Source organism: Brachycentrus maculatus, unplaced genomic scaffold, assembly GCF_059751285.1.
Source record: "Brachycentrus maculatus isolate JH-2025_06_01 unplaced genomic scaffold, ASM5975128v1 h1tg000510l, whole genome shotgun sequence".
In the NCBI taxonomy this organism is placed as follows: Eukaryota; Metazoa; Arthropoda; class Insecta; order Trichoptera; family Brachycentridae; genus Brachycentrus; species Brachycentrus maculatus.
This window is the reverse complement of record NW_028281256.1, coordinates 59,782-185,000: the sequence shown is the minus strand read 5'-3', so window position 1 is coordinate 185,000 and position 125,219 is coordinate 59,782. Positions and strand designations below refer to the sequence as shown.

The 125,219-nt window shown below is 32.1% G+C and overlaps 1 protein-coding gene across 1 annotated transcript; it reads right to left on the bottom strand.

The window, feature by feature from the left end:
* Positions 1 to 13,495: 13,495 nt before the first annotated feature.
* On the bottom strand, positions 13,496 to 85,374 carry LOC148301869 (netrin receptor UNC5B-like). The gene is made up of 13 exons (XM_088272574.1): positions 85,064 to 85,374; positions 59,692 to 60,105; positions 56,674 to 57,083; positions 55,579 to 55,792; positions 42,107 to 42,309; positions 40,804 to 40,882; positions 40,548 to 40,721; positions 39,369 to 39,539; positions 19,541 to 19,684; positions 18,108 to 18,288; positions 16,508 to 16,611; positions 15,670 to 15,936; positions 13,496 to 14,819 (listed from the first exon to the last, which is right to left on the bottom strand). The coding sequence occupies exons 2-13, from the start codon at positions 59,774 to 59,776 to the stop codon at positions 13,609 to 13,611; spliced, it is 3,243 nt and encodes a 1,080-aa protein (XP_088128700.1). The 5' UTR covers positions 59,777 to 60,105; positions 85,064 to 85,374; the 3' UTR covers positions 13,496 to 13,608.
* Between the last annotated feature and the right edge of the window lie 39,845 nt (positions 85,375 to 125,219).

Below are 125,219 nucleotides of genomic sequence, written 5' to 3'. Positions count from 1 at the left end.
TCTTAATTTTATCGATAATGCTTATCTCAGCTTTGCATTCATTCCTTATTTCACTATTCGAACATCTATCATACATCGTTTTGTCGCACATTCTTCTGAGAGATCGCATTTCGACTGCATTCAGTCTACTTTCATCCTTCTTTTGCCAACTCCATGTTTCACTTCCATACATTAGAGTTGGGACCAGGACTCCGCTGTGCACTGCCAGTTTAGCTTCCGCTGAAAGAAAGGATAGTTAAACAAGTTTATGAAGTAAATGTAATCGAAAATTTGGCTTGATCAAGTATTACAAAAGCTTGAAAGTTGTATGGGTAGGATATGGAAAAATCGGGGAATAATGTTTGCAAATATTGAGTAGTGTGACCTTATATTCTCTCTGCCTACCCTGTTGAGAAGCGGCGAGATGGTTAGTCATTTACAATTAGTTACATTTGATATTCTACCTATATATAATGAGAACGCTCTCACATACCATAAAGAAATAAGAAATTAATCAGAGTACGACTTTATTAAAACCGTAGTATTGATTAAAGCACCCATCATAGGGAGGAAAAAATTACATAGTATCGTAGTGTATGCACAAGGAAATCCATAGGGGAAACTAATACTGTATCATTATATATAATAACTGATTATATGTCGATACAGTACGAGATTCAATACAGAATACTGAAAAGTAACTTTTTTCATTAGTCCAATATCAAAATTGCACAGCGAGTTTTTCATTCGAACAGTGATAACTCGTAGCAAATATGAATTCAGTTGGATTCAGTGGGAAATTATTTTTTTTGGTTTCAAAAGTTCTTGTATATTCCTGGATTTTTCAAAAATTGAGCATCAAAATGCAACATAAACCATTGTAATATTAAAAAAAATTGTTATAAAAATCCGAGAATCTCGAGGCTAACCTGACATTTGGCTGTCTTTAGTGATCACTTGTGAACAACCAGCATTCTATCCATTATTAAATTATTGAATACTTATATGTATCCAATAAATTAAATGGATACATATATTCAATGCAATTTAATTACTTTCTTACATAAGTTCACTTACCTTTGCAAAATGATCACTTAAGTCTGCCAAACGAAAGGTCATAAGCCCTAGGATACTCAGACTTCCATCTTCCTTCATATAAAAACTTCAACTCGAATAGAAATACCTACAATATTAATATTAATATCATCCGTAGGTAGAATAATCCCTCAAATGAAATATTTAAGATTCACCATTCTACCCATTATTGAAAATCCATATTGCATTACATTTTAAGAAATGTACTATATATGTAAATATATGCCTATCTACCTTTTCCCATAGATATTGTTTTGAAATGTTTCCAAAGAAAGTGTGTATGAAATTAATAACAAAAACGAAATCCTGAAAAATAAACGAATTTCAGCGACATCGACCTGAAATTAAATGAGACAATCGTGTCTAGATCTTCCTGAAATATCTTAATGCGTATCACTCGTCGAAAAATTCCTGAAAAAGTGTAGTGACTCCTTGACACGAACTCATTCCAACAGTGGGACACTCCAGTGTCGTGTCATTATGTATGTCGGGACAGCATCTTGATATGTTACCTTTTGTCCTTTCTGCGAGGGAATGTGTTGTACCTTGAATTCATTAAAATTAGCTCAGTTTTTATTTTAAAGTACATTTATTTTTTTAACACCGGATAATCCCATAACATATTTTATATATCGCTCACTCCTTTCAAGAACGTCATAAATCAAAATTAATTTTTTAATTTTTTCTTAATTTTTCAGAAGAACGTTTTTAAAGTTTAAAAATATAATACAATGTATTAAAAATAAATATCAAGCCACTTATTGAACTTTTTAGTTTGCAACACATCTTTTTAAGTAAAACCTGAAGGTTTTTTCTCCATTTGAAAAATATCAAGTGTATTTAAAAAAATAATTAAACAATACCTTTTCTTCAAAATTTAAAAACAACACTTTCCGCCCTGTAGCGGGTAAATATTAAGTAAAAATATGACTCTTTTGCTGGGATATAGTACATTTTCTGGGTTTTCCGAAAACATGCACAACTGAAAATTGACGATTTTTTATTTATGACGTTCTTGAAAGGAGTGAGCGATATGACAAGCATTCTTGACTGTGTGGTATGGTAATAATGAACAAAGTGAGCGATGAATGATAAGGAGAGTGTTAATATTATAACAGTCCAATGAGTTCTTTGTTCATTATTATGATTCATGCTTCGCATAATGTGCGAGTTCACGGCAGTGTCTATGGATAATTTGAGTTAGCTTTATTTAGCAGAGACCTTTTTAAATGTTTTGCAAGATATTTATCGAGTTATTTTACATACTGGGAGGCATTACAAAATATGATTTTAATTTTTTAGGACGCTTATATTAGACCAGCTACTTTATTCAAAACATTTTGGGTGTATATAAATCCTTGTTCACAAATCAGGGTTTCTCCACTTAAGAGTTATTTTTACATTTTGACTTCTCAATATAAGTGAAGAAAAATATGGATCTCTAAGTATTCTTGTATAGTTATTTCTTATTTGATTGGTGACTTTTATAAGTTTTATTTCCTTGAGTCGTTGAGTCAAATTAAAGTTATATGTTTAAACTTATAACGTTAAATTAAGAATGGTGTGGTGTGATAGATTGGGTATGTGAATCGAATGAGAGAAAAAAAACAGTAAAAAAACATAAGGTGAATGTGGTTGGTATTAGAATCAGAGGAATAACGAGGAAAACTTGGTATGATTGAGTATTTCAAGTACTTGAATATAGTCAGGTCAGGAGTCTAAATAATAATAAAAAAAATTGAGTAGTTTGGTTGTCAATCATCATATTTTTAAAATCATCTTTTCATATAGTGTATGGAGTGCGTGGAAGTTTTTGGTATCGTAAAGGAAGGGGAATTAACTTTAACTAAACTATGAGTATTTCAATGTTTTAGAATTTAGTACATAAACCCTGATGATGACAAGGTTCTTGTCGAAACCGGTTGGATAAAGTGTACCAATTAAAAGTGGTTAAAATAAAGTTGTTTATTTTACTAAGAATGGAGAATGTTTAAACTTATGTAAAACGATCACTCAACTATCCTTTGAAAGTCATAAGTCTTGCTAATACCCAGAATAATATTATTCTTCATCTTTCTTCTTCATCGTTGCCTTTCCTACCTAACGAGATCTTCACTCATTTATATTTCACTTATCCCGGTGTTCCTTATTCTATCTATTCAGTAGCTAATAAGAGAAATAGGTCGAGGGTGATGTTTTGATACTTTTATCGAGGTACAACAGTTTCCCCTTCGTAATGTCCTCGTCCCTTGTAAATACCCTCATTACCGGACACAATTTGCATCAGACGTCTGGGATTCCTTCGCAATTACTTAGATGCACGAACAATGCATGTGACCGCTGACCGGAGACGCTATTTTACCACAATTAAATCAGACATGACTGCTGTTGATTTGCATTAGTAGAGCGCTTGCTGTTTGCTGCACAAATTGCAAAGGGAAGAGAATAATAGCTCCGATCTTCACGCTCGACTTGTAACATTTGTGTGAATTAAATCTTGGCACAGATCTCAATACGGAAATTTTCAAACATCATTAGAAATGATCTTTTGAAGTAGTTCTCATATCGCTCACTCCTTTCAAGAACGTCATAAATCAAAAAACTTGATTTTTCAGGAGAGCGTTATTAAAGTTTAAAAATATAATACAATGTATTAAAAATAAATAAAATGCCACTTATTGAAGTTTTTACTGTGCAACAGATCTTTTTAGGTAAAACCTGAAGGTTTTTTCTCCATTTGAAAAATATTTAGTATTTTTAAAAAAATAAGTAAACAATACCTTTTCTTCAAAATGCAAAAACAACACTTTCTGCCTTATAGCGGGTAAATATTAAGTTTAAAATAAGCCACTTTTGCTGGGATATAGTACATTTTCGGGGCATTCCGAAAACATGCAAAACTGAAAATTGACGATCTTTGATTTATGACGTTCTTGAAAGGAGTGAGCGATATAAGTTAATTGAATCAGAAAACTGGATGATATGGGTCTTTCGTTTTCGAGTCTCTAACAAACTTATATACCTTATAATTTATAATTAAAATGTATTTTGTTTTAAAATAACTATTGAGATTTTAAAACAAATTTAGATTTTAATTATAAAACGGAAAATCACAAAGTTAGTGCTTCAAATATAAATTATACCTTACAATTTGTTTATTATTATAATCCACATTACCTCATTAATCAATTCAGCAGCATTTGTATAATCTATCCGTTTTTAACTGAAGTTTCGTTTAGTAAATACCACTTTTCTCTTAAAATCAATCCTGACTCACGTTTCGATAAACGTATATTTACTAAGTAAAACTTAAATTAAAAATTAGCATTACCAATTGAAGCACTAATCAATGACCAGTGTAAATATTGAATAAACATAATATTTTTAACATCTTACGTCAACTGATAAAACATTAATAAATAATGTGCTTTTGCGAAATTCATCACCATTATTGTCTATGCTCCCATTAAACTAAGTCCCACCCCTAAATACCCCTTCCCTCTAGTTATTATCCCACCCACCTATACCAATACCTGAACAATTTTTAGCCAGATGAAAATATCTGTAGTTTCTGAAACTAGTGGTGTGAAATAAAATAAAACTAATTATTCTTGACATCTGAACAAAGATGAAGAATTTATTATTAGATTAAAACCAATATTTTTAGCTTTTCCACTTTTTTTATTTGACCAGCGACCGGGTTTCGTCGTTACCGACATCATCAGACTGGTCTGATGATGTCGGTAACGACGAAACCCGGTCGCTGGTCAAATAAAAAAGTGGAAAAGCTAAAAATATTGGTTTTAATCTAATAATAAATTGAAAATGCATTTCCATCACGAAGTGTCAGTGGATAATATAAATCTATTAAAAAGATGAAGAATATCGAAGTCTCGACATTAACAATTCTTACGACCGTCATAGGCTGGTTAAAAGTATCAATTTACACACTTGTACCATTTACTAATTCTACCCATGATTGATAACCACACTATTCAAATTCTTGAAACTTCTGTAAATAAAAAAATAATTTATCTAGAAATAATACACAATTAGTGGTCAAATACAAGTATTATTTTTTTATTATTGATCTTTTCAAAGCAAATTTTGAATTGCATTACTTTTGTCGTGCTTTTTCTCTCTGCCCGTCTGACTAAATCTCTTTTTTTCTTTGTTTTATTTATGAAGGTTCACTTCTATCACGTGTACGGTATTGTACGCACAATTTTTTCACGTTAATCTAACTAAAAATCACCGTGGGGAAAAGTTTGTGCGCTCGTTCTCACAGTTCACGCGTTGACCGTTCCCATAATGCTGAAACTGCTTGCATACTTTATGAACGCCTCGCGAGAAACTAAACTAGTTTTCTTGGGTAATGCTATGGAGTTTGCACGGGGGAAGTTTGTAGGGTAGAAGGCAGGCATAAGTGCCAATTTCAGGGGTAGGCTTTGTCCATGTTTTGGCGCTTCGTGACTGAGTGGCGTTAAATAAAACACTGCCTAGCATTATTTTTATATTTGCACCTTGCTTGGACTTTTTCAAATTACATGTTATTATATATATAAATATATAAATATATATTTATATATATAAATAAAATAAAAATATTATATATATATATATATATATATATATATATATATATATATATATATATATATATATATATATATTTATTTATATATAAATATATATATATATATATATATATATATATATATATATATATATATATATATATATATATATATATATATATATATATATATATATATATATATATATATATATATATATATATATATATATATATATATATATATATATGTGTGTGTGTGTGTGCGTGTGCAGTGTAAAAACATGTTTCGTATATTATTATTACCGCAGTTACAACCGTATTGTATATAAATAAAATAATTGATGAAAGGAAGAAAGACACTTAAACTAGCCAAAAGCAGGTCATAATTCCTATTAAACCCAGAATTACATATTGCCATCTTATGCATGAGTTATTATTGAAAAAAATTAAGTTCTTCATCCATGCGTTATTAGTACGTGATTCGTTTATGAAGAACAGAAAGAGACGAGATGTCTTAACAAAAAAAATAGCTTTTGAAAATACGATTACTACTATATGTGATATGTATGAAAGATCAAGTTGAGACACATATAGAAAAAAGATCAAAGTCTGAACATCTCAGGGATTACGACCTGGCATTTGTCTGGCTCTAGCAATCACATTATACATTATAACGTGTTACGTTCACCATTCTGCCAATTTTCAAAATTCGATGTTGTAATATTTTTTGGAACTTACATATAAACGCAATGTACTTGAGCACATTTTTAAATAGATTTAGAAAAATAGCCGATTGTGGAACCATCTGTTAAAAAATTGTGAAGTATTTATATGGCTTGCTCCATTTGAACACAGGTGAAATAGCTTCAAACGAAAGCCCTCGTTGTTTGAGATTCCCACTCAACCCACGACCATCGAGTTACCTTTATTACATGCCTACAAAAGGGTTGGCCACTTTACACCCCGTGAAAAGTTATGTTTTGTTTAAAACAACAGAACGCTAAATTGATTCAACGAAACTTTTTTCAGTAAGTATTTCCTACCCTATAAATCGTCAAAATTCCATGGATGAAATTGAGCATTTTTCAACCCTTAATCCAAGCCTTCGGATATATGATAATTAAGTTATATTCGATACACTGCCTTATGCACCACTTAGATTCTAGATCTAATAAAACTCAATGAAGAAGAAGAAGAAAAATTCTGCGTCCTCCAAATTTGTATATTTCTTTGTTTTAACAAATGCTAGATGTACTTCATTTTGAGGTTTGTTACAATGGATTCCTAGCTCTACCCCAAATATATGGAAGGGAAACAGCAAGATCTTAACGTATAGCGTCATGAGATTAATGATATCGTATTTCTTGTATTAATTTTTAAATCAAACACAGGTTTTTGGAGTCTTACTAAGTTGAATTTTATTTTTTTTTAATGCTATAACTAGGCGAAACAATTGTCAAAATATTAATTTTCATGTGTTTTTAAACAATAAAATACAACTTATTTGACTCAAAAAAACTGTGTTTTACTTGAAAATTAATACATTAATTAAATTGGAGTTCTACTAATTAAACACCAAATTAATAAATAAATATACTGAGAAGTTATTACTGTCACCTTCCACCGCCTTGGTACATAACATTTTTAAATGAGTTTTCTCCCAGCTTTCAGGATACATAACACATGATAGTCAAATAATAAAAACGAACATGTTCATTGGGAAACATCGATTTATTATTTCGTATATTGACATTATTCACATAGAACATTTATTCATATATCACAGATAGACACTTAAAAATACATATATCTTAATAAATCACATTTTTAAACTACTCTTAAAAAAACTTTTTTGAAACATAAAAAAAACATCATCTGTAGGTATAATTAACAATCGAAACTGGACATGTTGACAAAGATTATATAATTTAAAATATATTTCACAAACATTTAGTTTATCATTAATGAGAACGAAAAACCTTTAAACAAGGGTTATTTTTTAAATGAGGTAACTGTGAACAGGATATATCGCTCACTCCTTTCAAGAACGTCATAAATCAAAAATCGTTAATTTTCAGTTGTGCATGTTTTCGGAATGCCCAGAAAATGTACTATATCCCAGCAAAAGAGGCATATTTTGAACTTAATATTTACCTGCTACAGGGCAGAAAGTGTTGTTTTTGCATTTAGAAGAAAAGGTATTGTTTAATGATATTTTTAAATATAATAAATATTTTTCAAATGGAGAAAAAACCTTCAGGTTTTACCTAAAGATTTGAATTTTTTTGTATTTGTTTTGAATTAAGATTTTATCTACAAATCCTAAAATAAATAGAGAAGAATATCGAAGTCTGTATATATTTAGTGATTACGAAATGTCATAGGCTAGTCGTATAACCCTTCCATATTCTTTTTCATCTCTGTTAAGATGACAATATTAAATGTTTCATGTAATTAATTGTATAAATCCAACTATTAAAATTATCCACAGATTGATTTTAAATTTTAACAAATTTTACATTTAAACACCCTTGTATTTTTATATATTCTTGTGACTGTATGCTTTTACATACGGCAGTTTTTTTACTACAATGGCAGCGCCATCTATTAAAAGTAATAGCAACACAAGTAACACTTGTCAATTCTCTAAGCAGACACATTGTTTCTTGACAGCCACTGTTATTTACCATGTTCAATGTTTTCAATACCATTGTTCGATTCCATAAAATTAAATTTGTTTTGTAAAACGTCCAATTTGATTTGTTAAAAATTCCATTTGATTTGTAAAACGTCCAATTCGAAGTGATAAACCTGTATTTGATTTAATAAAAATCAAATACAGAATACGTGTATCAAATATGTGTGTTAATCATTTCTTGATAATTAACACACATATTTGATTTTTTAAATTGTCCCTTAAACTATCGATTGACTTGCAATTTATAACATAGAATATTTACTCAAACAATTTTTTTGGCACAAAGCGAAACGATAATCATGCTTAAAACAATATTTCTGTATTTAAATTAAGTATTAAATAATAATATAATATTTTTTCAACGATCCAACAGGCACAATGGGTTATTTAAATATTGTATTTAATTGATTACAATTGAACCTTAATATAAAGTAAATATTTTTAGTGTCTCAGATGAAGAATCAACTCGTATCGTTATGTTACGAAAGAAGATGGAAGTTTGATTATCCCAGGGCTTACAGATCTGGAATTCGGCTAGCTAAAGTAATCATTTTAAACACTACTTGTGTAACGTTCATCATTCTGTCCATTATTGAACATCCGTATTGCATTAAATGATGTACAGTGGAATCCGGAAATCCGAAGTAATTGGGACTGTGGCATGTTCGTATTTAGAAAAGTTCGGAATTAAAATCATACTGAGTTATTATAAAAATGTAACTTTGTTTTAAAATCACTATAAAATCACTTAAAATTTATAAGGATTTTAAAACAAAGTTACATTTTAATCATAAAATGGAAAATCACAAAGTTAGTGCCTCAAATGTAAATTATATCATACTGATTTATTTATATTATTTTTTGACATTTCATCAAAGATGAAGAAGAATATGGAAGTCTGGGCATTTACGGGGCTTACGACCGTCATAGGCTGGTTTGAGTGATCACTTTACACACGTGTAACATTCACCAATTCTACCCATTATTGACAACCACACTACTCAAATTCTTCGAAGTTCTATATATATGAACCAATTTAGAAACTTTGTTCTTGAATCACTAGAACTTCACTAGAGACATCTATTGGTGAGATGTAAAGAAGCTTTTTTACTAAGCAGAAACTCTTATATTAGTATGTGAGATCCGAATCCCGGATTATAATCACACACATGAGAAACGCCAGAAAATACCATTTTCATTTTTATTATTAAGCTTATAATTTGACCAGATAATTTATTTACAACATTTTGAGTGTGTCCAAATACTTGTTCACAAAATCTGGATTATCTCCAATTACAGGAGTTATTTTCATATAATTTTTTGACATTTCATCAAAGATGAAGAAGAATATTAATTAATCATTAATCATTCTGATTTATTTAATCATTAGCTTTGAATCATTGAATTGTATTAAATAGTGCCTTTAACGAGATAGCGAGTATTTTGTGTAGAATTTTTACAAAAGACATGAAATTCTGTAATTTTAAGGTTTTTCTCGGAATAATAGAATTCAGTTAGCGTCCAACCCTAAGAGCCAGACGTCAGTTCATAAGGAATTTGTTATTAGCTGAGAATTTTGAAATAGAGGACATACATAATACTTTACACTATGTACAGTAGTTACGTTGTACACGTCTTTTAAATTAAATATTTTTTTACATTTCAAACAAATATTAGAGTACTTGACTAACAATATAGGCACAATTGTCAATATTTTATTAACTTTTCAATATTTTTGAAACAAAATTAGGCTATATGTTTAAATTGTAATATTTTTTTTTGTATTAATAAATGTGTTCTTCAATCTTAAAATGTTTTCCTATAAATATTTTTCCTCAAAATCTTGTTCGTATTTTCCGAGGTTTAACTGTACTCGCATATTAGTTCTCAAAAGTGGATAAAGTGATCACTTAAGCCATTTAAATGTAAGACAAAATACCATGAAAATCGTAATCGGGCTTCCATCGTCTTTCATATGAAAACGATTGATTCATTATCTCATGTTGAAACACCTATAATATTGACATATCATCCGTAGGTTGAACAATCCAGTATCTTGCAGAATAAATAATATCAAAAATGTTGAAAATTGTAATAACATGAAAATTTTTGCTCTTAAATTAAAAAAAATAAAATTGAAACCAATTATTATGTGAGTACGTAAAATAATTTAAACACATGTATAGATGTACTTTTGAACGATATTTCAGACACTTTTTATAGGTACTTAAAAAAAAATAGGCTATTTTCACTTAGAAGAAATTGAGGATTTAATATTCTTTACATTTAAAATATTATATTCAGATTCCTCTCCTTTTTCTTCTAACACTTATCAGGATCCAGTGGTGCAGAGGGCACTGCATCACATATAATTAGTGTTATATCGATTTTTAAATATACATATGAAAGAAAAGTGATCAGTATTTCACTTTAGGTAATACAAAAAAATGCCACTTAAAATGAGTGACAATACCTTATTTGTGTCATTTTTAATGTCAAGCCTTCGTTGAATCGAAAATATATCGTAAAAGCTATTTCACAGTTATGTAGATCAAAAGAAGACAAAGCGAGAATTTTCGAATTTATAAGTAAAATTAAATTGAACAAATAATAAATTTATTTTAAAGTAACATCAATAATTTTATTTTTATATAAGTAGTAGTTATATATGTATCTATAGTAAAATGTACTATAATATTAATAGTTCACGTACAATTTTAGGTGAAATAAGGCGGTATTTTTATTTTTATTATTATTTAACATTAATTATTTTTAAGCCTAACTTATCATAGTATGAAAGTATTTTATCATAGGTAGGTAGGTATGTTTATCAAAATCTACAAAAAATATTATTTGTATCTGTACATAAATTTAACATCAATTTTTAAACATGATTTACCATGTGTGTAATATTAATTAAACATAATGTATAGTATAATGTTGGCCGAACTGGAAAGGCTACTTTTATATACGAGTATATTTATATCATATGTAAAAATACAAGAGCGTAAGTAAACGTAATTTAAAGTTTTATTTTACAAAAATGTCAGTAATGATTTAAAAAAAGCATTCCTATAATGGATGTCCGAATAATTTTTCTTTTTCAGCATTTCATTATTTGATTAGACAACATTTATTAAGCAAGATTTGTCACCACCCCCTTAAGACCCCGCCCAATCCCTTAGGCCAGTTGACGACAGTCAACAGTCTCCGGATTCTCCTGAGGAGTTTTATGTGGTTTCCTCTCAGCAATGAGCAAATGCTGTGATGTACCTGATAGGCCCACAGTATATTATCTCTTCTGATCACAACATACATAGATTAAAATTAAAACAAGTTTTTAGCTACATTATTTTGAGAAACAAAAAGACTTTATTTTTTGATCCACTCACATTTTTATTAACAACCAACTAGTTTCGGCAACAACCTGTTGCCCTCTTCAGGGTTTAATTTATGTTCAAGGTCATAAATTAAACCCTGAAGAGGGCAACAGGTTGTTGCTGAAACTAGTTGGCTTTTAATAAAAATGTGAGTGGATCAAAAAAACAAAGTCATTTTATTTCTCATAATAATATATCAATATGATCCACAAAGTTATTACTTTCAATATTCAAAACATAAGGTTTTAGCTATCTAGAAAAATTGAAAATCCTCTCAATGAACTTTTAACCTTGTAGGTATATAATAAGCAAGGTTGATCAAAAATTAAAAAGCTCATATAAAAAAGTCAAAATTTATAATCCTGACCTAGATGTAATGGATTCTCCTCAAAATACATCTCCTTAGAAGACCCGGGAATTCATGGATGCTACAGAAAGATAATGTGATTCGAAGACAGCGCCTAGGTGATGTTGTCAATGATAGAACCTACAACCTAAGTACGAGGAGAACTGATCTAACAGTCTACAAAGACGATAAGTCGGAATCGAGGAAGAAGAAGATATACTTGACCTATTTTGATAAACATCCCTTATGCATGGTCTTTAGTGCGTGTTGTTCTGCAATCTTTAGTCTTTGGGTCGACCAAAAACGCGTGTGATTAATATTTTTGTACAGTTGTAAGTGTGTGAATAGTGCTATGGTATGGTGACGTGTAGTATTATTTATATGCTGATGTAGTGATTGTCCTGACGAAGAGACGGGTACGTCTCGAAAGCAAAAGACTTAAATCTCGATGAAACACTAACATTACTAACATTTTTGTAAAAAAAATTCATAAAAGTAAAAATAACTAACCACAAATAAATGCCATATATTTGAAAAATATTAAAAATGCTAACGTAATTTTGGTTAATACATAACAAAACATATTTTTATATACACGAGTATATATGAAGTAATAATCGAAATAGCTACTATTATTCTAATTTGAAAACAAAATAAACTACATCATTTTAAGCATAACTTAGCTACAAAATTTATCAAAAATCAATCGGAAAAAATAAAAATGGTCCCTACACGATTTCAATCTATCAATTTGATTTTCGAATTCAGTCCTTCCTAATAAACTACAGTATTTACATTTAGTTGCATAATTTTTCAATACGATTTTACCGAAAGCTTAATATATTTGTATGCATCGCATATATTAGATTCAACCTCTTTCAAAATTTTTTAATATTTGGAAATAAATAAATTACTTTAATTGAACTTTCCATGGTTTTATCAATATTCATAATATTTTAGCGTATCAAATTTTTGTTCAGAAATTCCGGAGTTTCTCCATTCATGAATTATTTATATGCATTTTTTTATTAATATCTCAAACAAATATGATGAAGAATATGAAAGTCTGCGCATTTACAGGGCTTATGACCTGTCATTGACTGCTTTAAGCGATCACCTTCCATGAATGCATAAATTAGATCTTACAAATTTCAGTCATAGATATCGCCGAAAAAGTATCATACGAAAAATCTTTTCAGTAGAAATAATTTTCGAAACCTGAGCGGTGTAGTTGTGAATTACGCGTAGAATGGAGAATGTTAATATATGAAACCAGCCAGTGAGAGGTCGTAAGCCCAGTAAATTCCCAGACTTTGAAATTCTTCTAGATCCGCGTTTGAGATTTCAATACAAAATCATGTCGTCGATAAATTTGTCTTGTTCAAAACAGAACGAGAAAATAAAAGTAAAAATGGGGTTTTAATTCAAGAATTGAGACTAAATTTTAGTTCAACATACAGTTAGTTGATTTAAATGCAGACACAAAAATCAGGATGAAGAGATCCTTTATAAGTATATAATATTTATAAAATTAAAGCCAACTAGGTCCTAAATGATTTTCCATCACTCTGACAGCATCGTTCCGCCCCATAGATCGAAGTATGGTGGCCAGATCGGCCACTGCACTAGTGTTTCTATGACGACACTCCCATAAATTCAATATTGCCTCTGTCGGAGAAGTTTTAGTTGCGAAGAAATTGATATACCTATCCACGTTTAATTTTTGGGCTAGCATTCTCCAGTCATTCCCTCGAGACATTGGAGGATCCAAACACCCACACAATTGTTGTTTAACGTTCTTAGGTAGTCTAAACTGCACTAAAGGAGTATCAACTATACACGTGTTAACCCCTTGATTATTTACAGTCATACTCTTCTGTCTAACCGAAGGATCACTATAGTCTTCTATACTTCCTATAGATCTACCATGCAATGATTTCTTATCTAAAGAATTTTCGGTTGTGATCAAATTCATATCGTTATTGAGATATGTTCTTCGACTCTGTCTTATCGGTGAACTACATGATGATAAGTCATCAGAGTATGATATTGTGAAGGTTTGCTTGTATGACGGATTGAGTTTTTGGTACGCTGATATTTTTATTTCAAAAACGTTGATAGAGTCAGTTTGTTCTAGGGTGAAACCGCAATGCAACGTATTCGAAGACGTGTGCCATATATGCGAAAATGGTATTTCTTGGTATGAGGACGATTTGGTTTTCCATCCTAAGCCGACTTCTTCTAAAGTCAAACAAAGATTTGTTCCTCCGTCTTGGAAGAGTAATGTTTTAGGTTTGTCCATAAGTACTCCTCCCAAGCGAGCTTCGTGATCTGAGCAGTAAAACAGTGCGGCTGGAGTGTCTTCGAATACGTACACGCGAATAGCGAAGTCTTTTATTGGTCTAGCGTTCATGAGGGGTCCGAAGACAGCTAGTTTCAACTTCTTGACTGATTTTCCGTTCAGACTCTCGCCGACCAAAACAAAGGTGGACAGGGCTTCAGTCACTAAGAACACGTTATCAGAGTCAAGTTGCGTAAAAATTGGTGTATTTATAGTTTCTTCTCCGAGACTTACGACCTTTCTCCATGCCGGCTGAACGTTTTCGGCGTCTAGGGTGAGGAGAGACAGATTCCAAAATCCGTGCCTGAGACTAGCACAGTGAGGAATTTGGATGATGACGGCTTTATCAAGCTGAGCCGACGAGGGCCCGACTCGAATGACTGGACTTACTTGCGTTGTACCTAAGGAAAAAAAATATTTAAGTAAATATCGTCTATCATCACCAATTATCTGTCTTTCATCATACACACAATTACAAATTATTATACAATACTTTTTTTTAATTTTACAATACTTATTTATAAAACTTTACCATACGAAGAATGTTTAAGACATGCAATCAAATACGACATGACCTTATGATGTGATCTATTTCAGATCTACCCACCTCTATTATCAATTTATGAATAGTTATATGATACTTAGTTTTGTTACTTAATGACTCAATGAATAATGGAAGCAGGTTGTACAAATTTGTTAAATTTTTTTGGCCAATAGAGATACCATATGTATTATGTTTTGTTTGATGTGTTTCTGTATTTAGGGTGTTGTAGTTCTATGTACGCTACCGTAAAGTGTGTTTATTGTGATTTGTGTGCTTTGCTGGGAGGTGCTTTCTTGTGATATGTGAGAGCAATTCTTAACCCTTTCCGGTCCCCCAAAATTAAAAAAAAAACTTGGTACAGTTATATTCCAATTGGAAAAAAACTGTGTCCTCTGCTCCACATACTGTTGTAATTGATACGAGTGACAAAAATGTTAGCTTGGAATCTAAATGAATAATACTAATGATGAAAATAATGTCGAATATCATCCGACATGGGACCTAAGAGCAAAAAATCGATGTCGAATGAGACTCGATATTAGGACCAGTAAGGGTTAAATGTACTTGTATTTGTAAGGATTGTTTTAGCGTATGTGTAGTTGTTTGACTATCATGAGTTGTAATTTGATTAATATTTCCTCTGCGGCTGTACGTTTCAGAACATCAACTACTATGTATTTTTATCATTATTTTCTGTTAATGCTTACCTTCAGAAAGTTTCGGCCTATATCTGTCATCTTTGACGAGCGTGATATTTATATTTTCTTTTGCATTTCTTACGATGGCCCCTTCTGGTATTGAGATGGCCACCCCCGCTCCCTCCAGATCCAGCCTCCCACCCAGAGTCCCCACAACCCGACTCACGCTGCAAGCGGTGGTCACCACATCACGGAACATTCCTTGTATGGCTGGGGAACCCCCGGACACCGTATTCAGAGTCACTTTTTCGTTGGCCACGTCATAAGTAGTATCAGCTAAAAGGCAATACAAAAACCTATTGTAATTGATTGGTTTTGATCATTGAGAAAATAACGAATTGCATATAAATTACTATCCAACTACCTAATTAACTAACAATCATGCTGCTTCTCTACAGGAGTAGGCAGAGAAAGAACGCCATACCAATTTGTCTTTTAAAACACTCTCCTCTTTCACATCCATATGTATTTCCTCATACATCTTTCTAGACCTGGCCGCTTTCGAGTATTCGATCTATTTCATAATGCCAAGTTTTCCTCGGTCTTCCTCTGCTCTTAATCTCAATTTCATTCACCTCATTTTTTTAACGTTTTCAACTCACTCATTCGTTTCAGTGTCCAAACCATCTCAACACACCTTTCACAATTGTATCGATAATGCTTTTCTCAGCCATGCATTTCTTCCTTATTTCACCATTCGAACATCTATCATACAACGTTTTGCACACACACACTACACACATTTGTCTGAAAGATCGCATTTTATTATTTTTATTATTAAATTTTATAATTTAACTTTGAGCAAGCCGCAAAAACGCAATGATTGATATGAACATAATTTACTCACAGCAACTTGCAGAAGACTGTTCCGAATCGCTATAAGGTTTCTTGTCATAATTTTCACTTTCGTTGGAGGATTGCACATTTTGGGTATCAATTGGCAATGAGTAACTGAAAGAAAAATAAAAATTAGTAAAGTGTTACTTTTATAAATATGTTTTCTTATATCGTTTCGACCGTTTAAGTACTGAGAATCGAAGTATATCGACTGATATGCCAAAAACTAGACCCGTCGAAATACCGACAGTTACCCCAGTGTAACAATAATACTCAAAAAATATAAATTTAGCAAAATTTTAAGTAAAATAGAAATATGCGTGTAATTTTTTAGTAAAAACCTATTATTTTTGCCCTTAGAATGTGGGATTCGTCCAATACCGATGTCGAAAGCGATTGTCGAAAATAGCACGAAAATGTTTGTTTTTCGCAAAGAAGTGATAATGACGGTGAAATTAGATTATTAACTAATCGAAAGATGCATAGGATGAAATTTCCTAAGACGAGCCAATTTCACACGAATTGACACATCCTTGTGATTCAAAATTTTATATTTTTTTATTGTTATCAAATTGTATTTGTTTTTAAATATATATCTCTCTCTGGTCTCAATCCTACGGATTGGTCTGCAGCAACAGTTGGCATATCCTTCGCCATTCTAGTCTATTTTCCGAAACCCTCTTCAGCTCCTCGTACGTTGAGCAGCATACCATATATCGCTCACTCCTTTCAACAACGTCATTATATCAAAAAACTTGATTTTTCAAGAGATCGTTTTTTAAGTTTAAGAATATAATAAAATGTGTTAAAAATAAATATCAAACCACTTATTGAACTTTTAACTGTGTCACAGATTTTTTTAAGGTAAAACCTGAATGTTTTATCTCCATTTGAAAAAAATATTTAGTATATTTGAAAAATAATTAAACAGTACCTTCAAAATGCAAAAATAACACTTTTTGAACTATAGCGGGTAAATATTAAGTTAAATATATGCCGCTTTTACTGGGATAAAGTACGTTATCTGGGCATTCCGAAAACACGCACAACTGAAAATTTACGATTTTTGATATATGATGTTGTTGAAATGAGTGACCGATATATTATAAGTATGTTTATTATAAAAAAACTTATGTTTTCCTCTAAAACCAAAAAGAAACACTAAAATCGGTCGGTATTTGAGAAAAATATTCTTGATTTTGTATACACGTAATAAAATGGAAATATTATTTTTTGACATCTCATCAAAGATGAAGAAGAATATGGACGTTTGGGCATTTACGGGGCTGTCGACCGTCATAGACTGGTTTAAGTGATCACTTTACACAGTGTAACATTCGCCAATTCTACCCATTATTGACAACCACATTACTCAAATGGAAGTTCTCCATATATATATTCAATTCAGAAACATTGTTATTGAATCACTAGAACCTCACTAGAGACATCTATTGGTGAGATGAAAAGAAGCTTTTTATTGAGCATAAACTCTTATATTGTATAGAAAACTGGAAATATCCAAAAATATTATCAGAAATTATAGCTTACATTTAAGAAAAAATCTCAGTACTTAAACGGTTGAAGTGTTATAGGATTTTCAAAGAACTCACCAGTTATTGAAGTGTGGTACGTCATAGTGGTGTTCATTGACATTATTTGGTATAGTAGCTGTAGACTTATTGGGTGTCAAGAAAGGAGGATATTCGTAACATGGGGGACCATCAGAATTGAGCATCAAGTCTGGCTGGTGGGTCTTTTTACCAGAATCTTGTAGAAACTGCGGTCGAACATCTGCAAAAATTGTGAATGTTTAATTTTTTTTAATTCAATGTAGTTACCAGAATAAATAATTCATATAATTCATTCGCTAGACATTTCTACTTTTAACAATCTCAATAGCACTGGGCAGACCACCAAAGAGATCGGCTGTCCAAACTTATACACAGTAAGGGACATTTTTTTGTAGTACGTTTTTTTGCATTTATTTTTGGACTACGTGGAATCTACTTAGTTCAAAAAAGCAAAAAAAACCTACTCCAAAAAATGTCACTTACTGTGTTTTGAGTTTGGACAGCCGAGATTGGTCGATAGCTGGGAATCGACATCGCAGGAGGCTAATCCCTCTTAAAAAACAGGCCACAAGGCATACAACAAGATGATGAAGAAGAAGAAGAAACAATCTCAAAATTATAGTTACGTTGTTCTCTCCAATAAAGAGACTTAGCTCTTGTGCTTGGAGAGGGACTTACACTCATTTTTTACTGTTTATGCTTATGAGTTTGAAAATTAGTTTTTTTAATGCATTTTTTGTTATATATATATATATATATATATATATATATATATATATATATATATATATATATATATATATATATATATATATATATATATATATATATATATATATATATATATATATATATATATATATATATATATATATATATATATATATATATATATATATATATATATATATATATATATATATATATTTTTTTTTTTGTTTGTGTTTTTTTTCGAGTAACATACACATGTTTATAAGGTAGGCATTTAATTTATTCATTTTTAATTCATGTTTAACTCAGAAAATTTCACTATTTTTTTAAAGTAACAGTATAATTAATGTGTTAATTAGTAAATACCACAATTTCTTTACAGTTACAGTAAAATCAATATTTTACTTCGTAAATACCACTATTTCTTTAAAGTTACAGTATAATTAATGTTTTACTTGGTAAATACCAGTATTTACTAAGCAAAATATTAATCAAAAATGAATAGATATTACAACAATGACTGCCGAATTGATTAAAGAAATTTAATTAATTTTTTTATATCTGTAAGAAGGTTATTGAAATATTTGGTTTCCCAATATAAGTCATTTTGGTACCTCGAAGATGAACTATTCTTTAGATTAAAGTATTTTTCACCCTTTGATATTTGAAGAATAGTTATTTTTTAATTTTATATTTAAAATGTAAAGGATGAAATTTTGTGTGTATTAGTTGAAATTTATTTATTTTTAAATTATTTTTACCTGATCTTCTGTGACTGTAGAACGAACGGTCTGTGCCTTTTAACGAAAGGTATCGCCACGTCAGCAGACCGAGTGGAAAAATTATAAGTACAATCAGCATTGATATTCCAATGTATAGCAGAGTGTTGTTAGAAGAAGATACACCTGTTGACAAAAGAAAAACTATATTATTTTCAAAAGAATAAAAAAAAACTCCAATAAACAATGAATTTTTTTTTTTTACATCTTTTCAAAGATGAAGAAGAATATGGAAGTCTGAGCATTTACGGAGGTGACCACTGTCATAGGCTGGTTTGAGTGATCACTTTACACACGCGTAACATTCACCAATTCTAGCCATTATTGACAACCGCACTACTATTATTCTCGGAAATTCTATATATATAATATGAATCAATTTCAAAACATTATTTTTGAATCACTAGAACTTCACTAGAGACATCTATTGGTGATACGGTCGTCAGCGCCGTAAATGCCCAGACTTCCATATTCTTCTTCATATTTGATGAGATGTCAAAAAAAAAAATAACTCCTACAATTGGAGATAATCTTGATTTATGAACAAGTATTTGGACACACTCAAAATGTTGTAAATGAAATACTATTCTCAATATTATTATTATTTAAAGCATTAATTTTATGGTTAGTAAATTTTACGTATTTATTTTTTTACAAAAATGTTAGTAATATTAGTATATAACCACTCACCGAGATTTTTATGTCTACCGATTTTGAGACGTACCCGTCTCTTCGTCAGGACAATCGACAGACTATTAAGTGTGTAAATAATGCTATGGTAGTGAATGGTAGCATTGTTTGCATGCTTTGGTAGTGATTGTCCTGACGAAGAGACGGGTACGTCTCGAAACCGAAAGACATAAAAATCTCGGTGAGTGGTTATATACTAATATTACTTACATTTTTGTAAAAAAAATAATAAGTAAAAAAATACTCATTATTCTATTTTACCATACTGTAATTGGTCTAGAGAATTATATTTTTTAAATAAAAAATATTGTTAATTTTGTGGTTTGATAATACAACACTCTCTTTATCATTCATCGTTCACTTTGTGAAATACCACTTTTTAAGTGGTATTACAAAAAGTGAACGACGAATGATGAGGAGAGTGTCAAAGATGATTATGCTGTTTAAGGTTTAAAAATATAAGAATAGGTGAAAAAAAATGTGCTTTTAATTTTTTACTCATTTATCCAATGAAAAGTTTTTTTTGTTAAAAAAAACTTTAAAAAAATGTAAAAATGTTTTATCATAAAGTAAATGCTTTTAATATTAAAAATATTAATTTTATTTTTTATAAATATTTGATGGCCTAGATATACATATGTTAAAAAAATCAAATTAAATTGGAAATAAAATAATCGCCCGGGGCTTCGAACAACCTTTGCGCCCATCTCCTTGACTGCTGAACACATGGACTTGACATATTACTACATGCAACACAAAGTAACATGCTTCACTGGTGAACATGTGCTGCGACTGTTGCTGTAAATTTATCGTACGTATTATTCAAAATAATTCTCAAGACCTCTGCATATTTGTCATATGTACATACACGTATTTCGATGCATTACGCTAATTTTTTTTTGTTTGCACTGATAAAAAAATTTAATTAGAAACTGTTTTTTCAATATTTTGGGTCCCAAGGATACAACTCTAGAATTTAAACTTAGCTTCACATACGGTGTTTGAAAATAATACTGAATGCATCGAAACACGTGTCACAATAGCTTTACAGAAATTGTGGCATTTACAATCCAAACGTCATTAAAAATTAAAATAAATCTTTTGCAACGGAGGCAATCGAACTCGCAGTCAAGCGTCTACCCAACTACGCCAAGGCTCCTGTCAAAATAGCTGTGCATTAAATTGCAATTCACTGTTGCATCATGAAGCTAATAGTATAAAATGATAAAGGAGTCGCGTGTCTAATACTGAAGGCATCTGTGGCAAATAAAGTGAGTGCATACACAATGTGCATCTAGCTGACAGAGAAGGGATGCGGGGAGCAGAGAAGAGATATAGGGTGACTGAAATTGTCGGCAGTGCATGTCACTTTAATAATTCAGTTTATAAAATGGTCAACTTCAAATTTTTACCATAAAACCTCCTTCTTCTAACATAGGGCACTGCATCATATAAAAACAGTGTTTTCTCGGTCGTTAACATATGAAGGAAAGGTGGTCAGCCCTCCGCTTCAGGTACTAGTCCAAGGTAATATTGAAAAAATATTACAGTGAAAAATCACTTATATTTATTTGAACCCCCCTGGGAATCGAACCAGAACGGTAGCCGAGCGTGCTGACCATTACACTACGGAGGCAGACAATTGAAATTGAAAATACTCATCGGGAATATTACATATATTTATTCATTTATTGATTTGGCAGTAACTTTGTGGAATGACATGATTATTTATTAAAATTAAATACTTGAATATACTACTTTAATAAGTTTTATTTATATATACGACTAGTTTCGAAAACGACAGATATTTTCAACTTTTGGTATAAATAAAAACTGTTTTAACCTGTACCAGAAGATGAAAACACCTGTCGTTTTTTAAACTAGTTGTAAATATAAATAAAACTCATTAAAGTGGTTTATTCAAGTGTTTAATTAAAATAAAACATATTTATTTGACATCAAACCCGGGACCTCCAGAACGGTAATCGAGCGTTTACGTTACCATTACACTACGTAGGTGGAAAAAATACCCATGAATATTGGAATTGATAATCTGCAGTCTCCAATATATGATATGGATATTATTTCGACGTTTTCGCTACAAACATCATAGATATATCCCAATATAAGCGGAAAAAAGCAGTAATAGTAGCAGTTTATTATTTTAATTGCTCTGAAATTAAGGTGCATCTTATAGTCCGTCAAATACGATAGTGCCACTGAGCGACGCGTGTGGTAGATAGCCACTCCAAGCGAGGGGTGTCCGCGAAGGCATAACTTCGGCCACATCTGACCGGGCTGTTTAGTATGCCCCGCCGAGAGTGCACGAGACACCGACACATTGCCCGGAATCTGGGGGAGGCATTCTGAATAATTAATGAAGAGCATGAAAGATAAATGGTAGGGGACCGGCTGCGGAAGGGGGTGAGCCATGATACAACAGTTTTATGCAAACAGCGAGACCTGTCGGTGGCCAATACATGGTGTGCTTAAAGCACAACACAGTATTATCATTAATTGATTCAGCAGTCACTTTTTAGCAAAATCTATTCATTTTTAATTTAACCCTTTCCACTCTGATCATTTTTTCTCATAACTGATCAGCTACTCTGATCTAAAAAAATACGACGTTTTTCAACCATTAAAATAAATATTTTGGTTCCCTAATTTTGGGACACTCTGTCTGGCAATTCGTATGACCATGTTAATTATGATTAACTGTATTTATCTGAAATATTTTTTGGCAGAATATACTTGGGTGATAGAGAAATCAGTGATTAAACTTATACCTGCGCCGGGCTAGACATTGAACTGTCTACTAGAATCATACGGGCTAGAATGTCTGGCCTACAGAGTGGTAAGAGTTAAGTTTTACTTAATAAATATCACCATTTCTTAAAATCTAATATGACACGTGTTTCGATGCATTCCGCATCATTTTCAAACACCGTATGTGAAGCTTATTCCAAATTTTAGAGTTGGGTCCTTGGGACGTTGAAGGTTGAAGAGGGGGTAGGAGCTGTCACGTGTCACAGTAGATTTTAAGAAATAGTGGTATTTAGTAAGTAAAACTTTAATCAAAAATACTATTATTATCCTTAGTGCAAAAAGTGGTACGGACACAAATCATATTTTTAATTTTGACATCTCAACATAGATGAAGAATATGCAATTTCATAATTACATAATTTTAAAGAATATTAAAAAATTAAACAACTTTGTTTTTAAGCACTTTTTTACAGTTACATTTTTCTCATTTTTTCTCCAACCGGTTTTGAGCTTCTTATTATCAGAAAAAATGTACCAGTAAAAAAGAGGATAAAATGTGCCACATGTGAAAAGTTTATAAAATGTGCCACATTGAAATGAAAGAACATTTAAAAATACGCTTTTCCAAACCATTATTCTCTATGTTCCCTTCAGACCATGTCCCACCTCTACCAATACCTGAATGATTTTTTGCCTGCTAGTTTTTGTGATCACCTGACGATGAAACCATCTCTAGTTTTCAAAACTAATCGCGTGAAATAAATCTCGATTGGTGGTCTAAAATACAAGTGTAATTTTTTAATAATATGTAATTTCATTTATTGATTTGGCCGTCACTATGTGGTAATATCTTTACATTTTTAATTTAAGTTTTACTTGGTAAATATCAATATTATTTAAAATCTATCATCATACGTTTTTTTATGCATTCCGCGTCATTTACAAACACCGCAAACACGGTTTTAAAACACTTTTTTTATTTATTTTTTATTGATAATGCTTACCTCAGCCTTGCATTCTTTCCTTATATCACCATTCAAACATATATTATAGCTCGCATTTGGACCGCATTTAGTCTACTTTCAACTTTCTTATATTAACTTCTTATGTCATATCCATAAATGAGGGTTGGATACAGAATTCCAGTTTGCAATGCCAGATATAATGAAAAATAACTCATTAAAAAAATCTAATAATACTTATTTATCTCACGTATAGTAATAATTATTTGTGTGGATCATTTTAACTTTTTACAGTATATTTTATCTCAAAGTAGATGATTATTAAATTCAAACAATACACGTATTTTAAACACGCTATGCTGGAGATTATTATACTGGTAGAATCGGTTCAATTAATTCATTTCCGAGTTGAATCAAGCCATTTATTGTAACGAGAGAGCCAATATATTTCGTGTTGCATTTAACTACAATACTTATCTGATCTGCTTCTCTGTGATGTTAAATCTAGGATGGCTAACGGGGAGGGCAATTTATTATGATTCATTATGTACCTAAACAAAGATTAATATGCTAATATGCACAATTGTGGTATCAAATCGACTTTTGGTCAGTAGTCGAGATAAAACAGCAGAATTTGGGGAAAAATATAACCAAATCAACACCAGTATGACCAAAATTCACAAGTCGAGATGAACTGATAAGATTGTTGACCAGTGAGAAAGGAAAATCCCTATGAAAAGGCAAAAAAAAGCTCCATGCAGTAGGTACTAAACTTTGATCTTATGCATGTGGAAAAAAAGGTATGTATTATTGAGTTTTAAATTTACAATAGCTCCAGAATAGCTCTAAGCAGTACTAAACTTTGAGCTTATGCATATGGAAACAAAAAAAGGTATTATAGAGTTACAAATTTAAAATAGCTCTAGAATAGCTCCATGTAAAATATGCATCATTACGTGCGGATAAATTTCAGGAGATAAAAAAATCGAATTCGTCTCTGCTGCTATAAAAAAAGATTACAGAATTGCTACGATATTGTACCATATTGTAAATTCGATTAATGTACTTGAAAGATTATAAGTCGTAACCAGTTGTGAGGGTAGATGACCGTTATCACCCATCGCTGGTATCATCCCTAACACTCGTATAGATGATTGTATATAGTACCGTGACGTAATAAATCGTCATTATCCCCGGTCTAAATACACATACCAATTAATTACGCGCTCTGAATCTGATGATAGATTCTCCCGCCGGGAGGGGGAGCAATAAGCTCACATAACAACAAGGGATTAATCAACAGTCCATATGATCGAAATTAAGGCAAAGCAACCTAAAAATGTCATGGAAAAGAGGATATCATCGATCGCGTGCGAAGACTTAAGTGGCAATGATGGACCCCGAAAAATTTTAGATGAAGACCTTTGGAGATCAAAAAAGACGTCGGATGACCCCAAAAGAGATGGTTCAACAACAAAGTCACTGTGGGGGATAAAAACTGGCTGCTGCTGTTTTATCTCGACTAATGACTAAAAGCAACCGACCGAAAGAAATGGAATGATATTGAAGATAACAATCTCCTTATCATTCATCTTTCACTTTTATTTTATTTATTGTTTCGGAATTCACTTTTTGGTAATACATGATGAAATTGTAAAGGAAAAACACTTGTTTTTTACCACTTGAGCTATGTGTATTTAACTATAACGACTAGTTTCGGAAGCTATCCTTCCGTCTTCAGTTCTAAATATAAACTAAAGCATAAATTATCCGTTCTATAAATAAGGAGGGGGTAAGTTAGGGGGAGGGGGGGGTTAGTTAAGGGGTGAAGTTGGAGAATAAAGGAAAAATGGAAAGCAAAGATGAAGAATTTTGAAATAATAAATTATTTATTAAAGTATTTTTAGAATTTAGTATTTTTTTTGGATTTCTAAAAGCATATGTTTTTCTTATATATCATGTCTTACCACAAAGGGAATGCCGAAACAATAAATAAATTTATGCTTCATATGACATGTATATATATTCCATGTGACACGATCGTTTTATAATCTGGAACTAAAATTAATTAAGTACAATGCTGTAAATTATTCAGAATTGTGTTTACTCCTACGGTTTCATGCCCATTACGTTTGTATGGTAATGAATTGACTCATCATGATCTCATTTTACCAGTCCGAGTCACCAATTTGCGGAAAAATACACAAATTCATTCGTGCTACATCGTAGGTCTCCCCACAAATTGGTGAGTCACATCAATTTATGAAAAGATTGGAGCTCCGTTTTTATTCGAATTAGATTTTCCAGACAAATATATGGGAATGAGATGACATGATGGATTCCTTGAATAAATAATAATAAAAAACTTAGTAAATTTTCCAAATACTTGTTCACAATTCTGGATTATCTCCAATTAGGAGTATTTTTACATTATTTTTTGAGATTTTAATATAGATGAAGAAGAAAATGGATGTCTGGACATTACACACGAGTAACATTCACCAATTCCGCCCATGATTGATAACCACAATACTCAAATTCTTGGAACTTATATATATATATATATATATATATATATATATATATATATATTATATATATATATATATATATATATATATATATATATATATATATATATATATATATATATATATATATATATATATATATATATATATATATATATATATAATTTATATATTTAAATATTTATATATATATATCTATATATATATATATATATATATATATATATATATATATATATATATATATATATATATATATATATATATATATATATATATATATATATATATATATATATATATATATATATATATATATATATATATATTCTTCTTCATCTATGTTCAGATGAGAATTTTTTTTTGTTTAAATTATAAATATTACTCGAAATAGAATGCAAAGCTGAGATAAGCATTATCGAAAAATATAGAAGTTTTGAGATGGTTTGGGCATGTGGATCGAATGAGCGAAGAAAGAACGGTCAAACAAAACAATGAAGCAAATGTTTTTGGTTATAGAAACAGAGAAAGGCCGTGGAAGACTTGGCATGATCAAGTATTTCAAATACATGAAAGGGGTCAGATTAAAAGTGTCGGAATAATCGGCGGGTTTGTATGTGGAGATGCACGAGTGTGAAAGAGGCGAAGATTGTTTGCAAAGACAGATCGGTGTGGCGTTCTTTTCTCTCTGCCTACCCCTGCGGAGAATCGGCGTGGGAGTTATTTACTAAGTGAAACTTAACCTTTAAACATTGCAGTGGAGGAATAACCCCAAAATAAAATTTCTATTTTCGTCTTGTGTGTTTTAATTTTGTCAAATAGTTACATTTCCGACAAAATGTGGAGACAATTTGTGTCGTAATTTATCGTTTACAATGTCTCAAATCCTGTGAAGTGCCCTCAGTTGGAAATAAATGTATCAACACGTTTAATTGTGCAAAGCTCGTGCGCACTGTAGCTTAGTGCAGCGGTCGGCAACCTTTTGAGAGACGGATAAAATTTAAATTTAGAAAGCTTTATTGGATAAGTAGGCAACAATCCCTTGAAAATAAATACAAATATGGATGTATGTGTAAAAATAAATTTATTTATATTAAAAACATGTATTTCTTTAATTGCATATAATGGCCTCCTTGGTGTTGAATTTTCTTAAAAAGTTTTTCAATATTTAGCAAATATTTTGTAAACTTGAGTCGAACAAATGAATTGAGATTTGCTAGCGTATATAATTAGTTTAAATATTTATATGTATTTTACTATTGAAACTATTTCAAATAACGGATAATTTGAAACAAAAACCATTCCAGCAATGAAATAATTTTAGCACAGTGTATTTTTACCCTGAAACCATGGTTTTGACAAAGAAAAATGCAGAGAAGCTCAAATGCACACAGCGATCCATGAAAAGATCCATGTTTAGTTTAAGCCTGATGGATAAAGTAAGAATTGAAGATCTAAAATAGAACCAGAATAGAAGTTATCATAGATCGTGTTGCAAAACTCAAATGGCAATGGGCAAGACATATTGCGAGACAGGACCCCACAAGATGGACCCCAAGAATTTTACGATGGAGACCTTGGGAGAAGAAAAGAGGTGTCGGAAGACTCCAAAAGAGATGGTCCGACAATATAGTCGCTGTGGGGGGAAAAAACTGGCTGCAAGCAGCAACCAACCGGAGATAATAGAAAGAAGGGAAAAAGGCCTATACCAAGCAGTGGAGGAAGAAGAAGAATCCGGAGATCCATGTATTTTAGAGGCTTGCCTGCAGCGTGACCATCGCTCAGGGAGAAGTCCTGCCCAGCTGTTGATCACGCTTCAGCCGAAGAAGACCGAGTAGGAAGGGGCAAAAATACGGCAGCTCCACTTTCCTCCCTTCAGACTCAGCGAATTGACAACGTCACATACATGAGACACGCCAGAAAATATCCTTTTCATTTCATTATTTTAGCTTATAATTTATTATTATGTTACAAAGTGTAGTGGGTAATTCAATTACCCACGGGTAGCAGGTTGCCGACCACTAACTTAGTACCTACCTCAGTGCTCAGGATAACGTTAATGAGAACCATTTTAAGGCGTTGGTAGAGTAATGTAACTATTCCAAAAATATATACCACCGGCGTATATCATCGACAATGTAAGGATGTAATTAATACCGAAACCACGGAGAACATTGAATTGAGAAAGCTCTCGAATTGGATTGACATTATATGTGCGCAATTACATTCCCCTCATAAAATTGTCTTAGCATTTTTCCTCACTCATTCGTTTCATGTGTCCAAACACATCTTTCTAAATTTTATTGATAATGCTTATTTCCACTTTGCATTATTTTTCATCTATTCTGAGATGTCAAAATGTAAAAATCAATCCTAAATGGAGAAACGCACATTTTCAAAAATATTGTGGGCATCATATTTCTTAAAATATCAATTAGGTAAATTTATAACTTCAAAGTGCTGAAAATTCATAATTTGTCAAAGAAAATTGAAGACACTGAAAATTTCTGAATTAGAAAACTTTTTTTTTTGACCTGCTGGGAACAATAATATGTTTAAAATAAGTTTTACTTGGTCAATGCCAATAATTCATAAAATGTATTGCGACACGTATTTCAATGCATTCCGCATCATTTTTAAGTATTGTATAAGAAGTTTAATCTAAATTATAAAGTGTGACACAGCAGATTTTACTATCACAATAGATTTTAATTAAAAGCAGTATTTACCAAGTAAAATTGAAATTAAAAATGATTAGATATTACCACGAAGTAACTGCCGAATCAATTAATGAAATAAAAAAATTTGAATGTCAACTTTTTTTAAAGTTTTTAATTTTTTTTTTAATTACGGTTCAAAGACGTTACTTATATGAACCAAAACTTGATGAAACGAGGAATGAAATTTGTGGAGAAAAATAAGTGATAAACAAACAGTTTGGAAAGATAAATAAACATGATAGGGAATGGATACTTTCCAAAGCAGACGATTTATCACAAGGTAATTATTTATTAAACACCGTATCCAATTCATCGTGGTCTATCGACGCACATATTTAAATATTTATTATCCCGTTTAAATCTTCGCTAAGCCTTATACTAGAACATGGTTTCCCAAAGTGGTCTGTATCGACCTATAAGGGTCGTTTTCGACTTTATATTAGATGAAAAAAAAAACAAAATGATAGCACACCAGAGGTAAATGGAGGAATATGTGAGTGAATCCAATTTAGACAGATAATTTTCAATACCTGAAAAAAATTAAATAACCTTCACGCCGCTCACACGCAGGGATAGGCAGAGACAACAGAATACTACACTACTCTACCAGCAGCAACGCATCGTGTGGTGAATTACAGGTGTTCAGATTTGTACCAAAAACTTTGAACGGATTTGTTTGGCTCATCAAAATTAACAGCACTGTATTAGCCGTCACAAACACATAGAAATTCAATATTGATCTAAAAAATATTTTTGAATTATGAACCTTATTAAAAGCACACTGAGAATCATCTTATTGACGAGAACCTAAAAACGTGCTTTAAGTAACTACATACATACAAACCTGACTGTATCAAACTTTCACGGGAGATGCAAGGACATTAATTGCAATAAGTGGCTTTCTTATGGATTACCTTAGTATCAAAACATTTTCTAGCAATGAATAAAATCTATACTAAGTCTGAAATTAAGTATTATTGGGTTGCATTTACGCTGAATTTGATAAAAGCTTAAAATTATAAATAAGGAATACTAAAATTGCGAACAAATATAGCTCTCAGGAAAAAAATGTCGTTGTAATCGGCAAATATTTGGCTTTTTAGCTAATAAGTTTCCGATCACCGGTCTATGGAAAACAAAAATGACACAAGTGGTCCTCGGGACGAAAAAGTTTGAGAAACAGTATCTTAAAAGGTGGCACATCTGCGAAAGGAAGGGGGTTCAAGGCGACACTCAATATTTTAAATCGCTATATAAATCAAGTCATCGCCGACATTCGAGTCGCTCTCTTCTGACAACTTTACTGGCACTAATTATACCGCGTGACCTATCCGCATACGTTAAGGCCTACGCGGGATCGGATTTACACAGAGAAAACATCGCAAATGCGCACTTAAACAATATTTACCGTCGCTCCAATTAAAATGGAACGTTCATATCTAATAAAGGGTGTTTTTAGAGGTACAAAAATTTCAAATTTCCCGCAATAAATTGATGGTGGCACCCGCCGTGAGGTATGTTGCGCCATTTCGCGCAGTTGCACAGCGCTGTCACATCAGTGCCATTCAATTGAGGTACGAAAAAGTCAGTAATCATGGTTCTGTAGCGCTCTTTATTGACCGTTACATTCTGGCCGGTATCCTCTTTAAAAAACGCGGGCCAATGATTCCACCTGCCCATAAAGCACACCAAACAGTGACTTTTAATGGATGAAAAGGAGTCTTGACAAAGGCTACTGGGGTTTCTTCACTCAAAATTCGGCAATTCTGCTAATTTACATAGCCATTTAACCAAAAATGCGCCACATCGGTGAACAAAATTTTGTGTTGTAAAAGAAGATCAAGCTTAATATTGTTTTCGGCCAACGGTCACTCAGTCTATTCATGAAGAAATCCCAAAACGTCCTGACTACAAATCAACAATCTGTAGAAACAATGTTGCCAGATTAAAAACCAAACTTCTAAAAAAACACCCTACACACATGTATGCGCCGACAAACAAAGATGGATGGAAGGTTGCATACTATAGACGGGGTTGCTCTTATCCATTTGCATACTGCCATATGGAAGCCCGATGCTGGATTCATGAATAATCATTCGATACACACCCTACACCCTTTTGCGACGCATAATTGCTAAGAAAATTTCATATTCATGTGTGAGTGAAACGTGGAACTTGCGTATATATATAATAGTAGGTTTTTTTAGCGTCCCAGGATTTCTTCATCGTTGTTGAGTATCAATAAAAATTTGGATAAAATATTGACACCATGAAAAAGATACTTGATGATCCAAGTTACGAAAGCTTAAAAAAAATAAAAAATAATGTTGATATGTGAAATCGATATCTGGCTCATTGAGAAATATTCAAAATTATTGTCATCGGAAAACGTTCATTTCAAGTCGATTGTTAATCATTCACGGCATTGAATTTAATATAAAAAGAAAGTTTTATCAGATATCGAGTTTCTCGTAAAATAAATTAGTAGTTACTGTTGTTGGTGATTAAGGCGTACACAAAAGTTTCAGTATAAAATATAAATTATACGTCTCGAAATCGGAAGTCAGATTCACGATAGGGCAAAAAGTAGACAATTTTCAAACAATTTATAACTAATTTTAATGCATAAAAATTAAAATTTCATGAATGTTTTTTTTGCGGATACTTATTGGCATATTTTATAAAACTAGAACTTTGTTTTTAACCACTTTTATTTTTATATCTTTTTCCAATCGGTTTAAACAAGAACCTTGTCATCTTTAGTGATGGATATGAACTTGACATTTGTTGAGTTATGGCGAATAAAAAAACGTGAAGCGCTCTTGACACTATGTTTTGTAAAAATGGCAACATACAAGTACATATTATTATTAGGTACATTTCGTTACATGAGAGAGAAGAAAGATAGAGTACTATCCATTCCAACGCTACGAGAGTGGAGAAAAAGAGAGCGACGTATACGCATCGATACAAATATCACCTTCTTGATGGATATGAAGTACCTACATATCTATCTCTGACAAAGTTTGAGTATTATTTCATAAAGTTTTTATTTTTAATGAAAAATTTATTAAGCTTTCCTGCTACCATGGAGCGTCGGCGTCGGCGTCGCGTCACTCCCAGTCACTCTTAGAACTATTATAGAAGAAGAACAAAACAATTCTGCATTCAATTGCACCCTTGCAGTCTTGACACTAGGTTTTTTCATCCACCGCTTCCATACAGGATGCAGCCTTGTTTCAGGATTCAGGAACAGACTTAGCAAGGATGAAGAGACATCAAAAGGACATACAATATTGTGTATTGTTTTCAGTCATAAAGAAAAACGTGAAGGGGACGATTACTATGGAAAGATACTGAAATGATTCGTCTGCGCGTAAGGGAGCAATCCTTTGGAATGTCATCTTTACAGAGGGCAGAAAGTAAGATAAGTAGGATTTTTTTTATATTTTCTCATTTGTTATATTTTCTCATTTTTTATATTTTCTCATTTGTTATTTTATTTATTGTTTCGGCATCAACTTTGTGGTAAGACATGTTACAATGATTAAAGAAAACACTTGTTTTTTACCACTTGAGTTTTATTATTGACTACATGTTTCAGAAGTTAAACTTCCATCATTCACCTGAATGATGGAAGTTTAACTTCTGAAACATGTAGTCAATAATAAAACTCAAGTGGTAAAAAACAAGTGTTTTCTTTAATCATTCTCATTTGTTTATTTTAAATATGCTTCTTATGCCTATTTATTATACCTGTTTATTGTTTTTATATTTCGCCATGTATAAGTATTAGTTTTAATTATTTAAAAAAATATATTTTTTGTTACTTTATTATTTGTGTTCCAGTCTTGATAACCTTAATCCCATGTCCCGATATGAGAAATAGAAATTACTCATCGGGAATATTTTATGTATATATGACTTATGTATGTAATTTGTTTTGAAATAAATAAATAAATGATACAAATGTAATAACTAATACAAAGTACAACATTTTGAGTGAGTCCGAATTCTTGTTCACAAATCTGGATTTTCTGTTATTAAAAGTTATATTTAATATTATTTTTCGACATCTCAACATAGATGAAGAAGAATATGGAAGTCTAGACATATACGAGGCTTACGACCGTCATAGACTGGTCATACTCAAACTCAATAAGAAGCTTCATTCACCTCACCAATAGATGTCTCTAGTGAAATAATGGTGATTCAAGCACTATATTTCGATGTTGAACCATATATATAGAAGTTCCAAGAATTTGAGTGGTGTAGTTGTCAATCACGGGTAGAATTGGTGAATTGCTCGTGTGTAAAGTGATCACTTAAAACCAGCCCATGACGGTCGTAAACCCAGTAAATGCCCGCACTTCCAAATTCTTCTTCGTCTCTATCGAGATGTCAAAAAATGATATGAAAAATAACTGCTTTAATTGGAGATAGTCCAGATTTGTAAACAAGTATTTGGACACAATTTAAATGTTGAAAATGTTTGATAGTGATCCTGAATATATCAAAACACGTGTCACGATAGATTTTAATAGAAATATTCGGATTTTCTAAGTAAAATTGAAACAAAAATGCATTATTACAATGTGACTGCAGAATCAAATAATGATATAGAAATTATTTTCTTCATATTCGTTCACAAAATATAAAAAAGAGTACTGATATTTTTGTACTTTGTATTCATATTACACTAATTTATTATATTACCTACTTGAATTTACCAGCACAAATCGTTCACAAATAGAAGAATAAAATAATTTTATCCCTATAATTTTTCAGCCCAAACCACACGAATTGTGAATAAAAAATATGCCTCGTACAGTGAACAACGGAACCTATAATTTGTATTTCTACGAGAATGACTCACGCAATCAATACAATACTGAAGACCTCGACATAACAGGAAAAAACAAAAGGATATATTTGGTATATGAACTACAGCCTTCCAAGGATTGTATGGGGAAAGGATATCGTGCAAGCCTTTATATTTTTTGTTCTTTGTAAAATTAATAATACAGTACATATATTTTCCTTAAAATCAATGAAAGTGTCATTACATAATATTATATCAATTTTCAGTAAGAATTTTTAATAGAAAATTGTTTTATTATCTAGTAAAAAATGTATGCATTTTTTATTGAATTATTTTTTTATTGGAAAAACCCGCATAGCCTTTATAAGGCAAATGCGACGAAAGAGCTGAAAGACACCCAAAAAGGCTATCCAGGACTGTTTCCAAAAGTGGAAAGTTGGATAAAATTGTGCATTGGGAAGGTGAATACTTTGAAGAGGACCCAGACATTTGACTTTTAATGAAGTACTTTTTATGACGTCAGTTAACTTATTGTTGGAACAACCCACGTACATGACTTTCAAAAACTGAGTAGTGTGGTTTTCAATCATTGATAAAATAGTGAATGTTACACGTGTATAAATTGATCACTCGAACCAGCCAAGACATTTCTTAAGCTCTATAAATATCCAGACTTCTATATTTTTTAACACCTTTGTTGAGATGTCAATAATTAAAAAATAACTCCCAAATCGAAAAACTCGGATTTGTGAACAAGGATCCGACACACCAAAAATGTTGATAAGTAAATTCTAAAAAAAACTAACTAACCATCACGCCGCTTCCCCGGAGGGGTTGGCAGAGAGAATCGAACGCCACACCACTCTGTCTTTGCAAACATTCTTTGCCTCTTCTACATTCATGCATCTCCTCACACATACCCGACGATTATTACGACCCGGCCGCTTTTAAGTATTTGACATACCTGATTGTGCCAAATTTTCCTCGGTCGTCCTCTGCTTCTTTTTCCAACTACATTCGCCTCATAAATTTGTTTAACCGTTCTTTCTTCACTCATATGCTCCACATGTCCAAACCATCTCAACACACCTTTCTTAATTTTATCGATAATGCTTATCTCAGCCTTACATTCTTTCCTTATTTCATCATTCGAACATCTATCAAACATCTTATTGCCACACATTCGTCTGAGGGATCGCATTTCAACTAAATTTCATTTCATTTTTTAAGTAAATTCTTATTCAGAAATATTTTTTCTAACGCAATATTTTGATGTTACACGATCACCAAGTTCACTAATGATACTTAGCGACCAGGAGATAAGAGGAGGTTGAAGATGAGATGCACATAATAGAATAAACACGATACACGTTCCGCACGAAGTAAGGGGTGGTTCGCCATGGCTTTGCGCTTTGTTTTAATAACGGACGCTGCAGCGTGATTGATCGATCATGGGGGAGAATAGAACCCACACCGCCATGGAATGCCCATGAATTGTAAGCAAGGGCCGTGACACATGACAGGCTTTTTGCCAAACATCCCCCAATAAACGAAGGCATGGAATATATTCGCTTATAAGATGACGTGAAATACGAGACATACATATTTACAGAGAAGGAAAGATTATAGAATTCTGACGCATATTTTTTACATACAATACACCATTCGCAACGTACCACCCCGAGTACGTGCGATGATGAAAAACGAAATAAAGGTCTCAAATAATCCCTCATATCAGGTAAATATTTTGATTTCAGAGACGCTAACCTTTTCAAGCAAAATCAGATAGCTTCACCGTATTTTATCTTATATTGCAGACCATAGTAATAAAAAATATTATTCAATACATACATGGAACGAAACTACTTTTTTTAAGGTAAGAAAGCAACATTTTACCCACATTAATTGATTCGACAGTTATCTTGTTATAATACATACTATCCATTTTTTAATTTAAGTAAAACATAGTACATACCACTATTTCTTAAAATTTATTGCGGCACGTGTTTCGATGCATAACGTATACGGTATTTGAAAATGATGTATAATGTATTGAAAAACGTATAACAATAGATTTAAAGATTTATAAATTTTTACTTAGTAAAATTTAAAATTATAACCTTTTAATACAAACGATTTGCTTAGTAGTGCAATCACTTTCAAAAAAGGTTATTTTTTTACAAACACTATCTGTTCTCTAATTTCAAACTTTAGCCAGTATCACTAGTCTGTTTTTGGTTGGTTGGAAGATATTGTGTACTAGCAATAAGTCCACCAATGTACATTTATTATATGGAAGAATTTGTAAATAAATAATATTTCCTGAAGAACGTCTCTGTAAGGGTTAACGAAACGTCAATGGACGTGATATTAACCTGAAATATATTCCTTTTATTTTGTTAACATTAGCCCTGAAAATTTACGTTCATAAATTATATCAGTCATTCAATCAAATTATTTTTTCTCGGAAAATTCAATTTCCCAAATTCGTTGGGTTCCCAAACTTTGGAGGTGAAAAACAACAATTTGATTTACTTGGCGGATTGGATTCACTTTGCTTCACAAAGTTTTCTTTTTTCTTTTTAACATTTAGGTGACAGAGACAGATCGAGACTTAACTTCTCAATTTGGACGAAAGGGTCGGTTTTTAAAAGCGATTTATCAGATATCTAATATTATATTTGCAAAAAGTGTTATAATAAGACTTAAGAATAAAAAAAAATTGCATTTGTTTGTAAAATCATTTCCTGGTTAACCCCAATTCGATCACATTGAAGTGCCCTTGAGGTAGTATTTTTCAAAAATGGTGGCATATAAATGATTTGAAATTATTATTATTATCGTGTTGAATTCTTGCCGTATTTTTTTTAATATTCACTTTTTGAAAATATATCAATATTTTGACACCAAGATTTACCAAAATTCAAAACTCGATAAAATATTTTATCATATATTGTATGGTATATTATTATTTAAATCCAATATTTATGCTTTCCGTAAATTTCATCTAAGTAGTTGGCTTTTACCTTTTTATTAATAATTTATTAATTTTAAAATTTTATTTTATTGAAAGTTAATTTATATTTTAATAAAAAATAAAGGAAAAACTAGTGTTTGTAGCCAAATCGGAAATATACAGTAATGACATTTTAAGATATTCTACGATATTACGATATGTTGTATGAAATATCTTATCTTATAATTAACACAAATGTGTTAATTATATGTGATTTCTCGGCAGCATCTATAATATGCAGTATAGAAAGAACGTGTCAATTATAAGGTATATGTACGAGTTTCTTTTAAATCGTGTGGTTGTTAAACATATCGCTCACTCCTTTCAAGAACGTCATAAATAAAAAAAATCGTAAATTTTCAGTTGTGCATGTTTTTGAAATACCCAGAAAATGTACTATTTCCCAGCAAAAGCGGCATATTTTTTAACTTAATATTTACCCGCTACAGGACAGAAAGTGTTGTTTTTGCATTTTGAAGGAAAGGTATTGTTCAATTATTTTTTAAAATATACTTAATATTTTTCAAATGGAGAAAAAACCTTCAGGTTTTACCTTAAAAGATCTGTTGCACAGTAAAAAGTTCAAAAAGTGGCTTGATATTTATTTTTAAAACATTGTATTACATTTTTAAACTTTAAAAACGTTCTCCTGAAAAATCATTTTTTTATTTGTGACGTTCTTGAAAGGAGTGAGCGATATGTAGGTAGAATAGTGAATGTTATACGTGTATAAAGTGATAACTCAAACAACCGCTTATTAAAATATTCAGACTTCTATATTCTTCTTCATTTATTTTGAGATGTCAACATATTGATAAATGAACCATATTTTCAAGACATCAAGGGATGGAGACAATGATTTTTGATTATCATTGCTGGATATAGTTTATAATAATATGTTAACTCCATTTTGCCAACAGCAATTATAAAATTGATTTAAAAACCCTCCTAATATTCTTCACAAAAGAATATGTAAAAAGATGAAAAATCTTCAAAGAAAAACGTGTTGAATTTCATGATAATTCCTTTGACAAACTGTTCCCAAGAGATCTGTCAGCTTTGGAAGGTAAAGAAATGAATTTCAATAAAACGAGAGTTAGATACAAGTTTAAGACAGCAGATCAATTGGAAACTCATTTAAAATCTATAATTAATTTATCGGTGTATTTGATAAAACAATAAATTATTAAAATATTATGATTGATCAATCATTTCATCCCTAGGTATTAAAAGAAATGTGAGTACTGGAAACAGAGTGAATGGTGCACTGAAATTATTGGTTATAGCAAATACAAACCTATCAACGAATGCTTAACTAGCAGTGGATAATGGAGTCCTTAACTTATGTATGGAAATGAAGCGTAGAGTTAACAAAAAAGGATGAAAGTATAAAAAATTAAGTCGAAATGCGATCTCCTAGACGAATGAGCTTCAAAACGATGTTAGATAGATGTTTGAATGGTTAAATAAGAAAAAAGATACAGGGCTGAGATAGCATTATCGATGAAATTAAGAAAGAAAAATTAAAATTGTGTCGGGTTGTGGTCCCGTGGTTAGTGTCGCGGACTCTAGAGTCAGAGTTTCTCGGTTCGAACCTACTCTACCACAATTTTATACCTATTTCTAATAATGAGCCGCTTAGGTTCACAGAAATAGTATGAAATTGAAATATTTGTGTAAATAATAAAAAAACACTAATATTTCTCTTTAAAAAAAAAAAAAAAAAGGCGTGTTGAAATGGGTTGGGCGTGTGAATCGAATGAGTGAAAAAAACTAGTAACAAAAAAAGGCTGGAAATCTGATAATCTCACTATAATATATAATATACGCTCTCAAATATAATAAACATATCAATGTTTCAATCATTATAAAATAAAAACTTTATTAATTATTGATCTGATATTAACTTTGTGGAACGACTTTTTGACTGTCAAAAATTGAACACTTCTTTTAGACCACTAATTGAGTTTCATTTCACACGACTAGTTTAAAAAACTACAGATGTTTTCATCGATGTTTCAGTTTTTGTGATCAGCTGTCGATCAAAACACCTGTAGTTTTTTAAACTAGTCGTGTGAAATGAAACTCAATTATAATACAAGTGTTTTTTTCAATAGTCTTAACTTGAAATGTGACGTTTAGCAGAGACGCCTATAATATTCCTTTGTGGATGATAAGTTTTCCATCGCCTTTCATATACAAACGATACATGTTTTATCTAAATATGTATATGCCGAATAGGACACCTACGAGTATATCATATATGCTGAAACAATAATTAATAAAAGAAAGGTTCCTACCGGCTTCGTTCTCGCCCGGGTCGTCCTTGCACAAGCCCCCGGAGCAGGGCAGGGCTTGCAAGTCCCGTCCCAGGCAGCCGCCCTCGCCCTGGCACTGGCGCGCCCTCGTCTGCTGGCAGTCCCGCCCACAGCGCGACCAGTCAGACCACGGGCCCCAGCGACTGCCGACACCTGCGGGGATAATTAGTCAGATCTCAAGCAACAATTCCCGGACAATTCGTCAGGTCTCAAACAACAATTCCCGAACAATTCGTTAGGTCTCAAGCAACAATTCCCGGACAATTCGTTAGGTCTCAAGCAACAATTCCCGAACAATTCGTTAAGTCTCTAGCAACAATGCCCCTTTAGAAAGCTACCCAATATTCGAGTATCAACCCTACCCGATATTCGTGACGTGTGATTTCTGGTCTGATGGTTGCGTAATCAATCGAAATCATATAGCTATAGGTACGTATGTTTTGTCCAGAAATGTTGTACTGTTTAATCATTCTCCTTATCATTCTTCGTCCATTTTGTGTAAGATCACTTATTTTTTTAAATGTATTACACAAAGTGATAGTTTGAGGGTTGTATAACTGTGTAGGTCCTCACCAAAAAGTTAAATTTCCAACATTGCAAATAAAAATCATTTAAATGCAAATCTCTTCTGTTTACTGTATTTTATCGAAATCTGAATTACAGTTGCGACAGAACGTGACCAATCCTGTGTTAAACCAATATGAAATCATTAAATCGCACCAAAACGTAATAATTTTACATGCTGGAATTCCTGATTACTTAAAATCATTTATAATGGAAATGTAACGTTTTGGTGAGGAACTGTACAACTAATCAAAGTGGATACTGTTTTTTTTAGTAAATATTGTACTTTTCAATATGCTCCTCATCACTAACGTTGTGCAATACCACTTTTAAAAAAATATGTATGTACTTTATCTCAAAGTGATAGACAAATTAAGATAGTTTAGTTACTGATTTGTAAATTTAATATAGAAGTATTAAACACTTTCCACAATAATTTGTGTAGCGTCATTTAAAAAATGAAGTGTTATACAACCATACCACAAAGTAAGCAACAGTTTTTAAAAAAGCATCAAATTTGGTTTTAAAATACAAAATATAAAACTTAAAATAAACATTGCTAAGAAGTCCACCCAAGAAGCCCTGCAGAGAACTTACCACTCAGGCAAGGCAGGCAAGTTTCTGAGCGTTGGACTGCCGGTCCACTACAAGGTTGCCCTCCGTTAAGAGGCTTTGGATTTGTACAAGACCTAGTTCTCCTTTGGCCTTCTGCCTCCTCACCAGGACATCGACACTCGGACCAATGAGACCAAGCGCTCCAACCCCCATTGACTAAGAAAAGAAGAAGAAAAAAAGTTAAATATGGTGTTAAAATGGCATTAAAACATTTTTTATCAATTTATCGAGTACTTACTGAAAACTGTGAGTAGCGCAGGCTCGGATACCCTCCTTGCTGCAATATTCTCGGCTACACACGTGTAATTTGCCATATCCTGAAATGATCGGTCAATGAAAATGCAATCTTTCAATTTAACCGTCTCCTACATTTAGCCCTCATATTAGTTATTTAAAATGGTTGGAGTTATTTTCATATTATTTTTTGACATCTCATCAAAGATGAAGAAGAATATGGAAGTCTGGGCATTTACGGGGCTGACGATCGTCATAGGCTGGTTTAAGTGATCACTTTACACACTTGTAACATTCACCAATTCTACCTATTTTTGATAACCACACTACTCAAATTCTTGGAAGTTCTATATAAATGAACCAATTTAGAAACCTTGTTCTTGAATCACTAAAACTTCACTAGAGACATCTATTGGTGACATGTAAAAAAGCTTTTTACTAAGCAGAAACTCTTATATTAGTATGTGAGGTCCGAATCCTGGATTATATTCATACACATGAGAAACGCCAGAAAATACCATTTTCATTTTTATTATTTAAGCTTATAATTTGACAAGATAATTTATTTACAACATTTTGAGTGTGTCCAAATACTTGTTCACAAAATCTGGATTATCTCCAATTACAGGGGTTATTTCCATATTATTGTCAGCCCCGTAAATGCCCAGACTCCATATTCTTCCTCATCTTTGATGAGATGTCAAAAAAAAATATGAAAATAACTCCTGTAATTGGAGATAATCCAGATTTTGTGAACAAGTATTTGGACACACTCAAAATGTTGTAAAATGGTTGGTATAAAAGTCCCGCTAAATTACCTATAGTTTATTTTTTTTAATCCGAACTTATGCCAATAATTATGTAACATTATGTTAATTATTAATGTTTAATCAATACAGACATTTCTAAGCGTTATTGAAAGTTGTTCCACTGCATTCCCGAATCTGATACAGAAGCACCTGGGACAGACCTTCTCGTCCAAAGCAATTGTTTAAAGCGTCAAATGAAAATACAGAAAATGTCAAACCATGGACGTACTCGCATAACAAACATTTTAGATATAGTCACAAACTATTAATATCAGTATTATCAACTAAAAGACCAATCAATGACAGTGTAAATATTGAATAAACAGAATATTCTATGCAAACTTTGTATTGTTGTCTTTCATTTGAGTGGTTTTCCCCCTCTTTCTCTCTCTCAATAAATCTTTCTTTTCATTAAATTAATACCACTTTTATCACATGTACGGCGCAATTTTTGTTGTATAATTTTCACACACATGTTTTTCAAAATGATTTTTGTACCTGTAGCGCAGCCTGAGGCACCAAAAGATGTCCTTCAGCAGATAGTATCAATGACGAAGTTGAACTTGTCAATTTGACTCCATTCTTCAACCAATGTACTTGGGCAGGCGGAGTTCCGGCTGGAGGCAAACACCGAAGAGAGGTTTGCCCAAACAGAACCACGCTCGTAGATTCAGGTGGAGAAACGAACTGCTTGCGAAGATCTAAAAAAAATATCACCAATTAATAATGAGATAAGAATGATAAGATTAATAAAGATGAAGAAAGGAGACTGTAACAGAGTGAATGGTGTACTAAAATCAGAGAAAATAAATATTCATATTATATCAAGTGTTTAATTTAATTAAAATAAGAGAAAATAAAAACTATCAGCGAAAGCTGAACTAATATTTTGACATCTCAACGTAGATAAAGAAGAATATAGAATTCAAGGTTTTTACAGGGCTTATGAACTATCAAATGCTGGTTTTGTAGTCAATTTACACCCGTATGATATTCATCATTCTACCCGTGATTGACAACCACACTACTTAAATTTTTGGAACCAAATAATATTAATGACGAACCAATAAAATTATTGACGCTTCATCGTTGAGTTCACAACAGTCATTTATAGTCGCATTGATGAATAATTAATTTACAAAATACCCTTTTATTTAGATGTATACAACATCCAAACCCAGGATTATTTAACATACACTATACTGGGAGACGCCTGAAAACATGATTTTAAAAAAATCATGCAGCTTATAATTTGACCATTAATTTTATAACTTTACTGGCAGTACTTAAGGTCCTGGTTCAAACCCTAATGTTTGAAAGTGAAGCACGGAGACGACAAAAGAAGGTTCAAAGACGATTGAATGCAGTCGAAATGCGATATCTCAAACTTATCATTAATACATAATACATTTTTTATGCTGTCGACACCAAAAAATTTATGCATTATGATTGTCCACAAAATATTTTTTCATTAATACAGTAAACAATTCTACAATTTAAAATAATGTTTTTTTTATTATTTTATTATTTATTTATTTTTGCCGCCTATACAATGCCTGCATTGCTCCTGTTCTCTTATACGGCTGTGAAACATGGCACCTTACAAGGGCCCAGAGCAGCCGTGTACTAAGCTTTGAGAATAGGTGTTTGCGGAGAATTTTAGGCGTGCGGTGGTTTGACTTTGTGAGGAATGAAGAGATAAGGCGTAGGACGCAGCAAATCTCGGTCACAACTGTCGTTAAGAAAAGGCGATTCAGTTGGCTTGGCCATGTACTCCGCATGCCTCCTGAGAGCCTTAATCAAGCTTGCCTCTTTTACAAGGCATCAGGTTCGCGCCGCCCAGGACGACCACCGCTGACAATTCGTCGGCAGTTCTCGTCAGAACTTTGGGACGCGGATCTGACTTGGGAGGATGCAAGGGAGCTGGCAGCCGACAGAAAAGCCTAAAGACAGTTTGTGCACTCCATATGCTCCACCTAGGAAGCGGATATGGTTTATTATTATTTTTTTTATTATTATTTATCAAAACAATTATACAATACTGTCTCTCTCTGGAGTGATTTTCTAGTTTGCTGCAAGGGTTGTGAAATCATAAAATAAATAAATTAATAGGGCATTCATTCGGTATCCCATGTATAATACAAACAGAATACTCCCTAAATACCTTCTAAGGACAAAAGAACTACTTAACCATGATCTACTTCATTTCCAACTTGCAGTTAAACTGCTTGTCGGAAACCATTTGGTAGAACCAAGCAGAAATCAAACAAACAGCATTTCCAAACTTGGTCCTCTATTTCTATTCAATTGAAGGAAAGTTGTGAAAAGTGGTGCATTTAAAACACTTATATAACTTTTCCAAGTATGGTTGATATGGTTTAAAGAAATAATAGGTCATATAAAGAGTATGTGCGGTTTTTTTGCCAATAGATGATGCTGATGCCCATTTCCCATATCGCGCACTCCTTTCAAGAACGTTATAAATCAAAAAACTTGATTTTTCAGGAGAACGTTTTTAAAGTTTAAAAAGAAATCACAATGTATTAAAAATAAACATCAAGCCACTTATTGAAATTTTTACTGTGCAACACATCTTTTTAGGTAAAACCTGAAGGTTTTTTCTCCATTTGAAAAATATTTAGTATATTTGAAAAAATAATTAAACAGTAGCTTTTCATCAAAATGCAAAAACAACATTTTCTGCCCTGTAGCGGGTAAATATTAAGTTAAAAATATGCCGCTTTTGCTGGTATATAGAACATTTTCTGGGCATTCCGAAAACAGGCACAACTCAAAATTCACGATTTTTGATATATGACGTTTTTGAAAGGAGTCAACGATATATCAGGCAACATCCGATTGTTTTAAATGAACATGTGCTTAAAAGGAGACATTTTAGTCTACGTTCAAAAAATAATATTTCCAGTTCATTGCTTTTGTAAAAAGTTATATTGATTTGAAAATGAATGAAATATCTTAAAAAATACGTTATTTGATGGTTTTTTTTATTTTAATAATGGTAAAAACTTTGCAAAAATTAAAATAAGACTGCCATTGTTGAAAAAAACCGAGTCACAAAGTATGATGAGATGCCTGAATGTATGAAGAATGAAGAGAGAAATGATGTACAAAAGTGTAAATAATAGTTTATATTAGTGTTATATAAGCTAATTAAAGAAATAAATAAAATAAAATATTTTTTTATAAACCCTTATCCACACCCAATGGTGCATAGGGAACTGCGTCATATAAACGCAGTGTTACCTTGATCGTTTACACATGAAGGAAAGGTGATCAGCCCTCCGCTTCAGGTACCAGTCCAGGGTAGTATTGAATAAATGTTACATTGAAAAAATCACTTTTATCTATTAGGGGGTTGAATTAGTTCTCGCCGTTTATAAAAATCTAATATTTCTCTGTGATTTAAATTGATTCCTTTCGTTTTTTTTGTTTTCCTGTCCCCCGCTGCCTCGAACACCCCCGTGGCACTTTCAACCGCCTCAAACCGCCTCAAAATTAAGACTATGGGCCTTGTTCATCGGCAGGGAAACTGGGTCCCGTATGCTCTGAAGGAGAGAGATATGGAAAGGCGACTTTGCATGTGTGATTCACTCTTGCAACGGCATCACAGAAAAGGTTTTTTGCATCGCGTCATCACCAGCGATGAGAAGTGGATCTTCTTCGTCATCTGCCAGCCAGGTCGGCCACTCCCTGCTGAAGCCAGCATTGCAAAACGCAACATTCACGGCTCAAAAACGATGCTTTGCATTTGGTGGGATCAGCAGGGAGTAATTTTTTTCAAGCTTCTCAAAGCAGGCCAAACAGTCACAGCAGAGGTTTACAAGCAGCAAATGATCAAACTGAAAACAGCAATTGAAGAAAAACGTCCAGAATACGCAGCCAGGCACGAGTTGATTCTCATTCTGCACGACAACGCGCGCCCGCATGTTGCCAAAGTGGTAAAAGAACAGATAAACTCCTTCGGCTGGAAGGTTCTGTCACACCCGCCCTACTCCCCTGACGTCGCACCATCCGATTATCATCTGTTTCGGTCCATGCAGCATGGATTATCGGGAGAAATTTACAAAAGTTATCGAGAAGTCGAGTTATGGGTTGAAAATTGGATTGCCTCAAAAGACAAGGTTTTCTTTTATAGGGGAATACGACTTCTTCCTGAAAGATGGGCCAAAGTAGTCGAGAAAGAATGGCAATACTTTGAATAAATTCTTACTTTTAAAAAAATATATATTTTCAATTCAAAATACCACAAAAAACGGCGAGAATTAATTCAACCCCCTATTATTATATACTTTTATCTATCTATATTTAAAATCACCATTACACTACGGAGGTGGACTAATAAAATTAATACATACCAACTTAATATACTTTTTGTACATATATATCAAGGAGAATTTACTTAAGCAACTAATATTTTTTTTTTTTAAGTAGTAGTAGTAATAGCAGTAGTAGAAGTAATATCAAGATTCTCGACACCATTTACTTGGTTATATTAATGATTTGGTTACCTTAGTAAAATCATGATAAAGAAAATCCTAAATTCAGTGGCCGATATGTCGATGTCAGTGTGGTTTACCCGAACCCATGTTGACCTTTCATTTAGGAGATCTAAGAAAGTGCGGCTTGGTCGGGATTTGTAGTGAGCTTCAGAGAGTATATATACTTAGGAAAGTTCAGAAAATCAGGGACTTCAAAAGCTTCTATTTTAAAGATCAAATTCGAATAAAAATATAAAAAAATACTTCTTCCTTTCAAAATTACTTATTTGTTAATTTTTCTAAATTAACTAAATAGCCATCACGCCGCTTTCGGCAAGGGTATACAGAGATAATAGAACTCCATAGCACTATATCTTTGTATGAAATCTTTGCCAATATAGTGCATCTCCTCATTCATGCCCGCCAATTATCCCAACCCCAGACCTGACCGCTTTTAAGTATTTAAATACTGGATCATACCACGTTTTCTTCATTCTTCCTCTCGGCTCCTATTTTCACTACTACATTCGCCTCAAGAATTTGTTTAAGCGTACTTTCCTCAGTCATTCGTTCCACGAGTCCAAACCATCTCATCACACATTTCATAATTCAATCGATAGTGCCTATCTCAGTCCTGTATTCTTTCCTGATGTCACCATTCGAAGATCTATCATACAAGGTTTTGCTGCATATTTGCGATTGTGCCGTTCCAACCTCTCTGCCTACCCCTTCAGTGCATTGGTGTGATGTTAGTTGCTATAGAAGTGGATTTTTTTTAAATTAAACGCTTTTAAAATACCAATTGGATTTATTTCATTACACACGATTAGTTTCAAAAACTACAGATGTTTTCACCTAGGGGTGAATATTAAAACAAGTTTTAATTTTTTAATACTCAACGTATCATTCCACAAAATTAATGCCGAATCAACTAATAAGAAAGTGGTGGTAGTTGAACATGATTCTCCTCAAATTGCAATATATTTACGATATTTTCCTGGAAAACTTCGAAATCGTATCCGAAACATATATTGGAGACTACAGAATATTGATTTCAATATTTATGGGTATTTTAAAAATATTTTTTCTAATGACCGCGGGCCGCACTTTCAGAACTCAGGCTGTAAACTAAAGGACCCCCTTCGGCCTCGAGCTTTACCTCACAGCAGACTACCAAACTTTGTGTTTGCCAGATCTGCGGTTTCGGTTTGTGTATCGGAAGGGGATGTTTGCCAAATCTATTTAGAAATTGCATGTCCGGAAGGAATTAGGACCAATCTTTGTAAGATAAATACCAATAAGTCAGTGTAGTAGCCATATTATATCTAGCGTACACATACGTATCTACTCTATAAAAGGCAGGTTATAAGGATTATGCTTCCTATTGTGAACTTTTGTCTATGTTTTAAGTATAAAAATGATAATATTGTATTTTAAATAGTTGATAAAAATAAAACTTCAAGGGCTGTGGTTTTAAACGTATATAAATGAATGCAGAATCATGAAAAATGTAAACAAATAACGTATAAATGAAGTATTTTTTTAATGTCAGATACTTAACTATTGAAGTACGATACAAAGATAGATGTTGTTAACTCGTACATACTGTTTAACGAGTTTTATCCTTCTATCATATACAACGTCGTTTAAGTCATCCATTCGAATCATGTTATCTTTCTGTAGCTTCCATGAATTTTTCGCTCTTTCTCTAGATGTTTTTGAAGGAAGATCCATGGCAATCGCCTGGTTTACAAAATGTTCTTTTGTTGCCTGGGTTACAAAATGTTCTTTTGTCGCCTGGGTTACAAAATGTACGTCTTATGTGCCCATACCGTCTCAATTGCCTTTCCTATACCTTACTATTGATGTAATATTGATATCCAGGCTTCCACGAATGCGTAAACTCTTTATTTTGTCTTTAAGGGACACTCTAGGTGACCATCTAGGCATTCGCATTTCAGCAGTAGCTAGAGAAGAAGAAGGTATTATACACCGTCCAACATTCGTACAACCTGAAGATGAAGAGAGCTGACCATCTAACAGTCTATAAAGATGATAAGTTAGAATAAAGCCTAGAAGAAGATCATAATAAAATACAAATTGAATAATACAAAAATTTTAGAGATTCCAAATTAGAACAAAAGAATGCGGGTTTGGAAAAAAAGAGAAGAATCTCACAACAAAACGCAAAAAGACAAGGTGGCGTTATCTAAAACAGAAGGACCTACAACCTGAGGACGACGAAAGCTAGCCTCAAAAGTCTACAAAGACTAAGGTCTAGAAAGTTGGGATAGAGCCAGGAAGAAGATCATAATAATAATACAATATTTATTCAAAGAGACGCCTGATTAGAATAAAAGGATGTGGATATGGAGAAAACAATAAAAATGGTATAACAAACGAGGAGGAGTGCTGATCCCAACAGTCAGTAGTTAAAACATAGTTATAAATACAAAAATTATAAGGTTTTTTTGTAGGGACGCCTGATGTGGGTATGGAAAAGGGGGAGCTTCTTAGAAAAAAAATATAAATTAACATTTCAATCGTATGAAGCCGCATCTTGCCCCTGCGTTTCTCGAGCTAATGACACAACTCAGCCTCTCAGCTCGGTCCCTAACGGGACGGGATGATAATTGCGGAGACTTAGGACTAATGACCGCATTCACCGAGTCCCGGCAGACTGCCATTAGGGCTTGCTGCACGATTTCAATTTCGCTCTTCACGAGCTCATCACACGGGGTATCGCCTCCCCCCCTCTCCTGCCCCTCCAGACTCTCCAGCCTCTCCCCTGCAACTCTCCCACGATCCCGCGGGAGAGGACGCGCGTCAAATAGCTTACAAGAGTCGATACGTCACTGAGAGATTCGTGATCTTTAATTGTTGCACCAGACTTTGAGTTTTATTGATGGCAATTGAACAGATATTTTATCAATTGTTTCGGCATTAACTTTGTGGTAAGACATGTTACAATGATTAAAGAAAACACTTGTTTTTATACCACTTGAGTTTTATTAAAGAATACCAGTTTCAGAAGCTAAACTTTCATCATTCAGGTCTGAATAATAACTAAGTTATTATTCCGACATGAATGATGGAAGTTTAGCTTCTGAAACTAGTAGTCTGTAATAAAACTCAAGTGGTATGAAAACAAGTGTTTTCTTTAATCATGGCAATTGAACAGCGTTTAAACGAACATACCCTATTTATTTGTACCAATTTTTAACTTTTTTTTCACAAAGTTTTGTATTTGTTTTATTACTTATACTAATCATTTCGTTTTTCATTATTGTTATTTTTATTTTAGATCATTTATGATTATTTTCTATTTAATCTATCTTAATTTCTAATCTCTATGTTATTTTTTTTGTAAAAGGCAGTAATGCCGTTAATAATATAAAATAATTAACAACATTTTAAGTGTGTCCAAATACTCGTTCACAAATCTGAACAAAAAATAATACCATATTAATTTATTTTTTTTGGAAAGCTTTGTTAATTAAAAATTGCTGTTAGAAAGGAATGTAAGACTGACCTAGGGATAATTGAAAGGCTTTAGTTCTATAAGGTGGCATGGACATGTGGAGCGTATGGATAACGAGTATTAAGATAGTATAGAGACTAAGACAGTATATTTGGCAGATGGTATCTGGAGAAAAGAACGAGGACGGCTAAAAGAGACTAAATCAGATATAAGCATTGTTAATTTCAAGATATGGTAATTCAACACTCTCCTTTTCATTCATCTCTCAATTGGTGTAATACCACTTAAAAACACTACGTCATGACTACATACTTATGTACATAGAACAAATTTATGAGCAGAATGTAATCAGAAAAAGGAGCAGAGGAAGACCAAGAAAAAATGTCACTATCAGGTATGTCAAATATACATATACTTGAAAGCGGCCAGGTCAGGAGTCTTAATAATCAGCGGGTATAAATGAGGAGGTATGTGAATGTGGGAGAGGCGAAGAATGTTTGCAAAGATAGAGTGGTATTGCGTTCTTTTCTCTCTGCTTATCCCTGCGGAAATGAGACGTCAGTTTGAAACGTAAATCTAAGATTAAGTACTGTTAAGTAAGTAAATCGTCTCTAATAATTCAAAATAAAAGTTATAAAATGACATAAAAAAACGTATTTTATATATCGTGGGTATACTGGCAAAAAACGTAAACTCTAAAATCCCTGTTTGAATAATCCCTGTTATTGAAAGCTTTTAGACTGAATAAAATACCCGCTTTTAAACTTAAAGCTGAATTTACTTTTAAAACCACATAAATATGACATTTCAAACTACTTAGTGTATTTTGCCAGTTTATAGAATGTTGAAAACTTTATAATATGCACCATTAGGTCAAAATTGCATATTTTCGAGTTAACGTTTTTGCCAGTTCACCCACGATATGTAGGTACTCTCATTCCTTATTTCTCACACAATTTAATATCACATTTTTTACGTGCCTTCAAACAAAAACCATTTCATTACTTGCTCGAAGTATGCAACTAAACGCTACCACGTTTGCATATAACTTGTTCATCCAATACTGAGAGTAATTCAAATAAATTTATGCAATTTGAGTTATGGCCTAACTTCGTAGACGATTTAAAGTTATACGAAACCAACTCGCAATACAGTTGAACTGGATACAGTAAAACCTCGATATAACGGACTTATTGGTTAGCTTATCTGGTGGGGAGAGTGTCTGTTAGAGCCGAAAATGTTTTAAATAGGTTTAAAACAAGTCAAAAAACTAATTTTGAAAATATTTTTTTTATTATTTTATTGAAATATTTTTTTTACAAAATACACATTTAAATATATCAAATAGTTGGTAAATATAAAAAAATATTGAAAATATAACACTTCTACCTCTCTAATAAAGTAGATATTTGTGTTTAGAGAGGGAGTTCGTTTTACATTTTTTTTTATAAACAAATAAAATTATAACAAAGTTAATTAAATGAATTTAAAAAAATCCCCGGTATGGAATTAAGGTAAAAAACAAATAAGAATAAGTTTTTTTAAATTTAGTTTTGAAGTTTTGATATTTTTTTATAGATTTTAAGTTTTCGAAAGCTTAATGAAGTGTTTTTTACCCACGTACGTATACGAACACTACTTAGACATAAAAAAAAACAATACAAAATTCAGTTTTTTATCTTCGGACACTCGTCGTGAAGTGACGTTACTGTTTGATATCGACGCGTTTGCTTTCGGTCATCCTCTTTAAAAAGAAATCAAGTTTTGTTCGCACTTTTTTTTTATAATCAACTCTCTAAAATTACGAATATTTGAACTTCATTATTTGACAAACGGTCTTTACATGTTATTAGATCGTTGAGATGTGATCTTACCACTGATAACTTCGTTTTTAGCAATATTATTTCTTCTTCTTTGCTATCTTCACATTCTTCCTCATTTTTTAGGTTCATAACTTCATCTACAATTTCACTTTCAGTCATGATATTATACCCAGGGTCTTATTCATTCACTTCTAGCCATTGCAAAACAATTTCTTCAGCTACTTCTTCTCAGGCATAATATAATCAGGATATTTTTGAAAAAAAAAGCATTTGACCGGATTTTTGTCCGTTACATAAAAAATCGTTAAAAAGATGTCCGTTATAAAAAGGTTTAACTGTATTCAGATCTCATAGCCGAAAGCTATATACTGTACTACAGTTTTTGGCTGGATTCCGCTCCGCATATGTTCAGCAAATCGACAAATGAACAACTTTTAATTTAATTTGTAGTAATTGCTAAGGGAAGTTTGCGCTAACGTAGCTCTTCAAATAACATCCAACGCAAAATGAGTTCATCAAATTACTTCCAAAGTACTTATATGTAAGACGCCGATGTCTTCGTTCTTAGCGAGTATCTTTGCCTAGAATTTTCACTCATGAGTTACATGAAATTCTAGAAACTTTGAGGCGGGACATTTGATAGACCACAAGTGATTTTTTTTGAAACCCAGCTATCATTGATTTTTTTCTTAAAATGTAGTTTTTGTATTGAAAAAATAAGTTTTTCTTCGACATAAATAAACGGGTTTGAAAAGAAAACAGCAATTGACTTTTGAAAAAATGAAGCTTGTAGTGGCGTTCCATCCTTTTTGCCTACCCCTGTAGAGGAATGGCTTGATGGAAATAGTAATTCTTTATGGTTTAGGTCCAATATATGATAAATCGCAACTTAATTTTCTTTGAACCCAGCTTAATGTAACATAATTAAAGTTGTAGCCTAAAACAGCGTTTTTGTATTGAAAAAATGAGTTTTTCTTCGGAATAAATAAATGGCGTTAAGATATGACTTATTGAAAGGTGAGGAGTCAAAAAAAAGTTAATGTTCAGAAACTTAGTTACAAATTTATATTAAAATTTAACTTTTATTTTATAGTTAACAAGTTAATAATAAATAATAATAAAAAACTTTTTAAATATTTGACTCTAAACTTGTGCTGCTTTGGAAAACAAGATACGACATTTTAAGTTTTATCAAGCCTTTCCCAAAACTGTCGTAAAGTCGCCATGTTGGTTTTTCTGTCCTCTGTTTTATCGTCGGAATTTTGCATTAAAATAATAAAGGAATACTTAATATTTCTTTACACATACATTGAACATTGTAACTTTAAAGTTTGTCTTTTCAGTTTTGCGTTAAATGATGCACAAGCCATTTAACCTGAAATCTCTTGGTTCCATCTCGCGGCGCTTCCCGACACTAAACTTGTCACTAAACCTCGCCAGATAACACTAAAACTTCACTGGAAAACCATTACCCCTTTATTTCAATAGTAAAACTAGCGCACGATACACTATTCACGTTAATCGCTTCAGCTAACACGAGGAATAATGTTATATCGACGTTCATGAATATGATGCGCGGTGAATACCGATGCTGTTTTCCGTCATGGGGGAAATGAGACATATCGCTCACTCCTTTCACTTGTCAATTTTCAATTGTGTATGTTTTTGGAATGCCCAGAAAATGTATTATATCCCAGCAAAAGCGGCATATTTTTAACTTAATATTTACCCGCTACAGGGCAGAAAGTGTTATTTTTGCATTGTGAAGAAAAGGTATTGTTGAATTATGTATTTTATAATACCCTAAATATTTTTCAAATGGAGTAAAATCATTCAGATTTTACCTAAAAAGATCTGTTGCACAATAAATATCAGTGGCTTGATATTGATTTTAAATACATTTTATTATATTTTTAAACTGTAAAAACGATCTCCTGAAAAATCACGTTTTTTGATATATGACGTTGTTGAAAGGAGTGAGCGATATACACGTACAAACCAATTTCATATATGGTGGAACTATCATTTCTAACTAACTAATTAACAAACTAACTATCACCATCACGTCACTTCTCCTCATGGGTAGGCAGAGAGAATAGAACGCTACACCAATCTGGATTTGAAAACAATTTGACGCGCGCTGAATACCGATGCTATTTTCTGTCATAGGGATAATGAGACATATACTCGTATAAACTCATTACATCTATGTTATAACTATCATACTCCCACTAACTACAACGCCCCTTAAACCCTTTTAATCTAAAAAGTTTCACTTCTAACGTACAAAAGTCTCACGTGTATTTCTTTTTAGACCGACATCGTGTTTATCAACTAAATTAATGAATTTTTGGATAAACTTTTGCGTTGTTAATTTAAACGAAAGTTGGCAAAAAAATATGAAGGGTGAAGTTTCTAATTTGTTAAAAGGCTCCTTTATTCCTCTATTACATGCTTCGCAAGTATCGCATTGGGGCGAACGTTTTTCCATTAGTCTAATAACAGTTCAAAATTTCACAGCAAGTTTTTCATCCGAACAGTGATATCTCGTTGAAAAATTGGAAACGTAGCTTTTTGGTTGGTTTCATTGGAAAACTCAATATTAAGCTTTCAAAAGTTCTTTTATATTCCTGGATATCATTGAGCGAACTTAATATTTTGAAGTCTAGGCATATGCAGTGCTTACGACTTTTTATAGACTGGTTAATTGATCATTCACCATTCCACCCATGATTGACGACCATGCAATTCAATTTTTGGAACTCTTAGTTATATAATATATCTCATGACATTCTTTAATTGAGTTATCAATCGCAATCTATGATTGGATTTAGAAAACTTTTATTAGGCAGAGACCCTTTTATTTGTATGCAATATCCGAACCAGGGTTATTTCACTTGACCAGCCAGATTGACAGTTCGTATGCTCTGTTAATGCCTAGACTTTCATGTTCTTCATCTTTGTTGAGAATTGTAAATGTAAAAAATAACTCCTAATCGTAAAACCCCTGATTTGTTAACAAGCATTTGAACATACCCAAAATGTTGTAAAATAACTGGTCAATAATCGGTGCCCAGTGTGTAAAATAATCCTGTTAGGATCTTAGATACACCTAAGGGTAACTGCTAAATAAAAACTTTTTCGAACCAATAATAGATGCTGCCGTGAACGTAAACTTGAAGCGACACAAGATTTATGATAAATGTACGAGTTCCAAAAACTTGAGTAGTGTGGTTGTCAATCATTTGCAACAGTCACCATTCTGGTGACTGTTGCAAATGATCAAATGTGTAAAGTGACCACTTAACTAGGTCAAAAACTTCTGCGTCTACATTGATATATCAATATAGACGCAGAAGGAAAAAAAGGAAACATATTTTTATAAAACAAGGTTATAAGCTTTGTAATCCAGACTTCCTGACTGACGGTCCTAATATACAATTAAAAGTACTAAGGTAATAGTTTTGACATGTGCAATAATAATTTACGAGAAATAACAATAACACTGGCCAACAATGATTTTGTAACTGAAATTTTGATGATTGATTTGGACTAAGTTAATCGTTCTTACTCAAAGTCTATATGGTGACAAGCTTGTATCACGTCAAGTTTTGATGTTAGTCATATTATTGTTTATATGGACCCCATACGTTAAAACCGTAATATAGGATGGTATCTAGACTTTAGTCTAAGGTCTAAGGGATTCAAAAAAAGGATTGATAATTATGGAGTAACAGTGAAAATATATTAACTTATCAATATTGAATACGATAGCATTATATGTTCGTATATATTATATTTGTACATAAATAATAAGATAAACGTTAGTCAATATCAGAATAAAAAATATCCATAACTAAAAAATCTGACGTGCTACATTTTTATTGCTTTCGTTTTTAAATTCAGCTATGCAAAGTGCATAAAGATCAGGTATTTTCATGCCAGTTACAAAATAAAATTTGTAAATTGTTGGCCAGTGTAAATTGGGCCATGTAGGTATGATTACTTATATTCATTTCAGGGAAGAAATAATTCATTGGCATGGTTTTATGAGACTATCAATGTTTTTAGAGCTTAAGACAAAAGTTTATAATATTATTCCATATTCTTCTTCATCTATGTTGTTGAGATGCCATAACTTTGGGAATACAAAAAGCTTGTACTTACATGCGACTTCCACGAAAGCTGGCTGGCTCCTGATCTGACCACGTCCGGTCCACGCTATACAGTGACACTGAAAGCGCTCCTTGTCGAAGTATTCTTCGACTTGGTTCCGGGTGATGTTGCATTCTGCCTCCACATTTCTCACTCCGGACTGCGGGTCCACGAATTCACTTTGAGATGATCCAGAAAATCTCTTACCGTTGCACTTAAAGTAGACCTATGGAGAAAAATAATTCAATTGGTTATTGTTGGATAGAAGGAACATACAACAACGCATTAAACTCTTTCAAAATAATTCAGAGAACAAAAATTAAAGTCAGATTTTTTAACTTATTCAACAAAACCATTATTTTCAACATTCCAAGTCCCTTATGTAGAAACCATTAAAATACAGCAATTCAACTATTAAAGGGTGATAAATATTTAAATGTTAAGCAAAGTTCTTTGAGATTCTCAATTGATTTTGCAATAGCAAAATGCAGTATCAAAAAATTCCAACAAAACTTTAAATATTTGGGAACCAAATATTTCATTAACCTTCCTACAGATATAAAAAAAAGAAAATATTCAAATTACAAAAATAAGTTAAATGCCTTTTAAACTGGTAATTGAAAAAAAAAATACAAGTATAAATATAAATATATATATATATATATATATATATATATATATATATATATATATATATATATATATATATATATATACATATATATATATATATATATATATATATATATATATATATATATATATATATATATATATATATATATATACATATATATGTAGAAATTTAGTGCAAATTGTAATACTCGTGTTTTCGGAACTGTATTGAATGAAAAAATATATAAAATAAAGTTGTGTTTATTGAAATTTATAGATAAAAACATAATAAATATGGTCAATAAGAGATCTGGAAAAGATGGTTTTTGAGTTCCGATCGAAATTCAACAAAATTTTAGATAGATCTCAGATTCGAGGGTATGATGTGGTGAAGTCAGCGAAATGCCAAGTCTGGGATGCTCAGAGATGCTCAGAGTTCCATTTTCATTCAAATAGAAAACAAAAGATGCTTTAACATAATGAATATTTTACCTGTAGCGCATTTGCTGCCCTGCATTGTAGATTTGCTGCTTTGTTCTTGACCACGTATGTATCCTTTGGTTCCAGCAGAAATATAGGCAAATTATCTGATATGGTGTGAAGGTGATCATTTCCGGGAGAAATATCTCCGTCTTCATAATTCTTTCCCAGGTCATTTTTCTTTATGGATACCAAAGGTTCTTTCCCATCATAGTTATCATAGTCGAAGTCTTCGTCGTCATCCTGCTCTGGTTCTTCGAGGTGGAATGTGTGATTGGGATTGTAGGGATCGTAGGCTTCAGGGTGTAAGCTTGCAGGATCTTGGACAACGTTGGCCTCGTTGCTTCTCTCTATCGGAGGTAATGTGGTGGATGACGTGTTCCGGGTGTCTAAGGAATCTTCATCAGTGCCTAAAATGTCACCTATGAAAAATGCAAGTGAATCAAAAATGTTTTAAAAAAAACTAATAAACCATCGCACTACTTCCCCGCAGGTAGGCAGAAAGAATCAAACGCTACACCACTCTCATTCTGTCTTTTTGCAAACATTCTTCGCCCCTTCCACATTCATACATCTCCTCATACATACATACCCGCCAATTATTCCGACTTTTGACTGACCACGTTTTATTATATTTTATACATGATCATGCCGATTTTTGGTTAGTCTTCCTATTCTTCTATTTCCAACTACATCCTCTTCATAAATTTATTTGACTGTTCTTTCTTTGATTCACACGCCCAAACCATCCCAACATACTTTCTTTTTCTTTTTTAATGTTATCGATAATGCTTAATCTCAGTCTTGCATTATTTCTTTTTTTCACCATTTGAACATCTATCATCATCGTGCTGGCGAATATTTTTCTGGGGATCTCATTTCGACTGCATATAGTCAACTTTTATCCTTGATTTCAAACACCTAGCATCATTTTTATACATTAGGGTTGAAGAGAACAAGATTTGGGATGATTCCCAGGATTAGGCAAATGCGACGAAGGAGCTAAAAGACATCACAAAAGAAGCATCCTAGGACTATTTCCAAATGTGGAAATACCTTTTGGATAAGTGTTTACGACGAGGAGATGAATATTTTGAAGGGGACCCAGACATGTTACTTCTAAATAAAGTACATTTTGTTTTATGACAAACAGGCCAAGTATTTTGAAATAAAATTAAATGAGACGTATTTAGAGAGTCTGCATATATTTGATTGCGTATACATACAGGAGAATGTGACCAAGTGCATTTTTTACAAAAACGTTATTATTGATTATTTGATAACTTTTTTTTATTTTTTGCCAAGCAAAAGTGATTTAAATGGCCCTCCTGAACATTTTACGTTTTGTAGTTGGTCACTTTCTCCTGTACGACTACGATATATACAATCGTGACCAAACAACATCAAAAATGCGACGCGGTTCCACGTAGATGCGCCAAATTAATCATTTTAAAACTTGTTATTCAAATGTCAAAAAGCAATCGAGCTTTTATCAGAACATTGCCCGTGAAGTGTTACATGATTAATTAAAGTCCGGCAAAGCACGATAAAACAACAATAAAATAGGCTTTATCCAAGGGAGCTTCCAGCACTTTGGCTGTATCCGTCCGCCCGTTTGATGCGTCCATTTATCACGGGCCAATGTTTTTAGGTGACCACCCATGGACCTGATAAATTGACTAGACTGTATGCCTACGTCACAAACATGCGATCTCCATGCACCGTCACGCACAAAACGTTTGTATTCATTTCGCGAACATCTTTTTTTTAATGAAAACAAATCATGGCTGGAATAGACGAAAGTGAAACGACTATTTATCAAACCAATTTCAATCAGTTTTTTTTAAATATGTATTTTTAGATGGATATAGTTGCATTTATTATTTACCTTGCTTATTATGTACAAGGTTTGTATTTCATTAAGTGGGTTTTTGTTTCTTATGTTTTGTAACATTTTTTTTTATCTGTGTTGGGAACAGAAGGTATAAGGTAGAAGGTAATATATTGTGGGTCAATCAGGAACTTGTCAGTATTTGCTCATTGCTAGGCGGAAACTCGTAAAACTCCTCAGGAGAAGTCGAACTGTCGTCAACAGACCTTCCAGTCCACTAGAAGATGGTTTGGCATTTTTTATCATAGCTTGGTTCATGGTACCAATGTCCTTCTGTCAGTTACTAACTCATCGCTGTAGTACATTTTGTAGGCAGTATTATTCTGTCATTACTGTGGCACAGTCTAGTCAAATGGAAAATACAAAATATTTTTATCACATATATCTAGACTAACTAACTAACCACAACACCGTTTTTCCGCAAGAGTAGGCAGAGAGGATGGATCGGCACATTCGTCTGTATTGACATACACTCTTAGCCTTCTCCCATCCATATATCTAGTCATACATGCCCTCCGATTACGAAGACTTTTGACACTACTAGATTTAGGTTCTGATTGATCTGGTCATGCCAAGTCTTTTTTGGCTGACCTCGTTCTGTTCTCTTCTTTACATTTGCTACATATACTGCTTAGTCATTTTCTCGCCATCCATTAGCTCCACATGTCCACATCGCCGAAAAGGACTTGTTTTAATCTTTTCAATCATCCCTAGTTTAGCCTTATATTTATTTCTTATATGTATCTTCATTTTCAATTCTGTCATACAACAATTTTTCATACGTTCATCTGAGGAATACATTGCACTTTTCAACGGCGTTCACTCTGCGTTCTTTCATCTTTCTTTTACCAATTATATGTTTCGCTTCCATACATCAATGTCGGTACTAGTACTACTCTCCGTTGTTAACTGCCAGTTTACCTTCCGTGGACATATTTTTATTTGCAATCACTCTATCCAAAGCACCATTTATTTATACTTTTGTAATTTACAGTACCTACTCAAATGCCCTTATTCAATTTTTTGCATTCACTCTTCCCTTGATATATGTATCCACCTTTTCACTAAATTAAAATACACTTTCTGGATATAATTATATTGTTGAAAAATAGCTGAAAAAATACTAAATAAAATATTACCATTTTCGTTGTCATCCTGTGGCGCCGCTTTGGCGCCTTCAGCTATTAGCGCCGCGAGTAGCACCAAAAGTAGCACCAACTTCATGCTGCCTCAGCACAAAACCCACTTCACTTCAGCACAAAACGCCCTCGGATTACAAAACAAATCTCGCTCTCCAACTTTCAACTCCTCCTAAGAACCGGCACATTTTTAATATTCCACTTCAGCACTTTTGAACACCTTCGCGAGTATGCTTGTTACACGCATTTACCTCTTATACCACGCTAATGCAATAGGTTATTTTTGGCAACCTATGTATATGAAATACACCTAACACTACAACGGTAAATACTGCACGATTTTTCACTGAACTTTTGTTCACGACACCCTATTGTTTTCATTACCTCCTGGTAGTATTTTCAAATGTTGTTAGTCTGAAAAAAAAAGCACACAAATTAGTACAATAATTGGAAAATAACAATTACTTTTAAATTACGTTTTTTAATTTATCCCTCAATATAGATTTATAAGAAAATTGGTATAGCTTTATACTCGTATAACAATCACCAATGATTGACAATTATATTACAAGACAAACCAAAGTTTTTTTACTAAGTTTAGTTTTTTACTAGTAAAACAAAACATTAAAATATATAAACTAAGCAAGCCAATTATAGTTAACCACAGAAACATAAAAATTAGTAAAAAATATTTAGTGTAGATCTAGCAAATAAACACGTATTTATGAGAGAAAATGCGTGTAAAAGGGTGTGTGTGTGTATAAACGTATGCACCGTTCTGTTTATTTATTATAAACTTTAAGTACAGAAAATAATTAAGTACAATGGCGGTAAAGTACAATTTTCCAACCAACCCAAAACAGACTAGTGATATTGATCAAAACATTTGATACCATATATAGCTGTTTGCAATCAGAGGGTAGATAGTACTTGAACATTTAAAATAAAACATTGATCACAAATTGATAATTATAAGGAAGGCAAAGGAAAAAGAGAGTTAAGTTCTTTTTATATCTAGTACAAAACTTTTTATGTAAAAAATAATCATCCTTTTTAGTTATGTTGTAATGCATTGCTTAAAATTTGATTAAAACTTACAATTTATACGCAGACGGTAAAAACTAAGTTTTAACTTGGAACGAACGTAAACACTACTAACAAATAAGAACTATGAACCAAGAAGCAACTGAGCAACAAAATACAATGCTTTTAGGGTTCGTGTATGTCGAGACGGGGGGCCACGCTAACTAAATATACCTGACCCAACCGAAAACCCCATAGGCCCTATTCCCACAAACCCCTAGCCCTGTCTCTCTCGATCTTCATATTTCCTCTCGCACGCAGTCATATGTCATTTTTTTACAAAGGTTCGGTTATAAGCGTCTTGTGCATTATTGAATATTTGTTACAGTGTTTCTCAAAATCGATCATAATTTTTGGAAATTCACAATTTTTTTAGTGTCCAAATACTTGTTCAAAAAATTAGGTTTTCTCAACTTCTGAGTTATTTCTACATGTAAAAATAACTATGAAGTGGAGAAAACTAAGAAAAAAAAAGTGAAGAGTGTGTGTGTGTGCGAGGAAGTGAGTAAAAGGGTAAGGGTATAGTATAAAAAATGGAATATGCAGGAAGGAAAAGGAAAGGAGACGAATATTTTATTAAATCTTTATAAAATTAAGTAACTCTCTTTTCACCACTTTTTTTATTAATAAAATTCAACCATACATTGTCAACAATACGTATTCTATACAATACATTGTCAATTCAACAATACATTGTCATCATCAGGGTTTATATTAAATCAAAAACATTAAAATACTTTCACCAAAAACTTCAACACACTCCATAAAAATCCTAAATGTTATTTTTATATTATTTAAATGTTATTTTTAAAACTACATAAAAATAACATTTAGGATTTTTATGGAGTGTGTGGAAGTTTTTGTTGAAAGTATTTTAATGTTTTTGATTTAAAATAAACCCTGATGATGACAATGTATTGTTGAAACCAGTAGGTTGAATTGTATTAAGAAAAACAGTCGTGACAACAAAGTTAATTAATTTTATAAAGATATCATAAAATGTACCACAAAGTATCTGCGAAAAACATTCAAGAAACTAATATTTTATTATTTTATTTTTATTTTTTATTTTTATCCGTGGGAACTAACACAAAAGTAGGAGAAGCTGAAGTCATTATTAAAATGTATATTGTGGGATTTTAAGAAGTAGTGGTATTTACATGATAAATCTTGAAAAAAAAAACGAAGTTATATAAAAAATTCCTAATCTAATAATAATATGTATAATAAATATTGTATAATAGGCCTGAATACGAAAAGCCCAAAAAAGAGCTCGTATTGCTGTTAGTAATGCTATCATTTCATCGTAATCAACACACGATAAACCTCATTGAGCTGTTTACATGTCAGATTCAGCTATTTGTTCCGGATTAATCTTGCGGAAATGATTCGATAATTACTTATATATTTAATCATTGTACATACTTCCTATAAATGACCCGAAAAGGTTTTCAGTGACTGACAATTTAATTTAAAACCTTCTTTAAAGAATTGAAATGAACTAATGATGGCAGTTTAGTTCAAAATATCATTTTCAGTTAAGATTAGTTCAGTTCCATGCAAAAAAAATTACGCTTACTATTTATAGTAAGTAATAAATCTTGTTATGTTACAAAGTGAAAAGGGTATCCACAACATTTTGATTGTGTCCAAATACTTGTTTACAATCTGGATTTTCTCAATTTACAAGTTTTTTCCATATTTTGACATTTTGACATTCAATTTACCAAGCCTAAGACAGTCTTAAGCCCTGTAAATGCCCAGACTTCCATATTCTTCTTGTAAAACATACTCCTGAGTTGAGAAACTCAGATTAATGAACAAGGATTTGGACACACCCAAAATGTTATAAAATAACTGTTCGAATTGTTTCTGCATAAAAATTAAATATCATGTTTTCAGGAATCTCCCAGCATATAAAATAATCCGGTTTGAATGTTGGATGCATTTACGGGTCTCAGCTAATCAAAAGATTCCCAAACATGAATCGACACGAAATTTATGATATGTGTAAAAATAGATAAAAACGACAAAAAACGTACCTACACAAAAAGAACTCCACCGACAAGACACACGAGGAGGCTCGATGTGTCTCTTCAAAAAAAAAATTTAATTTGCTTATAATTTTTGTTTTGTATGAATGTATACAATTTATGTAAATAAAAAATTAAAATAATAAAACATATTCGCCAATTAAATAGCCCCGCACAATTCTGATGCAGTCCCTAAAAAGTAACGGTTGTAGAATCGCTGTTTTATGGTTTAAGGGCGTAACATGTCCCTCGTAGCACCGATCCCCACAATGCGGCGGGTAGAAGAGCTGCCAGCAACAAGAAGCAACAATCGAACAAGTCAGACTCAAACAATAATCTTATTATTAGCGTGTCTCCTGAGCCGACGATGAAATGGACCATGTTGTGCAGAAACTATCCAACCTACCATTGACAAAATTTGACTGTTTGATGAATGCTACGTCAACACCAAGTAAGAGTTCCAAAATTTTCAATCTACACTCACAAATTGCCTACATATTCAAGGAATAAATTTGTTAGAAATAAAAAAAATTATATAAAGTACTAGAATTAAGGATGAAATAAGACAGACAGCCATTTAAAAAACAGATACGCAAAATCTTAACAAAATTATGTATCCGTACAAGGGTTGTAAATGTATGATGAGATGCCTGAATGTATTAAGAATGAATACAGAAATAGAAATAAGTTTAAAATAAATGTTTTGTATACTGTAAAAAAATGTAAATAATAATAATAATAATAATAATAACTCTTTATTCCAGCTTGACTAAGTAAAACATGAATCATATTTAAAATGATGGAAACTAAATGTAGAAAATAGTTAGTATTAAATGCAATATGAGCTAACCAAAGAAATAAATCAAATAAAAATTAATTGTAGTAGTAGTAGCTGAATATGATACACAAAATAATGCTTCTTTGTGGTAATATGGTGGTCCTCACCAAAACGTTACATTTCCATTTTAAATGATTTTAAGTAATCAGGAATTGTAGCTTATAAAATTGTTACGATTTGGTGCGATTTAATGATTTCATATTGGTTTAACACGATTGGTCACGATTTGTAGCAACTTTAATTAAGATACAACATTTTGAGTGTGTCCAAATACTTGTTCACAAAATCTGGATTATCTCCAATTACAGGAGTTATTTAAGTTATTTAGTTAGTTAAGGTTTCTAAATTGGTTCATAAATACAGAACTTCCAAGAATTTGAGTAGTGTGGTTGTCAATGATGGGTAGAATTGGTGAATGTTACACGTGTGTAAAATGATCACTTAAACCAGCCTATGACGGTCGTCAGCCCCGTAAATGCCCAGACTTCCATATTCTTCTTCATCTTTTCAATTAAGATTTTTTTTTATAATTAAACACTTGAATATACCACTTAATGAGTTTTATTTTTATATACGACAGTTTCGAAAACTTAGAGATGTTTTCATCTACTGCTAAAAATAAAGTTTTAATTTTTACCAGTAGATGAAAACATCGGTATGTTTTCGAAACTAGTCGTATATAAAAATAAAAATCATCAAGTGGTATATTCAAGTTTTTTTTTTTAATTATCAATTTGTCACTCCACAAAGTTAATGCCGAATCAATAAATAATACTTTAATTAAGATTTTGATAGAATACAGCAAACATAACAGATTTGCATTTATGGGATTTTTTGTGTAATATTGGAAATGTAACTCTTTGGTGAGGACCTCCACAAATGTTACTTCCACCATACGACTTTTTTTTAATTTTTAAAACTTTCAAATGAAATTTCAAGGTTGCCCAATTGTGGGATGGATGGTTTCTGTATAACAAAGTCCGATTGAGACCTCCGCAAAACGCTTTGTTGGATGCTACTCTAAATAACTGCGAATAGTACCTTTGGTGGGTGGACAATGGGAACAGTTAAGAGTCTTCACAATACGTTATGCATTAGAGACTTCGGCTTTTAAGCTCAACCGCAGATCATTGCTCTGAAAGGCATCACAATACAAAGTAATAATGTGCAGTAAGTTTTGAGCGATTCCTCATACTTTTTCCTAGTAAGGTTATTTTTTCTATAGTACATAGCATAAGTTATGGTCAGTAAAAAAAAACGGAAAGCGCTCTTGATACGATGTTTTATAAAAAATGAAGCTTTACACATTAACTGCATTTATTATTTTTTATTTCATTTAAATGCTTACAAAAATATTTATTCATGTTTATAATAATAATATTTATAATATTTATTCAATATTACCCTAGACTGGTACCTGAAACAAAGGGCTGATCACCTTTCCTTCATGTGTAAACGATCAAGATAACACTGGGTTTATGTGAACCAGTGCCCTATGCACCATTGGGTTGCTGATAAGGGTTTTATTATTATTTATTATTATTAAATGTTTAAAATGAAAATATGCATTTACGTATTATATATTTGTTTTTTTTCATACTTAATCATATTTCTGATACGTCCTTTCATGTGTGAATTCTTGGCATCATCTATGGGAGATTTGAGGAAGCTTTTTATTTATCAGTAATTTTCACGAATAATTTCCAATTTAAAAGATTTTCCATTTTCTACTTCGATCAATATTAAAACTATTTTATTAGGAGATGTTGAGATGGTTCGGGCATGTGGAACGTATGAGTGAGAAAAGAACGGTAAAACAAAATGATGAGGATAGTTTTGTTGGAAAAAGAAGCAGAAGGAGACCGAGGAAAACTTGGCTCGGCAAGGAATGTCAAATATTTTAAAGCAGCCGGGTCAGGAGTCGGAATATGAGAAGATGCATGAATGCGGAGGAGGCGAATAATATTCGCAAACACAGAGTGGGGTGGCGTTCTATTTTCGCTACCTACCCGTACAGAGAGGTGGCGTGATGGTTAGTTAGTTATTAGGAGACGAATTGTACGTGAGATTTTCTCGAACTTGTAGTCGCCTGAAAATATCGATTATTTTTTTTTTAATGTTACACTTGTTCTCGTATAAAGTGAACACTTAAATTAGCTTAAGGCAGGCTCTAAACCTTGTAAATTCCTAGTATTATCCATCTTGAGAAACTAATAATATTTTTTTTTAAACTCCCTTCTAACCCTCATCCGCACCCAATGGTGCATAGGGCACTGCATCATATAAACGCAGTGTTATCTTGATCGTCAACACATGAATGAAAGGTGCTCAGCCCTCTGCTTCAGGTACCAGTCCAGGGTAATATTGAATAAATATCAGAGTGAAAAAAATCACTTATATTTATTTGACCCCTTCCCCTTTGGGAATCGAACCCGAGATCTCTAGAACGGTAGCCGAGCGTGCTGACCATTACACTACGGAGGCGAACAAAAAAAAATAACATAAAAATACTAGAAGATTTACATACAAATAAGTAAGTATGTACCATAGTCTAAATTTTCGGTTTATTTTTTCCTTTGTACAATTCTTGAATGTACCTACCTCCTTTATTTTTCATTCAATAAACTTATTTGTACTACATTTTAAATTCTTATTCACTAAGCAGTCTTGCATAACGTTTTTACAAATGTATTTTTTTCTTCTTCGTGTATAGGAATATGACCGCATACATACTGGGTCATTCATCTGGACGGCAGATGTTCCCTTACAAAGTGTTTGACCATTATTGACTAACAAAAAAATCTTGGATGCATTAGAGATCAAATTTCCATGTCTGAATGCGAGTCTGGGTACACTCACAGTTATTTTTTTTAATTATTATCATTTCATGCAAAATTGTTAAGGGGAAAAGAGAAGATGTACATTCTTTAGCTTGGGGCAGTGATCACCAAACTTTTTTGACGGCGTACCCTTAACACGAAAATAATCTTAAATTTTACTCCCTTTTTTTACATATGTTCTAACTAACTTACCATCACACCGCTTCCCAGCAAGAGTAGGCAAAGATAATGGAGCCCCATACCATTTTGTCTTTGCAAACATTATTCACCTCTTCCACATTCATGCATCTTCTCATATATACCCGACGATTATTTTACCCGACCACTTTCAATTTCATATTTGGCATACCTGATTGTGCCAATTTTTTATCGGTTTTCCTTTTCTTCTTTTTCCAACTATATTCGCCTGATAAATTTGTTTTACCGTTCTTTCCTCAACACACCTTTCTTAATTTTATCTATAATGCTCATCTCAGTCTTGCTTTTTTTTCCTTTTCTCAAAATTCGAACATCTATCACGCATCGTATACATCTTCTAAAATTCGCCCAACCTGACAATTGTGTCGGGTTGTAGTCCCGTGGCTAGTGTCGCGGACTCTTGAGTCAGAGTTTCTCGGTTCGAACCCACTCTACCACAATTTTATACCTTTTTCTAATAATTTGAAATACTATGAAATTGAAGTATTTTTTTGTAAATAATAAAAACACAAATATTTTTCTTAATTTTTTTAAAAATAATATCCGTTTAATCGAAACCGTCGTATATGATCGGAAGTGATCGTGAAACTCCTTATTTCGTTATATGAAGCGCCCTTGAGGTAGTATTTTACAAAAATGGCGCTGTATAAGTTATCAAAATTTATTATCATCACTATTAATATATCAGTAAGCGCTTTTATATTATTTTGTATAAAATTATAATTTTGTCAGACGAGATAACATTTTACGTAATTTGAAGAGAAAGCGGCTTACCCCCTAGTTTTTTCTACATATCGTAGTCTTACAGGAGAAAGTGACCAAGTGCATTTTTTTACAAAAACATGATCATTGACTATTTGATATCTTACTAGCTTAATGTTACCCTAAAAAATTACAAATGATTTAAAACTTGAAAGTATAATATATTGATTTGTTAAAAATGACTAACTGCATTGATGATTAAATAAAACATACGATAAAATATACATACATAAAATGTTTTTATACCACTTGAGTTTTATTAAAGACTTTTTTTCAGTTTTTATTCAGACCTGAATGATGGAAGTTTAGTTTCTGAAACTAGTAGTCTTTAATAAAACTCAAGTGGTATAAAAACAAATGTTTTATTAAATCATTGTTACATGTCTTACCACAAAGTTAATGCCGAAACTATGAACAAAATAACTGCATTGATGTTTATTTTCTTGCTTGCAAAAGAGACTTAAATGGCCCTCCTGAACATTTAACGTTTTGGTGGTTGGTCACTTACGACTACGAAATGTACTTTACGGAGAATGCGCACCTTACTTTGAAGACCAGTGGAATAAGGAGTTCTACCGTATAATTACTAAGACAATTTATCAAGACACCGGCATGTGGTAGAGCTACCTTTCAGTACTCCAACAGGTTTCCTTAAAAGAACTTTTGGCAATTAAAGATAATTTTCGAATAACAAGCGTGAGCATACTGTAATATTGCATATTTAGCATATTAATTACTCTTAATAGGATTTTCGATTTGAATTCTGTTTTGACTGTTTGATTAAAAAAAAAACTGATGAAGAAGAATATGAAAACCTGGGTACTTACAGGGTTCTTCTTCCAAGACTTAGACGAATTCTTTCACTTTGTGGTATAAAATCAATATATTTTTATTGATGTTTTACTTGGTAAATACCACTTTTTCTTAAAATCTATCGTGGCACGTTTTTGATGCGTTTTGCGTCATTTTAAAACACGTGTCACATGATGCGGAATGCATCAAAACTTGTGTTGCAATAGATTATAAAAAAATGGTATTTACCAAGTAAAACTTAAATTAAAAATTCCATATCCTTCATCTATTTTATATTATGTACTCGTATGTATATTTAAGAAAAACACATATTCTAACCGCTATCCGCAATCTCCTCTTTGTCCGCCTCCGTAGTGTAATGGTCAGCACGCTCGGCTACCGTTCTGGAGAACCCGGGTTCGATTCCCAGGAGGGGGGTAAAATAAATATGAGTGATTTTTTCACTGTAATATTTATTCAATATTACCCTGGACTGGTACCTGAAGCAGAGGGCTAATCACTGATCACCTTTCCTTCATGTGTAAACGATCTAGTTAATAACACTGTGGTTATATGACGCAGTGCCCTATGCACGATTGGGGTGCGGATAAGGGTTTTATTATTTTATCCGCAATCAATAGAGCATAGGGAACTGCATCGTATTGACGTGTTGACTCAGTGTTATCTTGATCGTTACTTACACGAATGCAAGATGAGAGGTAAGTATACAATGTATAAAATTGAGTAATATGGCAAAATTTCACATTTATTGTACAATGAATTGAGAAATTTTCAGCAAAATGCGTAAATGAAAATATTCGAATAAATAAGTGCTTAATAGCACCTACATCCTTACTGAAAAAATATATATATTTTTTCGTTACATGGCATCTGAAAATCGGACATTTTCGTAAATCCATTTTCGATATTACATAAACATGAAAATTCTAAATTCCTTCGGGAGGCTTATCCTGCGAGCAATATTCAAGCAGCTCTACACGAGAACTCCATTAGAAGCCTGATCGGGAATGGGAGAGTATGAGGAACGAAGAACAAATCGACGTATGTACGTAACGGATTGCCGATACGATAATGCCGCAAATACATGGATTCGGAGTGCAGACTGATGTGAAATGTCCATTATCAGTCAGGCTGAAAGAGTTTCAAGTGTTCGTATACTTTCAGCGTAAATACAAGAGGTTTTGCCAATACTGAACTGAAATATTTAGCGAATAGATTGATGTGTAATTCCTTAGACGAGAATAATCAAAAGTTTGACAAGTTTATAGAGAAATTTCAAGGACGTGTCACGTTTATTAGGCACATTTCGTTACATATCGCTCACTCCTTTCAAGAACGTCATAAATCAATATACTTGATTTTTCAGGAGAACGTTTTTAATGTTTAAAAATATAATAGAATGTATTAAAAATAAATATCAAGCCACTTATTAAACTTTTTACTGTGCAACATATTATTTTAGGTAAAACCTGAAAGTTTTTTCTCCATTTGAAAATTATTTAATAAATTTAAAAAAATAATTAAACAAAACATTTTCTTCAAAATGCAAAAACAACACTTTTTGCCCTGTAGTGGGTAAATATAATGTTAAAAATATGCCTCTTTTGGTGGGATATAGAACATTTTCTGGGCACTCCGAAAACATGCACAACTGAAAATTGACGATTTTTGATTTATGACGTTCTTGAAAGGAGTGAGTGATATACCATATGCCAAAGCCATCTCAACTCACTTTTATTGATTAAATTTAAAATGCTTATTTCAGCCTTGCATTATATTTTAAATTACTATTTGAACATCTATCAAAAATAAACTCAAATGGTAAAAAAAAAAACATGTTTTCTTTAATAAATTAATCATCCATATTTTGCACTAATAATTGAGATTTAAATTAAATGAAGTAATTTGTAACTGAATACTCAGATAAAATATGCAATATTTCAGCAAAATTTCGCTTTTAACACTGTCATTAAAATTCAGGACACGAATCATGGATATTTCTATGTACGTATGTAGATATATAATTGTAAATATTTAACGTTATAATTTGCATAAAGACAATCAAAGCTGACACGAGTATGTATATATCACCACAATATTGAATGTGTTTTCAAAGTTTTCTGCGTGTCGTAATTCTATAAGAATTTCAATTAACATATGGTTAATACAAGTAGTATTATTTAGATATGTGTTCAACCATTAAATCCTCAATTTAATCAATTTACCATCAAATCTTCTTTGTATCGAAAAACGTATAACAATAAATTTTAATCATTAAAAAATTAATTTACCCAATTATTGAATGAAATTTTTAAAATTGAAATTTACACCCACTCTCTCAAAAGGTTGCCGACTACTGCTCTAGAGCCAAATTAAATACATGGTCCATAGTAAGCCCAGAGTTCCATATCAAATAGATTTATCAAAGTTGAGATATAATAGGGTATTATCACTGGGGAGAAAATGTCTTAATTTAACATATTCAACCTATTCAGGATTGTGTAAGACTCGTTTTGTGTTTACAACAGCCGATGTAATCAATATTTTCATTTATCATTTTCTTTTGCGAAATTCGCCATCGTAAAAACGTTGTTTTCGTAAGTTGGTATCGAATGACGTCACTCAAACGAATCTGCACTATTACGGCTCTAAAAAGCAGATACATAAAGGGATACGCCCCATAACACACCCAACGACGTAAAATTTGATGACGTATAGCGGTGTCCATTTTTGTTTTTTTTTAAATATCTCATGTTTAAAATATATCTCCCTTTCTTCTCTTTAGATTAAAAATAATGCTACCGATAGTCTTGTGATTTTTTTAATATTAATTTATAAGCCAATAATAACACATCATGACAATAATCCATTATATTAGAATCTTATCAATCGTAAAGTAAAGAGTGTGTGTTTTAAATACTGCGTTTTAATGCCCCATAAATAAAAAAAAATAATTGATGAAGACAAATACACCCATCTCAAAAAAACCTATCACATAATTCCCAGTAACATGATCTGTAATTATGTAAATAGGAAGCGAGATTGATGAAAGACCTTTTAGAATTTAAATATTTATTTTAAAGTGTACCTTATAATTATTTTCAACAATCGGCCCGCATGCGGAGATGATGTATGGGAAAGCTATGGGTCTCTTATTTTCAATCGCTTAGCGTTCGGATTACCAAATAAACCAGCCTATACCTTTACAATTTGGAGTTACGGCTGTTTGCTTGAGGGGTGAATAATGTACAGTGTAAAGAAATATACTTGTATTGCTTTTTATAAAATATCACTGCGCTGTTTTTAAACTCATTGTGATTATACTTTTTTTTCTTTTTAAGTACCTACGCAATAAATTATATTTTATTAATACATAAAAAGATCCCACAAAGGCATGGTCAATGTGTGGGTATACATTTAGTTTGAGGTTATAATAATGGTCGCTGGAAAGAATCAAATAGATTTCAGAAATATAAACAGATTAAAAGTGGTTTTATAAACTACAAATATTTGAGTTTTAAAAGAAAACAAAAAAGTCAACAAAAAAAATTTAAAAAGTTAACAAATAAGTATTTAGATAATTAATTTTTATCATCTAGTCTTTGTGTAATGAATTGAACAGTATAGGAGCTAGGAAAAATGAATGTCTTTGCACCAGTCAGGATTTGCAAAAAATGAGAAAATCACGTTTATTTATTTGACCCCCCCCCCTGGGAATCGAACCCGGGACCTCCAGTACGGTAGCTGACCATTATACTATGGAGGCGGACATTTATGGCTTTACCAGTCTAAAAAATAATATTTTTTATTAAGATTTTGAGTGTGTCCAAATTTTAAATCTGACCCTAAAAAAGCTTCTTTTCATCTCATCATTGGATGTCTCTAGTGAATTTCTGGTGATTCAAGAACAATGTTTCAAAATTGGTTGGTATACATATATAGAACTTCTAAGAATTTGAGTAGTGTGGTTGAAATTAAGGGAAGAATTGGTGAATATTACACGTGTGTAACATTCACCAATTCTCTGGTTTTAGTCATCACTTAAACCAGCCTATGATGGCTGTCAGCCCCGTAAATACCCAGACATCTATATTCTTCTTCATCTTTGATGTCGAAAAACAATATGTAAAATATAATCGCTTAGCAGAGTTGACAGGAAGTGATATTGTGAGCTCACGAAGCAATTTGGTATTCTATCCTAGTATCGAGGCGCCGACATTTTTACATGAATACTAATGAATATCTAACATCCGACTCTTTAATTTTATTTGCATATTATTTTAATCTGTCGATAAAAAAATATGTGAGGTAGTTTAAACTTCTTACATTGCGGGACATGAGAGGACTTCTAATGACCTTATCGCGATTATTTAGAGGACTTATATCCTTTCTGACAGACACTTTTATTCGATTTGAAAATATGATTAGCAGTGAGTAAGTCATTAAAATGGCTAAGGTGATATTTTGCAAAGAACATTATGCATAAATATGGTGTCATTTAAAAAATATTTTACCATCACACTATTTCCTCGCAGGGTTAGGCAGAGAGAATAGAAAATCACACCAATCTGTCTGCATAAAAATCACTTCTTTAATGCATCTCCTCATAACTCCTGACCTGACCGCTTCTACCTGAAGTATTTGAAATACTGGATCAAACCAAGTTTTCCTCGGTCTTCATCTCTGCTCCCATTTTCTTCGTAATGTCTTATTCTGCTTCTCTCGACAGAAGGCTAGAGAAGAAGAAGAAGACATTATACCCGCCGATTATTACGACTCGTTACATAAAAGTATTTTTTTTACTTTTTGCAAATCCAGACTCGCGCAAAGACACTCATTTTTCATAGCTCCTACACGGTTTAATTCATTATTAGGTGCAGAGACAAAGATCATATTAAAGACATTAATTATCAAAATTTGTTTTCATTTAAAATTTCATTATTTATTAAAAAAACAGATCTTAGCTTCTTCTTTTAAACTTATAACTCATAAAATTGTCACAATATAAAATTTTATGTGTTTTTGTTAATAAAATACAACTTAGTACACTCAAAAAATCTGTGTTTGATTTAAAATTAATACATAAATTCATATGGTACATAATTAAATGTTAACTTTTTTCAGACCTGACGACGTCCAAGTATTTGACATGCTTGATCGTGTCAAGTTTTTTTTTGGTCTTTCTCTGCTCCCATTTCCAACTAAATTGTCTCATAAATTCGTTTCCCCGTTCATTTCTAACTCATACGTCCCACATGTCCGAACCAGAGAATCGTCTGAGAGATCGCATTTCGACAGCATTCAGTTTACTTTCATCCTTCTTATGACAACTCCATGCTTCACTTCCATACCGTGACTTCCATATCGTTCGAACCCTTATCCACACCCCAATGGTGCATAGGGCACTGCATCGTATAAACGCAGTGTTATCTTGATCGTTAACACACGAAGGAAAGGTGATCAGCCCTCCGCTTCAGGTACCAGTCCAGGGTAATATAGTGATATTGTGTACTTCCATATAGTGACTGCCAAATCAATTTATCTAATTTTTAAGAAATCTATGAACACGTTGGAGGTTTCAATTTGTATTTAATACAGCATGTAAATTTGAGACCTTTACAAAATAAATTAAAGCTTATTATCGTGTTTGATAAATAAATTAAAAATTAATTAGCAAAAAGTGTTTGGCAACACTCGGAGAGAGCAAGCTATCTGATTACATTTTGAACAAGGTCTCGGGTTTAATTTGTACCTCGGAAATTTGTGTTATTAGGTCCCGTTAAAAACATCCCCTTTCAGTTCCAATTTGGGAGCCTCGCGGTTTAGTATTCAAGGCAGCGCGCGGGGGTGAGTTACAATAAACCCTTTCCAGATTGTTTTACTGCTGGGTTCGAGTTCCGAAATGTGACGAACTGTATCCGGGATGAATGGATTTGAGGCGTATGCCGGCAAAAACGGCAATCTCTTAATTCAGTTATATTTTGGCAAATAAAAAAATATGCATAAGTAAATACACCAGCGCGCAAGCAATACTACACGTTGATTGCTTTATAAAATTAACATTTGTATGATATAATGATTAAAGAAAACACTTCGTTTTTTACCACTTGAGTTTTATTATAGACTACATGTTTCAGAAGTTAAACTTCCATCATTCAGGTCTGTATAATAACTAAAATATAAAATATAAAATTGTTCTATAAATAAGGAGAGGGGAAAGTAAGGGGAAGGAGTTAGTCAAGGAACGGAGTTTGAAAACAAAGGAAAAATAGAAAGCAATGGCGAAGAATTTTGAAACAATATATTATTTAATAAATTATTATTAGAATTCAGGTTTTTTTGAATTTCTAAATTTTCAAGATAATTCATAATTTGGCCTTTATATGGAACAAGGTGTAATAATTTTAATTTATGAGAGTGAAATGAGTGATTAGTATCTATTATATGATTTGCGAATTCCGAAAAATAATTACTAACAAGACCGCTATGATGTTCTTTAATTCTAATCTTTAAATTTCTCGCAGTTTGGCCAATATATTTTCTATCACAATCTCCACAGGAAATTTCATAAACACCACTTTTTGTAATAAATCAATTATTTGTATAATATAATACCACTTATTGAGTTTTATTTCATTACACACGACTTATTTTGAAAATAACGGTTGTTTTCATCAACAAGAGATTACAAAAAAGTAACAAACAAAAAAAATATCAGTTGAAAAAATTTAATTGGGTCGAGGGGAGGTATTTTTTGTATTGGAAACGTGAATAATAATGTTAATGACGTATTTTGGAAAAGCATATTATAAATTAATACTACATCAGAATTTTAATATTTTTGTATTTCAAAAATTTTAAACTTGTTCATGACTTGACCTTTGTATGTGACTGAGAGTAATAATTTTAATAAATGCGATATCTCAGACGAATGTACGGCAAAACGATTTACGATAGATGTTCAAATGGTGAAAGAATGCAAGGCTTTATTATAAACTCTTAAATTTTGATATTTAAACAAAGATGAAGATAAATTTGGAAGTTTGGATATTTACAGGGCTTACGACCTATCATAGGCTGGTTTAAGTGATCGCTCATGAAACATTTCCCATTCTACCCATGATTGACAACGTTTTTAGAACATAAATCCCAAGTCACATCATGTTTGAGTTCGCGGTATCATCTATGGTTGATATTCCTCTTTATCTATATATGTCAAAATTCACTCAAAAATATCATTTCATTTTTATATTCAAATTACGATTTCGATAGGATAATATGGAGTTTGCCGTTTTCTTTATAGCATTCCCCTTTTGTTGGGCTACATCAGAGATTGAAGGCAGTAGCAAGACTTCAAAGCACTTTGTGCGTCGCTCATCAATGGAAAACCACTCACAAAATTAACCAGACTTCGATTATAACTAGGGTAATGAGAAAATAAACCGGTGCTTGTTACACTCCATATATAGGGTAGAGACTACAGTAGAGTGTGGCTTTCCATCCTCTCTGCCTACCCCTGCAGAAAATGTCGTGATGGTAGTAGTAGTAGTAATAAAGTTCAACGACCGATTGCCTCATATGGGATAGAGACCAGAGCAGACACAGAGAGAACCAAATCTCTTCTAAGGACTTCAGTAATGAGGACATTGAGGTGCATAACAGGAAACACGTTAAGAAATCGAATAAGGAGCACGGAAATTTAGAAAATGTGTAGTACGGAGGATATAGTCAGATGAGGAAGACAGCGAAGACGATTCTGGAAGGCCCATGTCAATAGAATGCAAGAAAATAGACTGGTCCGAATTGATCTTCAAGAGAACCCAGACGGAAGAAGACCTCCTGGAAGACCTCCAAAGCGATGTCGTGACAGCTGCCAGTCCACGTCACAAGAGACAGATAAAGAAACAGACAGATCCTCGGATCTACAGGTTTTTCACTTGGATATTTTCATTTTCATTTTCAATTTGACATTTTGCAAACCAAATAGGATGTTATATTGTATTTTGTGAAAACATAACATTTTTAAATACACATATATTCAAAATAGTACTCATGAAGCTGTATGTAAACTCTTGTTTGAAAAATTGAGTACACATCGCGCGCACAGACTATGACAGCGCGCCGCGCAGGCTTTCCAACTTTACGACTACTGCACTAGCTAACCTTAGGAATAAAAAACGTGAGCAGGTAGTCACACTGATAGTTTTCGTAGTACTAACATAACACATTTTCTTGAAATTTCGAAAGTTAGTTGATAAAAAAAACAAGAAAATTGCTTTGCAAGAGAAGGTCTGTCAAGAAACCTAGATGCTTCTGTATCAGATCTGGGAATGCGGTGGGACAGCTTTACATAAGTACTTTAATGATTAATTTTTTTAATAAATCTAACTTTTTTATGAAATACAATTTAACGTTTGTTATACAGTATTTTTTTGTCCGCCTGCAGTGTAATGGTCAGCGCGCTCGGCTACCGGAGGTCACGGGTTCGATTCTTAGGGGGGGTCAAATAAATACAAGTGATTTCCTCACTAATATTTATTCAATATTACCCTGGACTAGTACCTAAAACGGAGGGCTGATCACCTTCCCTTTATCTGTTTACGAACACGATAACACTGCGTTTGTATGATGCAGTGCCCTATGCACCATTTTTGTACGGATAAGGATTTGAAGGAGAAAATTATTGTATATCATAAAATGTTTTTCAAAACTTCTAACTTGATTTGTTAAACGTCCGATTTGATTTGAAATTCTTCTAATTTGGTTCGTTAAACATCTAATTTAAAGTAAATAACCTGTATAAGAAGGAAAAATGATAAGTAGTTTTACTCTATTCCAATTTTCTGATATCTCCAAAACAAAACTGATTTATGTTCCAAAGAAAAGTAATAGTTGTCCGTATTTTGATGAAAATGCGTTCATTAATCTCCACCACATTGTTTCTTTCGTATTGTTATGCTTTCCGGGAAAATAAGATTTCTTTGTGAGGAAAAGCTCAGGTGATGATAAAAGATATTACTTATCGCAGACCATCATTAATCACGGAAAAGTAATTATTTTTGTCGTGCATTAATGCTGTTTCTTGAGTTATCTGCTTAATTTAATCTACTTATAAATAATGTTTCGAGGAAAATTAAGTTACTTCATCGTCAATATAATTTTATGATCATTTAAAAAAAATAAACGTTGTTATTATACTACTTTATGAGTTTTATTTCATTACACATGACTAGTTTGATGAAAACATCTTTAGTTTTATAAACTATTCGTGTGTAATGAAATAAAACTCATTAAATGGTATTATATCTGTATTTGCAGTACGTGTACATAAAGCAAACTATGCCATGTCCTCCAATTCCACGGCTCCAAATATTAGCCAATGCTTTTGATAGTATAGATTTATTTCATATATTGTTATCCACCTTGAAGTCTGTTCTTTCTCAGCATTTCTTCTCCATGTTATAATGGATAAATTTAAACGTCGTGTTTCACTCTCTCTCGCAGCTCGCTGATAGTGTATGAAGGAGACGTGTATTTACCAGTGCTTACTATTTGTTATTTTATGTTTAAGACTTTTTGTTTCTCTATTAGTGTATTCATAAGTGTATTTTTAAATAAGATACTGTATATGGTATACGTATTATTTTACAGGCTTAAGCCGTTCAATAAATAAATAAATATGTACAATCTTTAAATAACACTGGCCATCAATGATTTTGTAACTGAAATTTTGATGACTGATTTGGACTAAGTTAATCGTTCTTATTCAAAGTCTATATGGTGACAAGCTTGTATCACGTCAAGTTTTGATGTTACAGTCATGTTATTGTTTGTATGGACCCCATACGTTGAAACCGTAATAGTGGTTGGTATCTAGACATGCCTAAGGTCTAAACTCTAAGAGGTACAAAAAAAGTATTGATAATTATGGAGTAACAGTGGAAATATGTATATTAACTTATTAATATTGAATGCGATAGCATTATATGTTTATTTATATTTTTACATAAAAAATAAGATAAATTTTAATCACTATCAGAATTAAAAACATCCATAACATTTTTGCTTTCGTTTTTGAATTCAGCTATGCAAAGTACAAAAAATCAGGTATTTTCATGCCAGTTACAAAATAGAAGTTGGAAATTGTTGGCCAGTATAATAAATATGTCATTTCAAAAAGTTAATGCCGAATCGATAAGTAATATATTTTTTTGATCACAACATTTTAAGTATGTCCTAAAACTTGTTAAAAATCAGGCTTTTCTTGACTTAGATCATAAGTCCTGTAAAAATCCGGTCTTCCATATTCTTCTTCAACTTCTTAATTCAGATTTGAAAAAAAAAGAATTATCTTTCAGTATTTGGATACACTTAAAATGATGTGAATAAAAATAACTGGTCAAATTATAAGTTGCATAAGAAATCAGATGTTTCTCAGTACGTAAAATTAATTAGAAGTTCGGATCTTGCATACATCCTAAAAAAAGGATCTCGTGTCAAAAGTCTACGCAAGAATCATGTATGACTAGATGCATGGATATAAAGAAAGCAAGGAGTGTATGACACGACAGACAAGTGTGTCATTCTATCCTCTCTGCCTACCCCTGCAGTGATGGTGTTAATAGTACTTTTATAAACGCCACTTTTCAGCACTGATCTAAACTGAGCTGAAAAAAAATGATGACAAAAAATGTAATCAAAACAATTAATCTTTTCTTTCGAGAGACATAAACAAATTAATGCGGAGAAGTTATATAACTACATTATGCAGAAATTTGTGAAACAAAAATTAACGGAATTATCCGTAGTTAGTCGAGCTTTGAGCTTTTGCGTTGATCTCAATCCGTAGAATATAATTACGATTTTCAAGAAATACAATTTCACCGCTACGGGGTGGTTCTAGCTTCAAACGTACGAAAACGAAGCTTTATGAACGCGGCACTGTCGCAAATGTCAAAGAGGACATTATTTTTTATGCAAGCGGCTACGTGGCATCAATATAATTTAATTTTATGACTTCGTTGACTGTGGATTTTACGACGGATAGCCGCCCCTCGCATCGAAAGGACACTCTAAAAAACAAGCCGCTTTCTGTTTTATTGTTGGCTTTGCAGGAAGTTACGTTGAATTTCTGACAACTGTTAAAAATTCAAATACATCCTTAGAATTATTGATCTCGCATATTTCTCTTATCCTGGTGTTTCTTATTCTATCTCGTAGACTCTTGGCAGTCATCACGGATTTGTAATTTACTTTTATGCTTTTTCCATGTTTTTTCATACGTTATACATAAATACATTCTAAAACTTTTTTTTTCAATTACCTTACGTCTAATTGACTCTGAAATCTTGCAACGGCTTATGCAACACCGCTTATCATGACCCTACTCGGCTGCAAATTTTAGACAAAACAACTCGTTTCATTCTGAAACAACCTACAACATTCAATTTATATCAACCAACATGTTTCGATCTTCGCCTGTCTTATAGAATATAATAACATCGTTTTTGTATCTTTTTTTTAAATTACTGGTATTCATTTTTTACTATCTTCCAGTCCGATTGTCTAAGCGATCACGATTATTTTATGGATTTTTAAATCTGGTTTAGAGATCCTTGCCCCCCGTCTCGACCTCGCGATAGGATTCTCTCATCTCGAAAATGTATTTTTATTGCTCGAAATAAAACATGAAAATCAATTTAAAGATGACTGTGTTGTACTAGCCTTATCTAATAACTGCGGTTATAGAATGCATTTATATGTTATTTAATGTATGAAAACATACTTTATATATATTTTATTTAGGATAGGCACTGCTTGGTTTACAGTAAGCGCGTTTGGCTCTAGTTCTCGAGACCCCCGGTTCGATTCCTAGTGAGGATCAAAATGAAATGAATATTAATCATTTTTCACTCTGATGTTTATTTGATATTACCCTTAACTTCTACCTGAAGCGCAGGATTGATCACCTTGCCTTCATTTAATAACGATATAGAACCCTATTCGCAATAAGGACTGAATAAGGATTGAAAGAAGAAGAATGCCGATGTTACCTAACGTCCAAATGGCTCTGAAATCCTAGTACGACTTATGCAACACCGTTTTATGCTCTAATATTTCTTTTTATACTCGTGAGTGGATTTTTTCTTTATGTTAAAAGTTTCTATAATTTCATATAATTCCTAAGTGAAAATTCTGGGCAAAAACACTCGCATATACCGATGTTACATACTTTTAAAAATATATAATGTTCAAATAAAAATAAAGAAAAATTATAAAAATAATTATTTAAAAATGTTTTACGGGAACAGGTTTTCGTATTGTACAATTTAAATATTATTTAAAAGCTTCAAAATAAGGAGGTATTCTCTAAATATACACACATTGTTATCATTCAAGGATCCACATAAACCAGGATAACATGATAATCAAGGAAGATATTGTAAAAGGCAAATTAATTTTCCAGTTATTACAAATACGATTCAATTTGCTTTGAACGTTTTATTAATAGCTGTTCAAACATCCGCCGAGCTTTGTACGGTTTGTACATTTTTTTGGAAATTATCTCGAGAAATCTTCACAGAATAATGAAAGCGGGTTTATACGTGAATCCTAACGACTACAATACTTATTATTGTACAGTATACAAGTATATCACAAATCCAATCAAAAAGGTAGGTACTTCATATTATGTATGGGGTTGGCACTAATTTTGTGTAATAAAGTAATGATTTAATTCTAAAAATTAAACAATTGTATAAGACCACTTTTGAGTTTATTAATCTAAACAAAATTAGTTTCGAGTGGTCATCAAAATAAATCGGTGTTTTTTTTCACTTTCTTACAGGGAGCATCTCAATGGAAATACAAAAAACACAAGATTTGTATTAAAATACTTTTTTTCTACAGCTCTTTCTTCCTTCTTTCTTCTCTCTCATGTAACGAATACACCTAATAACGTGACGCGTCCTTAAAATTTCGCTCTCAATTTTTATTTCATTATCGATCATCAAATCGATGTTGTTAGTATCTTATTCTTTACAATTGCATTTGTGTGGTCTACGATATCATACGTGGGATGCCTACCCGGGAATCGAACCCGGGGCCACCAGTATGGTATCCGAGCGTGCTGACCATTACACTACAGACTAATTTTACTAACCTAATTTTATTAACCTAACCTAACCTAAACTAACCTAACCTAACCTTACACTACAGACTAATTTTATTTTTAAGTTTGAAGAATCAAAAATCTACTAAATGATCTTTAAGCTTTTTGCATAATAATCATGGTAAATTATAAACACAACGTCTATTTAAAAAAATATGTAAAAAAGTGCAATTAAGTATGTAGGTGCCTACATTGTAAGCCGAGTACAAGACGCAAGTTTTATTTCGAAACGAACGCCTTCCAGAATGTAACGAGTTGCAAGCAACGAATATATTTCAGTGGAAGGTTCCTCTCTCGTTCGTAAACAAGTTCCGAGTAAAGCACTAAATCATAATCAGCGGTGGAGAACCGCGGAACGCGAGCCGCTTTGATTTATCTTCGCCCCTCTAATGGAAACCTCTCTTATTGTTGCTTTGAAACAATCTTGCACGATATTTTTCATTTTTCTTTTACACTCAACACGTGCGATGCGTGTATGAATAACTGCGGAATTTGAATGTGTAAAAATGGCATTAAAATTCACCATTTTAGTGCTGATTTTATCACAAATAAATGCTGAAATGACTTTTTTTTATTGCTCAAATGCTTGAATTAATAAGTTGTGTGCATTATCAAGAATATTTGATAAAAATTAACCATTTTTGTGCTGAGATTTTTTTTCAAAAATATACTAAAATCGCTGAAGATTTTTTTCAAAAATAATATAATTAATAATTAATATTATTTGAGAAAAATAAACCATGTTAATGCTGCGATCTTTTCTCATATGTATGCTTAATTTGATGGTTATTTTTATAAAAAATGCTTTAATTTATTAAGTGTGTAATAATAATCAACATTATTTGAGAAAAATGGACCATTTAAGTAGTGATATTTTTTCTCCTATAATTGCTGAAATTGCTGAAGACTTTTTTTGTAAAAATGGTCAAATTAATAAGGTGTTTACATAATCCACAATATTTGGGGAAAAATAACCATTTTAGTGCTGAGGTTTTTTTCTCATATGTATGCTGAAATTGTGATTTTTTTTTCTCTCAAAAGTGGTCTTATTTATTTGGTGTATATATAAACAATAATATTTTTCTCAAATATTGAACGATTTTGTTTATTTATGACCAGAATTCATGAAAATACAATCGATTTTTTTTCAATGTGTCATTTACCTAGTAAAACTTAAATTAAAAAATGGATACATATTACACAATGAGACTGCCGAATCAATTAATGAAAATTATTGATAAAAAAGTTTTACATATATTTTTTTTACAATAATGTTTGTAATATTAGTACACTATCACTAATATTACTAGCATTTTTGTAAAAAAAATGTGAAAGTAAAAATTACTAACTACAATATAACTACTACTACTACTACTACCATCACGCCGTTTCCCCGCAGGGGTAGGCAGAGAGGATGGAACGCCACACTCTTCTGTCCTGACATACACTCCTAGCCTCCTTCACATCCATACATCTAGTCATACATGCCCTCCGATTACGCAGACTTTTGACACCGCCAGATTTTAGGTTCTGATTGATCTGATCGTGCCAAGTCTTTTTCGGTCGTCCACGTTCTGTTTTCCCTCTCACATTCGCCACATATATTTTCTTAGTCATTCTCTCGCTATGCATTCGCTCCACATGTCCATACCACCGCAAAGAGCTCTTTCTAATCTTTTCAATTATTCCTCGTTCAGCCTTACATTCCTTTCTTATATCGTCGTTTTTAATTCTGTCATACAATGATTTTCCACACATTCGTCTGAGGGAGCATATTTATATATTAAATGTTTGATTTAAATTTAATACATTAATCAATATGATGATCTACAAATAAAACGCCAAATTTAAAAAAATATAAATAATGCTTAAAGTATTAATAATATTGAGAAAATATAAATAGCGTCGGGTTGTGGTCTCGTGGTTAGTGTCGCGGACTCTTAGTTTTTCGGTTCGAACCCACTCTACCACAATTTGATACCTATTTCTAATAAAGAGCCGCCCTGGCTCACGGAAATAGTATGAAATCGAAATATTTGTGTAAATTATAAAAAAACACAAATATTTATCTATTAAAAAAAATAATAAATAAAATAAATGCCACTTTAAAGGGTGTTTTGTATGATTTATTTGGAAACCTCTGTTATGCCTAGGTAAATCAGTAGGTATATATGAATATTTTTGCCGAATTTTCATGTTTTCAAACACACATAGGTTTTGAATCTACGTATCAGGCCAAGATGATCCTATATGCAAAATAAAACCTTTTTCATTTGATATCTAACAAGATCTCTGTGGGAATTCGAAATCTAGTTACATTCCCTTTGAAGATGGTTTGCGAAGTAAAATTCGTATTGGTTCCCATAAGCCGATTATGTTACGCAAATGAGCCCATAAAATGGATTACCCAAGAGACTGGTTTCTTCCTTCCCCTACACACAAATGAGGAAACTTCAAGAAGAAAATGCGTGCACGCATCGCATCATAACAGAGAAGAAGAAAACGAATAAACAACCAACAAACTTGATGTTTCAGGTATTTTGTGAAGAAGTATTTTAAATGCTTGTAGGTGGTAATGAAAGTAGATTTAATGTGTTCTATCGGATGAATGTATGGCAAAACGTTGTATGATAGATGTTCGAATGGTGAAAAAAGAAAAAAAACCAAGGCTAAGGTTACTTTAATTTTTGTACTGACATTTCTTAGTAGAACTGCATTTTATATTATGGAATTGTTATTTTATTCTATAAAATAAAATCACTATCGATAAAATTGAAAAACGTGTATTGAGATGGTTTGGGCATGTGAATCGAATGAGTGAAGAAATAATGTAAATTAATTGTTAATAATTTTTTTTAAATAATACTGTTTCTTTAAGTATTTTTTTTTAATACGCATATCCACAAATAGTGTTAAAAATAGAATATCTACGTACATATACAGTTTTATCATATCAAGTATTTAATATGTAGGTAGTTAGGTATTTTGAGTCCGTCGGGTTGCCGGTAATATTTTCTTGTACTTTGAGGTTATGGTATACGAAGAAAAATATATATCTTTCAATAAAATATCTTATTGTAAAAAAATATATAAAATATTTAAATTGTTTATCGTAAAACTCCCTTAAGATGATTTTTCACTATACCGAAGCTTTAAATATTGGCCTTTATTAAATCTATTATAAATAAGAAACTAATTTATCAAAAAGATGTAGGTTTGTTTATCATATATAGGTACTCGGTACCTATCTACATAATTAAATACCTAAGTAGGTATCAAGCTTAAGGTTTGATTTTTTTTAGTTTTTAAACTAAATTTTAAATTGTTACTTTTAATCCACGATTTAAAAAAAAATTAGATAGGACACATAAAAAAAACATGAAGAAAAACTATATAATTATAAGTAGGTATGAAGCTGAAGTTTTTTTTTTAAAGGTTATAAAAAAAAATTAAATTTTGATTTTTATCCACAATTTTTAGAATAGACATTTCAATTAATTTTTACATTTTTTCTTAAATGTTTTTTTTTTTACGTATATAAACAAAAAACACATAGCAAAACTTGAATGCATTCATTATGTAGAAGTTTGTATTTGTATATACTCGTATGACATTTAAGTATCTTTTGACTTACCATTAAACACAGAATCAGTCGAATTCGAGGCACAAAAAAACGTTTTTCCTTAACGTAAACTGTGACTCCAAGTCTTCAATCATTGTCAGTCACTCCAGATTCAACAAACACGACCTCTTGGACACTATAAGAGCTTTAAATTACGAGTGTTCCAGTACTAATACCCTTCTTTCAAAGTCATATCTTAAAAGCTTTTAAACAGTTCTCTATCAATTAAAACTTTGGTGATTATTCTCAATTACTCCACGATCTTTCCGGGGCATCAAAAGCTCGCGACGCGCAACCCCTCTCACAAAAGCTTCAAAGCGACTGAAAATGTAAATTATTTTTACTGCGAGATGATTGGCGCACGCGCGCGCGTTAGAATGAAACAGGAAACTCAATTGCGCAGTGCGATAGAGAGAGAACGCACAAAAACATACCGATGTAACAAAACATGTGATGGAAAGACACGATCTACCCCGAGAGACTAGTGGGAAAGACAGGGATGGTGATAGTTGTTTAAAGCTTTAAAACATTAATATTTATGATTAAAAAAGAGGCCCTCTCTTTAAAACCGACCAGCATAAGGTTTTTTTTATTTCTTCAGTTAACTTATATTACATTTCATACAAACTATTATTTACATTTAATTTACATCATATATATTAACATCTGCTTACAGTATACTATACATTTTTTTAAATTCTCTCAGACTCCTTTTATTCTTCATACATTCAGGCATTTCATCATTCATTTTTAAACCCTTAAACATCATTAACAATTATTGCTTTTTTAATGTCAAAAAGCATGTTTATGATTTTTTTTAATTAATTATACTTTTCTCAATATTATTTTTATTTAAAGCATTTACACTGTGGTTAGTCATTTTAATTTATTTATTTTTTTACAAAAATGTGAATAATATTAGTATAATCTCGGTGCGTGGTTAAATACTAATATTATTAACATTTTTGTAAAAAATAAATCAGTAATTATACTACTTTACTCTTTGAATATTTAGGCAATTTATCGTAAAAAAATGTTAAAATAAGAAACAGCATATTAAATCCTAGTCACTTTTTTGTAGTTTACCAGTTGAGTTCTTTTCATGTCCTTTCTACATTCTTATATATATTTTTCTAAAGGCAGGGTTAGGCAGAGAGAATAGAACGCCACACTTCTCTGTTTTTGCAAACATTGTGAATTCATACATACCGTCATTATTTCGACTCCCGACTGCTTTCAAATACTTGACATACTAAATCATGCTAAGTTTTCCTCGGTCCTCCTCTGCTCCTATTCCCAAATACATTTTCTGCATTTTTTAACCTTTATTTTTACACTCATTCGTTCCTACGAATGTTACACGTGTGCAAAGTGATCCTTAACCAGCCTATGACAGTTCATAAACCCTGTAAATATACCCATACCTACAATTTGTTCTTCATCGTAGGTTAGAGGACAAAATAAAATCTGGAACAATGGCAAAATAAAGGAATGGGTAAATGATCAAGAGTTAATTCTATGAAAATTGTAAAATAGTTTATATTCTTAATTTTTTTCTATTTTTGTGTCTATATTAGGTTAAAACCGTTGAAACCGTTTTGTGTGGGTATATTAGATTAAAATGGATAAAAACAATAAAAAAATTATGTAAAAATTTATGTATAATGTATGTCCAAAAAAATTCTCATGAAAATGGATAAAACAAAAAAAAAGTCAAATTAAGGTGTATGAACTCCACCGAGAAGGTGGCTTAGCTTTCTCTGCAAAAAATATTTTAAATAAATAGGTTTATAATTGTTCTTTAAATAAATATATGCATTTCATCAATTAATTCGTCAGTAACTTTGTGGTAAAACATATCCATTTTAATTAAAATTTTACTTAGTAAAGAAAACTATTTCTTAAAATCCACTGTGACACGTGATTCGATGCATACCGCATTAAAAATGACGCGGAATGCATCCAAACACGTGTCACAGTAGATTTTAAGAAAAAGTCGTATTTACTAATAAAATTTTAATTTAAAAAATAAAAATTTAAAATTTATGTAAATAAAAAAAAATTAAAAAATGTTCTTTGAGATATACTTAAAAAATATTTGTCCCATTTTTTCTCACAAGGTGTTTTTTGAACACCACCTGCCTTAATAAAAGACCGACAACTCTTTGTATACAGCATCACATAGAATGAATTAATATGGAAGATATCAAATGACATTAATGTAATTCGAAAACGAGCTCTTGTCTCCTGTTTCTTACAGGTAGCTGGAAATTCATTTCATAGCTGGTATCGGGTGACAACTTCCCTCGTAATCAATCCTAGCCTACGAATCTCTTCACTCAGTAAGCTCTCGTATTTTTATTTTTAATATTGTCTGATTTCGAATTTTCGTAATATGTAAGTAAACATCTACCTGCTTTTTACATTAGTAAATATAATAATAAAATTTTACATAACCGTATTAAAAAATGACGCGGAATTCGTCGAAAGACGTGTCATAATAGATTTTAAGAATTGGTGGTATTTGCCGAGTAAAAAGAACAATAATGATGTCAAAAAAAATGTCAAAAAAATAAAATGAAAATAACTCCTGTAATTGGAGATAATCCAGATTTTGTGAACAAGTATGTGGACACACTCAAAATGTTGTAGAACAATAATGGTTGTTTTTTTTTTAAATAGAGAATTATAAAATTTATTGACTGATTCGACATATCTGGTAATATAGTTTTTTTTTCCTTAAATTTGTTTGCAGGATGTATATTAAACTGAATGAAATCGAAATGCGATCTCTCAGACGAATGTGCGGCAAAACGTTGTATGATAGTTGTTCAAATGGTAAAATATGGTAAGGATGTAAGGCTGAGATAAGCATTACCGATAAATTAATATGTAAATCGAATGAGTGAAGAAATAACAGTTATATGAGGATTTATGAAGCGAATGTGGTTGGTAATAGAAGCAGAGTCAGACCGAGGAAAACTTGGCACGATCAAGTATTTTAAATATTTGAAAGTTGAAAATGAGTTCTGATTCGTGAATAGTATTCACAAAAATAACGTTTTTTTTAAATATTGAAAAATAGACACGCATGTTTTTGTAAAAATAAATTATTTTGAAATGGACAATTAAAAAAAAAGTGTTCTTTCATTTAAGCATACATATTAGAAAAAAAACTCCACTCAAAGATCGTTGAATGTATTTATTTGTAATATTTTTCAAACAAATACAGTATTTATTTGTTCACAAAACAATTATAAATAATACCAATCGTTACGAAAATTTGAATACGTATCAGGTGTCTGAAAAAATATTTCATAATAAACCTTACTTCTTACAAAACTTTCTGAAATAACTTTTGATACTAAGTCGCCATATTCAATAATGATATACCTCGCTTCGGCTGCATGCGGATCAAATTACAATTCAAATAGATTTGGATTGAGATAGCAAAATTATTGGTCGTAAAAACTCACATGATACGATGTAAATAACATGGGTCAGTTGTGTGTAATACCACGGATAACACATCGTTTCAAAAATATAGTTTAATACTTGTGTATGTGTATATTAGAAAGTTTTAATGTTCACGTCACCTTATCATTATCGTCTTTAAACCCACATGTGTTAGATCAGTGGTCTCTGAAGAGTGGTATACGAATCACAAAAGATATGACACATTTCTCTTCAAAACTATAACAGAAAACAAAATTCTAAAATAGAGCTTTCTGCAAGAACTAGGTTCAATATCACTTCCGATAATACGTGGATAAAAACTAAACTGTATTAGAATTTGAAACAGATCGTCAAATTACATCCACAGAGAAAATCAAACGAGATTTTTCCTAAATAATTTTAATCACAATATTCTTATCAATTTATAATTTGAAATTACTTAAACTTAAAAACCCTTATCCGCAACCAATGGTGCATAGGGCACTGCATCAAATTGACGCAGCGTTATCTTGATCATTGCTTACATGAAGGCAAGGTAATCACTCTTGCGCTTCAGGAACCAGCCCAGAGTAATATTAAATAAATATTACAGTGTTAAATCACTTATATTTATTTTCACCCCCCCCCCCTGGAAATCGAACCCGGGACCTCCAGCACGCTACCTAAACACGCTGACCATTACACCACGGAAGCGGTCAATTTAAAATTACTCGTGTAATTAATAAATTAGATGTACATTTACTATCTCATTTAATATAAATAATTAAGGTCCAGTATTCGTTAAGTCGCAACATAATTTTCTCTAAATCCAGGTAACATTTAACGTTGGTAATTAATTTTTCTTCTAAAACCATCGTCCTTGCATTGAAAAAAATCTATTTTGTTACGTGTTTCGATACATTCCAAATATTTTTTAAACATTGTATTATGTGGGATGCATCGAAAAACGTTTATTAATAAATTTTCAGAAATAGTTGTATTATTTATAGATTCGGCGTTTAATTTCTAGAGCCCATTTAAATTTATTTAATTACTTTGAATTGCCATAACAAGATGACATAACCATAACAAAATTTTCTTTTCATGTGTTTTTAACATTAAAATACAAATCAGTAAATTACAAAAATCAGTGTTTGATTTTAAAATAAAATATTGGTATTTACCAAGTAAATATTAAGTTAAAAATGGATAGATATAATAAGGGAGTAAAATTCATGATTATTCTCGCCATAAGGTTAAAAGTAAAAAAGTTTGGATATCGCTGTGTTAGATTACAGTTATTATGATGTTATTTGTGACTATTTCCTTATTGTATTACTAATGAATGACACAAAAATTATCAGTAAATTTCGTTTATAGAAAGATGAGGATTAGTGCGATAAAAATCTAACAGCTTGTTACATAAGGCGCTAATTTACATACAAAACGAATGTGGAATGAGGAACGGGCTAGCTGGAATGATATTATTTGAAGAATGCGTGGGCAGGAAACGTTCGTTGGAACGACCAAGGTGATCCCACAGTATTACAAGGATGTGTCCAATTTAGGGACATTGGCTGACAGCGGGGGGTTTTACGGTAGAATTTAATTAATTTTGATCGTAGATTCCGAATTTCTGTGAATTTAACCTTAAATACCTTTTAATTTGTAATAAAACGTGGGTTTTAATATCAATTTATAGAAGAAATTAGGTAATATTCCCATTCATATGACATTTATTCAATATTTAATACATTACCATTTTGACATATCGCTCACTCCTTTCAACAACGTCATATATCAAAAACTTGACTTTTCAGGAGATCATTTTTAAAGTTTAAAAAAATAAATATCAAGCCACTAATTAAACTTTTTACTGTGCAACAAATATTTTTAGGTAAACCTGAATGTTTTTCTCCGTTTGGCAAATATGAAGTATATTTAAAAAAAATAATTAAACAATATCTTTTCTACAAAATGTAAAAAACTGCACTTTCTGCTCTATAGCGGGTTAACATTAAGTTAAAAATATGCCGCTTTTGATGGAATATAGTATATTTTCTGGGCATTCCGAAAACTTAAAAGTTTTAAAAAAATCAAACAGTAGAAAGAAATCCAAATATATTTAAATAGTCATGTGTATTTTCTTCATTCATACATATTTTCACAAACGACGGAAACAAAGGATATGACGACATTCATGCATTCATGCGTTCGGATCAACAACTGACACCCTAGCGCTTCCCACGAGTAGAACAAACTCTAAACAAGGTTCCTTTATTTATCGTTCATCAAAATTGGTCAACGATGAATATGGGAATTGTGATATGTTCTACTTGACTTGTCAGCACTGCGATCGCGTACATAGTAAGTCAACATTTATATCGTGGTGTGTCTCAATTTTAAAATCTGAAGTCACACAAACATTAGATGCATTTTTATGTCCATGTTATGTGGCACGCGATATATCATTAAGTTGATTTTTTTTTGTATTTAGGCTAAAAAAGGTTTGCCATCCCTGGCTGATGTCAAGGCCCGAAAAGGCCTACGAAGGTAGTTTGAGGCAGTGCAATTCCCATTTTCATTACGTCGCCATTACATCCTGCCTTGACAAGATAACTTCCTTTTTTTGTCCGGCGGATTCTTTAGGGGGGTGTTCCGCCGCTGCCAACAAAGCACCCCTTTGTCGAGGACGCAAAGCCTTTCAAATCATCCCTTTGTAATTGCTCGCTATAACTAGCCGGGCTGCCTAATATCATATGTAATTTGATTTCGCTATTCATGTCACAATTCTTCAACAAAGATCGTCAAACACTTCAAATAAAAAAATACATATGAACAAATAACAGTTTATATTCTCCACAGGAGAGATTCCAAAACTAATATCAATTTAATACTCAGGCGGTATTCATACAAGTATTTTTATTTATAATTTCTTCATATCTTTTATTTATTGATTCGACAGTCACTTTGTGGTAAAACATGATTAAATTACAAATAATACACTTGTTTTTTACCACTCAAGTTAGATATATTTTAAATTATTTTAACGACTAGTATCGTAAGCTACAAATGCTTCCATTTTCACTCAACTTAATTCGGGTCTATACTGTACTATATTGTGGATTATATTTAGACCCAAAGATGGAAGCATTTGTAGCTTACAAAACTAGTCGTTAAAATAAAAATAAATATAACGCAAGTGGTAAAAAACAATTGTTTTATTTATGTCTTAACACAGAGTCAATTTCGAAACAATAAATAAATTTTTTTTATATGAGTATAAAGAAACAATTTTCCTTTTATTGTAATTTATATTCGATGTATTTTAATACTGTGTCAAAAATTAATACTAATTTAATAATTTAATTTATTTTAATTTATTTATTAAGTAATTTAATTTATAAACCGAAATTAACTAATAATTTATTATTATTATTAATGTATTTCACAATATTTTCAGTATATTCGTGTATATACATTTTTTTTACAATGCATGTATTTTTTTAATTACTCTTAACACATTTTCTCGGTGTTCTCACTGATAAAAAATTAAAACAAAAACAAAAATAAGAAACAGCTCCTATCTCCTCTTCATTCTTCAACGTTCCAAGGATACAATTTTAAAATTCAGATATAGCCTCCCACAATGTTTTTGAAAATGATACGGAATGCATGGAAACACGTGTCACGATAGATTTTAAGAAATATTGGTATTTACTAAGTGAAATTTTAATTAAAAAATGGATTGATTTTACCACAAAGTGACTGCCGAATCAATTAATGAAAATATTCACCCTACCGTGTAGCGGCATGTCGCATTTCCACTGCAGTTCTCAGATTGAGTTCGCGGTTCGTAATTATTTTGGGTGGAAATGCCGCGACCTCGGGAACACGCGTAATTTACGCGTCGACTGAATTTATGGCTGCACTTGTCGTCTTGGTAAATTATGTCTGCCAAATATCCGGAGTGACTGCGTAAACTCGCGTCGCCGTCCTTTGCAATTATTTGTCGCTGCTTTGCCGAGATTTTAGACGTCGCTCGGGCGAAAGCTCTGGACCGCTGATTTATAGGTGTCATGTCGGTTGTCGGTGCGAGTCGTAAAGGTGTTCTACATTGCTCCTTCCTCCAGCACCCGACCTCCCTTTTCTAAATCACTAAAACAGTTGCCAAATGCAGTAGTTAAGTATTGAAAACTGAGTAATATTAGTATATAACCACTTACCGAGATTTTTCGACTACCGGTTTTGCCTACCGTCACTACCATAATGTGTGAATAGTTCTATAATAGTGACGTGTAATATTATTTGCATGCTGTTGTAGTGATTGTCCTAGCGAAGAGACGGGTACGCCTCGAAACTGGTAGACAAAAATCTCAGTAAATGGTTATATACTAATATTACTAACATTTATTTTAACCCGATGGTTGCCAGAGACGAGATATCTCGGCAAATGGCGGAGTGCCCGTATGGCCAGAGACGAGATATCTCGTCAGTACTTTTGATGACGTATTACTCCGCAGTTTTAACTCATATTGACAATCTGTCAAAAACGGAACATACATTGCCATCAGTTGAAGTTGTCACAAAATATTTTATAAAGTTTTTAAATACTTTTAAGTGATTTATCGGTATCACTTTCAGCTGACAGTTGACAGATGTCATTAGGGCTACCACTCAAACCACTTGAAATATTGATTATTTTAATCGATTGTTTTGAACGCCAGGGGTTTTTATTTTGCTCAATTTTTTGTGTTTTTCTTATTATTTTAAAATATTCCATTGATAAATAATAGTTGTGTGTTAATATTAAATTTAATAAAAACTTGCGTGTGCGACTTAGTGTGACAACCCTGAAAATTTGAAACTGGTTTAACTTCAAGAATAAAACTCTAACAATCGATGCGGGATATAATATTTGGTAAGTAAATTATAATTCAATAAAAACAACAAAAAAAAAAATCTTTAGACAACTTTTTTTTTTCAAAAAAATACTTGGCCTGTTGAGCACTGCCGCGTAATTTATTTGCGGCTATGAAAAGGTTAAATATATAATAGTAAAAATGACTCACCACAAAGTGAATGCTTTAAAAATTAAAAATATTATTGAGACAAAACTGTACCTGGTTATTTATATAAAAAAAAAATTATTAAAAAAAATATATATATGTTTATATATATGTTTGTAATATATATATATATATATATATATATATATATATATATATATATATATATATACATATATATATATATATATATATATATATGTGTGTGTATATATATTTATTTATTTATTTATTTATTCTTCAACTGCATTGATGTGTTAGGTGTACCATAAAGTGTGTCAATTGAGGTTTGTGTGTTTTACTAGGAGGTGCTTTCTTGTGTTATGTGAGAGTAATTATTTTATGCATACTCAAGGATTGCTTTAGCATACCTTTGTTTGACTGTCTTAATTTGTTAAATATTTCCTATGTGTGAGTCTATCTTGGAACTTTAAGTTTTATTTCCATTATTAACTTAAGGGCAACAATGACACTATTTAAAAATGCATTACTTGTACCACCCTAACCAATAATCCTATACTGTAGACCGACATAAAGCTTAGTAAATTGATAGTATGATGTGAGGAAATGTGTGTTTTTTGGACCTGTTTCAAATTTGCTTTTTTGAACCTTTCCGGGTGGGCTAATCGCCTGGGTAATGATGTGACAGTAATTCGAGGAATTTACTGAGGGAAGGGTTTCGTAAGGGTATGAGGAAGGGTTGTTGTTCGCTGGACATGAAGGATAATATGATTTTTTGTATTTTTTCAATTTGAAAAAGTTGGAGTAGCATTTTATTTACAAGGCTTATTGATTGGCACATCAATTTAACCATGTGATGCAGAAACCATCCACACACATTTTCGAATATTTGACTTTTTTAATGAGTGAATGAATCAATAGTGATTTTTAAATTTCCTCATACCCAACACAATAGATTAAGAAAATATTTTATGAATAATGATGTTTTGAATATTTTGTGTAGTACATAAACAGATGTTTTTGTATTATTTTTTGACATCTCATCAAAGATGAAGAAGAATATGGAAATCTTGGCATTTATGGGGCTGACGATCGTCATAGGCTGGTTTAAGCGAACATTCACCAATTCTACCTATTACTGACAACCACACTACTCAAATTCTTGGAAGTTCAAAGATGTTTTTGTTTTGAAATATGATACAGAAGTATCCAGGCTTCCTGTCAGACCTTCTCTTGCAAAGCATTTTTTTTAAGAATTACATACATTGCCATATTTAGAATAAAATGTGAAACAAAATTGTATCCCGATACTGTGAATTTATATTTGAAAGCTTTCAATTTCCTTTTAACTGCCAATCTAAATAAATACAAATTCATAAAACCACCACCTCATTTTCTAGAAGTGCCTCAGTGTAGGCAGTAGTAAGTTAGTTCAGTTAGTCAGTTAGATCCGATTCCGACCCGACGTTGACTGGAAAACAGACGCCTCCACAATCCTGACCAGCATAGCAGACAGACACAGAACAGCGCAAAGGCATTTGCAGAAAATGCTCAGTCGTCGCATTTAACACTCAACCCTTAAGTATATAATGAATGTCACAAACCAATGTATAAATAACATTTTGAGTGTCTCCAAATACTTGTACACAAATTTGGATTATCTCCGATTATAGGGGTTATTTTTCAAATTATTTTTTTGATATCTCAACAAAGATGAAGAAAGATATAGAAGTCTGGGCATTTCCAGGGCTTATGACCATCATAGGTTGAATTAAGTGATGACTTTACACACGTGTAACATTCGCCAATTCTACCCATGATTGACAACCACACTACTCAAACTCTTGGAGGTTCTTTACATATATTAAGAAAAAAATTAAAGCCCATTACAAATAAATCTTGAAAAAACAAGCAACAAAAAAACACAATTGTACCATTTGTTTTATAATATTAAACCATGAGTGTAAGTCCCTCTCCAAGCACAAGAGCTCAGTCTCTTTTTTGGAGAGGCACAGCGAATCTAAATATAAAAGTTTTCCTGATGTATAAATTTTTAAAACGTATTATGTTATACTTAAAAATGTAAATATATTGATTAAAAAATATTTAAATATATGATTCAATTTTAAAAAATTGTACATGACTCACTACAATTTTCACTTAAGACATCTATTGGTGAAATGAAGAAGATGGTAAGATGTAAAAAAAAATATCAATGTATTTGTATCTAATTTCTAGTCACTTACCCTTCGGATTCTCTCTACAGTCTCCCCTAATTACTTTCTCGGCTCTAGCCTCCATCAATCAATGGTCACTCGCAGATAGCCGAAAGAGTAATAGCTTTGTGGCCAACTTTCACGATGCACAAAAAAGGGTTGAAAACAATTTTAACCTAATTTAGCTGGTCGTTAATTAAGGCTACTCATTTGTTATAAACATCTGTTGTTTTTTAGGCAACCGTTTTCGGAGGATTAAGAGCTATTCTTTCAAGTTCGTGAAAGAAAAATACCTTGTTTAAATGCTATTCAATTGATAGGTTTTATCAATTGTTGAAATCGATAATCTTGAAATTATCCGGAGCATTGGTCTGTTTGTTCCCGATAGTTACCTAAGACAGCGTCGGCATAGATTGTTTCACATTCCTATACACAGGACCAACCTGCCGATGGTTATGCCTGTAGGAAGAGCTACCGCTATGTTGAACAATATCACATTGGATATTGATCTGTTCCATGTGTCCGAAGGAGTTTTCCGAAGCGGGATTCTTCTACACCTTTAAGTCTTCTTGCTTACTTGTAATATATACGCCTTGAATATTGTTTGTTATGTATAAATTATTTTTTGTTGAATAAATTGAAATTGAATTGAAAAAAAAATTGAATTGGTATTCAAATTCAAAAATCGATGCTATTGAAGCGACAGGCGCTGTAGCGTAGTTAGGTAGACGCTCGACTGCGAAACTGGCGTTGCGGGTTCAATTCCCACAAATTACAAAATGAATTCATGAAATATTTATTTTCAATTGGTCTGGGTGTTTGTGTTGCATTTTTTACTTTTACCTTCCCTATCCTTACTATCCTACCTGCAGACAAGCTTCTAATTTCTTCTAGATTATTCCTTTAAATAAATAAATAAATAATCTTCGAATAGTTCGTGTTGCATTATTGAGAAGTATGTGTTCTAGGGAAAGAAAGATTGATAGAGAAATGGAAAAGAGAGTTAAAGCTGTTAACTGAGCAAAATCAGTTATACCAAATAAAGATCAACTGGCAGTACACAATGGAGTCCTTGTTCCAACCATTGTATGGAAGCAAACCATGGAGTAGGCAAATGAACGATTAAGGATTAAGGTAGACTGAATGCAGTTGAAATGCGATCCCTCAGAAGAATGTGCGACAAAAAGATATTTATAAAAGATATACTTTACTAATTTTTCTTTTTCTTTTAGTAATTCATTGCCAATTGATGGCCAAAATGTGCAATCCTCTAACGAAAGTGAAAATTGTGACAAGAAACTTTATAGTGATTCGGAACAGTCTTCTGCAAGTTGCTGTGAGTAAATTATGTTCAAACCAGTCATTGTTTATTACAGCTGCTCAAAATTAAAATATAAATATAAAACACTGTCAAAATGCGATCTCTCTGACGAATGTGTTGCAGAATGATGTATGTTAGATGTTCGCATGGTGAATTAAGGAAATAATGCAAAGCTGAGATAATCACTATCGATAAAATAAAGAAAGTTGCGTTGAGATGGTTTCGACATGTGGAACGAATAAGTGAGGAAAGAACGGTAAAAAATGAGACAAATGGAAAAAGGAGCAGTTGAAGACCGTGCAAAACGTTGCATAATAGAGTATTTCAAATACTTAGACGCGGACGCAGGTCCGGAGTCGAAATAATCGGCGTGCATGTATGAAGAGATACATGAATGTGGAAGAGACAAAAAATGATTGCAAAGTCAGAGTGGCATGGCCTTCTTTTCTCTCTGCCTACCCCTGTGCGAACGGCGTGATGGGTGGTAAGTTAGTTTTAAATATTAAAATGAGACACTCATTTTAATAATTAATATTTGAGACAATTATTTCACCTTGTGATGGCATTTTCAAACTAATATCACAAATTGTATTTATATATGTTTTTAATCATAAAATACAATTTAGCAGACTCTTCTACTACTACTACTACCATCACGCCATTTCCCCGCAGGGGTAGGCAGAAAGGATGGAACACCGCACTCTTTTGTCCTGACATACACTCCTCGCCTTCTTCACATCCATACATCAAGTCATACATGCCCTCCGATTAAGCAGACTTTTGACACCACCAGTTTTTAGGTATATAATCTGGTGATCTGAAACAGAATCTGGTGATGAAAATCGTTCTTTAAATCTGTGTTTGATGCAAGTAATGAAAGCAGACTGAATGCAGTCGAAATGCGATCCCTCAGACGAATGTGTGGTAAAACGATGTTTGATAGATGTTCGAATTATGAAATAATGAAAGAATGCAAGGCTGAGATAAGCATTATCGATAAAATTAAGAAAGGTGTGTTGAGATGGTTTGCACATGTGGAACGTATGAGTGAGGAAAGAACGGTTAAACAAATTTATGAAGCGAATGTAGTTGAAAAAAAAAGCAGAGGAAGACCGAGGAAAACTTGGCACAACCTGGTATGTCAAATACTTGAATGCGGCCGGGTCAGGAGTCGTAATAATCGTCGAGTATGTATGAGCAGATGCATGAATGCAGAAGAAGCGAAGAATGTTTCCAAAGACAGAGTGGTGTGGCGTTCGATTCTCTCTGCCTACCCCTGCGGGGAAGCGGCGTGATGGTTAGTTAGTTAGTCAAACCAAAATAGAGTTCTAATAATTAAACGCCAAATCTATAAATAGTTGGCAAGTTAGTTTATTTAGTTTAATGCAGCCAATTAAATATGTAAAAAAAGGCTCTGTACTAGAAAAACTTTGCATAGAAAATAATAACGTTTTAAGTGTAATTCTACGAATGACTTATTATAGAGCAGTGATTAGTTCAATTTAAGTTTTAGCACGTTTGTGGGGGTGCAGGAAAGAGTTTAAGGGTGTAAGGCGCGGGGACATCTCGCGTCGAGAGAGGGAGGGGTAAACGGAAGCGATCGAACATAAAACTCCACCGTTTCCCATTTTACGTATCAAAGAGACATACGAACCTAATCTCAACTCAATCTTTGAAACATCCCAGAGGAGTCGCGGATAACTTATATATTCTCTAGGATCATTATTCGCTTTGAAATAGGTAACAAGTATCCTTTTTATTTTCGTCTGTAAATATCGCATCGTATGCTTTTATGACAACAGAGCCTTAATAATTGACTACAGACAGTGTAGTTGTAGTTATTTTTAATTAATGTTTTACATAGTAAATACCACTATTTCTTAATATCTACTGTGACACGTGTTTCGATGCATTCCGCATCATTTTCAAACATACGGTGTTTGAAAATGATGCGGAATGCATCGAAATACGTGTCATAGTAGATTTTAAGAAATAGTGGTATTTACTAAGTAAAACATAAATTAAAAATGGATAGATTTTACCACAAAGTGACTGCCGAATCAATTGATGAGAATAGTTGTAGTTAAATAAAATAATTTATCAATTTGCAACCAGATATAACGTTGAAATAAGACTACAATTAAAAAAAAATCGTAAGATTGTTTATATTTTTTTGAATTACCTAACGTCCAAGTGACTCTGAAATCTAGGTACGGCTTATGCAACACCGTTTATCATGTCCCTACTCAGGCTTCAACTTTATAAGTTTCATAGCCTATGCCTACGTGAGAGTGGATTTAGTCTTTATGTTTAAAGTTACTATAATTTCATGTAATTCATGAGTGAAAATTCTAGGCAAAAACACTCGCTTCGCAAAATTGTATCATATATCGGTAGTGTAAAGGCAAAGGGGTATATCTGTCTCAGACCAAATTTTACAGGAGAGCAAAAGCAAACTTGTGTAATTAAATAACTCATTTGTTTTATGTATTTTTATATAAACATATGTTATTGTATTAAACCAAATAAGTATGGAAACTACAGCTATATTATTTTGCCAGATTATGGAATACACTATTTTAGACATTTTGTGGAACAAATTTATAAAAATATACCTATTTCCCATTACACTACCGATATAAGGGTCTGAATGTACATATCAAGAATGTGAAGAGTCTGAGAGATTTCAAAAATAAATGTTTTGTTTACTGTAATAAGATGTAAATATAGTGTTAATAATAATAATAAAAAACCCTTATCCGCACTCCAATGGTGCATAGGGCACTGCGTCATATAAACGCAATGTTATCTTGATCGTTTACACCATTCACAGTGAAGCGCCCTTGAGGTATTTTTTTACGAAAATGGCGCTATATAAGTTATCCAAATTTATTATTATTTATGAAGGAAAGGTGATCAGCCCTCCGCTTCAGGTACTAGTCCAGGGTAATATTGAATAAATATGACAGTGAAAAAATCACTTATATTTATTTTACCCCCCTTGGGAATCGAACCCGGGACCTCCAGAACGGTAGCCGAGCGTGCTGACCATTACACTACGGAGGCGGACAGAATAATTAATAATAATAATTAATAAAAGATGTTAAATTAAATTGTAATAATTGGTTGTATTTAATTTTTATATAAACCAACTAAAAAAATAATAATTAAAAATACACTACAAAAAAAAACACTTGTAAAGAAATATAAACAGATTAAAAGTAACATGTCCCATCCCTGACGGACAACCGAAAAATAGCCCATAAACCAGCAATAACCCATCATTCAAGTCTCTGCTTTTTTAGATGTACTCACAATGTATGGTACAACGGGATATTTTATTGCGTTCACATTTGATTTCGATTTTCGCTAATTCCCTTGCATAGGCGCCGCCGCCGTGACGACGACGACGCCGACGTCGCCTCATTAAAGAATTGCTAAAAGTTGTCTGTTTCCATTAGCGATGGTTGCGTACGGAGAATACATCCTATTAGCCACGCGAAATTGCAAATTGCCAATTAAGAACATCTTGCCATCGCAAGCTGGTACGAAACCTATTTTTGAACGAGTTTCCACGAAAGTTCTGACATCCTCGAATTATTATTAAAACTGTCGCCTACTTTCGAAATTCGCCAAATCCAAGTCGATTTAACAAAAAATGTAAAATTCTCCGGGTATCATTTATGTTTAAAAGATTTGTCTGTCTTTAGATAAAATATTATGAAATAGAGAATTTCCCAATTTTTTAAAGAAAATTATTCAGTTTTTCAAAAAACAAAAGACACAAACCGATAATGACGTCATCTTAATTTTTTATCTATACCCGCTCTCTGATTGGCCGATATAGGTCAGAAAGCAAGTTCCAAAAATATAGAGGAATTCGAAATACAACGCTGTTTTTCAGTATTTTTATCAGTTTTCAAGTAAACAAATATTTTAAACAACAAAGCCCACAAAAAGCATTTCGATGGAGTATTTATTTTAAAATCTTATAAAATTGGATCTGGGGGATTTTGAAAGTAGGCGACACATATATATCCTATAACAAGTTGAGTCGAGTTGTGGTTCCATGTTAAGGCTGAGATCTCGATCGTTTAAGTTAGAACGCGATCGGCCGCACAAGGGGCTTTACTTTTTTTGCATAACTAACTCTCTGCCTACCCTTCAGCGAAACGGCACGACAAGAATCTTCATCTTTTAACCACTATCCGCACCCAATAATGCATAGGGCACTGCATCGCATTGACGCAGTTTTATCTTGATCGTTACACACGCGAAGGCAAGGTGATCACTCCGCCGCTTCAGGGACCAGTTCAGGGTAAAAATAAAAAATAAAATTGTGTAAATCAATGATATTTAATTTCACCCCCTCCCCCTGAGAATTTAAACCGGGACCTCCATCACGCGTAGCTAAACGTGCGAACCATTACACCACGGAGGCGGATAAGATAAGAGCAGTAGTAAATTAAATTGTTTAAATCACTTACATCTGATTGGGGTCCTCTAGCCCGCAGGGTCCGACCATAACACGTGTGAAACACGTGTAGCACCCCGCGCTGCATCTTACCACCGTTACTACCGCAAAATCCACTTCAACTCCGAGATGTAGAGTGGCACTTACGCGGTAAAATACCGAGAAATGATATCCCTCGTGTATTTTGAATATTGCCTCTTAATATTCCGGGTAACTTGAAGTTTGTTTGGCGAGATATTTACGAGAAAATACACTCTGCTCCATATTTACTCTGATAAAATTTAATGATGCGCATTAAACATCAATATATATTTATATATGTATATATATAACTAACTAACTAACTAACACAGGGGTAGGCAGAGAGAATCGAACGCCACACCACTCTGTCTTTGCAAACATTCTTTGCCTCTTCTACATTCATGCATCTCCTCATACATACCCGACGATTATTACGACTCCTGACTCGGCCGCTTTCAGTATTTGACAAACCTGATTGTGCCAAGTTTTCCTCGGTCGTCCTCTGCTTCTTTTTCCAACTACATTCGCCTCATAAATTTGTTTAACCGTTCTTTCTTCACTCATACGCTCCACATGTCCAAACCACCTCAACACACCTTTCTTAATTTTATCGATAATGCTTATCTCGAAGCCTATCTCGATAATGCTTATCTTATATATATATATATATATATATATATATATATATATATATATATATATATATATATATATATATATATATATATATATATATATATATATATATATATATATATATATATATATATATATATATATATATATATATATATATATATATATATATATATATATATATATATATATATATATATATATATATATATATATATATATATATATATATATATTAATAATCCACGAGTATGTATGAGAATATGCATAAATGTGAAGGAGGCGAAGAGTTTTTATTATTTTTTTAAATATGAAAAAATAAAACATATTTGTGTGACGTAAATGACTACATAAATAGTTCCAGGCAGAAACATTCCTTTCCTGGATTCAATCATCTAGAATTCAAGACTGACATTTTACCTTCACAAAATAAATGAATTAGTTAACATCGATACAGTAACCTATGCACCAATTAGAAGATAGGTGTAAAAATAAAGAGGTACAAAAGTGAAGAAGAAAAAACAATTTTGTCAGTAGCTAGAGGATTCAGACGTAAGCACTTACCTAAGAGATTAATGTGGTAAATTTTATTTGTCAGGCATTATAATAATATTCTAAAGACCTTCGTAGCACGCAGTAGATAGTGCGTTGTCAAAAATGCAAACGCACCCTAGATCTTGCGATAAAACACTTGGTAGTTTTTTTATACATCCCATGCATCAATTGGATACAGTTAGGGGGTCGAAAGAGCGACTTTAGCTTTAAGTAACACCGTTATAACTTATGGGCATTATAACATAAATTTCACATTCGAGCATCTCACTTAAACCCTGATATTTTTTTTTCTTAAAAAGTTTACATAAAAACCGCTTAAAGTGCATTAATAGGATACAAACACTTGAGATGTAAATTTATTAACATCCTGGCATCTGTTCCAAAATACGATATTTTATGAATACTAGACTACTACGATTTCTCTGCAGGCGTTGGTATATACTCGTAGATATAGACCATTCAAAGACCGTGTGTACAAATCTTTGTTCATAAATTCTAGGCCGAAACGAAGTTAAAAGTATATATATATATATATATATATATATATATATATATATATATATATATATATATATATATATATATATATATATATATATATATATATATATATATAATTATGCTAAGCTAATTATGTTCATAACTCAGGTATGCTTTCGAGACGAAAAAATGGCATCCAAAAGAGTAAAATAAAAAAAAAGTAAACAATAATGCCAAGAAGAGTAAAATCTTTGATTGAACCCAAATGAGATCATCAATTTGTGATATAACTAACAATTAAAAGATTTTTCAAAACTTTTTACGAAAATACAACAAAAAAGTTTTGATTCCATTTACCTGTTCAATACTGGATTTGCCATTTTTTCGTCTCGAAACCATACCTAAATTATGAACAAAATTATCTTTTCCACCATAGTACAATCAATTTTTGAGAGCCGATTCTTACAGATTGCCGATAGCTTTTCAATCAGGTTTATGTCTGGCAACGTTCTTGACCAGTCCAACACAGTTCATTGTTTTTGTGTGAAAAATTTCACCATTTTTTGGATTGTATTTTTTGGAATATTTAGAGGCATGTCTGTGTGTGTTTTACACGTAATAAAACGCATCTGTGAAATGAATAAATTAGTAACAGCATTCAAGCAACATGAACTTTGGTACGTAATGTATTATCACAAAAATTAAACATTCTATTACTTATCTACGGGTCGCCTATCAGTCTATGTCATTCATTTGCCGGTTGACAGTTTTAATTTGAGTTCTTAATTAGGCGAGGACCGCGGACTCTATTCTAAACGATGAATATCATAAAAATAATATATACTTCGTTCGAGGAAAAAGGATTTCATACATCACTCATTTTTAATTAAATCGGGTTTCGACTTTACATGTTATATTCTCAGTAATGATATTTTAAAATACGTCATAAAACGTGATGATAAATTTAACCACATTTTATTATTTCTGAATCATTAAATTTAAAAAAAACATTCAAGAATGTTTGAGCAATATTATAATAGAATTTCAGAATGAAATCCACAAAGCTCTCTATGTTTTGATGCGTTTGAATAAACTTACGACAAGAAGATTTAGACTGATTTAGTCACTCTTGTAAGTATGCTTACGATATCGTGTTGTAAGAAAACATATGTTTCATTTCCATAAAAATGACAGAGGAATATGACCTTTAAACTTTTATAAATTGCGAGTAATTTGAAATATTTGAACAAGGGGTTTTCCTTGGGGTTCCTCTATTTCTATTATCAACTATATTAGCACCATGAATTTGTTTTACTTTTTGTTTTATTTGTATAAAATGTATATATTTATTTATAGAACAATTATAAACATATTAAAAATATTTTTTTCAGAGACCCACCAAGCCACCGAGTGTGTCTTGTCGTGGAGTTCTTTTTACATACGTTTTTTATTGTTTTTATCCATTTTAACCTTGTATACACACAAAAAAGAGAGAGAAAAATATGAACTATTTTACAATCATTGAATTAAATCTTGATCATTTACCGATTTTTTTATTTCGACTTTGTTCCAAATTTAATTTTGACCTCTAACCTCCGTCAGCAACAAATTAAGAATATTTAAAACTATTCTTTCTTCACTTCGAATTCTATTGATAATACTTATCTCGGCCTTGCATTCTTCCCTCTATCACCATTCAAACATCTTTTATGCAATGTTTAGCATTCAAATATTTCAAATAATTGGGTGTGGTCAGGTCAGGAGTCAGAATAATCGGCGGGTGTGCATGAATTTGGAAGAAGCGAAGATTGTTTGGACAAGGATTTGTCAACGACAGATTGTTGTGGCGTTCTATTCTCACTGCCTACCCCCGTCGAGATGTGGTGCGGTGTTTTGTTAGCTATTTTAAATTTATGTATGTATATATATATATATATATATATATATATATATATATATATATATATATATATATATATATATATATATATATATATATATATATATATATATATATATATATATATATATATATATATATATATATATATATATATATATATATATATATATATATATATATATATATATATATATATATATATTGTTTTTATATATATATATATATATATATATATATATATATATATATATATATATATATATATATATATACATATATATATTGTTTATATATATATATATATATATATATATATATATATATATATATATATATATATATATACATATATATATTGTTTATATATATATATATATATATATATATATATATATATTTATATATATATATATATATGTATGTAACCTATGTGCTGGTATGTATTCAAAAGGATTGGTAAAGAAGGAGGTTGTGTATTTTTTAGCATTTATGGGTTTTCTCCCCACGTAAGGGTTGTTAAAATATTATTTCGTAAGACATTATACTAAGAAAACTTGTATATATTCAAGTCCCTGTGGAAAAAGCAAATATTATGACTGCAGTTCGAGGGTCAAATATAAGAAGAACTAGGGGTTCATTTCAATCTTTTGGGAAATTTAAAGGAACACTTTTTTGTCTGTTTTTATTTTTATTTTTTATTCATTCGTTCATTTGTATTTTTATTTGGGAAGGCGATAATAATATATTGTCCTTGGGTCAATTGAACACAATTTTATTGCCTTGTGTATTTTCATTAAAATTTCATTTTATTTAATTTTTCTGCACGATTTACATTTTTGAAACTGGATACGTCATACGTCGTACGTCATTCATTTACGTTATTTCAATAATACTTATGGCGTCTAACTAACTAACCAACTATCATGCCGCTTCTTGCTGGGGTAGGCAGAGATGCCATACCAATCTGTCTTTTAAAACAATCGTCTCCTCTTCCAATCTCTTAAAATCTGGCGGTTTTAAAAGTCTGCGTAATCAGAGGGCATGTGTGATGTATGGATGTGAAGGAGGCAAGGAGCGTATGTCAGGACAGAAGAGTTCTCCTCTTCCACATTCATGACCCCTGACCTGACCACGTTAAAGTATTCGAAATTGTTTCGATAATGCTTATCTCAGCCTTGGATTCTTCCTTATATCATCATTCGAACATTTATCATACAACGTTTTGTAAGTCTGAGAGAACTCATTTCGACAGGGTACTTTAATTCTTATTTTACCAACTCCATGCTTCACATCCATACATTAAGATTAAAAAGAGGACTTTTCTGTGTATTTCAAAATTAGCTTTCGCTGATAGGCTTTTATTTGTTATGGCTGAATTGAGTACACCATTCACTATGTTCTCAGCATTCACTATCTTTTCTATATCTTTTAAGACCTTCCACTCCTAGAAAACATACTACAAAAATAAACGAAATCATTTACCAATTTACCAATATTTTACAACAAGATCTACATTGATGTTTCACAAAAACAATAATTTTGGACTTGCTAACATTCATCAGTAAATCACTTTCCTTGCAAACATTATACCATTTCTCTCACTTCTTTCAACAACGTCATATATGAGAAAATTAAATTTTTCATGAGATCATTTTTTAAGTTTAAAAATATAATAAAATGTATTAAAAATAAATATCAAGCCACTTATTGAACTTTTTACTGTGCAACTGATCTTTTTAGGTAAAACCTGAATGTTTTTTCTTCATTTGAAAAATATGAAGTATATTTAAAAAAAAAACGATATCTTTTCTTCAAATGCAAAAACAACACTTTCTGCCGTGTAGCAGGTAAATATTAAGTTTAAAATTTGCCGCTACTCCTAGGATATAGTACATTTTCTGGGCATTCCGAAAACAGGCACAACTGAAAATTTACGATTTTTTTATATGACGTTGTTGAAAGGAGTGAGCGATTTGTCATCAACGTCGGCAGGTGTTCTCTGCTATCGGCAAGAAGAACAGAATTTTCTTTCTATATCATTATCAATCTTTCTCATCCATATCATTATCAATCAATTATTCCTTTATATCACCATTCGAGCATTTTATTGCACATCGTTTTGATTGCACTTCGACTACACTCGCTCGTAAAACGCAATTTTTTTAATTGCTCTAATTTAACGAAGTTTGGCCAGTATAGAACCTTTCATAACGAGCACCTCTTTTAACGAGTTACTCGCATAACGAGCAAAAAAATGTGAAAAGGTTAACGAGCGATGTTTCGCATAACGAGTAATAGAGGAAGGGGATGTCCCTTTTTCACGACATTCATGATGTCAAATGTGATTTCAAAACAGTAACTGTGGAGTCTAGAGTCAACGAGATTATGTCATTAGCCAATATCATGGAAATCGAGGTGGATAACAACGATATTGAAGAGCTTGTGAAAGAGTACAGCCAAGAGCTGACTTCTGAAGAGCTTATGGGGTTGCAACGTGTTTCACAGCAAGAAATTATGGAGAAAAGTGTGTTAATGGAGAAGAAAGAAGTAGCAGAGCAACATCTTCTAGCACAATAAGAGAAATGCTGAAAGCATGGGAAACTGTGACATTAAGAAACATCACCCTAATTTGAATATGTATATTTGAATGTATCTATGTATAATGAAAAAAAATATATTATTATAAAAAAAAATGAGGTGGCTTTTCGTGCTACAAATTTATTCAATGATAATGCTGTAACACATGCTGTCAGCAAAACCAAATGTCTTAAAACAGTTTTCTAGTTAAAAAGGATTAATTATTTGTCATTTACATTTTTTCCAAATTTTTACACTCCTTAACAATTTCTAAGTAATTTTGTTTGAATGAACGTGAAAAAAAATATAAAAAATTGAATTTTCTTTCGGCCTGGAACTTATTATCGTATTTCACATTGATTTGCATGGGAAAATGTTTCGTTTAACGAGTAAGATGCTAGAATGAGTTACACTCGTTATGAGAGGTTCCACTCTATTCGGTGATTGCGACACCAATGAAATTCGGTGTGTATCAGAAATGAAATCCTACTCAACATTTAACATTTACTACTATGTATACTACTTGTATACAAGGATGTAAGAAATGTGTTCTTGTTTATACGACTGGCATGATTTAAGGTGCCATTAACGAGATTCATCCCATAAATATGGAGTAAACATGTAGCAAGGCAAAATGGCTTCCCCGAGAGTGACGGAAGACGGTAATCGTGACTTGACCGCATAAACATACCTCTATGTTGCCAAGATGTTGAGATATTTTAATTCGCCAGATGAGTTTGGTGTCATCTCCTGATGAATAATGCAACAGAGTCGTTAGCTTAATGTTGTTTAATAAGCGTATAACGCGGGAAATCTAAATATACGTTGATGAAGCTTTCTTCGTATTTAAATTAATTTACGTTGAATTATCTATTCCACAAATACCTATAAAATTCATGTATTTTAAGAAAATTAGTGTATTGTCCGCCTCCATAGTGTAATGTTTAGCACGCTAGGCTACCATGCTGGAGGTCCCGGGTTCGATTCCCAAGAGAGTCAAAATAAATATTGGTGATTTTTTATTCTAATATTTATTTAATATGACCCTGGACTGGTACCTGAAGCGGAAGGCTGATCACCCTCTCCTTCGTGTATTTAACGATCAAGATATCACTGCTTCTATACGATGCAGTGCCCTATGCACCCTTGGGTGCGGATAAGGGTTAGAAGAAAGAAAAACACGCATACTTATTTCGCAGTGAAAATGGGACCATATTTTGCAGATACCAACCCACAAGTTATTCAGTATTTCAATTGTCTCCTTACTAACTTTGCATACAGGAGTTTGAGTATATTTATACGATCGAAGTTTTTAGTAGTTGTTTTTATGAAACTGAGCATTCTCATACTTTGTTGGTCATTTTGTTTTTGTACGAGGTTATACCAAAATATTCTGTTATATTTAACTCATAAGAGTAAAATATTATAGAATACATAAGTATTGTATAATGAAATTAATCATACATATATCTGATAATGATATGTGTATATAAGAGGAAAAAACAAGATTCGTGATTCAAGTATTTGGACACACTAAAAATTTTCTAAGTAAATATTTCTCTAACATAATAATAATAAAACCCTTATCCGCACCCCAATGGTGCATAGGGCACTGCGTCATATAAACGAAGTGTTATCTTGATCGCTTACACATGAAGGAAAGGTGATCAGCCCTCCGCTTCAGGCACCAGTCCAGGGTAATATTGAATAAATATGACAGTGAAAAAATCACTTATATTTATTTTACCCCCCTTGGGAAAAGAACCCGGGACCTCCAGAACGGTAGCGGAGCGTGCTGACCATCACACTACGGAGGCGAACAAAAACATAGAAAGATAATCTCTAACATAGAAAGATAAATAAAAAATAATATATTATTGTAACGTATTCAGAGGGCAGTCAATCAAGAACATGGGTCGGCAACCTTTTGTTGTAAAAGGGCCAAATATTTTTCATGGGGATCAGTGCGGGCCGCACTTGCAGTAGGTATACATACAATATTTATCTACAAATATTTTAGTTTTAAAAATAAAACGCTAAGTGTATATTTTAACGACATTTATTGTATTTAATAAAATCAATGAGATTCCCTTCGCTCCCTTTCTCGCTTCCTTTCACTCGATTGTGTATAATATCATCCGTCATGTGCGTTGCGGCGAGAATCTCGCGGGCCGCAGGTTGCCGACCCATGATCTAGAAGATGCATAATAACTCGTCTCTTCGGATATTCTAAAACATTTCCAAAATCATGTTATTCGGCACGTGGCTGAGCTTAATATCAAGTTGAGGGTATGGTTCAACGTTTATGTTATATTCAGGGCTCTCGGGCCGAGAGAAAATCCTCGAAACGAGTGCGGAAAATATGTAAGCTGACCCATATCTGGGGGGTGTTTTTATGGAATGCGTCCTAGCCTATTTAACCCGCCGCAACGCTCCGTGACTTGAATGGAAAAAACCTTTACTTTTTCCATTTTCCCGCCTCCGCCGTCGTGGGCTTTCATATTAAAATACAAATGTTGTCATTTACCGGAATGTGCAGTCATTTCGGGAAACGTCCGCGTGTAAAGGATTTTTCCTAACCATCCACCGCTAACGCCTGCGAAGGTAGTTGTATCAAGTGAAATGCTAAAGGGGTGGAAATGTATCAGTGAAAATCAGCGCAAACGTAAATTTTAAAAAATATATAGTTTTTCATATAGTATATTTTATAAAACACTCTCCTTATTATCCATTGTTTACATTGTGTAATGCCACTTTTATAAGCACTTTTTCGTGACTACCGGCTTCTGAAAATCAACCATCATCTTGTCATGAAAATAAAATTATTATAATTTGGCATTTTTAAATAAAAAAATGCAAACCATTTTAAAATTTTATCTTCCAAAACTGGTAGTAACGAATAAGTGTATTTAAAAGTGGTATTACACAAAGTAAACTATGGATGATAAGGAGAGTGTTTTATTACCATACCATAATGTTATCAATGCTTTTAATATGTAAAATGCTTATTATGCATTAGAAAAAAAAACTATTGTACAAGTTATATAGCGCCGTTTTTATGAGCAGTCACCCTTGAGGAAGCTTCAATATTAACAGCAAACTTAGTAATCAAAACAACATAACTAAATACAAATCAATTTATAAAATATAATGTATGTACATGATGAATGTTCGAATGGTGAAATAAGAAAAGAATGCAAGTCTGAGATAAGCATTATTGATAAAATTAAGAAAGGTCTGTTGAGTTATTTTGGGCATGTGAATCGAATGAGTGAAGAAAGAACAGTATACGTAAAACATATTTACAAGGCGAATGTAGTTGAAAATAAAAGAAGAATACCAAGGAATTTGGCATGATTAATAATTTCGAATATTTGGGCGTTGTCAAGTCAGGAGTCGGAATAATCGGAGGATTTGTATGAGGAGATGCACGAATGTGCAAGAGGCGAAGATTGTCTTGCAACGCTTTTTTGCAGGTAAAAGCAAAGAGAATAGAACGCCACACCATTCAGTCTTTGCATTGCCGATTTATCCGACTCTTGACCCGAACATTTGTAGTTTGTTGACGTATTTGAAATACTTGATCATGCCAAGTTTTCCTTAATTATCAAGGTGTTTGTAAATGACGTGGAATGCATCGAAACACGTGTCACATGATTTGATTATTGAAAAAAGTGATATTTACCAAGCAAAAATTTAATTTAAAGATGTTAAGACTGTTTCAGTCCATTTGATACAGTATCTTATGCACCATTGTGTGAAGATTAGGGTTATAAGATAATCACCGACTACGAAACTGGCGTTGTGGGTTCAATTCAAGAAATGTTCATATTAAATTGGTCTAGGTATTTGTGACGTATTATTCATAACCACCTTCTTAGTCCTTACAACCTTTCCTACAGTCAGACTTTTAAAATAAAAGCTTTCCTGGTTATTCCTTTTAAAAGAGAAATATGTAGAACGGAAGTCAATGCAAATGAAATAAATTTTCATGCCTTTTTCATGAATAATGTAATTCATTGTATAATTCAGAACTTCTCTTCGTTGTCACTGTGTGAAAATCTTTTTTAAAATGTGCAAAAATATTCGTACTTCAATATTAATGGGTTTATTCTACCGCATTGATTAACAATAATTTTTTGTATAGCGCAAAATTTTAAATACATACTAATTAAGACAAAAATAAGACAAAAATATTAACGTTAATTTCTAATACACATCTAGCAAAAATATGAAATTAAATAGATTAGAAATCTTTGAAATATTTATTGATTTAACGTTTAATTTGTAGAACTCCATTTTAATTTATGTATTAATTTTAAATCAAACACAGATTTTTTGAGTCTACTAAGTTGTATTTTATTAACAAAAAACACAAAAAATTATATTGTGACAATAGTTTCGCCTTGTTAGGGCATTATCAAACGAATGTCGTTTGATAATGCCCTAACAAGGCGAAACAATTGTCACAATATAATTTTTTATGTGTTTTTGTTAATAAAATACAATTTAGTAGACTCAAAAAATCTGTGTTTGATTTAAAATTAATACATAAACCTTTGAAATAAATACATTAAAAAATGCACAATAAAGGTATATTTTAGACCAAGTTACACACATTCATAATTTTTTTTACTATACTCATTATAAAACAAACAAAAGATATATTTTATATTTCAGAGAACACAGGACTTCCCCTTACAAATGTCTTCTTCTTCTTCTTTTGTTTGGTGTTGGCCTTGTGGGGTATTTTTTAAAGGGATTTATCTCCTGGAATGTTGATTCCCAGCTGTCAATCCATCTCTTTGGTGGTGTGCCCGAGAATCGTCTACCTTGGACTTGGCCGTGCAGTTCAATGTGGGGAGGTAGTCTGGATGGTTTCAGTCTCCTCACACGCGCATACCATTGTCTTCTTCGTTATATTCACCACATGACTACGTCTTGGATCTCGCATATTTCTCTTAGCCTGGTGTTCCTTATATCTCAAAGACTCTTGCCAGGTATGCTCCTTAGAGTTCTCATTTCTGACACTCTGAGTGCGTTTTTCTTTATTTCTAAAAACACACATTTTTGTCGAATGAATCTGGGCGTCAATTATAGCCAGGAGTGGGCGTTTTCAACGTATTTTTTTCAAAAATTAAACATGTTTGTATAAATCGAAAATATTTATATATCTTTGAAAATATTTCGGAATTTGTGATGAAAGTTTCTTCGAAGTATTCACCATATCTTAACGTGTTGTTAGATATAAACTCGTATATTGTTGTTTGAAAATGTATTAAAAAAATACAATAAATAAAAAAATGTAAGAATATTACACATTCATAATTTATCAAATTTTATATTTGAAAATTTATTAATTAAAAAAATAGTGTGAGGACCAGTATTTTAAAACAATAATATAACACGCAAGATGACCAACATCACGCTGAAATAACTAAATAACCAAGAAAGCAATTTAGCTTGAGATGTTTATGAAATTTGACTACCCCCATTGAGCTTCAATATTTATGATACTGTCGACAGTCTGGACCCTGAATAGTGTAGTGTTTTCATTTGAAGTTATCACTTGAATTATGAGTTGTGTTGTGGTATTTTGCGCTTACTTTAAAACCCGTATATACATAAATGTACTCTACAAATAACCAACATGATTTTTTTTAAAGTATTTATACGTGACCCGCTTCCAACGCACAATTAAGAATAAAAATGAGATTAAAATTAAGACAACAACAATGTTTTAAGTGATGACCGACTATCAGCTAAACCTCCAAATCTATCAAATAAGAACCAGCATGTGAAAGGGATTCAAGACCATAATAATAATAATAATAATAAAATTGGATAACTTATATAGCGCCATTTTCGTAAAAAAAATACCTCAAGGGCGCTTCACGGTGAATGAATTGGGGAAAATATTATGGTGGAAATGATTTAGCAAACAAATGTGTTTTTAGTCTTTTTCTAAAGATCATCTCACTCTCACTATTTCTAACCATTGGTGGAAGAGCATTCCACGCCGTCGGTCCTGCAACAGCAAAGGCACGCTCGCCAAATTTAGTGCGTTGGTTGCGAGCTGGTAAGATCACTTTGCCCATTGCAGATGTTGTAGCCGATCGAAGCGTGAGACGTCTATCAACCAATTCATCTGGAATACACAGCTCCTTAAGATACTCTGGAGCCATATTGTGTATTGATTTATACATGAGTAGGCAGAGTTTAGAGTCATTTTATTGTGTGGTAGACCGTTACAATAATTGACTCTAGATATTACAAACATAATATATGTACGTGCCCCACAAACAACCAACATGATTTTTTTTAAAGTATTTATACGTGACCCGCTTCCAACGCACAATTAAGAAAAAAAATGTTTATACGCGTCCCGACAACAACAATGTTTTAAGTGATGACCCACTATCAGCTAAACCTCCAAATCTATCAAATAAGAACCAGCATGTGAAAGAGATTCAAGACCATATATGTAGAATACAAATTGTTAATTTAGCTCGCATTTATACTTGTTTCCAAAAGCAAACGTCTCACGTGTGATATTACAAACGAAATTAATACACAGAAATGGCGTTATACGGCCTCCACGCGTGTTGTTCAACATGGTAATTGAAGTCGCCTTCTCTGACCACAGGGGAGAAATGAAACCCTTCCGACCCCATCATTTATCTTTCATTTGGTCCATTAATTATGTAAAATATTCTCCTTTCCTCCTCGGGTTACGGGATCTGCTCTCCGACTCTCCAATTCACGTAAGTGCCACTAACCTTTATAGACACAGCTTTCTATGAATTCATCCAAACTTTATATCAAAAAGCTCCGAGCCGAGAATTCCATATTTACGAACATATTTCCAATGCTCAGGCACGAAATTTTCTCTACTTCTCTTCATAAATTTTCCAAATTTATATATATATATATATATATATATATATATATATATATATATATATATATATATATATATATATATATATATATATATATATATATATATATATATATATATATATATATATATATATATATATATATATATATATATATATATATATATATATATATATATATATATATATATATATATATATATATATATATATATATATATATATATATATATATATATATATATATATATGTGTGTATTTAGTTTTATTATTATTAATCGTAAGGAAAGGCCCTCCACTCCTGGTCCTGGGTAATAATAAATATTTGATTTATATTTGAAGCACTAACTTTGTGGTTTTTCCATGTTATAATTAAAATGTAACTTTGTTTTAAAATCACAATAAATATTTTATTATAACTTTATTAAAATGTCTACCGGTTTCGAAGCTAACCGCTTTTTTATCAAGACTGATTAATACTAAAACACTATCTACTAAATAAAATTCAAAATATTTTGACGGTTATGCAAAGGAGCTTGGGTAGATCTCAAGTGGCTTTATTTTTTTGTTGATTGGCAGACACAGTCAAAAGGGATCAGGGATGATGAGTGATTAGAAACATATTTAATAACGGACTTTCAGAAAAAAACATTTACTTGTGTATTTATTAGTTGTATATTATTATTAATTGCCTTTTTAATTTCCATTATTTCTAAGTAATCTAATTTAAGTCCTCTATTTCATATGTGATATATAATTATACCTTTTTTTATCAAACGAGTGATTATTTTCTATTCAGTGATTGGCAAATTCAGAAAAATTATAATCATTTAGATATCTTCTATACTCTTTACATCGGATGTTATCAACTATGAAACGGTGATAACTACCCAAATATTCTACCTACTGGAAGTGTATTCTTTATAGCAATTTTGTATTGTAAAGTAAACCTTCGACCATTGCAAAATAATAGTCGAAGGTTTACTTAGCTCGGGTCCGTTAAGGCGCATGCTAAGTAAACCCGAGCTAAGTAAACCTTCGACTATTATTTTGTAATGGTCGAAGGTTTACTTTACAATAAAAAAAATCTAAAAGGAATACACCTCCAGTACGTAGAATATTTGGGTAGATGTATGTAAAGGGCATAGAAGATATCTAAATAATTATAATTTTTCTGAATTTGCATAGCCATTCGAAAAATTTACACATTTAAAAAAACATTTAAAAACGTCATTCTTTTGGAAGGAATGGTAGGTCTACATACCTGTAGATATTTAAATGGCATATCTGTCTACGCTACGTATCCCTCGTATTAAATCATCCCTTGCTGACACAGCAGGTGCCCCCAGTTTCCACTTGAGGTAATCCGCTTAACAGAACGACTACCTGCCAACTGTGAATACTGAACACTGAACAGTTAACAGTGAATAGTCCCGCTCTCCAATGGGACAAGACACCTGTACTGATGAATTATAGACTGAGCAAGTGTTTAAATCACCTCCAGGGGGATGTATTCGTCAAGTATCTACGTAAAATTCGGTTAATGGCAACCCATATGCAATACCAAACAATACCAAAAGAACTTTAAATATTTGGCTACTAAGTACTTCAACAATCTTCCTTAAGACAAATTTGAGACATTAAATGCTAAAAAAAATATTAAATGATTTTTTTATATGTAAGTCTAAGAAAGAAAAAATAATAAAAATAATTGTAATAAAAATAATGTGTATTACCAACAAACATAAATAATAAGTGTAAGTCCCTCTCCAATCATACGAGCTCAGTCTCATTATTGGAGAGAACTGCGTTATTCATTTTAAGATAATAAGTAGAAATGTCTAGAAAATTAATATAATTAAAATAAAATATAAAAAAATTGTAACTGTGGCAACCCACACATATAATGTACATCGACTATGGCAACCCACACATCGACTATGGCAATCCACACATCGACTATGGCAACTCAAATCGAGTGACATAGCGAGCTCCCTACACGAGACCAGCAACGAACGGAAGCGAGCCCGACACACTTCGTCACCGCCCGTCCTCAGATCGACACGTACTTCAACTGTTCTCATATTAGAATCACGCGATTATTCTTAAGTATTTTCTTGATTGTAATTTGATAGAACTAAATAAATTTGTGTTAAAAGTAATCCGCTTTCATCTTGCTTCCCTTCTGATAAATTAAAGTGGTATTCAACTAGAAACCATATAACCATACTTTAAAAAAAATTAAATATGCTTATGCTTTCAATTTTTTTTTTGAATTATTGGTTTTGAGTTTGATAAAAGCTTTTTTTCAAGAGTAATTATTTGACAAAATTTCATTTACAAATTTACAACATTTTGAGTGTGTCCAAATACTTGTTCACAAATCTGGTTATCTCCAATTAAAGGAGTTATTTATCATATTACTTTTTTGACATCTCTAAAAATATGAAGAAGAAGTTGGAAGTCTGGGCATTTACGGGGCCTACGACCGTCATAGGCTGTTTTAATTGATCACTTAACACACGTGTAACATTCACCAATTCTACCCATGATTGACAACCACAATACTCAAACTCTTGGAACTTATATATATATATCGCTCACTCCTTTCAACAACGTCATATATATCAAAACTCGTCAATTTTCAGTTGTGCATGTTTTCGGAATGCCCAGAAAATGAACTATATCCCAGCAAAAGCGGCATATTTTTAACTTAATATTCACCCGCTACAGAGCGAAAGTGTTGTTTTTTGTATTTTGATGAAAAAATATTGTTAAATTATTTTTTTACATACACCAAACATTTTTCAAATGGAAAAAAACATCTGTTGCATAGTAGACAGTTCAATAAGTGGCTTGATATTTATTTTTTATACATTTTACTATATTTTAAAACTTTGAAAACGATCTCCAGAAAAATCTTTTTTTTAAATATGACGTTGTGAGTGATATTATACAAAAAAAATTGTCTTTGAAATAAATAAATGTCATAAGTCGTTTATTATTCGTTTATTATTAATAAAACGCATTAAGTGGTTTATTGCAAGTGTTAAATGTTTAAAAAAATTATCCAATTTTGATTAAGAAATAATAAAAATAAAAATAAAAATATTGCAAATCTCCAAGTACGTAAGTACTTCATCAAGGAGTTAGCGTGAGATCTGAAGGAGGTATTGAATATCGATTGTTTCTGTCGCGTTCTCAGACATGTTTGCTTCATTATTTAAGTAGACGCCTAAGGTAAACCCTCCCCTAGATTCATCCCCAACGTAAGGGAGGCTGAATGATTATGCAAATGCTGGCGGCATATAATGGACGGTGTTGTACAATCTACAGTCGCGCTGTGAGCTACCGCCATCCTGTCGAAATTGTGGCGTACTTCGCTCAAGGAAATTTCATTCAAGGCGTACGAATTGAGCTATTCATTTTTTATCCAAAGAATCCCTTGCAAAATTAATAAGTATTGTCAGGGAAGATCCATTTGGAAATTAAAATTGAAATGTTCATTCACGGCGAAAAAGCTTCAGGTAAAACGTTTTTAAAATATCTGCGAATCGCGCATAATTTACGGCATTCGTATAGACAGGTACCTAGTTCTTTTCAGTTGAGCTTTGATTTACAAAAAACTGTTTCGTGAGCCAAGTTTTCTTATATTGGTTCGTTGCAAATTTAAAAAAACCAAAGTTTTATTTATTTTTCTCACAAAAGTTTACTAAAGTTACCAATTCTATAGATATGGTGGCGGTCAATTTTTTTTTTATATGACATGATAAGAGTGTCAAAAATAAAAATTCTGAAAGCAGCATATACGACAAGAGTCCACGAGATTGAGAAGTAGGAACACCAGGATAAGAGAAATATGCTAGATCGGAGATGTAGTTAGGTGAGGAAGGCAACGACGAAGACAATGGTATATGCATATGAGGAAAATTGAACCATACAGACTCCCCCACATTGCATTGCCATGCCTACTCCAAGGTAGACGACTCCTAGGCAGACCTTCAATCAGATAGATTGACAGCTGGGAAACGACATCGCATGAGGCTAATCCTTTTTAAAAACAGGGACGTAAGGCCAAAGAAGCAAAAATATATATTATTTGACTGTATCAAAAACAGGATTTTTACAAACCCAGCCAAGACCAAGTTGAAAGCCCTTTGAGGCCCAGATTTAAATTTTTACTTCGTATTAAAGACGATTTAAAGAGACACCTAATAATAAAATTACATAATTATCCAATTTAATAATTTTATGAGATTTTCAAGCAAATAATCATATGACCAAACATATATTAATATATTTTTTTAAACACATGTATTGCCTTTACTCCATATTTTTATTTGCCCTCTAAACCTTCGCCGGTAATAAAATAAAAATATTCAGAACCATGTTTTGAATTTTTCTACTTCCATATATAATATTTATTGTTCAGTCTTGGAACAATCACCCAAATCTTAGTGTCTCAAGTAAGGAGTTATTATTACATACATAATTATTCAATGTAAATATAACTCTTAAATGGAGAAACCCAGATTTTTAAATAAGTCGACACACCCAATATGTTGGAAATATATTGACAATTAAACGACAGTTTTCAGATGAAAATGGTTTTCGGCGCCGAAACGAAGTATGCAAATTAAACAAGCATATTAATCATTTCGTTTAGCCGAATTTACATGATGAAGGTTGTATACGTACCGGCGTCAGGCATGGATCGAATCACATGTCAAAATATCAACAGTTGACATTTTCCCATTAAGCCCCGAAAATTATTTCCACGAAACTTCCATTTTCCCCTCACTTTACCTATTTTCCCCCTTGCAATAACCTTTTACTAATACCGTTACGCTTTGTCGATCCCATTATTATGTAGCCATCAGTTTATTGATTTTCCTCAATCATTTTTAATTTGACGTAATTATAACCCTATTTTAGCTTATTATTTTTTGACATCTCATCAAAGATGAAGAAGAATATGGAAGTCTGGGCATTTACGGGGCTGACGACCGTCATAGGCTGGTTAAAGTGATCACTTTACACACGTGTAAAATTCACCAATTCTACCCATAATTGACAACCACACTACTCAAATTCTTGGAAGTTCTATATATATATGAACCAATTTAGAAACCTTATTCTTGAATCACTAGAACTTCATTAGAGACATCTATTGGTGAGATGTAAAGAAGCTTTTTACTAAGCAGAAACTCTTATATTAACTTATTCAATTTGATTTACAACTCTTTGGGTTTGTCAGAATAATTCATGGATGCCACAGAAATATATCATGATTCGAAGGCATGGCCTAGGTTACATTATCTTGACATAAAAATCTACTTCAAGAACGTTTCATCGTGATGTCCTTGATGGAAAGGAAATGATTAACCTTTCCAGGAGTACAATAATTGAATTTTTGAATGTTTTTCGCACGTGCTTTGTGGCACATTTTATAAACTTTATAAAATGAAACAACTTTGTTTTAACCACTTTTGAATTCTAAAGAATTTAAAAAATCAGTCTCGCTGCTGCGTTTAACACTGACTGCAGTAGAGTCATTTTATTGTTTGGTAGACCAGTGTATACAGTATATCGTTTCAATAATCGACTCTAAATACTACAAACGCATTAATTAATTGACGGGCAGCATCAACTGGTAAATAGTCATACGTCTGAGAGAATAAAAAATAACAAGAGTTTGATTTGATTGAACTTATTTTTAAAAGGTAAATACTATGAACTATTGTCCAGAACTTTATGTTTTGTCATCTAAGGTCTGGGCACTGCTCACTGCCATATAAGATAAAGTGTGTAACATCATCATATTGCGATTTTGGACAGTATATAAGGGATGCAAATCATACGTATGTTCAGTGTCCACTCACAGCAGAGAATGAAATAAAAATGGATAGATATTACTAAAATGTGACTGCAGAATCAATTAATGAATTAATTCAATTAAAATGAAGTTGTAAACGTTTCTTCATATTTCGTTTTCTGAAGAATAAAGTAAATTGTGTTCTGAGGGAAGAGGTCTTGCAGTTAAGATATTTAATAACGTGGCATATTTCAAATAAGCTGTCACGAGTGCTAACGGGGAGCGAGTAAATCCGTAATAACGACACCAACCCCTTACAAAATCCCCTTCATACCGCAAACCCTCCTGCCCGACATCCCTTATTAACTCCTATAACCCTTGAATGGAAATTTGGAAAAGTGGAGCCTTACGTGATGCCTAATATTGACAACTCGGCAAAGATGAAGAAGAACATGGAAGTCTGGGTGTTTACAGGGCTTACGACCTGTGATATGCTATTTAAGGGATTTTTTTAAATAACCTGTAAACTAGAAAGTTTAAGCCCCTGAAAGTAGAAACTTTTAGGGGCTTATCTGCAGGTAGGATAGTAAGGATAGGGATGGCAAATGTGAAGAATACATCGCAGATACCCAGACCAATTGAAATAAAAAAATCTTGAATTTATTTTGCAACTGGCGAGAATCGAACCCGCGACGCCAGTTTCGTAGTCGAGCATCTGCCCAACTACGCCACGGCGCCTGTCAATGATTTACACACGTGCAATATTCACCATTCCACCCATGAATGACGACCACACCCAATTCTTTGGAACTTCTACATATGCTACATAATTTATCTCATGACCAATCAAATCAATCCACGATTGATAACCACACTACTCATTTTTTTTTAAATCAGTTACGATCTTGCATACATCCAAAAAAGGTTCTCTGCTAAGTAAAAGCTTTCCCAATCCAAAGACATATGGATCTAGTGAACTCATATGTAAAGTGTCATGAGATTAACGAGATATGTAGGAATTCCAAAAAAATGAGAAATGTGGTTGTCAATCATGTGTAGAATGGTGAATAACCTAATCTAACCATCACGCCAGTCCCCTCAGTGGTAGATAGAGAGAATAGAATGTCACACCACTCTGTCACTGCGAACAAACCCACGAACATTGTTAATGTCAAAACTTATCCACAGTCAAAACAATTATAGACTATTTTTAAATCATATTATAGTATGGTCCATAGATTTTTTTAATGCTTTTTATGTTTGATTTTTTAATTATGGATTCGATATTGTGATATCTTTTTGGCATTGGGTGTTTTTAATGACGAGATAAAATCTTGAATGAATTTCACATAAAGAAATATCATTAAGATATAAATTATTAATCGATTTCTCCGCTGTGGGTGTATCAAATGTTTATTTTCTTTAATGTTTTTCGCAGATACTTTGTGGCACATTTTATAAACTTGATAAAATAAAACAACTTTGTTTTAACCAATTTTTACTGGCATACTTTTTCCAACCGGTTTCGACAAGAGCTTTGTCATCCTCAGGATTTATATACTAATTTCATTAATTGATTCGGCAGTCACTTTGTGGTAAAATCTATCCATTTTTAATTAATGTTTATCCATTTTTAATTAATACTTAGTAAATACCACTATTTCTTAAAATCTACTGTGACACGTGTTTCGATGCATTCCGCATCATTTTCAAACACATACGGTGTTTGAAAATGATGCGGAATGCATCGAAACACGTGTCACAGTAGATTTTAAGAAATAGTGGTATTTACTAAGTAAAACATTAATTAAAAATTTATATTCTAATTCTAAAACATTGAAATACTCAAACATTTAAGTACCTACATAAACCCTGAAGATAACAAGGTTCTTGTCGAAACCGGTTGGAAACGTATACCAATAAAAATTGGTTAAAACGAAGTTGTTTTATTTTAGAAAAATTACAAAATAAATCGTCACATGCACTAGTTACACACACTTGATAAAAGTTCACGCATACGGGCTCGTCAATAAAAAAATTCAACACTGCCTTTTAACGATTATGTTTTTTAATGACCTAATCTAACTGGTGATTTAAATTACTATGTTAGTTGTTATTAAAGCAATCTATGAAGGGTGAATTGTGTAGAAACAAGGTCTAGCTTGTGTACTTAATGACCATTTCGGTAAATTGGTTAAATCAGCTGTATGGCACGAACGGGGAGCTTCCAGCTAGGGAATGACGAAACATTGCTACTATTAGAACTTGTTGACACTTCGAACAATTACTACCTTCCATTACAATTTCCAAGGAAGACGATTATTTATTCATCCCCCGAATGTTGGGTGGGTGTAGAATTCAGGAGAGGAATGGGATCGCTTGTTAGCTTTCGATTAATTTCGAGATGTTTTACATATAAGTGTTATAAGATGTGAGGTTTCTACTGATATTTCTTGGTGAAACTGCATTTTATATAATTAAACTACAACTCTTTGATTTATTTCAGAGAACAAGATTTCCCCATACAAATGTACAGTAGAAGGAGTTGTCAAACAAACTGTTCTAGATTCTTCCATATATTATTTAAATAAACCTACAAAAACCTTACTTAAAATCCTTTACGCATGTTAAATATACGTATTATTATAATATCCTACGTTAATTCATTTTATCAGATAAAAACACGTGATTTTCAACCACAGCCTTTTATTGTATATAACTTACAATTTAGTCGGCTTCCCATCTGTCTGATGATGTCGGTAATGACGAAATCCGGTCATTGATCAAATAAAATAAAAGTGGAAAAAAAACTAAAAATTGTTGTTTTATTAAATACATACATACACATATTATGTTAGAAGCAATATTTAAGGCACTTACATAGCGCTTTCCCATTTTGTAACTTTAAAGAAAACTAAATTTTAAACTACCCAACGAACTAATCATCGCACTAATTCCCCACTCTGGTACGCAGAAAACATATTTTTGTGTGTCCTCTTTGTGTGTGTGTGTGTGTGTGTGTGTGTGTGTGTGTGTGTGTGTGTGTGTGTGTGTGTGTGTGTGTGTGTGTGTGTGTGTGTGTTACATCAACCTTTCAGGGCTTACATCTATACTAAATTGTATTAATTCGACAGGGGCTTTACGGTCATTTGTATATAACCAATTTTAATTTTACTTTACAAGACTAGTTTCGAAAACCGCAGATGTTTTCATCGATAAGTGATCACAAAAAACTAAATTATAACATGTGTAGTTTACGAAACTAAAAGTGTGAAATGTAACTCAAATAGTGGTATAAAACAGGTATTTAAATTTTACCTGGTAAACACAACTATTTCTTAAAGAAATAGTGGTAATAACCAAGTGAAGATAATTAAAAATGACAATCTGGTGTTTGATAAGATAAATAAAAATGTTAAATCATCTAAAAACAGCTTTGGAAATTAAAAGACAGAAGCTCGAATAGAGGAAAATTCTATTATTAAAATATTGATTTTTATATTGGTGACGCAATCGAATATCCATTTTTTACAATCGTCCGATAGAATATATTTTCGTTGAAAACAGATTCATTTATAGATATGAAAATTCGCAAACGCAGACAGTGACGGTATAGTACAGTTGTGGGCAACCATTTGAGAGACTGAGTACAAAAATCAATTTTAATATTTATGGTTATTATAACATAAATATGGAATTGTTTATTGGCGTTATTTTTATTAATGTAACTATTTATTTCTAATGTAATGTAATGTTTATTATTGTAAATGTAACTTTTGTTTATTACTTATTTTTTTAAATGTTAAGTTGTACGATTAAATATATATAGATTAAAAATATATTTTTTTAATTTCTTATGATGAGATGCTAAAAGATTAGTTTTCGTAAAATAAAAAAAAAATAGTAAGGGAGTGTTTGCCACATCACGTTCAATGAAATCAGTGTAAAAAAATGACCTCAAACTATTCACTTAAAATTATTTATAGATAAAAAAAAATATTGAATTGCTTATTAAATGCAACTTTTTTTTCAATATTGTTTTTATTTTCAATGAATAAATAATTTTATAAAAAAATTGTTATCATCATATTTTTTGATGGGAAATTCAAAATGTCGTAGTATGTAATTTAATAACCCGCGGGAAGTAGGTTGCCGACCACTGGTATAGTATATCCAGGGACACAAATGAAAATTGGGGATGAAATTTTCCGAACGGTGCGCTATGACGCGTATAGTGTACACAGTATAGCCATTGTGTCGTCGCGTCGCGTCGTGAAGTGTGTACGTCACGTAAATGTATCAAGCCTCATATTCATAACATGTCAAACGCTTGCTTGTGTCACTGGCTGTATTATAGCTTGCTTTTAACATAACATCGAATTTTACAGGTAGATGAGGCACGTTTTAAATTAAAAGATTAATACAACATTTTGATTGTGTCCGAATCCTTGTTCACAAATTTGGGTGTTTTGATGCATTCCGCATCGTATTCAAATACCGTATATGAGGCTAATTAAAATTTTCAGCGTACAAAAATAGTAATATTAGTATGTAAACACTGACTGAGATTTTTATGTCTACCGGTTTCAAGACGTACCCGTACCTTCGTCAGGACAATCTTACAACTATTCTTACGACTATTCACAAACTCACAACTGCATAAAATGTTTATCACATGTGATTTTGTGTGAATAGTGCTATGGTGGTGACGGGTGAGTGGTTATATATTAATATTACTTTTAACATTTTTTTACATATAAAAGTAAAAATGACTTACCACAAAGTAAATGCTTTTAATATTAA

Excerpts from the sequence above, each read along its gene's own strand:
- LOC148301869 (XM_088272574.1), bottom strand. The coding sequence starts at position 59,776 with ATGAAGTTGGTGCTACTTTTGGTGCTACTCGCGGCGCTAATAGCTGAA. Across the intron at positions 42,310-55,578 it reads AGCTTTCGTGGAAGTCGCAT|ATCTTCGCAAGCAGTTCGTT; the intron begins GTAAGTACAAGC and ends TATTTTTTTTAG. Across the intron at positions 40,883-42,106 it reads TGCCTCAGGCTGCGCTACAG|GATATGGCAAATTACACGTG; the intron begins GTACAAAAATCA and ends CGATCATTTCAG.